This window comes from Hyperolius riggenbachi, chromosome 3, assembly GCF_040937935.1.
Source record: "Hyperolius riggenbachi isolate aHypRig1 chromosome 3, aHypRig1.pri, whole genome shotgun sequence".
NCBI classification, from domain to species: domain Eukaryota; kingdom Metazoa; phylum Chordata; class Amphibia; order Anura; family Hyperoliidae; genus Hyperolius; species Hyperolius riggenbachi.
The window spans coordinates 493,165,539-493,296,811 of NC_090648.1; the positions used below are offsets into that span (position 1 = coordinate 493,165,539).

Sequence of the window (131,273 nt, forward strand, 5' to 3'; positions counted from 1 at the left end):
CAGGGGGGTCTTAGGATTAGGCACCACCAGGGGGTTCTTGGAGTTAGGCACCACCAGGGGGGACTTAGGGTTAGGCACCACCAGGGGGGGTTTAGAGTCAGGCACCACCAGGGGGGTCTTAGGGTTAGGCACCACCAGGGGGGACTTAGGGTTAGGCACCACCAGGGATGTTTTAGAGTTAGGCACCACCAGGGGGGTCTTAGGGTTAGGCACCTCCAGGGGGGGGTTTAGAGTTAGGAACCATCAGGGGGACTTAGGGTAAGGCACCACGGGGGGGGGGGGGTCTTCGAGTTAGGCACCGCCAGGGGGTCTTAGGGTTAGGCACAACCAGGGGGGGTCTTAGAGTTAGACACCACTGGGGGGGGGGTATTAGAGTTATGCACAAATGGGGGGGGGTGTCTTAGGGTTAGGCGCTACCAGCGGAGGGCTCTGTGCGAGAGTAGGGTTAGGTTTAGTTACAGTAAAATATTGGTAAACATTACCGAAATTTTACTAAGGAATCCATCAGTAGAATATCGCTAATTGTAGCATTTTTCTTCCAGCAGCAATCCCTGCGCCCTTTTTTCCAGGCGTCTTTATTACATGTATGCCACCTGATGACCCGGTTACATATATCCGCGCCTTGCTCCTCGTAGAAATAACAGATATCGCGGCTGATATGTTAGTGGAATAGCACAACGCGCCTCACTTTCTGAGCATAATTTGTTTCTCAGCAGAGACGGGGAGAAATGTTAATTTGCTTTTCGTGGAGGATATTTTGACAGCTGCAGGTTACAGCCGCTCGCCAAGAACATTGGAAACGCAAAGGTCAGACTGACTGTGAAAAAAGCAGAGAAATCTCCAAAGCCGCTCTACAGTCTTGTTATACGAAACGGAGGGAAAGGCAGTCACATTCTACCGATACCTCCTGAGTCACCGACTGGTTTGTTAATAAATTACGATTAACGAGTAAAAAGGTTCTTATCAGTGACCCTCACTGATAAGAAATTCCCCTTTTTACCTCTTTCTTGCTCTCAGGAGCCATTTTCTGCTAGGAAATTGTTTTATAGTTGGAATTTCTTATCAATGAGGGTCACACTGTAGTCACTTTCTGTCTGAGTCAGGACTGAGTCAGCCACTTGCATACCTGATATTTAACGCTTTCAGGCAGAGAAAGAAAAAAAGGAACACAGCATAGTTATGTGTGTGCTAGGCACTGTACATACCCATGTCTATCTCATCATGTCACATGTCACTTCGGGAATCCTTTTAAAAGAAAAAGGGCGCAAGGCCCTCGCACGCCTGTCCCCCCCCCTTGTCTGAAGTCGAAATTCGGCATTATGCAGACAAATACCGAATTTTGTTTTCCAAAGGTATTTTCCATTGAAGTCAATGCGGTCAATAGTGCTGCGGATTGGCTTCTGAAACAAAGAATTTTCAGCAAACAGTGACAACGACAAGATGGCCACTGGGGAATGCCTGGTCCCCGGAGGCCACGTTAGAGTGGCAGAATGAGTGGTTTTCCCCATGGAAAAGGGGTCCAGGGCACACAAAATACTGGTTATTTTGTTCAAGCCAAATACCACTTATACAGTGGGATGCAAAAGTTTGGGCGACCTTGTTAATCATCTTGATAAAAAAAAGTCAGTTAAATATATCATATAGGAGACACACACAGATATTTGAGAAGGGAAATTAAGTTTATTGTATTTACAAAACGTGTGCAATAATTGTTTAAACAAAATTAGGCATGAGCATACATTTTGGCACTGTTGTCATTTTATTGATTCCAAAACCTTTAGAACTAATTATTGGAAATCAAATTGGCCTGGTAAGCTCAGTGACCCCTGACCTACATACACAGGTGAATCCAATTATGAGAAAGTATTTAAGGGGGTCAATTGTAAGTTTCCCTCCTCTTTTAATTTTCTCTGGAGAGTAGCAACATGGGGGTCTCAAAACAACTCTTAAATGACCTGAAGAAAAAAAGATTATTCACCATCATGGTTTAAGGGAAGGATACAGAAAGCTGTCTCAGAGATTTCAGCTGTCTGTTTCCACAGTTAGGAACATAGGGCCATATGCAATTCACTTTTTCACTTGAGTTTCTCCTGGGAGATCATTTTCAAAATCTTTGTAAAATAACTTTTCGGCATTTTACAATTGAAAAAGTACTAAACATTGGTGAAAAATTACTGTCATCATTATTTTGCATATTTTCTTGCTAGCTGGTGGTTTAAACAGCATTTTATGAGAAAGTGTGAAAATATCACCTAGCAGAAAACTCAGGAGAAAGAGTGAATTGCATATGGGCCATATTGAGGAAATGGAAGACTACAGGCTCAGTTCAAGTTAAGGCTCGAAGCGGCAGACGAAGAAAAATCTCGGATAAACAGAAGTGACGAAAGGTGAGAACAGTCAGAGTCAACCCACTGACCAGCACCAAAGACCTACAACATCATCTTGCTGCAGATGGAGTCACTGTGCATCGTTCAACCATTCGGCGCACTTTACACAAGGAGATGCTGTAATGCGAGAGTGATGCAGAGGAAGCCTTTTCTCCACCCACAGCACAAACAGAACCGCATGAGGTATGCTAAAGCACATGTGGACAAGCCAGCTTCATTTTGGAATAAGGTGCTGTGGACTGCTGAAACTAAAATTGAGTTATTTAGGCAAAACAAGGGGTCTAATGCATGGAGGAAAAAGAACACAGCATTCCAAGAAAAACACCTGCCACCTACAGTAAAATATGGTGGTGGTTCCATCATGCTGTGGGGCTGTGTGGCCAGTGCAGGGACTGGGAATCTTGTCAAAGTTGAGGGACGCATGGATTCCACTCAGTATCAGCAGATTCTGGAGACCAATGTCCAGGAATCAGTGACAAAACTGAAGCTGCATCGGAACCTGGATCTTTCAACAAGACAACGACCCTAAACACCCCTCAAAATCCACTAAGGCATTCATGCAGAGGAATAAGTACAATGTTCTGGAATGGCCATCTCAGTCCCCAGACCGGAATATATTTGAAAATCTGTGGTGTGAGTAAAAGAGAGCTGTCCATGCTGGGAAGCCATCAAACCTGAATGAACTGGAGATGTTTTGTAAAAAGGAATGGTCCAAAATATCTTCAACCAGAATCCAGACTCTTATTGGAACCGTTTAGAGGCTGTAATTTCTGCAAAAGGAGGATCTATTAAATATTGATTTCATTTATTTTTTGTGGTGCCCAAATTTATGCATCTGCCTAATTTTTTTTTAAACAATTATTGCACACGTTCTGTAAAATAAACTTCATTTCCCTTCTCAAATATTACTGTGTGTATCTCGTATATGATATATTTAACTGATATTTTTTATCATAACAACCAACGATTTATACAGGAAAATCATGATGATTAACAAGGTTGCCCAAACTTTTGCATCCCACTGTATCTTTAGTGGTTACCCTATATCTTTTCAGTATTGCACCTACAAAGATCATTGTGAATACTGTTTTTATATTCATGTCATTAAAGAAACGCTGTAACAAAAATAAAACCCCTCTGGGGGATACTATTCTCGAGAGAGGGAAGTCTCAGTGATCCTGTGCAGACACGCTAGTGGCCCTTCGTTCGGGTAAGGCGGAAATAGCTGAACCCGATCGTATCCGCTGTACTGCACAGACGCAAAGGACTCGCGCCCGCACAATATAGCGGATATGATCAGGTTCGGCTATTTCTGCCATAACCGATGCATCGCTGGATTGCCGACACACCAGAGGACAGGGGAAGCCTCGTTAGGATCCAGAGGCTTCTCCCTCTACCTTCCCCCTCCCAGAGCGTTTTTTTGTTACAGGTTTTCTTTTAATGCAGCTACAATGATCATAGAGTACAGGGGCGCCTCTAGCCATTTTGTCACTCCAGGCAAGAAAACCTGTGGCGCCCCCCCCCCCCTTCCATGAAAATAATCGTAATGTGGCAGCGTTTCACCAGAAATTACACTTATTGTGGCAGCGTTTCACCAGAAAAGACACAATGCTGGCAGCATTTCACCAGAAAAGACACAATGCAGCAGCGTTTCACCAGAAAATACACAATGCGGCAGCGTTTCACCAGAAAATACACAATGCGGACAGCATTTCACCAGAAAATACACAATACAGCAGCGTTTTCACCAGAAAATATACAATGCTGGCAGCGTTTCACCAGAAAAGACACACAGCAGCAGCGTTTCACCAGAAAAAACACAATGCGGACAGCATTTCACCAGAAAATACACAATGCAGCAGCGTTTCACCAGAAAATACACAATGCGGGTGACAGAAGAAGGCAAAGGGGGATGTAAGGAGGCACAGGGAGACAGGAGGCGGCAGAGGGGGACAGACAGAGCCACAGGGAGACAGAAGAAGACACAAAGGGGCACAGAAGGAGGTACAAAAAAAGGCGCAGGGGACAGAGGTGGCACATGGAGACTGAAGAGGCACATGGAGACAGAATGAGGCACAAAGGGAGACAGAAGGAGGCACATGAGAACAGAAGAAGACAGAGTGGGACTGAAGGAGGAATAGGGGGCAGAGGTAGCACAGGGGGGACAAAGAAAGGCACAAGTGGACATAAGGAGGCACAGGGGGACAAAAGGTGGCAGAGGGAGATTGAAGGAGGCACAAAAGGAACAGAAGGAGGCACAAAGGGGGGGGGATGTACAAGGCACAGAGGGACACAGGGGCAGCTGACTACAACCTACGCTAAGCAGATGCATTAGAAGCAAGTAATAGAACACGCGTGGGACGGGGCTTAGCCAGGGGGTGTGGCTTTGTCCAGGGGGCATGTCTTAATCTAGCAACATGGCGCCCCCTGGACCAATGGCACTCCAGGCAATGGCCTGTACTGCCTATGCCAAGAGGCTCCCCTGATGGAGTATACCGGTTATACCTATCAAAAATTGTGGCTACAGCGATGTCGCTGAATACCGTTTATATCTTTTCAATACATTGCAGCTACAATGATCATGGGGGGGCCCATTCAAAGTTTGGCAGGGGGGCCCAGTGATTCCTAGTTATGCCACTGCTTGCAGTTCAATTGATGCTCGATAGATTACTGCTAAAATCTATCACAATTGAGCTTGCCGTGTTTGTACCAATCACTCCAATTGGATAGTGATCCATTGACTAGGCATATCCGGCCACATGTAGGCCTGACTGGGTGACCAACACTGACTTAACTAGTGAGCTCTGTGCTGGACCCTCCGGTGTCCAGAGGTGACCTGTTCAGAAAACAAGAGCATAAGCAAGTAAAAGAATTGTCACTGTACGGCGCCCCCTCTTACCCCGGTGCCCCGGGCTCTGACCCCCAGCTGCTCCATGTTAAATATTTGGCAGGTGGCCTGTTGGTTGGTATTTGGGTTGTCCTTTGTGAAGCACTGTATGCGGTTTTGTTCCCGGCATTCAATGGCTTTGATGCAGTTATGCTCCGAGTGTTTAGAGAAACATCACAAGAAGACTTTGCCTTTTGTTCGCTGCACATTTCTTCTTCTCTTTTCTTTCTGAAAATAGCTCCTCGGGGACATGAAGCAATTTGTGGAGACCTTCTTCTCCCAGCGGCTTTTGTCAAGTCTCTGCCTGGCTTCTCCTCGCTCCGTCCTAATATTACACTTGGGAACGGCGCTCATGGGTCGCCCAAGGTCCTACTTTAAGGGCTGCAGTTAGCGTTCATTAAGACGTGTTCGTGTCTCATTGCTCGTGTCACATTCTGACATATCTGACAGTCTCTGACGCGACAAACTTGATACCTTCCACATACCAATGTGACATGTTCATTAGGCATATCTGACTGTCGCATTCCTAAAGTACGACTGAGGGAGCGGTAAAAGTCGCCGTTTACAGAGGCACCGTCTGTGTAGAAGCAGAACTGTGAGGAAGGCATAGAAACAGCTTTTTACTTAGTCTTGGCCAAAAGTTTTCAGACTGTCAAATATATTAGTTTTCACAAAATTTGCTGCTAAACTGCTTTTAGATCTTTGTTTCAGAGGTTTATGTGATGTACTGAAATATAATTGTAAGCACTTCATACGTTTCAAAGGCTTTTATTGTCAATTACATGAGATTTATGCAAAGAGTCAGTATTTGCAGTGTTGGCCCTTCTTTTTCAGGACCTCTGCAATTCGACTGGGCATGCTCTCGATCAACTTCTGGGTAGTGATGCTCGGATACCCCTTTTTATTATTTGAGTTTGGTCGAATTCGAATAGTAAATTATTCGAATTCAGTCGAATATTCGAGTCGAATATTTTTTACTATTCGATTCGACCTCGGACTTCGAGCTCACTATTTGAGTCGGTATTCGAGCTCATTATTCGAGCTGACTATTCGAATTGGCCTTAAATAGCTTCCAACACTTGTTTTGAGGGTGAATGATGCAAGAAACATCTTTTTTTTCCAAGTAACAACAGCAAGTGATTATGTGGGGATGTTCCTTTAAAAAAAAAAAGGTGGAAAGAGAAGTTGTGTCCAGAATTTTGTTCAGTACTGTATATACTTCTTCTTCTTCTTCTTCTTTTTTTATCTTCTATATCTTCTTCTTCTTCTTCTTCTATATCTTCTTCTTCTATATCTTCTTCTTCTATATCTTCTTCTATATCTTCTTCTTCTTCTTCTATATTGTCTTCTTCTTCTTCTTCTTCTTCTTCTTCATCTTCTTCTTCTTCATCATCATCTTCTTCATCATCTTCTTCTTCATCTTCTTCATCTTCTTCTTCTTCATCTTCTTTTTCTTCTTCTTCATCTTCTTCATCTTCTTCTTCTTCATCTTCTTCATCTCCTTCATCTTCTTCATCTTCTTCATCTTCTTCATCTTCTTCTTCATCTTCTTCATCTTCTTCTTCTACATCTTCTTCATCTCCTTCATCTTCTTCATCTTCTTCTTCATCTTCTTCATCTTCTTCTTCTTCATCTTCTTCATCTTCTTCTTCTTCATCTTCTTCATCTTCTTCATCTTCTTCTTCTTCATCTTCTTCTTCTTCATCTTCTTCTCCTTCTTCTTCTTCTCCTTCTTTTTCTATATCGTCTTCTTCTTCTTCACTTATTTCTCTTTTATATTTTTTTTTTTAAGAAATGCAGCTATTTTTGAGCGTAATAAATAGCTGGTGGCGCACGCATGTTGGAAGCGCCATTGTATGTGCTACCTGGCAGTGGAAACACACAGACAACAGGAGGTAAATTCAGCAGCAGCAGCAGGAGGAGGCGGATGATTGTGTGGCAGCAGGCAGTCAATGAGGCAGGCAGCGAGACATAATAGGCTGTGTGGTACCTAGCGGTGGTACCAGGCCGTAAATACACAGCATGAGGTTCCAGACAGCGGTCGTGAAGCCCACATCATGTCCAATACACAACTGGGACAACACAGTTTTCAACCCGGACACCTCTAAAAATAATATCACACAGTATTAATAAAAAGTATATATCATTTTTTTGTTTTTTTAAAGAAATGCAGCTATTTTTGAGCGTAACAAATAGCTGGTGGCGCACGCATGTTGGAAGCGCCATTGTATGTGCTCCCTGGCAGTGGAAACACACAGACAGCAGGAGGTAAATTCAGCAGCAGGAGGAGGAGGATGAGTGTGTGGCAGCAGGCAGTCAATGAGGCAGGCCGCGTGACATAATAGCCCTGGTACCTAGCGGTGATACCAGGGTGTAAATAAACACAACAGGAGGTCCCAGACAGCGGTCGTGCAGCCCACATTGTGTCCAATACACAACTGGGACAACACAGTTTTCAACCCGGGCACCTCAGAAAAATTAAACCTTTTTTTTTTTATGGTTTTTTGGTTTTGTTTGTAAAACAAATTACACAGATATATAGCTATTGTTTGACGTAATAGCTGGTGGCATAGTGGCAGCAGAAGGTAAATCTGTGTACCCTGGCGTTGGGAAACACAGACAGACAGCAGAAGGGCAGTACACAGCAGCCCACTGTAGGTGTAAAATGTGTGGCTGCAGGCGACGTAATAGTCAAAGTGAACCAGGCTGGCTTAGTGAGCAGGAGCCAGGAGGTGGTAAAGGGTGGTAAGGCACATTAACGATGGTTCTTCAGTTCATGTCCCCCTCTCGCCGACAACAGGGGCCAGGAACTCGCCTTCCACCCACGCCTGGTTCATCTTGAGAAACGTCAGTCTGTCCACAGACTTGTGAGACAGACGTGAGCGTTTCTCGGTGACCACGCCACCAGCTGCACTGAAGCAGCGCTCGGACAGCACGCTGGAAGGGGGACAGGACAGCACTTCCAGGGCGTACTGCGCCAGCTCGCTCCAGATCTCCAGGCGCTTGACCAAATACTCCATGGGATCAACAGGGGCATCGCTGTCAAGCCCGCTGTAGGACCCCATGTAGTCAGCCACCATTCGGGTCAGGCGCTGGCTGTGACCAGAGGAGGATGCTGCTGCATGCACCTCCTCTCTAGTCACTGCTGCCGGAGCCTCTACAGTCCTGTAGAGCTCGTTGCTGAGAGACAGCAGGTCTGTGGGGCGCTTGCTGCTGGATGCAGGCACCTGCTGCTGCCTCTGTGCTGGCTGGACAGTGGGGGTGGAAGGCTGGGGGAAGGCTTCCTCCAAGCGCTCAACAAGGGCCTGCTGCAAGCTCCTTATTTGTTGCGCTGGGTCTCCTCCTGCAGGCGGCAGGAACTGGCTCAACTTCCCCTTGAGGCGTGGGTCCAACATCATGCTGATCCAGATCTCCTCCCTCTGCTTCATCTGGATCACTCTGGGGTCCCAGCGCAGGCACGCCAGCATGTGCACTGCCATTGGGAAGAGGCGGGCCACGTGTGCTGGCACATCGATGGCAGTGCTGCTGTCCTCATCCTCCTCCTCTGCCGCCTCATCCTCTCTCCACCCCCACACCAACTCAGCTGCGCTGTGCTGATCCCCCTCGTCAGCAGCAAGGTCAGGGACCTCCACCAAGTCCTCCTCCTCCTCCCCCTCAGAGGTGGACTGCGCAGCTGCTTGCCGCTCCTGCTGGTCCAAGGCTGCCGCTCCCTGTTCCAGCAAAGCATCGAGGGCCCTGTTCAGCAGACAAACCAGGGGCACCCACTCGCAGACCATAGCATGGTCCCTGCTCACCATGTTAGTGGCCTGCAGAAAGGGAGCCAGCACTAAGCACACCTGCTGCATGTGCCTCCAGTCATCATCGGGGGCGATGGACGGGATGTTGCTGGTCTTGTCCCTTCTCTGAGCGGCGGAAACAGTGGCTAGGGCAAGGTACTGGTTGACAGCGTGCTTCTGTTCAACCAGACGCTCCAACATCGCCAGGGTGGAGTTCCAGCGGAACGTCAAGGATCAGCCGATGGCGTGGCAGCTCCAGCTCCTTTTGCACGTCTTCCAGGCTCGCACAGGCTGCAGCCGAGCGCCGGAAGTGACGCACAACGTTCCTTGCCGTTTCCAGCAGTTCGCCCATCCCCTGGTAGGTGCGCAAGAACTTCTGCACCACCAGGTTCAGCACGTGGGCAAGACAGGGGATGTGGGTCAGGTTTCCCTTTCTATTGCGGCAACCAGATTGGCCCCATTGTCGGCCACCACCTCTCCGACTCTGAGGCCTCTGGGGGTCAGCCAAATCCTCTCCTGCTCCTGGAGTTTGGCCAACACATGGGTTGCCGTCAGCTTGGTCTTCCCAAGGCTGACCAAGTGCAGCAGCGCTTGGCAGTGGCGGGCCTTCACGCTGCTGCTGAGGCGGGGGGTTTGGCCAGGTGTGCCGGAGGATGGCAGAGGATCGGAGGAACCTGCTGCAGTTCCCCTGACCCTGCGGGGTGGCACCACCCACTGTGTTGCTGCTGCTGCTGTGCCCGCTGCTGCTCTCCCATCCTCACCCCCTTCCACCAAGCTGACCCAGTGGACAGTGAAGGACAGGTAGTGGCCTGTCCCGAAGCGGCTGCTCCAGGAGTCCATGGTGACGTGGACCCTTTCACCAACCGCGTGCTCCAGCCCTCACTCCACATTGGCCATCACAAAGCGGTGCAGTGCAGGAATGGCCTTGCGGGCGAAGAAGTGTCTGCTGGGGAGCTGCCAGTCTGGGGCTGCACAAGCAAGCAGCGCACGCATGTCGCTCCCCTCCTGCACGAGCGTGTACGGCAGGAGTTGGGAGCACATGGCCCGTGCCAGCAAGCCGTTCAGCTGCCGCACGCGACGGCTGCTGGGAGGCAGAGCCCTAACCACCCCCTGGAAGGACTCGCTCAAAAGGCTCTGGCGTGGCCTTTTGCTGGCACGGGAATCAGCGGACACAGCAGAGGAGGCCACTGAGGACTGGCTGCCAGAACAGGCCTCAGTGTCGGCGGCAGGAGTTGCATAGGGGGGAGGAGCAGTGCGTTTCCGCACTCCTGCTGGTGCTGCTGGAGGAGCAGGAGGGCGGGTGGCTGCTGTTGCTGCTGCTGAAGGCTGTGCAGTGATGGGTGTGGTGCCACTGCCAGCACCAGATGCCTTCAGCCTCTGGAACTCCTCATGCTGGTGGAAATGTTTCGCAGCAAGGTGGTTGATGAGCGAGCTGGTGCTGAACTTTAAAGGGAAGGTTCAGGGAGGGTGGGTTAAAAATAAAAATCAAATTCCACTTGCCTGGGGCTTCCTCCAGCCCGTGGCAGGCAGGAGGTGCCCTCGCCGCCGCTCCGCAGGCTCCCGGTGGTCTCCGGTGGCGCGCCCGACCTGGCCAGGCCGGCTGCCAGGTCGGGCTCTTCTGCGCTCCAAGGCCCGGAACTTCTGCGTCCCACGCCGGCGCTCTGACGTCATCGGACGTCCTCCGGGCTCTACTGCGCATGCGCAGAACTACTGCGCATGCGCAGTAGAGCACGGAGGACCTCCTGCCTGCCACGGGCTGGAGGAAGCCCCAGGTAAGTGGAATTTGATTTTTATTTTTAACCCACCCTCCCTGAACCTTCCCTTTAAGGGGTCTGCACCTCTGCTCAACTTCCGCTGACAGTGGTTGCAAGTGGCGTACTTGCTGTACACTGTGGGCATGGTGAAAAATCGCCAGATTGGTGACAAAAACAACCCCCTACGGCATGGAACCGCTGCTGCCTGTCTCCCTGTGGTGGTTGGGGGGGGGGGGGGGGGGGCTTGGGTGCGGCTGGTGGTGGTACTGGCAGATGCTGCTGCTGCTTCTGAGCCTGAGACACCAGCAGGCTGTGGGACCTGCCTACTGCTGCCAATGCTTGCAATGGTGCGCCTCCTTGCAAGGCCCACAAGCGCATCCTCCTCCTCCTCCTCAGAGCTGCTGATGACGACATCCCCTGGAGCTGGTGGCACCCAGTCTCTGTCTGTCACCGTGTCATCATCATTCTCCCCCTCCTGAAACATGTCCTGCTGGGATGATGACCCCCCAAACTCCTCTCCTGATGCATGGATGGGCTGCTTGACTGTCGCCACAGTCTTGCTGTCCAATCCCTCCTCCCCCAAAGTGCCCATCAGCATCTCCTCCTCAAAATCGCCAACAACAACAGACAATACCCTGATGGTGCCTGGGGTAAAAAGACTGCTGAGTGACAGGTCGGCGACTGACGGTGAACTGGCCTCCTCCCCAGGCCCTGCTGGGCGGCTGCTGCGAACAGGGGTGGTGGTGGTGAGGGTGGAGGCCTCGGATGCAGAGCTGATGGCGGGCTGCTCATCCTCCGTCATCAGTTGCACCACAGTGTCTGCATCCTTTTCCTCAATGGGACGTTTCCGACCCGGCTGGAGGAAAATCGGAGCAGGTGCTACACGCTGCTGCTGCTGTGTCTCTGCAGCGTGAGTTGCAGATGCTCCTGCTGGGCGGCGCCCACGGCCAGTGGCTATAGGAGGAATGTTAGCCACTGACGCTGCTGCTGCGGAACTGTGCATGGTGGCGCGGCCGCGCCCGCGGCTTGCCACAATGCTGCTCCCTCTCCTCCTGATTCCCTTGCTGCCCTTCCCCTTGCCCAAACCGCGCTGGCTGCCACTTCCAGACATCTTCGATGTTTTGGGCGTAAACACAAAAGTTTTTTAAAAGGGTGGGTGAAAAGTGGGGTACTTTAATGGAGTGGGTTGGTGGGCGAGGTGACTGAGTGAGTGTCTAGTACAGTAAGTAAGTAGTAACAGTCAGGAAGTACAACTAGCAGTTACAATAATCAGTAGTAATCACAAGGAAATAGTGTGTGTACACTACAGACAGTGAGTGCACGCACGCGCAAACACGCGCAGGAGCTAGCCTATGAACAGAGACTGAGTGAGTGTCCCTAGTACAGTAAGTAAGAAGTAACAGTCAGGAAGTACAACTAGAAGTTACAATAATAAGTAGTAATCACAAGGAAATAGAGTGTGTGTACACTACAGACAGTGAGTGCACGCACGCGCAAACACGCGCAGGAGCTAGCCTATGAACAGTGACTGAGTGAGTGTCCCTAGTACAGTAAGTAAGTAGTAACAGTCAGGAACTACAACTAGCAGTTACAATAATCAGTAGTAATCACAAGGAAATAGAGTGTGTGTAGACTACAGACAGTGAGTGCACGCACGCGCAAACACGCGCAAACACGCGCAGGAGCTAGCCTATGAACAGTGACTGAGTGAGTGTCCCTAGTACAGTAAGTAAGTAGTAACAGTCAGGAAGTACAACTAGCAGTTACAATAATAAGTAGTAATCAGAAGGAAATAGAGTGTGTGTACACAGACAGTGAGTGCACGCACACGCAGGAGCTAGCCTATGAACAGTGACAGTGAGTGTCCTAGTACAGTTACAGTATATAACTACAATACAAAATACAATCAATCAGTAGTAAAGGACAGCAGAAATACTGGTATAGATGAGAAATAAACAGAGGACAGGAGAGAACAGCTGCCCACACAGGCAGGCCCTGAGGCCTAAAGCTGTGAGCCTGCAGCAGCTGTCTCTCTCTATGTAACACAAAAGCTACTAACTTGTTATGATCGCTTCTGCAGCGTTTACTGCTGACTGCAGTGGTATTGCAAACCAAGCAGTTTTAATGTCATTACATCCATTTGCTTGCATAGTTTGGTTTGCACTTAAACTAGTTGCTGATTCCATCTGCAGTCGCTCTGAAGTTAATGACAGTTTAATATGCTTTTGTGTAAACAAACATTGTCTGCTGCAATGGAGGGGCAATCCCTTTCCTGCAGGCTGCATATCATTGTCTGCCTTTTCCTGCTATCAGCCTGTGATTAATTACCATTCACTTGTGTGGGAATCTGCAGGTCTGCTCCCATTGGATGACCTCAGTATAAAGAACTGCTTCCTGCAATGCCTCATGGGCTACCATAGTCTCAGATTCTGTCTGTTACTCTGCTCGTGCCCCACCTCGTTCCTAGTCCGTGTGGACTGCGCTGACTCCTGCAAAGGGGTCAGCGAGTCCTCCTAGTTCTGCTCTTGTTCTAGAAGTTGTTACTCTGCTTGTCTTGTGTCATATATTGGTTCATCGCCAATATATACGCATACTTGCGCATTTTGTTATTTTCCTTGTATTCGTGTTACGTTGATACATCAGTGTCGCTGATATATACGTACACGAACTGTTTATTTCCTGTGTTCAGTTAGTCAGCCTTCCAGCACGTTTTGGTGGTTTGCGCGTATCGTGAGCACGCGTGCTGGGCTAGTATCCTGCTCCTGGTCCTGTTTGTGGATTACGTTCATCTCTGCGAGGAGATAACGAATCCTTCTGAATCCTGTCCTGTTACCGTTTGTGGATTGCGTTCATCTCTGCGAAGAGATAGCGAATCCTTCTGAGTCCTGTTCCCTGTATTGCTCCAGTGCTAGTCAGTGTATCGGTTCATTGCCGATATATACATATGTTAGTCAGACGTTACAAATAGTTTCATTGATAGCTGTAATTGTAATACGCTAGGAAAACATACTTATTGTATATTTGTCTGTGTTACTTTCATCTATCTTGATCTCTCTATTTCCTGACTACCCTGTCCTGTCTTTGTAAGGCACGCCATCGCTGCAACGCATTGGCTGCCTCATTCGCGTACGTACAAAAAGGGCGCCTGGACAAAAAGGGCGCGGGGTGTAAACTCTAAATAATAATTAATCATTAATAGGGTTTATAAAAATAGTGTGCTATATTTCGTTTACAAATAAAGTTTAACAAAATTATAAATCATTAAATAATGTTTATAAAATCGGAAATTGTGAAAACGTTAATCTTCCCTATTTGTAAAGTTAAACTTATAATTACGTTTATTAAAAAAACAATAATATATGTTTAATTGTTATAATTGTATATTATTGTGAATAAGCTTCATTTATGGTTTGTTCTTATAATAAAATCTGAAAATATTCTTTATAACGATGATATAAATATAAGTACGTTCGTAATAAGTGTTGTAAAACATTAGTAATTATTACTAAAATTTTACTAAAACTATACCTAAGCCTACTCTTACACAGAACCCTCCCTGTACCTACCCCTAACCCCTAGACCCCCCTGTTGGTGCCTAAACCTAAGACCCCCCTGTTGGTGCATAAACCTAAGACCCCCCCTGCTGGTGCCTAAGTAACCCTCCCTGTACCTACCCCTAACCCCTAGACCCCCCTGTTGGTGCCTAAACCTAAGACCCCCCTGTTGGTGCCTAAACCTAAGACCCCCCTGTTGGTGCCTAAACCTAAGACCCCCCTGTTGGTGCCTAAACCTAAGACCCCCCTGTTGGTGCCTAAACCTAAGACCCCCCCTGTTGGTGCCTAAGTAACCCTCCCTGTACCTACCCCTAACCCCTAGACCCCCCTGTTGGTGCCTAAACCTAAGACCCCCCTGTTGGTGCCTAAACCTAAGACCCCCCTGTTGGTGCCTAAACCTAAGACCCCCCTGTTGGTGCCTAAACCTAAGACCCCCCTGTTGGTGCCTAAGTAACCCTCCCTGTACCTACCCCTAACCCCTAGACCCCCCTGTTGGTGCCTAAACCTAAGACCCCCCTGTTGGTGCCTAAACCTAAGACCCCCCTGTTGGTGCCTAAACCTAAGACCCCCCTGTTGGTGCCTAAACCTAAGACCCCCCTGTTGGTGCCTAAACCTAAGACCCCCCTGTTGGTGCCTAAAACTAAGACCCCCCTGTTGGTGCCTAAACCTAAGACCCCCCTGTTGGTGCCTAAACCTAAGACCCCCCCTGGTGGTGCCTAAACCTAAGACCCCCCTGTTAGTGCCTAAACCTAAGACCCCCCTGTTGGTGCCTAAACCTAAGACCCCCCTTTATTATGTGGATAATAATGTTTTACTAATTATGGATGCAAAAAATATTTTGCAATTTACGTAACGTACTGATCGCTTTTTTTTGTGAATAATAATGTTTTTTATTATGTGGATAATAATGTTTTACAAATTGTGACTCCAAAAAATATATTCCAATTTACATTACGTACTGATCGCTTTATTTTGTGAATAATGTTTTAAAAACAGTAAGGGATAAAACTTTAAATAAAAAAATATATTGCAATTTACATTACGTACTGATCGCTTTATTTTGTGAATAATGTTTTAAAAACAGTAAGGGATAAAACTTTAAATAATGTTTTAATTATTTAAATAAGATAAATATATTTAGTATTTTCATAAACGTTATTCGGCACGGGTGCATTTTATAAACGTAAATCAACACAAGCTCAGTTATAAATCATTAAACAGCTCCGGGCGCCGTTTGTAAACTTTATTTAGCTCCGGGCGCCGTTTGTAAACTTTATTTAGCTCCGGCGCCCTTTTTTCCTGCTCGGCGCCCATTAAACGTTATTTATTATGGGAGTGAATGGCGGCGCCCTTTTTGTCCACTAGCTGCCTGCGCCCTTTTTTCCCAGCTCCGCCTCATTCCAGTCTGTCTTGTTGTGGACGCTTGCTGTCACTAAGTAGTGGCTAGTTAAGCAAGCGTTCATTCTGTCTACCTGTCCTGATCTCCTCAGTCCTGGTTTATGCGCTCAGCGCTACTCTGCGCTGAGACGTTATCACGAAAGTACTGTTTGTGGCTGTTCGGATCTGCACCGGCTCTGTGCACCACAATCTCCTATTGGAGTCAGTCCTCTCCTCCACTAAACTGGGGATATCCTGATCCCTTGTGCTGTTGGGTGTACCTCCTTCCTGTCAGCTTATGCATCACGTGCTGACCGTGGAGAATACACCCCCAAGCATAACATAACTAAAATACAATGTCTATCTAACTAACAACAATATAGGTGTATATAGGAGGTGTATGTGAGCAAAAACGCTAGGTGATTGACCACAATAAAGCTCTTGCTAAGCCAAAGCACAAAGGAGCAGATCTCTCTCTGTACAAAGTCAGGCAAGGACGGAAAAACCGAACATGGCGGCCGCTATTTATAGGGTAGGGGCTGGCCAGGGTCCCCCTCAGTGATTGGCTGCCGTCAGAGGGCCTGGGAGCCCTCTGATTGGCTCTAAGGACATCAATCTGGGCTATGACGCTATTCGAGCTCGGTATTCGAGCTCGAATAGCGCTGTTTGCTCGAATAGCGCGAATAGTGAATGAGCTATTCGAGTTTACTCGAATAGCCCATTCGAATACCTGCAGCTATTCGGAGCTCGAATACCGAGCTCGAATAGCTGAAAAAGAGCTTGAATATTCGAGCTATTTGAATATTCGAGCTCTGCTGAGCACCACTGCTTCTGGGCCAAATCCTGACTGATGGCAACCCATTCTTTCATAATCACTTCTTTGAGTTTCTCGGAAATAGTTGTTTTTTGTTTGTCCACCCGCCTCTTGAGGAATGACCACAAGTTCTCAATGGGATTAAGATCTGGGGAGTTTCCAGACCATGGACCCAAAATGTCAACGTTTTGGGCCCCAAGCCACTTAGTTATCACTTTTGCCTTATGACACGGTGCTCCATCGTGCTGGAAAATGCATTGTTCTTCACCAAACTGTTGTTGGATTGTTGGAAGAAGTTGCTGTCGGAGGGTGTTTTGGTACCATTCTTTATTCGTGGCTGTGTTTTTTGGCAAAATTGTGAGTGAGCCCACTCCCTTGGATGAGAAGCAACCCCACACATGAATGGTCTCAGGATGTCCCTTACTGTTGGCATGACACAGGACTGATGGTAGCGCTCACCTTTTCTTTTCCTGACAAGCCTTTTTCCAGATGCCCCAAACAATCGGAAAGGGGCTTCATCGAAGAATATGACTTTGCCCCAGTACTCAGCAGTCCATTCACCATACTTCCTGCAGAAGATCAATCTGTCCCTGATTTTTTTTGGGGAGAGAAGTGGCTTCTTTGCTGCCCTACTTCACACCAAGCCATCTTCCAAAAGTCTTCGCCTCACTGTGAATGCAGATGCGCTCACACCTGCCTGCTGCCATTCCTTAGCAACTTCTGCACTGGTTGCACTCCGATCCAGAAGCTGAATCCTCTTTAGGAGACAATCCTGGCGCTTGCTGGACTTTCTTGGACTCCCTGAAGCCTTCTTAACAAAAATTAAACCTCTTTCCTTGAAATTCTTGATGATCCTATAAATTGTTGATTTAGGTGCAATCTCAGTAGCCACAATATCCTTGCCTGTGAAGCCATTTTTATGCAACGCAATGATGGCTGCATGCGTTTCTTTGCTGGTCAGCATGGTTAACAAAGGAAGACCAATGATTTCAAGCATCATCCTCCTTTTAGCATGTCAAGTCTGCCATTCTAACCCAATCAGCCTGACAGTGATCTCCAGCCTTGTGCTCTTCTTCAACATTCTCACCTGAGTTAACAGGACGATTACTGAAATGGTCTCAGCAGGTCCTTTAATGCAGTGTTTTTCAACCAGTGTTCCGCGGCACACTAGTGTGCCGCGGAACGTTGCCTGGTGTGCCGTCCTCTTCTCCCCCTCCCGCCCGTCCCCGCGGCCGCCGCTGATATTACCTTAGCAGCGGCCGCTCTTCCCTCTCCAGCGCATGTATTTATTCTAGCAGCGTATCTCCGGCTGCTCTGTGTGATGCGGGAGGCAGTGCTCGGTTACCATAGTAACGGCGATACATATCGCCGTTACAGGAAGCCGCTGCCCTGTTTCCTTCCGCATCACACAGAGCAGCCGGAGATACGCTGCTAGAATAACCACATGCGCCGGAGAGGGGAGAGCGGCAGCTGTTAAGGTAATAACAGCGGCGGCCGCGGGGACGGGCGGGAGGGCACTATACTGGCTATACTGGAGCACTATTCTGGGGCACTATTCTGGCTATACTGGGGCACTATACTAGCTATACTGGGGCACTATACTGGGGGGCTATACTGGGGCACTATACTAGCTATACTGGGGGGCTATACTGGGGCACTATACTGGGGCACTATACTGGCTATACTGGGGCACTATACTGGGGCACTATACTGGCTATACTGGGGCACTATACTGGCTATACTGGGGCACTATACTAGCTATACTGGGGCACTATACTGGCTATACTGGGGCACTATACTAGCTATACTGGGGGGCTATACTGGGGCACTATACTAGCTATACCGGGGGGCTATACTGGGGCACTGCTGGCTATACTGGGGCACTATACTGGGGCACTATACTGGCTATACTGGGGCACTATACTGGCTATACTGGGGCACTATACTAGCTATACTGGGGCACTATACTGGCTATACTGGGGCACTATACTAGCTATACTGGGGGGCTATACTGGGGCACTATACTAGCTATACCGGGGGGCTATACTGGGGCACTGCTGGCTATACTGGGGCACTATACTGGGGCACTATACTAGCTATACTGGGGCACTATTCTGGCTATACTGGGGCACTATACTAGCTATATTAAGGCAACTAAACTCCCTACACTGGGGCACCCCCCCCCCCCCCCCCCCCCGCGCGCCGTTCCCCAGAGAAAAATTTGGTCAGACAGTGTTCCCCGGGCCGGAAAAGGTTGGGAACCACTGCTTTAATGAAAGCAATGAAATGCAGTGGGAAGGTTTTTCAGGGATTCAGTTAATTTTCATGGCAAAGGACTATGCACTTCATCTGAACACTCTTCATAACATTCTGGAGTATATGCAAATTGCTATTATAAAAAACTTAAGCACCAACTTTTTTAATTTCCAATATTTTTGACAGTCTCAAAACTTTTGGCCAGAACTGCACAGCAGAGCACCTGAATTGAGGCACAAGCCACAGAGTTAAGTAAAGTAAGGTTTTAATGAAAGTTGTTGTAAATTTTTTTTATGTGAGAATTTATTGGTCAGTAAATGTATCATTTCACACATGAAACAAATTCAGTTGTATCTTTTTTTTATTCCATGGTATCTTACACTTCCTGTTTTCTGTGGTGTCAAGAAGATAACAGTTCACTGTGTGGCACATCCCATAGTCACTGTGAGCTCACCATCCTTGTGCCCACCACCCACCTCCTGAACTCATGACCACAAGTCCACCAGACACGTAAGAACTGGACACGACTTTGTATGTACGGCTAATTGATAGTACACAGCAAAACTGAACCGCTATGTAGCACTGTCACTTTTGTGGTAATAAACCAATTGGATGGAAGGTGCACGTTCTGGATTTGTTGCAACTACTTCCTGTTTTCTGTTGTGTACTTCCTGCTTCCTGTTGTGTATTTCCTCTTTCCTGTTGTGAACTTCCTGCCTCCGCAATCCATTACTTCGCAGCACAAAGGACCTCGCTTTCTTGCTTCTCTTATTCTACCCATAAAAGGTCAATGAGAGGCAAATAATTATCAGTTTTTGTAAATTTTAGTGCACGTTTATGCAGCTTAGCCACATACAAATGTGATATGTTCATTAGGCATATCTGTCGTGTTTCTAAAGTACAACTATGACGTTTTAAACAAGAAGCTGAGAGAACCATAAAAGGCTAAATCATGCAATAATCGAAACATAATCCAATCAGCGCAATGCATAAAATCATTCTGATGCAGACCACCAACTTCAGTTAATGCTCACCTCAACATGCAAAGCACTACATGGAAAAAGTCTAATCACCATGATTCTGATTGTGGCATGATTGTTGGTGTCGGATAAGATTTTGTTTTAGGTATTTCAGTAGCTGCTGATCTCCTGGGATTGTCACACACAACAGTCTTTATAAATTACCTGTGAAAAATGAAAAACATACAATGAAGGGAAGTTCTGCTGACAGAAAGTTTAAGGTGACAGAAAAGAGGCCTCATATAGTAGCAACTGCTTTCCTCTCCACTCATTAGTTTCAAGATTGACATTATGGGCTGGTGCACACCGAGCCAGTTTTTCTGCGTTTTTGCAGCCGCTTGCATCTGCGGATACGCTTGGTCAATGTATCTCAATGGGGTGGTTCACACCAGAGCGGGAGGCGTTTTGCTGAAACGCATACTCCCGGGGTGAGACATTTTTTGGATTGCGGAAAAAAAAAAAGAAATTGCGAAAAATGGCAATTCAGAGCGGTTTTGCAGGCGTTTTTGTTACAGAAGCTGTTCAGTAACAGCTTTACTGTAACAATATATGAAATCTACTACACCAAAAACGCTTTCCAAAACTGCAAAATGCTAGCTGAAACGCTACAGAAAAATAAGAAAAAGCGTTTCAAAATCTGCTAGCATTTTGCGGATCTGCTAGTGGGTTTTGGTGTGCCCCAGGCCTATAAGAGTGAAATAGAAAATATTAAATTATGTTTCTTTAGTTATAAACATGGCAAATCTGCCAAGAAAGTAGATGAATATATAACACAAGTTTCAGAAACAGCGTGATATTTTGATGTTTTTGACACTTTTACAAAGATGGAAAAATTACAAATAACGATATTCATCATATTTATTGGCAAATCCTGCTGAACCTTCTGTATGCCTCTTTATAAACAGACCCTGTGGATATGATACATGGAGCCAAACTGTGACGGATGAAATCTTCCATGTGCTGCCATTATGCCAGCCAGCCATTAGAGAGTGCTGCTCTGAGACTGAAACTTTATGTATGGTTGTTAGAATGAGTGGTAGAATCCATCTCCATGTCGAGCAGCACCCTCTAGAGGTGGAAGAGAGATTAAGACAGTTTGCAGGGAGCAGAGAAAAGCCACCTCATTTAATGACGTGACCCTCGTGAAGAGGATGCTTTCAAAATATTCTTCACAGACTAGGTGTAGATAATTTTAGTTACAAATATTTGTGCAATATAACTCCGAGTTGTTTTCCATTTTCAGGTGTCAGAAGAAAGCACTTTCTCCAGAGAATGTAAGAAAGACTAGTGCTAATCTCTGCAGACTCTGCCAATGTAAGTACATAGGAATGTTTATCAGTGTTGTTTACTGTAAAAATTGTATTGACCAAAAAATCAATTGCATGAAAACTAAACTGTATATTGGAGGCCACATTTAGAGTGGAACACCAGGATGTGCAGTCCGCTGAAAGCTGAATCTCTTTAGAGTGGCCGCCTCATAGAAGGAAATCTTCAAGCCCTGTAAATACATTAAAAAAACTTTATTGAAATTAATTATGTAAACAAATATTTTGTAAAAAAAAAGTCTAAAAAATAGTTTTAAAATAAAATAGGAAGGAAAGTACCACCTGAATTAGTTCAACTGTCATTTCTTCATTCTGTGAATTAGAGCAATAGGTAGTACAGTCCCGTTTCTATGGGCGGGGGAGACGTGTGTTCACCCGGGGTTCAGTGAGGGAGGGGGCCCAGTCACTGCTGTGAAGTAGGGGGGAGCAGCGGAAACCCAGGGATTCAGCTGACTCCTCCTTCCCTCTCTTCGGCCCCCCAAAAGATATGTGGCAGTGCTACGGGAAATTTTGGAGTGCAAAATCACCTTCCAGGCTTCATGTGATGTTCACTGCCTCTGAGCTGCTTTGTCTCCAGGCAGTGCCTCACTACTTCCTGTTTAGTGACTACTTCCTGTTAGCTCTAAGTAATGAATCACCGGAGACAGAGCAGCCTGGCGGCAGTGAACATTGCATAGATCCTGGAAGGGGAGTTTGCACTACTAGGTTTCCCGCGGTGCAGCCACAAATCTTCTCAATGGAGGGGGGAGCACAGAAGGGGGCCGAGGAGAGGGAGTGGTCATTCTGGGGCATTCATAATTGGCTACCTATGCTGGGGAACCTATGCCTGACTACCTATACTGGGGACACCTATGTCTGACTACCTATACTGGGGGCACCTATGCCTGACTACCTATACTGGGGACACCTATGTCTGACTACCTATACTGGGGGCACCTATGCCTGGCTACCTATACTGGGGACTCCTATACCTGGATACCTAAACTGAGGGCACTTGTGACTAGCTATAAACACTGGCAATTTTTACACCCTTGCCCTGGGAGCAATTTAGCCTCGAAACTGCCCTGAGGTAGAATTAGAGTGTGGTGGGAGAAGCTAGAGGTGTGGCAGGGTAGTGTCTTAAGGGCTCGTTTCCACTGTTGAGACGCGATTTCGCCGGCATTCCGACGCTTGTAAAAACGCATGCGGATGCGTTTCAGAATGCGTTTTTACCCGCGATTTCGCGTGCGATTTCGCATGGCAGGGTGCCATGCGAAATTAACCATGACACTGCCAGGGCAAAATAACATTGAAAAAGGTGCGAAATCGCACGCGAATCGCGGGTAAAAACGCATGTAAAAAACGCATGTAAAAAACGCATGCGTTTTTACTATTAAATACATTAGCGGCGATTCGCACGGATTCCCGACGCAGGCGAATTCTGTGGGTCCCGTCGTGCAGATTTGGCCCGCCGCCAAATCGCTCCCGCACGCCGCACATGTGGAAACAGCCCCGGCCACTTCAGTGTACCAAGCGAATCCGCATCTTGTCGCCGCATGCGGAAACGAGCCCTAAAGGTGTCCCTCCTATCTTACCAAGGGCCCGATTCAATTCACTTTTTCTCCTAAGATCATTCTTCATGTTCTGTTTAAAAACAACTTATCAGCACTCTACAACTGAAAAAGTACCAAAAAGTCAGCAAAAAAAGTAATGTCAGAGTTTTTTCGTGCTTGTTGGTGGCTTAAAGAGACTCTGTACTGAAAAAAACGTCCTCTGGGGGGTACTTACCTCAAATGGGGGAAGCTTCAGGGTCCCAATGAGGCTTCCCCCTCCCCTGTAGCTGCAGACAATCCAGCGCTGGCTCCCCCGATGTGTCCTGCAATCCTGGCTCGACAAGCCTGACAAGGCTTGCTATATTTACCTTCCCTGGCTCCAGCGGGGGCGCTGTTGTGGCTTTCAGCAGGGGCGTCGCTAGCCCTGTTTTAGGGGGGCACGTGCCCCCAATCTTTCCTGGGGTGCCACGGATCTCCCGGCCGCCGCTGCCCCCTCTGTCAGCGGCTCCCTCCAGCCGCCGCGTCTCAGACCTCAGGATCAGGCGGCGAGCCGGCGACCAATCGTGCGGGCGCTAGGACCCAGCGCCCGCACTGATATGCGGAAGTGACATCACTTCCGCATATCGAGCGGGTGCGTCCAGCGCCCGCTCGTACATCTGGTCGGGTCGCCGCTGATCCTGAGGTCTGCTGAGAGGTAGGGGGGGGAGCGGCGGCGGCTAGAGAGGGGGCCTCCCTGTCACTCACTCACTAAAGGGGCTCCCTGGCACTCACTCACTCCCTAAAGGGGCTCCCTGGCACTCACTCACTCCCTAAAGGGGCTCCCTGGCACTCACTCACTCCCTAAAGGGGCTCCCTGTCACTCATTCACTCCCTAAAGGGGCTACCTGTCACTCACTCACTCCCTAAAGGGGCTACCTGTCACTCACTCACTCCCTAAAGGGGCTACCTGTCACTCACTCACTCCCTAAAGGGGCTCCCTGTCACTCACTCACTCCCTAAAGGGGCTCCCTGTCACTCACTCACTCCCTAAAGGGGCTCCCCTGGCACTCACTCACTCCCTAAAGGGGCTCCCCTGGCACTCACTCACTCCCTAAAGGGGCTCCCCTGGCACTCACTCACTCCCTAAAGGGGCTCCCCTGGCACTCACTCACTCCCTAAAGGGGCTCCCCTGGCACTCACTCACTCCCTAAAGGGGCTCCCCTGGCACTCACTCACTCCCTAAAGGGGCTCCCCTAGCACGCACCCACTCCCTAAAGGGGCTCCCTGGCACGCACCCACTCCCTAAAGGGGCTCCCTGGCACGCACCCACTCCCTAAAGGGGCTCCCTGTCACTCACTCACTCCCTAAAGGGGCTCCCTGTCACTCACTCACTCCCTAAAGGGGCTCCCTGGCACTCACTCACTCCCTAAAGGGGCTCCCTGGCACTCACTCACTCCCTAAAGGGGCTCCCCTGGAACTCACTCACTCCCTAAAGGGGCTCCCCTGGCACTCACTCACTCCCTAAAGGGGCTCCCCTGGCACTCACTCACTCCCTAAAGGGGCTCCCCTGGCACTCACTCACTCCCTAAAGGGGCTCCCCTGGCACGCACCCACTCCCTAAAGGGGCTCCCTGGCACGCACCCACTCCCTAAAGGGGCTCCCTGGCACGCACTCACTAAAGGGGCTCCCTGGCACGCACTCACTCACTAAAGGGGCTCCCTGGCACGCACTCACTCACTAAAGGGGCTCCCTGGCACGCACTCACTCACTAAAGGGGCTCCCTGGCACTCACTCACTCCCTAAAGGGCCTCCCTGTCACTCACTCACTCCCTAAAGGGCCTCCCTGTCACTCACTCACTCCCTAAAGGGGCTCCCTGTCACTCACTCACTGCCTAAAGGGGCTCCCTGTCACTCACTCACTGCCTAAAGGGGCTCCCTGTCACTCACTCACTGCCTAAAGGGGCTCCCTGTCACTCACTCACTGCCTAAAGGGGCTTCCTGGCACTCACTCACTGCCTAAAGGGGCTTCCTGGCACTCACTCACTGCCTAAAGGGGCTTCCTGGCACTCACTCACTGCCTAAAGGGGCTTCCTGGCACTCACTCACTGCCTAAAGGGGCTCCCTGGCACTCACTCACTACCTAAAGGTGCTCCCTGTCACTCACTATCGGGGTCCCTGTCACTCACTACCTAACTGGAGGCGCCTGTCACTCACTAGCTAACCTGGGGGTCCCTGTCACTCACTACCTAACTTGGGGGGGCTACCATATTAAGGGGGCATTCTGCCTATTTATGTGAAATGCTGTCTATTTATGTGCCTCATGACTGCTGAATGTGTCTTGTTGGGAGCCTTATGATTTGTTGGGGGCCTCATGATTGCTGAATTTGTCTTGTTGGGGGCCTCATGATTTGTTGGGGGCCTCATGATTGCTGAATTTGTCTTGTTGGGGGCCTCATGATTGCTGAATTTGTCTTGTTGGGGGCCTCATGATTTGTTGGAGGCCTCATGATTGCTGAATTTGTCTTGTTGGGGGCCTCCTGATTTGTTGGGGGCCTCATGATTGCTGAATATGTCTTGTTGGGGGTCACATGATTGCTAACTGCGAGACTATGGGAAAAGCTGAATCCTTATCATATGAGACAATAGCATTAAACCTACTTTTTTAGCGTTTTAAAACAGAAAATAAAACTGGGAGGTTCTAAAAAATTGAATACATTTTTCAGGAGTAGGATGGATGAAATTGTTTATCTTCACAGTTTATTTTCAACTTGGATTTTCCATAATGTTCATGTATGAGTTAAAACGTTTGTACAGTATTTAGTTTAAATTGCTGTTGCCACTTTGCGATAGATACCGGTAAGTGACTTTTGGGTTGCAGTTTGGGCACTCGGCCTCCAAAAGGTTCGCCACCACTGTCCTAATCTGATGTCCCACCATTGCTAGGTTCATGTAAATTTGTCTCCACCCGTTACCACACCTATATTCTGGTCCATGGCCCACCCATTTTTTGGTGCGGCGCGATAAGCACGCCACACAACGTGATCGTCATATTTTTGGCACGCTAGCTGCAGTGTGCTGAATTCTGCTGCCTACAGTATGTACAGTATACGCTGTTCTCTAGTGCTTGCACTGTGTGCTGATTTACCTCCAGTGTGTACAGTGTAAGGTGTTACTCTGTGCCTTTATTGATTGTAAACCAGCTGTATTGTATGCTGATCCCTGCTACTTTCAGTATGTACAGTATTAGCTGTAAAGCCTGGTACACACATACAATTTTGATTAGCCAATTTTAGCTCTGTTCATAAAATTCATTGTCTGTTGGCCCACTTACTGCACGGGGGTGGGAAATTGGGGGTCAGTGATTGACCAATCAAAATTGTATGTGCGTATACATCTTTGATCTATGCCTATACTGATTGTAAATGATCGAAATAAAGGACAGGGGGCTCCGTCCAATATTTCGATGGGCAGGCCCGTTATCCGTAGCTTACACCGCTGCTAAGTTCATGTACATTTGGCCCCACCCATGGCCACGCCCACTCACCGCATGGCCACGCCCACTCCCCTCCTGGTGCCCACAGGTGCCACTGATCTCCAGGGACCCTAGAAACGCCCCTGGCTTTCAGCATGGAGATAGGCAGAAATAGCCGATCTCTGTCGGGTCTTGCAGGAGACTTGCTCCTGTGCAGTAGAGCGGACCAACAGCGATCGGCTATATCCGCCTATCTCCGAGCGGAGAGCCGATACTGCGCCTGCGATGGAGCCGGGAAGGTAAATATTTACATCCCCGCTGTTTGGAGGGGCACAGCGAGACCGCCGTGGGACACAGGAGGATGGGGGAAGCCTCAATAGGATCCAGAGGCTTCCCCCATTAGAGGTGAGTACCCCCCAGGGGAACTTTTTTTAGTTACCGGTTTTCTTTAAGGGCATTTTATTGATAAGATGTGAAAATATCACCGAGGAGAAAAAGTGAATTGAATAAGGGACCAAAGTTTGGCGTTATGGCCAGGGATGAGCAGAAACTACGCCAGTGCGAATTTACGCATCGTAGTTCGCATCTACGCATCGTAGTTCATAGGCGAAGTTTCAAACCTACGCTTACGAATTTACGCGTAGCGAAGTACCGCTACGCGTAGCTTACGCCCACTATGCGTAGTTAACATGTGTATTGCGTAGTGAACTACGAATGCGTTACTCGCGTCTAATTTTCCGCATGCGATTGTATGCATACAAATTTACGCATTGGAAAGGGAAATGTATGCATAGAAGGGTTCCCAGTATATGCATTTATAAAGAAATTAATGCGTACAATTTTCTGCATACGGGCATAAGTATCCGCATACACTACGCTTCGCACTACGCGTAATTGCGTATTTTAACGTGTATTCTACGAAATGCATACGAAGTGAATATTTGTTTTCAAAGCCGTAGTTTGGCGAAGCGTAATTGCGTAAAACTACGCGTATTTCCAGCGTAGCGAAGTTGGCTGACTACGACCATCCCTGGTTATGGCGATTATGTGTGGAAGCAGAACTCTAAGGGGAACATAGAAACAGCTTTTTGCTTACAGCAGAGCACCTGAATTGAGGCACGAGCCACAAAGTTTTGTAAATTAAGATTTTAATGAAAGTTGTAATAAATTATTTTTTTTGTGTGAGAATTTATTGGTCAGTGAATGTATCATTTTACACATGAAACAAATTCAGTTTTATCTTTTTATTTTCTTTAATTCCATGTTATCTTTCATGTCCTGTTGTGTACTTCCTGTTTCCTGTTGTATACTTCCTGCCTCTGCACCTGTTACTTTACCTCGCAGCACAAAGGATCTCGCTTTCCTGCTTCTTATATTCTACCCATGAAAGATCAACAAGAAGCAAATAATTCTCAGTTTTTTTTAATTTATAGTGCAAGTTTATGCTGCTTGAAAATGGCTGCATACATTTGCATGGTATTAGCATACAGATTGCACAAACTTGAAGCTGTGCATTCCTGCAACAAGCCGGTCATTGACTGTGGAGGTGTAGGTGGAACATGGCCCTGCCTACACCTCCACTTTTTGATACAGTGTTTACCTATGATGTATGAAGGAGGAGGAGGGACTGTCCCTACTGTCCTGATTGTCATGGGTGGATATCCACCAGTATGTTATATATATTGATTGCACATTTATTTATTGTATTTATAAAGCGCCAACATATTACGCAGCGCTGGACATTAGTTTAGGTTACAGACAATATTTAGGGGTGACATACAGCAATAAGACAATACAGGAATATATGCAAACCAGATCACGTAGCACAGTATGAGTACAAGGTAATGCTTAGTCAGTCACTGGATGGGAGCATGGAGATTAGGCAAGTTGAGTTCACTCAAATGCATAGCATGGGTTCACAGTAATGGAGGTGCATGATCAGGTAGGACACAAAAGGAGGAGGACCCTGCCCAAAGGCTTACAATCTAGAGGGAGAGGTAGGGACACGAGAGGTAGGGGACCAGAGTTCAGCTGTGGGTTTAGAGCACTTGTGAGGGGTGGTAGGCTAGAGTGAAAAGGTGAGTTTTAAGGGCCTTCTTGAAGATGTTGAAGGAGGGGCTGCCCTAATGGGTGGAGGTAGGGAGTTCCATAGTGTTGGAGCAGCTCTTGAGAAGTTCTGGAGGCGTGCATGGGACTGGGTGATGCGGGGGGCGGTCAGGCGAAGTTCATTGGAGGAGCGGAGTGAGCAGCTAGGTGTGTACCTCTGAGTAAGATCGGAGGTTTGGGGTGCGTTTGTTTGTCTGCACTTCCTGAAGAAGGAGACCGTCCATGACCCCGAAACAATTGACAAGTGTGTGCTGATGATGGTGCAATAAACAAAATACTGCATTTACAAGTCGGTGTGCTAACCTGGATTTACATGCAATTCATTTCATCAGATTAATACACAGAGCGCTCTAAGCCTTTTTTGCGACTACTACTTGCACTGGGTGTTCACCAGATGAAGTGGCGATTTGACCTACGCAATAAATTGTGAGCCATTCCGAGGGGATGTGAATTCCTTTATTTTGGGATCATTAAAAGCGCTGTTATTATCGTCCTTTCAGCGATTCTTAGAGATGCGCTTTCTATGTGAATGGCGTTGTCGTGTCAGACGTCTGTGCATGACAATCGGCCGCCACTTATGCCCGCCATTCACGGATGTATAGAAGGAGTCTTTCCGAACATCCCGAGTCCATGTTTCCTGGAATTGGTATACATAGATAGTTAATTATAGCCATTATATTCCTTTCATTAGCGAATGCCTAGAAAGAAAAGCGCGGATGGCATTTGTGTCCCCGGCGGCCACCTGATCCCGCGTCCTCAAAGCTTTATACGTTGTTTACTGAAGAGAGGCCACATTGCGCATTTTCCTAAGGGTGGGTGAGGGCGATGGATGGGGGGGGCTATTACATTAATGGCTATTTATAAGCTCTCAGCAGCTGGTTCCGAGGCACACCGCGGTGCCCGGGCCTGGTACCTAAGCGGATTACTGAACAGGATGCCACTCGCAGCCCAGTTCCGCGGCGTCTCACCGGTTCCCAAAACCGTCTTCCGTGCCAGGTGCCTCTTCCGATGCCTAATTCTTAATACCTCTCCCCGCAGCTTTTTTTTTCGCAGAAAGGAAATATCAAATCACCCTCATTAATGCAGTCATTCTAGCGTGATCCAGAGCGCCATTGTCTCTGCCAGTTTCATTAATTAAGCAAATGCCAGCCTCGTTTGCATATGCAAATGGAAGAGGGTTCTGTTACTTTCTGAATTCCCTATTCCGGGTGACACCTCGTCGATAGTGGCCTCCCTGGCACACCGCGACGTGCGCTGGGGGGGACAGAGGATGCCCATGGTAGGCAGAATAGTGTTCTGTGTTTGGAGCAATCCTCTGCATGGCTATCAGGCTTTCTGTTCCCAGGCTGCAGGCATGGCATGGGGGGGACAGTGGCTCATTGTCTGCCCGCTAGACACAACTTGCTCTGAATACCAGTTGGTGGTACGCGAGAGGAGGCAGCTTCATTTGCATTTATTTCAGTCGCATCAGGTTTATAGGTCAGGGGAGGCAGTCTGCAGCGGGTCCCCATTCCCCGCTAGTCTGGCATCATGAATATATCATGTCTCTCTCTCTCTCTGCACTCATGTCGCCCCTCTGGTGGCATCTCTCTTCCTGCCGTTGCAGACGTGCGGCGATGGCCGCAGTGTGGAGAGCGGCATCCTGTAAATATTTGATGGGGATCTGTTCTGAGGAATGCAAGTTCACACCGCTCATTTTGGAGGAGAACAATTTGGACAGGGCGGGTTTTTATAGAATTTAAGGTATTCATTTACTGCCTTCCAATCTGTTCTGCTAGAAGGCAGCATGCAGAGCGACTCACGCAAGGTGCTTTGGGACAGGTAGTGTTATCGGTATTCACTGCGCTCACTGGTGTATTACAAATCACAGTGGTCAATGTTCGGCATTCAAAATGGTAGGAATTGTAGTAATTCTGGATTGTATGCAAATTGTATGCACCTGTATGTTGTACATGCGATTGGCATATCCTCAGCTGCATACAATTTGCATTAAATTTGCATGCAAGCTGGAACTGTTAACATCTTGAATTGGTCAGATGGTGAAAGCAGAAAAAAAAAATACCCTTTCTCTTTGTAAAAAAACAGAGGTAGCTCCTGTCCCTAAGACCACCAGTTCTCATATAAAAGTCATTAAAGTCGATGAAGGTCCCTGGAACAGGAAAAGAGGGGAAGAGTAATAGAGGGAAACAGGAACGGGAAGGAGAGGTCAGAGGAGAGGGAAACAGGAGCAAGCATAGAGTGAAAAGGGGAGAGGGAAATAGAAACAGAGAGAGAAGAAAACACAAAGAGAGGGGACATAGGAACAGAAGGGGGGGGGGGGGGGGGACGAGACTGGAAAAGGAAGAGAGAGAAACAGGAAGAGAGAGAAACAGGCAGGGAAGAGAGAAAAACAGAAACAGGTAGGGAAAGAACAGGAAGCAAGATATATATGAACAGGAAGAGAAGGAAACGGAAAGAAAGGGAGACAGAGACAGGAAGAAAGGGAAAAATAACAGGAGATGAGGTTAAGAGGAAGAGAGGGAAATAGAAACAGGAAGAGAAAAAAATGGAAGAGAGGAAAAAGGAAAGGAAGGAAACAGGAAGAAAGTAAAATAGAAACAGGGAGAGAAGGAAACAGGAAAGTAGAGAAATAGGAAGGGAAGGAAACAGGAATAAAGATGAACAGGAAGGGAATCAAACTGGAAGAAAGGGAAATATGAACCGGCAAGAGAAGGAAACAGGAATAGGAAGAGAGGAAAACCGGAACAAGAAGGGAAGGAAACAAGAACAGGAAGAGAGAGAAACAGGAAGGGAAGGAAAAGGGCACAGGAAGACATGGGAAATCAATTGAAAGGGAACTGCAATAAAGGCAGAACCTTTTCTGAGCCATTTCTACACTATTTAAAACGAAAATAAAACATGTTTCCTGGAAACTGACTTTACGAACCCTGTAAATCAGTCCATGACCTCTCCAACCCAGAATTCACCCATACAGACCTATCAGGGGGAAGAGAGAGAAGGAAAACCATTTCTCCTGCTTCCGTTGGGCGGGGCAGAGACAGAATGTTGATGATAACTGTAGTCATTAACCTGTAAAGCGCCTCATTGCTGCCGATGTGTACGTCCTGATAGGGTCTGTGTGTTACTAGCAGACCTCAAGATAGATGGTCGGAAATGCCTATTTCTGATTCCGTGGAAATTCTGATATCCTCCATTTCCAATTTCTGTTTTTCTAATTTTCCAATTTCCGTTTTCCCGATTTTCTGTTTTTCCAATGTCCGAGGAGTTTTTTTTTTGTTTTGTTTCTTTCATTTTTTCAATCAGAGAATGCAAAAAATGGCCCAAAAAATGTCAGAAGTCGGAAATTGGAAAAAATGGAATCTTGTGGTTGGTCTAAAATTACCACGGTATTCCGATTGTTGCTGAAAAATTCCAGATTCCCTGATTGGTCCAATGCTTCCGAGTTCTGTGACTGGACTAAAATCACTGAGTCGCGGTAAATCGGATTTTCACAGAATTTCCGATTTCCAATCGGCGATCGGAAATACTGATTTCCAATCGGGAATGCTGAAGTTTCAATGCTGAGGAATCTGCATGAGCCTCCCTACATGGCAGCCTGTGGCCTCTCCTGGCAGCGTTTCCTCCGTGTCTGTAAGATGAACCAGGCTGTACAGATCACCTCCCCTGCTCCAATCACTGCCGCTGACCAGCAGACGTTTATATGTGTTTATTTCTTGGCCTGATAATGCCGGGGGACTCCCCAGCTGGCCCGGCAGCGAGTGGGTTAAGCCGTGTGTGAAAGACCTTCTCTGCTAATGGATTCCTATCTGTGACCCGCGAGCCATAGCCTCCGCCACACCAGGAGTTTGGTACCAGCTGGAATTAGGATGGAGGAGGTAAATGCTTGCCAAGTCCTGTCCCTGTGGTGTTCTCGGCCCCCGCTATGCGCTCCATCATCAGAGCTGGATCCAGAACCTTCCCCAGAAGCCTCATCTCACAGAATACCACACATTGGGGTTGATTAACTACAGAAGAGCACGCTATGCTGTGGGTAATGCAGCATAGCGAGCGCTAGTAACTTACGCCGCCTCCCTGCAAATTATATCAAGTGACAAGCAGCCTATTGGGCCAATCAGAATGCAGGTATCCCATTCTTTATAGTGATTGGACCCGAATGGGCTCAGGGTGGGAGGAGAGGAGCACTCCTTATTTGCAGGGAGGCGGTGTAAGTTACTATGCTGCGCTACTTGCAGGATATCATGCGCTTCTGTGATTAGCACGCAGCCCATTACATTTAAGGCAAGCTGTAGAAATAGCGCGAGTAACAGGAGGTTACTAGCGCTATTTTCTTTAGTGAATCAACTCCTTTGATCGGATTGGTTAGGGGATTTTATTTGGTCCCAAATAATCATTTCCGATTGTTCATATGAATGATCCTTTGTAAACTATTGTTCAGCAAATTGTATCGTTGATGGCCACCTATGGACATAAATACGGTAGATAGATGGATAGATAGAGGGATAGAGAGAGAGATGGGGTATAGATAGATAGATGGATAGATAGAGGGATAGAGAGATGGGGATAGATAGATACATATACCCCTCACTGTGTATAAGTCAAGCAGGCGTAGCAATAGTCATAGCAGATGCTATGGGGCCCTGGAGTAGAGGGGGCCCAGGTAGCACTTGATGTATTCACCAACTTTCTTGTGTTCTTCCACCCTATTATTTTATCTAAGTGCCCATGGACTATATGCAGTGTAGATCACATAAGAATGCAAATCTCCAGGGGCGTCGCTAGCCCCAAAGATCAGTGGCACGTCCCCCGGATCTATTCTGGGGTGTCCTTGAATGTCCCCCAGGCAGAGTCAGCTCTGGTGCCTCAATGGCGGGCAAGCTGGGAGCTGTGGTGCATCAATCAGGGGTATGCTGGGTGCTGTGGTGCCTCTATGTGGGCATACTGGGTGCTGTGGTGCCATGCTGGGTGCTGTGATGCCTTTATGGGGCATGCTGGGAGTTGTGGTGCCCCAATGGGAGCCCCATGAGAGCATGGGAGGGGGTCCACTAGTAGGTCAGGGAATGCTATGGGAGAACTGCCAGATAACTTGGTGGCAGGCCAGCCCACCCAGCAGAAAGCCAGACAAGCCAGCACAAAAGCCAGGTAACTCTGCCTAGTTACTGTATGTTTAAATGACACTGTCTATTTATGTGATAAGCTGCATTTTGTTTTGTTTTTTATTAATGGAGAGGGGGCTTCATCCTACATTTTGCTAGGCAGGCCTACTTAGTCCACTGTTAGGCCTAGTGCACACCGGAGCGTTTCCGCTGCTGTTTGCGATCTGCTTGCGGGTGCGGATCCGCTAGGGTAATGTATTTCAATGGGCTGGTGCACACCAGAGCGGGAGGCGTTTTGCAGAAACGCATACTCCCGGGCTGCTGCAGATTTTGGATTGCGGATGCGTTTCTGCCTCAATGTTAAGTATAGGAAAACCGCAAACCGCTCTGAAAAACGGCACTTCAGAGCGGTTTGCCAGGCGTTTTTTGTTACAGTAGCTGTTCAGTAACAGCTTTACTGTAACAATACATGAAATCTACTACACCAAAACCGCTACACAAAACCGCAAAACGCTAGCTGAAACGCTGCAGAAAAAGAAGAAAAAGCGTTTCAAAATCTGCTAGCATTTTGCGGATCTGCTAGCGGTTTTTGGTGTGCACTAGGCCTTAAAGGGACACTTAAGGCAACCAAAAAAAGTGAGTTTTACTCACCTGGGGCCCCCCCTGCAGCCATCCTGTGCCCCCAAGCAGTCTCGCTCCGATGCTCCTGTCCCCGCCGGCAGCCACTTCCGTTTTCGGCGACAGGCCTGGGAACGCGAGTGATTCTTCACGTTCCGGGCCGCAATAGCGTCCTCTATCCTGCTATTGCGAAGAATCAGGCGTTCCCAGGCCTGTCAGTGCCTGTCGCCAAAAACTGAAGTGGCTGCCAGCGGGGCCAGGAGGATCTGAGCGAGATTGCGTGGGCACCGGACAGCTGCAGGGGGCTGGTAGAAGCCCCAGGTGAGTAAAACTCATTTTTTTGGTTGCCTTAAGTGATCCTTTAAGTTCATGTAAATTTGGCTCCATATATAACCACACCCACAATATGGTGTGTGGCCACACCCATCTTCCATCTGGAGTGCCCAAAAGTGCCCCGGATCTCTTAGGATCCTATCAACACCCCTGCAAATCTCCCAGTTAAAGAGAGAGTCTAATGCCATTATAAAATGGACGAGAACGAGGGCTTTATACCCCCCAAATCCCCGGGGCAAACATCTACGACTTTCAAAGTCGTGGATTTTGCTGCCCAAGGAGGCAGAGCTTAGCGCTGTAGCTCTGCCACTACTGAAGTCAATCGGCATGCAGATCTCCGCCTCTCCCACCCCTCTCAGTGAAGTAAGACTGAGAGGGGCGGGGAGAGGCGGTGATCAGCAGAGATTGACTCTAGTAGAGGCAGAGTTACAGCACAAAGCTCTACCTCTTACAGGAAGCGCTCCCCGATTTTTGCCCCAGCGATTTGGGGGGTAATAAAACCTTGTTCTGCTGTGGGAATGCGCCGTTTCAGTTCTACTCATATTGCTTAAGATAAATAGCCTGTAAAAAGAAGAATATATTTTGGCTTCAGACTCTCTTTAACTCTTATCCATAAGGTAGAGGTAGGTGGCATTTCTCGAGAATGCCTACATTTTCTAGCCCCATGAAAGTTTTGCTATGGGGCCACATAATGTCTACCTACGCCATTGGTATAAGTACCTACTACTTTAAATACAGTGCCCCCATAGTATAGGTAGCCAGAGAGCCCCTCCCTCCAGTATAGGTAGCCAAACAGTGCAGCCTCCCTTTTAAGTATAGGTAGCCACACAGAGTGCCCCCATCCCCTATGCAGGGTACAGAGCAGAGTACAACTCACCACCCCAGGATCTGGCTACGCTTTCATGCCACTTAGGAGGACACAATGAAGACGTGCTGCATGTGGCATCATTCTGATCCTGGGGAGGTGAGTTGTATTCTGCTCTGCCGCCCTCTCTGCACACGCCCCGCCTACCGCTTCCCCCGAGTGTTGCTTGGGGTTTTCACTTTTGCATCTTAAATGTAAGCCCGAGTCACACTCAAGAATACCGCTATGGGGTGTTAACAAGTAATAACAGTGTATAAAATGACTCCTAATAACAGAGGGGGGGGGGGGGGGGTTGTCACTCACGCTGACAACCAAGAGGTATGCAACGTTACCTCCCAATCTCCCTCCTAACTCTTTCCTGGCACCCTTTTTCTTCCTCCAATCAGGCTCTCCTGTCCCCTTACCCACCCCAATCCTTTACCTGAGCCACCCTTGCCCCCTATCCACAAGTCTGAACTCACAAACGACCATGTCTCTTTTTCTTCACTGCATAGAAAATGTCCTCTCGCTGCCAGCACTGTGGAACAACTTCTTCTGCCGGTCCTGGTAATGCCAGATTTGGTAATGTGGTCCTGGTGAGGGAGATAGACAAGGCCTCAGCTACCCTCTCATGCCACTTCCAGCCACACGTACATCAAAAAAAGTTGCATGGAAATTTGGTAATCCCGATAATAAATTATCTGTAATAAATATTTTACTATGGCTAAACCTAACCCTACTCTCACACAGAACTCCCCACCCCTGACGCCTAACCCTAAACCAATTCTTCCCCCACAGACTTCCTACCTGATGCCTAACCCGGACCCTAACTCCCCCCCCCCCACACAAACTTCCTACCTGACGCCTAACCTTAAATTCCTCCCCACAAACTTCCTACCTGACCCCTAGCCCCCCCAAACTTCCTCAACAGTTCAATATATACACGCAAGCGGGGTTTTATTCATGAACCAAAGTTCTCTTTAATTCTCCAATTTTCTCTTCAGAGCGTAGGTGCTAAGTGTAGATACAACATCAGACCTTCACTTCACATAAAAATGCCTTAAAGAGAACTTTGGTTCATGAATAAAACCCCGCTTAAACTGTTGAACATAATTTACAGGGGTGGAACCACACTACTTCTTTTATCTTTGTCAGTAACACCCCCAAACTTCCTACCTGATGCCTAACCCTAAACTCGCCCCTACAAACTACCTACGTGACACCTAACCCCCCCACCCTGCACAAAATTCCTACCTGACGCCTAACCTTAAACCCCTTCCCACGAACTTCCTACCTGACCCCTAGCCCCTACCCCCCCAACAAACTTCCTACCTGATGCCTAAACCTGACCCTAACTTCCCTCTCCCCCCCCCCCCGCATAAACTTCCTACCTGATGGCTAACCCTAAACTCGCCCCTACAAACTACCTACTTGACACCTAACCACCCCCCCTCGCACAAACTTCCTACCTGACGCCTAACCTTAAGCCCCTTCCCACGAACTTCCTACCTGACCCCTAGCCCCTCCCCCAACTTCCTACTTGACACCTAACCCCACCTTCCCTGCACAAACTTCCTACCTAGCGCCTAATCCCACCTCCACCGCACAAACTTCCCACCCCCCAAAATTCCTACCTGACGCCTAGCCCTAAGCCCCACCACCCCATGCCTAATGGCCGATGCCAGTGTTTCAATAGGTGCCCAAATTGCCTGCTTCACCCAGCCACACACCTAGTCACACATATCACATAGAATTCAAAAGCAAAAGATGTTGTTTTTGTCATTCAAACCACACTAGTCCTCTCTATCATCAGTAGTTTTATCCTATATAAAAAAATGGCTGTGTCCCTGCGTCCTCTGCCCCTTTGTCCGTGCGTTTGGTTTACTGCGCATGCACGGCACGCGGGCGGACTTGGGACAGCAGAGATCGGGTGCGGGGGGCGGGCGCGCCCGGCCATTGGGGGGAGAGGGGCAGTGCGGGGGGTCGCGGCCAAAGCCTAGCGCCCGTTTTTTAAAAGGGCGGGCTTCCATCTACTTTCATAATAAATACCTTTTAAAGATAAGAGATATATTATTCAAAAGGATAGTATGGGAATACGGCTTAGGGCTTAGAGTTAATTTAAAACATAGGGGAAATTAGAACGTAGGAGAAATATATATTTTTTTTCTTTTTTACATAGATCTGCTTCTTAAAAGAGGGACAAATGAGGAAGAAGAAAGAGGGACAGAGAGATTTGGTTCCCAAAGAGGGACTGTCCCTCGAAAAGAGGCAGAGTCCGGAGTGATGGTAGCAATAATATTGGGGTAGCGCTGAGTTTGTTTTATTACCTATGTAAATAGGCTTTAAACAATTTGCCGACTTAGCGACATTTTTTCCTGAGCGCACAAAAACCTGATAGATTCCCTGCACATTGTGCGCATTTCCCGACCGTCAACAAACAATGAGCCTAAAATAATGACAAACTTAATTAGCTCACCAATGTGAGCTGCGCTATTGTTATGCTAATTCAGGCGCAGGTTTTCATGTTAAACAACTCAGACATATTACGCTAGATTTCTAGATTAGACATTAGATTCAATAAAACATGACATGTAAAGAAAATCTATTAAAAATTAGGACATGTCAATCAATGTTTGGCCAATCTAATAATATGGTAGGACATTAGACTATGAATATGGTAGGATTAGATTGTGAGCTCCTCTGAGGACAGTCAGTGACATAACTATGTACTCTGTAAAGTGCTGCAGAAGATGACAATGCTATATAAATACATAATAATAATATGAAAGGACATTAGACTATAGTTATAGTAGGATTCGATGGTGAGCTCCGCTGAGGACGGTCAGTGACATGACTATGCACTCTGTAAAGTACTGCAGGAGATGTCAGCGCTATATGAATACATATAATAATAATATGTTTGGATATTAGACTTTGACCATGGTAGGATTAGATTGTGAGCTCTGCTGAGGACAGTCAGTGACATGACTATGTACTCTGTAAAGTGCTGCAGAAGATGTCAGTGCTATATAAATACATAATAATAATATGATAGGACATTACACTATGACTATGGTAGGATTAGATTGTGAGCTCCTCTGAAGACAGTTAAGTGACATGACTATGCACTCTGTACAGTGCTGCAGAAAATGTCAGTGCTATATAAATACATAATAATAACATGGTAGGACATTAGACTATGGTAAGATTAGATTGTGAGCTCCTCTGAGGACAGTCAGTGACATGACTATGTACCATGTACAGTGCTGTAGAAGAGGTCTGTGCTTTATAAATACAAAATAATAATAATATGGTCGGGCATTAAACTATGACTATGTACTACTGTGAGTAAATAACAAATAATCTGCAGATAATGGTGATTCCGGATCAGTTGCACCCCCGGTGAGCGGAGGGTTAATCGTCGCTGTTATTCGCAGACAGTTCGCGGCGTTGTCACAAGCAGCCTGTGCATTCGGCAAAATGAGCACTAATTTGAGAGGATCATTTGAAAGTCAGAGTCATGCCCTGAATTTCAATGTATAAACACGGCGAGCTCTGCCAGGCTGGCACCGATCCACATATTCAAGAGTAAACATGAGCCTCCTGGGCGACTTCAGATGGAGGCATCAATACGAAATGTAGTCAATGTCTGACTGGCTCACAGCAGCGGCGGGGGCAACCCCCCCTCCCCCGGCGGAGCTTCCTCTTAAAGCGGCAGGAGCACCACATGGGGCGTCACCCCCAAGATTGGCACACAGGAGAGGTGAAATGTCTGCAGCGATCTGCTCATAATACTTGTAAAAGCAAGTTGTCAGAGCGGCTGGGTGCGGCAGAGAGCCCCTCCCCTCTCCCTTTTATAATGATGCATCTTATCTGACTACTGTTTACTAATGCAGCCCCTTCGCTACCTAGGGACCGACGTCCCGGTGTTACCACGGCAACCCTGGCTGGACGTGAACATCCGTACTGACAAATGCCATGCATATGGTGCGCCTAATTACAGGCGTTTACAGCATTTCAAGTCTCGCTTGTTTTTTAAAGTAACGTTTGCAAGTAAATCAGCGTATCATTATATTTATCACTTTTATTGTTTATTCATTGATTTTTTTTTTTTGTCTCCTCAGTCCTCATCCTGCGTCTTTATCACTTCAAATCGCTGCATTTTATCGATTTTATTGTTTACGTTTGTCCCGCTCGCAGCATTTTCGATTTTTTTTTCTTTTAGCCACAGAAATATGGGTCACGAAAGCAAGTTGATCGATATGTAAGGAAAGAAGGTCTGCCTAACAGACATACCGAATGTTGTTTACATAGAGATGCTGCTGACATCACAAAATGTGGTAGCAGGAAAAAAGGGTGCACGGTGACCAGTAGACGAAAAGGGCGCCACCATAGACTCTAATGCAATTATCGTTAATACGGCGAAAAAAAAGGGTGCCGGATAAATATCATTAACAACATTACAAAATTTAAAATTAGGGTTAGGCTCCACCAGGGGAGGGTTCTGTGTGAGAGTAGGGTTGGGTTCAGCTGTATTCATTGTTGAATTACATGATGATTTTTAACATTAAGATATTTTCATTAACCAATTTCGTTAACAATGTTTATTATTGAGATTTCGTTTTTCCACCGGCGCCATTTCATTATCCAGCCGGGCCCTTTTTTCCTGGCACCCTTTTTTAATGCACGCCAAAATATAACTTTAATACTTTTACCTAATTTGGGCAAACCTTTTGTGGGGGCCGAGTCCACACAAATCGTCTAAGGCTGGTTTCACCGTGGGACGTTGCGTTTTAGGGGACGTTATGGTCGCATAACGTGCCCCTAACGCAACGCCTGGTGGTGTTGGAGCAGGACGCTACCAAGAGCCGCGTTACAAGCAGCTCTTGGTGCGCCTGCTCTGTCAGAGGCACTGCAGAGACCACGTAAACGGAGCTCTCCGCATCACGTGGTCCCGCCAGCCAATCCGCGGCCGCTCCAGGATGTAAACACTGCAAGTGCAGTGAATAATAAGTAGCCATGTGCCTGGCTACGTAGCGGCCTCTCCCCGCCTCCTCTCCGCCCATAAAATAAAAAAAACATCCCCTACTGAGCATGTGCAAACCGTCTAACGCGGCTTAGCCGCGTGTAAAGCACAGCATGCAGTACGTTGTGTAGACGTGCTGCGTTACAACGTAACGCAACGTGGGCACAGTGAACAACCCATTGATTTTTCATTGCTGTGCGGTGGGGTGCGTTACAGGCTGCTCTAACGTGCGCCTGTAACGTCCCACTGTGAAACCAGCCTTAAAGTAAATCTGAGTTGGCAGAAGGAAAGAAAAATACACCACATACCTGGGGCTTCCTCCAGCCCCCTCCAGGCCAATCGCTCCCTCACCGTCCTTCTGCTCTGTCTGGCACGCCTCCGGTACAGGCATACTGCGCATATGTGGCCTGGTTGCACGATTGCCCCTTATCGCACTTCTATGCCTGGGAGCGTTCTGTGCCTGCGCTTCGGGGGTTGCATACAGTTAAACACATCATGCTGTCGCAGATACAAGAGGAATGATATGTGGTAGCAAGTGAGTCCTTATACAAACACTCAAGTTATGTGGCCCTTGTCTGTACAGAGCTGCGTCATTGGTCACCCTGTGTCATGTGGTACACAGAAGTCTCCACCCTGTTCTGACGTCTGTGAGGACTCCAGGGTAGAGGCCTGCGCGGGTCTAAATTTTCAGACCTGCACCCGCAGCCGGGCAGCCCCGCTACCTGCACCCGACCCGCAACCCGCTTTCTAGTGAATCTGGTACCCACACCCGCTACCTACACCTGACCTGCAACCTGATTAAATCAAAACAGTTACCCGAACCCGACCCGCATTTCGGGTAACCCGCAGGTACCCGACCTGATGCCCTGCGTGGGTCTAATTTTTCAGCCCCACTACCCGCACCCGACCTGCAAGCTGATTTAAAATCAAAACGAGTACCCAAACCTGACCCACATTTCAGGTAACACGCGGGTACCCGCCCCAATGCAGGCCTCTACTCCAGGGAACTCTTTCCATTAGTCATTGGACTCTCTGCATACACAGAAGTCTCCATCATTTTTTGACACAAGTGGGGAGGGAAACAGGAAAAAAGGGCGCCATTCACTCCCATAATAAATATCGTTTAATGGGCGCTGAACAGGAAAAAAGGGCGCCGGAGATTATTAACGATTTACAAATGGCGCCTGGAGATTTTTTAATGTTTTATAACATGTGATGATTTAAGTTTAGAAAATGCGCCCGTGACGAATAACGTTTATAAAAACACTAAACATATTTATCGTTTTTAACTAAAACATTGTTCAAAATTGTATCCCTTACTGTTTGTAAAACATTATTATTCACAAAATAAAGCGATCAATACGTAACGTAAATTGCAATATATTTTTTACAGTCACCATTTGTAAAACATTATTATCCACATAATAAAGTGATCAGTAAGGGGGGTGGTTAGGGTTAGGCACCACCAGGGGGGTGGTTAGGGTTAGGCACCACCAGGGGAGTCTTAGGGTTAGGCACCACCAGGGGGGTGGTTAGGTTTAGGCACCACCAGAGGGGTCTTAGGGTTAGGCACCACCAGGGGGGGTCTAAGGGTTAGGCACCACCAGGGGGGTGGTTAGGGTTAGGCACCACCAGGGGGGTGGTTAAGGTTAGGCACCACCAGGGGGGTGGTTAGGGTTAGGCACCACCAGGGGGGTGGTTAGGGTTAGGCACCACCAGGGGGGTGGTTAGGGTTAGGCACCACCAGGGGGGTGGTTAAGGTTAGGCACCACCAGGAGGGTCTTAGGGTTAGGCACCACCTGGGGGTCTAGGGGTTAGGGATAGGTACAGGGAGGGTTCTGTGTGAGAGTAGGGTTAGGTATAGTTACAGTACAATATACACCACCCCCTGGTGGTTAGGGTTAGGCACCACCAGGGGGGTGGTTAGGGTTAGGCACCACAAGGGGGGTGGTTAGGGTTAGGCACCACCAGGGGCGTGGTTAGTGTTAGGCACCACCAGGGGGGTCTTATGGTTAGGGATGGGTACAGGGAGGGTTCTGTGTGAGAGTAGAATTAGGTTTAGTTTTAGTAACATTTTAGTAATACTCACTAATGTTTTACAACACTTACTATGAACGTAGTTATATTTATATCATCGTTATAAACAATATTTTCAGATTTTATTATAAGAAGAAACAATAAATTAATATTGATTTCTAAATTTGTAAAACATTATTTGTAAACGAAATACAACACAATATTTTTAGAAACGGTATTACTGCTTATCATTTACACCGCACGCCTTTTTTTCCCGACGCCCTTTTTTGATGTACGCAGTGGGGAGGACTCCATGGAACTCACTCCCTTTAGAGTCGGTTTCCACTGGGAGCCTTTTCCGAATTGGCTCCCCGTTCTGCTGCACAGCCAGCCCAGGTTAGGAATAGACAGTGTTTCCCCGGCCTTCTTGTCTGTGGGGAAAGGCTGCAGATTCGTGCTGGATTTAGCACAAGTAGAAATTGGCCCCTAGTCATTGGTCACCCTGCATCATGTGATACACAGAAGTCCCCACCCTGATCTGACGCTAGTAAGGACTCCATGGAACTTTCTCCTTTCGGAGCTAGTTTCCACTGGGAGCGGCGGCGGTTTCCGATTTGGCTGCAGCTCCAGGTCTGCTGTACAGCCGCAGCCTGAATGTCTGTAGTGATTCTGCTGCATGCTACATAAAACTGCAGCATGCCATCCAGATTCGCTCCCAAGTGCAATCTGGATGGCAAGCCCATGTTGGGATTGGCAGCGTTTCCCGCCCCTCTCGTCTGTGGGGAAATGCTGCAGATCTGTGCTGGATTTTGCACTAATGGAAACTGGCCTTTAGTTATTGGTCACCCTGCATCATGTGATACACAGAATCTCAACCCTGTTCTGACTCAGTGAGGACTCCATGGAACTCTGTCCCTTAGTCATTGGTCAGCCTGCATCACATGATACACAGAAGTCTCTGCTCTGTTGTGACATCAGTGAGAACTACAAGGAACTCCCTCCCTCAGGGGCCTTTCACACTGGCGCAGCGCAGCATTTTACCGCAGCTTAACGCTACGTCAGTGAAACTCTATGGGGCATATCACACTACACCCAACATGGTGGGGCAGAAGTCTCTAATCTAACCAGGGCTGTGGAGTCGTTACAAAAATCATCCGACTCCTGTGTTTATGAAACCGCCAACTCAGAGTAAAACTCAGAGTCCGGGTATTCGAAATGGCTCCCGACTCCTCGGCTCCGACTCCTTAGTCTAATACTTACCAGGGCTGTACAAGAATCATCCGACTCCGACTCCTCAGTTTATGAAACCACCAACTCCAGCTCCGACTCCAGGTACCCAAAATTGCTCCGACTCCTCGACTCGGACTCCAACTCTGACTCCACAGCTCTGAATCTAATGCGAGCACATACTTACATTACTGTTCGGCTCCTGTGGTAATGTGCGGCGGAATGGAAGTCATGTAAGTGTATGGCGACGCGTGTTTTTTAAATTGACTGCCACAGTTTTACACGTTGCGCATGTGCGGAAGCGTATTTTAGCAATGCACTTCTGCACACGTCATTGATTCGGCCACAGGAAGTGAAGTCACTTCCTGGTTGGCTTGCTGCCAGACTACTAACGTGGTAATCTCCGAATGCCTGTTTTTGGCTGTGCTGTCCCTGGACTGCATTGTACCGCTACCGCTAATATGTAATGTAAAACCGGCCTGAGTTATTGGTCACCCTGCATCATGTGATACACAGAAGTCTCCACCCTGCTCTGACATCAGTGAAGAGCCCATGGAACTCTCTCCCTTAGTCATTGGTCATCCTGCCTCATGTGATACACTGAAGTCTCCACCCTGTTCTGATGCTAGGGAATACTCCATTGGAACTCTATCTCTTAGTCATTGGTCACCCATCATCATGTGATACACAGAAGTCTCCACCCTGTTCTGACTTCAGTGAAAACTCCATGGAACTCTCCCCTTTAGTCATTGGTCACCCATCATCATGTGATACACAGAAGTCTCTGCCCTGTTCTAACTTCAGTGAAAACTCCATGGAACTCTCCCCTTTAGTCATTGGTCACCCATCATCATGTGATACACAGAAGTCTCTGCCCTGTTCTGACTTCAGTGAAAACTCCATGTAACTCTCCCCTTTAGTCATTGGTCACCCATCATCATGTGATACACAGAAGTCTCTGCCCTGTTCTAACACTGGGGAGGATTTCGTGGAACTCTCTCCCTTAGACATTCGTCACCCTGCATCATGTGATAAACAGAATCCAGAAGTGGGGAGCAATCGCAATATGTATACATACATATGTCCCTTACACTTAGTTGTCTAGCAGAGCTTCTCCTCGTCAGGGAATGAATTTGGCGTAACGCATCGGTCTAGCTTTTAGGTGACATGATTTGTGCGAAACAAAGGTGAATTCTCAAAGCATTCTTAACGACTTCCTGTTCTGGTTATTTCCAATGAAGAGGAACGTGTTTGCGTTGACAGGGCTGCGCACGTCCTGCGACACTTACCTAAGCCAATAAATTACAGCAGGTTTCTTCTATATTTAGTTAACACTTTGGGGGCAATGTATCACGCTCTAAAAATATGTCTAGACGCAGAGATCAGCTCCCAGCCCCCCATCCCTGCGTTTGTGTGCTACATAGCGCAAGGGGGGTGCCTTGTCTGTCACTTGTGCGCAGGTCACTTCATGTCGCTGTACTCCTTAAAGAGACACAGTAACATCAAAAAGTTTTCCTGGGGGGTACACACCTTTGGGTGGGGGAAGCCTCAGCGTCCCAATGAGGCTCCCCACGCCGTCCTCCATCCCTCGGGGGTCTCACTGCAGCCCTCCGAACAGCGGCCCGACAGATCCGACAGCTTGTTTAAGATTTACCTTTCCAGGCTCCAGCGGGGGAGCTCTTGTGGCTTTCGGCTCCGAAGTAGACGGAAATACCCGATCTTAGTCGGGTCCGCTCTACTGCGCAGGCGCCAGAGACTTGCGCCTGCGCAGTAGAGCAGGCCCGACGGCAGGGGTGTACCCAAAAATCCCCGGGCCCCCCTGAAAAAAAAAAATCCGCCCCCCCCCCCAGGGCCCGCTCAGGGGCTTTTGGGAGGCAGGAGGGGTCGCAGCATAAAAGGAGAGTATGGCAGATCAGTGGGGACGGGGAAATTCCCCCCCCCCATCACCTCGGGCTCTCCTCTCAGCGCTCCCCCTCCTGCAATCATTGGTGGCAGCAGCGGCAGGCTGAATACATTACCTCCTTCTCGCTGGAGGTCTTCCGATCTCTAAGAGCAACTTCCTGTTTACACAGGAAGTTGCATGAGGCTCTTAGAGGACGGAAGACCTCCAGCGAGAAGGAGGTAATGTATTCAGCCTGCCGCCGCTGCCCACTGCCACCAATGATTGCAGGAGGGGGAGCGCTGAGAGAAGAGCCTGAGGTGAGGGAGGGGGGGAATTTCCCCCCCTCCCCACCGATCTGCCACACTCTCCTCTTATGCTGCGACCCCTCCTGCCCCCCAAAAGTCCTTGAGCGGGCCCTAGGGGGGCCTCGGGCCCCCCCGCGATGGCAGGGGTCGCATCCCCTATTGTCACGCCAGTGCCCGAGGGCGATCGGGTATTTCCGCCTGTTTCGGAGCAGAGAGCCGCCACAGCGCCTGCACAGGAGCCTGGAAGGTAAATATTTACATCGCCGCTGTTCGGAGGGCTGCAACGAGACCCCCGAGGGACGGAGGACGGCGTGGGAAGCCTCATTGGCTTCCCCCTCCTGAGGTGAGTACCCCCCAGGGGAACTTTTTGATGTTACAGGTTTTCTTTAAGGAAAACATGAGAAAGGCTGAACTCTAAAGGCCCTTACCCACTAAACGATTTTTGGGAGCACATTTTCCCAACATTGTTTAATGCATACATGTCAAACTCCGGCCTGCGGGCCAAATCTGGCCCTCAGAGCCATTAAATTTGGCCCTCAAGTGGTTTTCCCACTTTGCATTAAGTTTGGCCTACTCTACACCACCAGGGAGACTATATTGGAGATGAAGCCCTAGAACACCAGGGAAGCCTAATGGGGGTGTGGGGGTTGGGAGGGCACTAGACACCAGGGAACTGTATAGGGCAGGGAGGATCACTAGACACCAGGGTACTGTATAGGGGAGGGTGGAGGCCTCTAGACACCATGGGACTGTATAGGGGTTGGAGGGGGGCCATTAGACACCAGAGAACTTTATAAGGGAGGAAGGTGGCCAGTAGACATTGAGGTTGGCCCTCGACCTGGTCCAAGTGTACAATTTTGGCCCAGTTTGTATTTGAGTTTGACACCCCTGGTTTAACGAATATTTGTTAAATGATGTTTAACAAGGCACGCCATCGTCAACAATCGTTTGTTCGTGAACAACTGTGAATGACTGACATGTCTGATTATGTTGATGGGCATCGGAACGATCCTCATTAACTTGCACGGGTTTTGCTGCATTCGTATAAACAATCGTTTACGTGATGTTTCGTTTCCAACAACGCTTCCCGGTTTGGTCCGATGGATCGGGGAAGGATCGTCTGTCGGTGGAGATCCCCCCATCCATCTGGCCCTGTTCTGCTGGTGGGTATTCAGCATCAGGGCCCATTCACAGTGCAGTAAAAAATACAGCATCTTTCGGAATGCAAAAAAGCCCCACAGGATGCCCTAACTGTCCACAGGAACATGAATGCAAAGCGCGTGGTCTAGAAGGCACATGCAAATAACAACCTGCTGCATTTTTCCACAACCATATCATGCCACAAATACTGCAAATTGAACGCAATTGAAGGCTATGGAAATGGACGGGGTTTGGCGCATGCAGAAGGCCAACTCCCCTGTTGGCCTTCTGCCGGAGTGTACACTTTCCGTTCGGTCTGATCGGAGCCCAGCAAAAGCATGGGGTACCTTATTGTTCTCATTGTTTCTAGATGTGGTGAGACCAAGATACAGTTATCAGGTTCAGATAGTGTCAGGCGGGTATGGTGACAACCAGGTGAGCAGTACAATGACAAATGTGTCTTGCCTACAGTGAAGCATGGTGGTGTGAGTGTCATGGTTTGGAACTGCATGAGTGCTGCTGGCACTGGGGAGCTACAGAACATTGAGGGAACCATGAATGCCAACATGTACTGTGACATACTGAAGCAGAGCATAAGCCCCTTCCTTTATAAACTGGGCCAAACCATGATACTGACCCTAAACACACCTCCAAGATGACCACTGCCTTGCTAAAGAAACTGAGGGCAATGGTGCAGGACTGGCCAAGCATGTCTGCCAGCACACATACGTCTATTTGCAAAAGAGCACCTCTGGATATGATGCTGAGCAAATGTACTCAACTCGTTTAACCACTTGAGGACCGCAGTGTTAAACCCCCCTAAAGACCAGGCCATTTTGTACTTAATTGGCCACTGCAGCTTTAAGGCCTAGCTGTAGGGCCGCACAACTCAGCACACAAGTGGTCCCCCCCCCCCTTTCTCCCCACCATTAGAGCTTCCTGTTGGTGGGGTCTGATCCACCCCAACCCCCCCCCCCCCATTTATTTATTTCCTTTTTTTACCTAACTCCCTCCCCCCAGCCAGCCAGTCACGGTGATCGGCTGTCATAGGCTTCAGCCTATGAGAGCCGATCGCTCTCCTGTGTCCCCAGTACAGCGCTGCTGTAGATCGCTGCACTAAACTATGCTAATAGACGGCAGTTTTGCTGTCTAACAGTCTCCGAGTGAGACTGAAGGCAGAGCGGAGCTCCGCCCACCAATCGGAGATCCCCTGCAAAAGCCAGCCCCAGGACTTGACGCCAACAGGCGGTCCTGGGTCTGCCGCCGCGGTCACGCCCACTGGCGTGACGCGGTCGTTTAGTAGTTAATCCACTATGTCAAGGCCTGTTCTGAGTGGAATCCGTCTGCATGGTATTGGCCACCCAGGGCCAATTCTAGACTTTCTGCTGACTGTGGCAAACTTGTGAGGATCCATCCCCCCCAACCCCCCGATTTGGAATGATCGCACAGCACCCAACAATTTGCTCTGCTTCATTTAATGTTCACACATGACATGCTGCAACTCAACACAATAGCACACTGGCAGGCTGTGAGTCTCGCTTCTTCTCCAACTCTGACTGCATGCTGTTAGTGTAAAGACAGTACAAACATGCTGCCCCTGTAATGTCTGCACCTGATGCAAATGTTTCACCTTGCTTCATGAGAGAGCCGGCCCTGTGGCCACCGTACTGCAGCTCAGTTTCTTATAGCCAAGGCCATCTTTATGTAGAGCAATAATTCTTAATAATTCCTCAGAGGGTTTTCTGCCATGAGATGCCATGCTGAAATTCCAGTGACTAGTATGAGAGAGGGTGAGAGCTCTTTTCCTCTGAGCACAATTAAATTCAAATCGCAAAAAGCGATTTTTAAATTGCTAGGGTTGCTGCTTTAAAATAGGAATCGCAGAAGGTTTATTCCATTTTTTGCAATTAATTTTTTTGTGAAGCGTAATCACTTTTTGGAGGGATTTTAAGTGCAATTGTGCTTTAATGTTTAAAGATAAACGCATAATCGCAATCAATAAAAAATCGTAATCACTTGCGTTCGCATTAGACGATTGCTAGTGGAAAAGAGCCCTTAGAACGATAACACCAAATATAACACACCTGAGTTCTTGTAACACTAACAAGTCACATGACCCAGGGAGGGACAATGTCTAACTGGGCAGAATTGTGACATTCTTCACTTAGGGGGCACTCACTTTTGTTGTCAGCGCTTTAGACAAGGCTGTGTGTTGAGGAAATTTACACTGTTACACAAGCTGTACACTACTTTACATTGTATCACAGAGTCGTATCTGCAGTGTTGTCCCATGAAAAGATAGAATAACTTATTTACAGAAATGTGAGAGGGGTACTCCCTTTTGTGGGACAATGTAGATATGGAGTAATGCTCCTCAGTCCAATTAGACATTCGATTCAACAAAACGTTTGCTCAATAGTAAATTTAAAGGGACTCCGAGCTTTCCTGTCACACCGGCTGCGGTGATGACGCGCAGCAGCCGGCATGATGACGAAGAGCGTCATCGTTAAGGAAGTGGGAGCCCGACACCCGCCCCGGGTGTAGCCGGTGCGGTATGCGGCAGAGGGACCGGGAGAGGAGCCAGGAGGACGTCGGGGCACCTCCCGACCTACGGTGGGCTGGAGAAAGCCCCAGGTAAGTACCAGTTTTGTTTATTTTTAGAGCTCAGGGTCCCTTTAAGTGGATTTAAAAATTTGCAATTAATATTACAATACCATGACTAAAGTCAATCTACAGGAGCTTGCAAAAGTATTGGGCCCCTTGAAGTTTTCCACATTTTGTCACATTACTGTCACAAACATGAATCAATTTTATTGGAATTCCATGTCAAAGACCAATACAAAGTGGTGTACATGTGAGAAGTGGAACGAAAATCATACATTTTTCCAAACATTTTTTACAAATCAATACTTTGTAGAACCACCTTTGGCTGCAATTACAGCTGCCAGTCTTTTAGGGTATGTCTCTACCAGCTTTGCACATCTAGAGACTGAAATCCTTGCCCATTCTTCTTTGCAAAACAGCTCCAGCTCAGTCAGATTAGATGGACAGCGTTTGTGAACAGCAGTATTTAGATCTTGCCACAGATTCTCGATTGGATTTAGATCTGGACTTTGACTCGGCCATTCTAACACATGGATATGTTTTGTTTTAAACCATTCCATTGTTGCCCTGGCTTTATGTTTAGGGTTATTGTCCTGCTGGAAGGTGAACCTCCGCCCCAGTCACAAGTCTTTTGCAGTCTCCAAGAGGTTTTCTTCCAAGATTGCCCTGTATTTGGCTCCATCTATCTTCCTATCAACTTTGACCAGCTTCCCTGTCCCTGCTGAAGAGAAGCAACCTCAGAGCATTATGCTGCCACCAACATATTTGACAGTCGGGATGGTGTGATGTACAGTGTTAGTTTTCTGCCACACATAGCGTTTTGCATTTCGGCCAAAAAGTTCCATTTTGGTCTCATCCAACCAGAGCACCTTCTTCTACATGTTTGCTGTGTCCTCCACATGGCTTGTGGCGAACTGCAAACGGGACTTCTTATGATTTTCTGTTAACAATGGCTTTCTTCTTGTCACTCTTCCATAAGAGCCAACTTTGTGCAGTGCATGACTAATAGTTGTCCTATGGACAGATTCCCCCACCTGAGCTGTAGATCTCTGCAGCTCGTCCAGAGTCACCATGGGCCTCTTGACTGCATTTCTGATCAGCGCTCTCCTTGTTCGGCCTGTGAGTTTAGGTGGACGGCCTTGTCTTGGTAGGTTTACAGTTGTGCCATACTCATTCCATTTCTGAATGATGGCTTGAACAGTGCTCCGTGGGATGTTCAAGACTTTGGAAATCTTTTTGTAGCCTAAGCCTGCTTTAAATTTCTCAATAACTTTATCCCTGACCTGTCTGATGTGTTCTTTGGACTTCATGGTGTTGTTGCTCCCAAGATTCTCTTAGACAATCTCTGAGGCCCTCACAGAGCAGCTGTATTTGTACTGACATTAGATTACACACAGGTGCACTCTATTTAGTCATTAGCACTCATCAGGCAATGTCTATGGGCAACTGACTGCACTCAGACCAAAGGGGGCTGAATAATTACGCACACCCCACTTTGCAGTTATTGATTTGTAAAAAATGTTTGGAATCATGTATGATTTTCGTTCCACTTCTCACGTGTACACCACTTTGTGTTGGTCTTTCACGTGAAATTCCAATAAAACTGATTCATGTTTGTGGCAGTAATATGACAAAATGTGAAAAACTTTAAGGGGGCCGAATACTTTTGCAAGCCACTGTAAATACTGATCTGCAATATTGGTCTTTAGTCAGTTATAAAATAATTTATCGTTATATTGATCGTGATATCGATGGAAGACAAAATTGAATGGTAACTAAACAGCATATGGCCATCTTAGGAATATATCACTACTTCTTTGCATGAACGTAAAAGTGTTTGAGGAGTTAATTTCCCGTTGATGTCATTTCCTCCCTGGTGTAAATGAAGAGTTAATACAGTCGGGCAGCCACCGGCGACATTCAGAGAGCGGCTCCATTGTGCGAGCTGGTGGCCTGGCCTGGTGATCGCAGCTCCCAGAACCTCCAGCCGCACGTTGCCTGGACACGCCAACTGTTTGAAGCTCGTCCAAGAGGAGACATCTGATGACCTTTTCCAAGGAAGCCGTGGCCGGGAGGGGGGGGGGGGGGGGGGAGCAGAAATCCACGGCACTTCACTTTCTGTTCGCCACACTCTTTCTCCATCAGAAGTTTAGCCCTCGTAGTTCTCTGGTGCCCCAAAGGAGCTGTATATAGAGTCTCAACAATATAATATAAATTAATGTTTTAACACAAAACTCTTTGTTTTCACAAGTAATTAGCACAAAAGCTGAGGCGCTGGCCAGTGTGGGCTGGGTGGAAGACTTCATGGTGAAAGCATTTAGTCTTAAACCAAAGAATTTATTAGGACGGCAGAGTGTTGGTTGTGTTTCTGTTGTTACACTATTATTGTCCTGATGTGTAACTACCATGTATGTGGCCCCCCCTGCAAAGAAAGATTGCATGGGGCCCCCTAGGTCCATAGCCTCCCCTCCCCCCAAGGGACCCAGCAGGCAGCCGGTAAACAAACATCCTCGACACCCCCTCCCACCATGCACCCGCTCCCACCATGCAGAGTATCGCGGGAAGCATTATAGTCATGTGATCGGGAGCTCAGCGAATGGCAGCAATTTAATAGCAATCAGGGTGTGACGGCTGGGGTGGGAGGGATGGAGGGGCGCACTTTGGTGTCTCAGCCTTGGGTGCTGGAAGATCTTGTCCCCGTTCTGCCTTCTTCTATAGCTTGCTAAAAACATTTGAAAAGAAAACTGACTCTTTCATGTCCTCTTCATTATCATCATTAGTATTCTTTTTTTATTTATAGAGCACCAGCATCTTCCATAGAGCTGTACATAGTACAATATAGTATAAATATGCATGAGAAGTTCAAGACAGTGTACAGCCAGGAGTGCAAAGTACAAATACATGCATAGTTAATGTGTGGAGTGAGATATTGCTAAAATTGGTACATGTTCATATGGTAAAAATGTTCTGCCTCTGATACAGGAAACCGAGGTTCAAATCTTGGCTCTTCTTGTTCAGTAAGACTGCGCCTATTTAGTGAGGAGACATTGGGCAAGACTCCTTAACACTGCTACTACCTATAGAGTGCGTCCTAGTGGCTGCAGCTCTGGTGCTTTGAGTCCACTAGGAGAAAAGCGCTATATAAATGTTCTGTGTCTTGTCTTCTCTCTATTGCATCCACACCCACCTACCTCTCTCGGACCACAACCTTCTTACCCTCCACCTCTCTACATCCTGCCTTCACCCAATGCCAGGCCTGGTTAACCTCCCCGGCGGTCAATTAAAACCGCCAGGGGGCAGCACAGCAGGTTTTTTTTATTTTTTAAATCATGTAGCTAGCCTAGCGCTAGCTACACGACAGCCGCTGAGCAGCGGCATCCCCCCACCCTCTCCGATCGCCTCCGGCGATCACGCCCTTCAGGAAATCCCGTTCTGAACGGGATTTCCATTAGGGCTTCCCCCATCGCCATGGCGACGGGCGCGATGACATCACCGACGTCATGACGTCAGAGGGAGTCCCGATCCACCCCTCAGCGCTGTCTGGCACTGATCGGCCAGGCTGCGCAGGGGTCTAGGGGGGGACACACCCTTTAACGCGGCGGCGAATCGGCGGGGAGCGGCGGCGATCGAGTCATGCACCCAGCTAGCAAAGTGCTAGCTGCATGAAACAAAAAAAAAATTATGAAAATCGGCCCATCAGGGCCTGAGCAATCCTCCTGCGCGGCATAGCCCGAGCTCAGCTCAGGCTTACTGCCAGGAAGGTTAATAGCAGAGACCAACATAACTGAAGCCACACCCAATTCTCTGACTTCCTCTCACCTCACACAATCCGCCTGTATCTAATCTTTTCTCTCCTGACTGAGCTGTTTCCCAGTGTAGTCACTCTTTATCATCAGTTCTGAATAAGGCTTCCCTCCGCCCACTCCCTCTAAACCATGGCACAACAACCATACAAGAGTTCTGAAAAAAGCTCTCTCTACAACAGAGCACAAGTGGAGAAAAACTGGTCTCAGTAGCCGCTTCCTCAATTTCAAGGTTAAACCTCATGACTTCAACGCTTACTCTTGCCAAGTAGAAGTATTTCTCAGCAGTCTTATCTTCACAAGCAACCAACCCACGCTGCCTCTTTGCCTCATTTGACTCCTTCCTCAATCTTACACCCCCTCCATGTACTGTGACTTTCTCTGCTCGAGACATCGAAACCTACTTACAAGAGAAAATCAGGACCGTTAGGTGGTATACCTCAGCACATTGTGCTGCTTCCACCACATCCACCATCTTATCTGACCATCTCCCTCCACCACCTGTCCGCTCACCCCCTCCTCATGCCTGCACTCACCCTGTGTCCACTCCTCCAGTCTGTCCCCTGCAGTCACCTCACTCTTCAACCTTTCCATCGCCATGATATTTTTCCTTCAGCCTTCAAAGAAATAATTGTCCTTTTAATTCTGAAGAAATCTTCTCTCAACCTCACCATGATTTCTACCTACTATTCAATCTTCCTCCTTGCTCCAAATTGCTTTAATATAAAATTCTTCAACTTCAACACTATTCAATCAGGCTTGTAGCCCACACGCTCCGGTGAAATGGCTCTCATGGCGGTGGCCAATGACCTCGTCAGAGTTACATGGCAAACTTTCCCCATTTCCCTCCCCCCCCCCCCCCCCCCCCCCTAGATATTTACCTTTCTTTTGAAACTGTTGATCAACCTCACCTACTCCATTCTCTGCATTCTGTTACTACTTGGGACTTTGTCTGGGTCCCATCCTGCTTATCTGTCCACTCATACTAAATGTGTATCACTGCCAACCCCCCCTCTCATATTTCCCTTCTTATTGGTGTTCCACAAGACTCAGTGCTTGGACCTGTGCTTTTCTCTCGCTACATCTTCACCCTTGGCAAATTAATGTCCTCAATTGGCCTACATTACCATCTATGTGCAGATGACACCAATATACCTATCCCCTAACGTGTCTCTTTCAGTCCTGAACAGTCTCATGTTGCCTGCCTGCTATCTAGTTTTGGATGGCTAATAAATGTGTCTTTCCCCATATCCAAAACTTCTCTAAAACCTTCATTTCCACTTTTCCAAAATACATCCCTTGCTCACCTGAGAGACCATCAAACTCCAAGTATATGCCCTTCTCACCCTATCTCATCTGCTGCCCCCCTATGTATATCCTCCACTTCTTATGATTCCTTATCTACTGCCCCTCTCTGTCAATCTCTACACTGGCTCCTCCCATCATTCCTCATCTACTGCTCCTCTCTGCAAATCTCTATACAGGCCCCTCCCACCACTCCTCATCTACTGCTCCTGTCTGTAAATCTTTACACTGGCTCCTCCCACCATTCCTCATCTACTGCTCCTCTCTGCTAATCTCTATACTGGCTCCTCCCACCACTCCCCATCTACTGCTCCTGTCTGTAAATCTTTACACTGGCTCCTCCCACCATTCCTCATCTACTGCTCCTCTCTGCTAATCTCTTTACTGGCTTCTCCCACCATTCCTCATCTACTGCTCCTGTCTGTAAGGGCTGATTCACTTCTGCTGAGCGTCTTGTTCAAACACTGTTTTTGTTTTTTTTTTCAAGAATGCCAGCATTTAACAGCTAAGCCTTTAAATTGCTTTTGAAGGCTTTTAATGGCTTTCAGGAGCGTTGCGTTTTATGGACTTTTGCAGAAAGTATAGGGAAAGACTGGGGCTTTTATGGGCTTTCATTGGCTTTTAATGGCTTTCAAACGCCTTCTAGAAGCTGCATGTTGCTTTGAGATGAGACAAGACGCCGGAAACAACTGCAAGGCTTTCATGAAAGCCTGCAAAAGCTTGTACTAAACGCTCCCATTCACGTGCATGGGACAGCGGTATATCCCTAAAAACGTTACTTTAACGTTTAATGCCAGCAAAACGTCCGTGTGAACCAGCCCTAAATCTCTACAACTGTCCCTTCCACCACTCCTCATCTGCTCCTCCTCTCTGCATATCTCTTCACTGGCTTCTCCCATTTCTCCTCATCTGTTGCTCCTCTCTGCATATCTCCACACTGACTCCTCTCACTACTCCTCATCTGCATCCTCCTACTACTACTTCTCATCTGCTGCTCCTCTCTGCAATTCTCTACCCTGGCTTCTCATCTGCTGCTCCTCTCTGCAAATCTCTACACTGGCTCCTCCCACCACTCATGACCAATAATAATAAGATCAAAAGAGGCTGATTCATGTGTCTGTAGGTGGGTTATATGCTTTTCCATTAGGGGAATTCAAAATTCCTTCATTCCCCTTTGACCTATCTCCGTGTTTCCCGTCAGACATTCTGTTCCTGGGCGATTGTGACTGTGCAGCATGTAATTGGCTAATGGGGAAAGATCAGGACCACCGGTGGCATTTTTGGGGGATCGGTCCACAGCCAGCATGGTATAAAATGACGAGACTCCTCCTCATCAGTGCAAGAGCTAAATAAACAGAGATTCTTTTGTTTCCTAGGCAACTTGCTCACGGCCGACCGTCTCCATGTTGTTTACCCTTTGGGGGTTTTGCACCGTCGATAATCCGGAGAATGAAGAAATGCGGAGATTCCGGCAGCCAGCGAACATCTGACAATGGGAATGTTCGGAGTTTGAATTTTATTATCTCCCTCTTTATTTCCCTGGCTGGGAGTTGGTTGGTGGGAGGGGGGCTCCCTGCCAGCGGAGGCCTTACCTGATCATTCTTGGCAGGATGGCGGGCGTGATAACAGATAAGCCCCATTTCAGGCCGTGCGACCGCTCTGCAATGTAAAGAGCCCACGCACTGACAGCCGAGGAGCTTACAAAAATTCCAATTTACTGCATGGCGAGGAGAAAGAAACAAAAGGAGTTCTGGCAGTGACTTAGCTTTCTCTCGGCTTATTATCTGGTGTAACAGGAAGTCAGACAGGAGAGCGGGAAAGATGAAAGCACCTTGGGTATTCCTGTCTGAGCTCTGGCCTGCCTCATATGAGAATAGGAGACATAATCCAGGCCCAGTGATATTGTGACTAGATGACTGCCCCCCAGTACTGTACTACCTACTGTACTACCTTCCCGATACATCACCTCTCCAAAGTATTACCCCCTCACCAGTAAAACCCCCTCCCTTCCTAGTCCTCCCCACCCAGTACTGGCCCTTCCCGGTACCTACCCTCTCCCCAGTACTGTCCTCCTTCCAAGTACCTACCCCTTCCCCAGTACTGCCCCCCCTTCCCAGAACTGCATTCCACCCCAATACTTCTCCCCTCTCCACTACTTCAGCAAAATTTGGGAAAAAACAATATCTTTATTGCTCATTAGCGTACTATTCAATGGTTTTCTCGGTGCTATACATTTTTGGCAACTGTGAGAGGAAGAGGAAGTTAGAAAAATCCACTAGCAAGGATGGATTATTGCTGGAGTTCCTGGAGTGAAGAAGTCATTATTGTTGTTGGTTATGCTGGTTTGGAGAAGTCATTATTGTTGGTGTTGCTGGCATGGAGAAGTCATTATAGTTGATGATACTGGGGGTGGAGCAGACATTATTGTTGGTGCTGCTGGTGTGGAGAAGTTATTATTGTTGGTGTGGCTAATGTGGAGACGTTTTTATTGTTGGGGATACTGCTGTGACCTTGGGGGAAATCATTATTGTTGTTGGTGTGGCTGGAGGGGAGAAGTCATCATTGTTGGTGTGGCTGGTGTGGAGAAGTCACTTCTGTTGGTGATGCTAGTGTGGAAAAGTCATTATCGTTGTGTTGCTGGTATGGAGAAGTCACTACTGTTGGTGCTGCTGGCGCAGAGAAGTCATTTTAGGTGGAACACAAGCCCCTCCCTGAGCTTTCTGACACATACATACCTTTGATTATTGCTTTATACACTTCCCTTGATAATACACTATTGTGCTGTTATGTAGAAGTAGATAAATCAAGTTTTCAGCTGGGATTTTATATTCAATTCAGTGAATTGGAATTTCGGTTGTTTTGCTGTAACGGAACAAAGCCCCAAAAAGCAAAAGCAAGGCTGAATTTTTAAGCTTGTTTTTCATATTGGAGAATTTTCTTTGTCGAGCAACCTTCAGTTTCTTATTCCATACAAAGGTTCAGCGATTGTATTTCTTCACGGCCGCCGCTTTATTCCCGGCTCAATACAGATCCTTCAGTTCCTCTTTCTGCGTCCAGGAAAATAACCCACAGTCGGGATAAATTGTTGACATTGAATGAGGGGAGTTGAATAAAGCGAATGATGCCGATGATTTGAACGGCTGATTCGCGGAGGGACGTCTGTAGAAATCGCTGCGCTGAAAAGGAATCGGTCAGTTCCGCTCAGGGACGGATCTAGGGGGGGGGGGGGGGGGGGCGCAAGCGGGTATCTTGCACCAGGCGCAGTTTGTTGAATTCTTAAAAGGCAGCAAAATGAATGGCAGTTTAGGCGCCAAAACCTGACCTTGCCACAGGCGCAACTTGGTCTTGATCCGTCCCTGGTTCCGCTATGATATAATAAATATGCAACAGTACAATGTGTGTGAAGAAAATATGAAATGACTGCTTCTAAATGCAACTACCTGGGAGGGGTTTTGTTGAACAATCTACTCAATTATATGATCTTTTAAAATGTTGCGGTTATAAGGACAGGGTCCAGGCCGGGGCTTGTGAGAAAGCAGCTGGTCAGGATAGAGCTAGTTTACTTAAAGGACCTCTGCCGTGAAAATCGTAAAATTTAAAATACATGTAAACATATACAAATAAGAAGTACGTTTCTTCTAGAGTAAAATGAGCCATAAACTACTTTTCTCCTATGTTACTGTCACTTACAGTAAGTGGTAGAAATCTGACATTACTGACAGATTTTGGACTAGCCCATTTTCTACAGAGGAAGGGGGGGGGGGGTGGGGTTCTCAGGGTTTTCTTTATTTTTAAAAACACTTAGTGATTGGCAGTTGCTCTGTCCAACTGCCAAAAAAGTGCTCAGTGAGCAGGGAGGCTGGCTAGCATCTTTGTATATCTTTTTCAGGGAGTGTCTTTATAAAGAATAAAGGCCATGCTGAGAATCCCCTATGGAGAGATGGACTAGCCCAAAACCTGTCGGTAATGTCAGATTTCTACTACCCTACTGTAAGTGACAGCAACGTAGGAGAAAAATATTTTATGGGTCATTTTACTCTGGAAGAAATGTACCTCTTATGTGTATGTGTTTTAAATTTTAAGATTTTTTGCGACAGTTCCTCTTTAAACAGATGCTAAAGGTAGCCATACGCCTAGCGACCAAGAGACAGATCTCTCTCTAAACAAATCTGATTAGAGAGAGATCTGTCAGCTGGCCATACACTGCAGATGAATTCCCAATCAATTTCATGCTGAAATCTATCCAGAATCGGGCTTGTGATGCCGCATCTGCCGCTTCGCCGGCCCGACGCTGTCCACCTAATGTGCAATGTGCCCCTCTGGTGCCCAGTACACTATACCTTACCTGTCTGTGTCCGCCATTGGCTCCAGGGCCCATCCTCCCCACATACACGTGCCCTACGTGGTTGCTGGAGTAACATGGGCGCGTGTGACATCAAACACGCGGCCACTTCTACACTGTCAACCACGTGGAACGTGTGTATGGACAGAGCCCGGAGCCAGCGGGGGACACAGACAGGTAACATATAGTGCACTGGGTACCCAGGGGAGGGGGGGGGGGGAGACATTTAACATTAGGGGGGACAGCTTCTGGGGTTTCGTCACGTTCCTCGATTCGCCCGATATAGTTCCGCGTTACCGCCACGCACCCGACTGACCACAACATCCCGACATCTTGCAGCATGTCCGATCGACGTGCTCGGTCTGAAATTGGTTGCATCGTAGTTCGGGCCTGCACCTGGCGACACCAATTTTCATCCAATTCAATAATAATTATCAGATGGTCGATTGCTAGATGTAAGGGTACCTTAAAGGGGTTCTCCGGTATGTCTTAAAAAGATAAAACTGACACCTACCTGGGGCTTCTATCAGCCCCCTGCAGCAGTCATGTTCTGTGCCTGCGCAGTAAGCTCCCGATGACGCGCCTCTAGTTAGACAAATAATTACACGGTGACCGGCGGCAGGGAACGGAGCATCGGAGGAGGACAGCGCGGGACATGACCGCTGCAGGGGGCCGATAGGAGCCCCAGGTAAGTGTCAGTTTTATATTTTTTAAGACATAACGGAGAACCCCTTTAAATCAGAACAGAATGGTTTCTTTAGGCATTTTACCTTCTCACCAATGTATGAGAGGATTAAGGCTTCAATCAAAAACAACTGGTGGCTGTTACAGAATGATAAACTCCTACGTGATAAGTGTCAACTGCTCCCATGTACTTCCTATACAAAAGTGCCAAATCTAGAAGATCGATTGACACAGACGGAATTTGTTAGTCCCTGATCCTTAAAGAGAACCTGAGACGAAAAAAGGCATAGGTTTTATACTTGCCTGGGGCTTTCTCCAGCCCCCTTGAGACCGATTGTCCCCTCGCCATCTCCCCGGGCCGTTCCTGTCCCTTGTTGGACAGCCTGGTACTCTGGCCAAGTTGCGCTTCATCACACATGCATGGCCCGGCCGCGTGCATGCCCCAGTCGCGGGAGGACTTGGCTCCCAAAGACTTCCGAAGTCCCCCGCAGCAGGGGATTTGATCGGGGGAGCCAACGTTTAACGGAGGGGACCGGGAGAGGAGAGGGAAGGCTCTATAGTACCCAGAGCCTTCCCTCTCCTTAGGCAAGTATCTGCTTTATTTTTTTAGTGATTCCTAATTACTTTAAGCAATACCAGTTGCCTGGCTGTCCTGCTGTTCCTCTGCCTTTAATACTTTTAGCCATAGACCCTGAACACCCATGCAGCAGATTAGGTACTCTGACTCAGGTGACACAGATTTTACTGGATTAGCCATATGCTTGCCTCCAGGGTTTCAACTACTTATGCCAGAAGATCAGCAGGACTGCCAGGCAACTGGCGTTTTTTACAAGGAAATATGGCAGCCTCCACATGCCTCTCACCTCGGGTTCCTGTTAATATCCCCTCTTTTAGGTTATTGTGGATGGATCTCTGGATCTCAGGTGGAGGAGCCGGGTGGGGTTTATCACCTGTACGCCGGTCCGCTCTCATATTGGTATGACTCCCTTTGGGCAAGTAAGTTTAGCCCAATGATCTGCAAACTTGGCTTTCCAGCTGTTAAGGAACTACAAGTCCTACAATGCATTGCAGGAGTCTGACAGCCACAGTCATGATTCATAAAGGCAAATGCATTGTGGGATTTGTAGTTCCTAACACACAGCTCCCAACTGTCCCTCTTTTGGAGGGACAGTCCCTCTTTGGGAGCCCTGTCCCTCGTTCCTCCTCATTTGTCCCTCTTTCAGGACTATGTCCCTCTTTCTATATGAATATATATATTTAACTACTAAAAAACGTGTTTGATTGACTGTAAACTTTATTCCCATTTTTTAAATTGATATATTAATGATTTTAAAATGTTAATATGAAGGAAATGAACCAGGATAGAAAGGACCAGTGTGGTTTGAATTATAAAAACAACATATTTTTCTTATGAAATCTTTATAGTATGCGTGACTAGGGGTGTGATGGGGGCGTGATCAGGGGTGTGGCTTAAGTGTCCCGCTTTCTCATCTCAAAAAGTTGGGAGGTTAACAGCTGGAGAGCCAAGTTTGCAGATCACAGATCAGGTGTCCAGATTGGGGGTATAAATAATACTATTCAGGTATAAAGTCTTTGAGTAAGGAAGTAAGGGAGTAAGGCTATTTTTCCTCGACATCCTGGGTTTTTGAAGTTTTAGGCCAATTAGAATAATTATTCTGGCCTGGCTTGTCAGTAGGTGGGAGGGCCCCTCACTGTGACGTAGCCAATAAGTGAACACCACAGTTTGTCGAGTAAAAATGTCTTTTGTAAATGATACGCGTGTCCTTAGCTTATGACTGGGTCACAATCAAGAGGCTTACTGTAGCTGGTTTTAGTTTAGTTGAGTGAGTCCCTCCTAGTCCCCGCCCCCTGGTATTTGCATCCGTTTTTATTATATTTGGGCGCCAGTTCTAGGCCTTGGTTGGCCCCACTGTAATCCCGATTTTGCCGGTACTTAGCCAGTAGACACAATGTCCTTTTGGGAGCTATTGGTTAAAGAGACACTGAAGCGAAAAAAAAATATATGAAATAATGAATTGGTTGTGTACTATGAATAATTACTAGAAGATTAGCAGCAAAGAAAATATTCTCATATTTTTATTTTCAGGTATATGGTGTTTTTTCTAACATTGCATCACTCTATAATATGTGCAGATTACACAACACTCAGCATTCAAAATGAGTCTTTCAGAGCAGTCTGTGAAGTAATGACCTCTCCTCTGGCAGAGAAAAAGTAAACAGTTCAATTACAGTTGAGATAATAAAAGTCAGATAACAGCCCTCTCCACGACCAAGTTAGTCGGAGAGCTTAATGGCTTTTTTGCATAGAGATAACAACTGGAGTTTCTCAACTCTTCCTGTACTGGAAACAATTAGACTGATGTATCTGATCTTAATGTTTTTTTTCTTAGCTGTACTACACATACAAATCATAATATCATCATTTTTTTTCGCTTCAGTGTCTCTTTAAATATTACTTGTGGCACAGTGCAGGTGTCACATGAATAGGCACACGAGTGTTTCTGGCTGCCAGGAAGATTCTCCACACGAGCTATAAACACCGGCGAGGTGCTCCAGCAAAGCGTTCTCACGTCCCTCCAGATACCCTCATCTGCAGATGTGATCTGTGAAAGGAAGGACACATAACACTGGTTATTATCAGGAGGACACATGACTGGGGCCCAGCATAGGCAGACTCTGTCTTGAATGTGCACAAATCCAAATTCTCCTCTTTCACACCCCATTCACACAGGAAGCTGTAGGTGGCGCTGAGGAGAAAAGCTGAAGATGCCAGGAGCATGGAGAGGTGAGGGGACGGACCTCTGGCTACTTATACAGCATTGGGGTCTACCAACACCTAGGGGAGACTCTGGCTACCTACGGTACATTCTGTCCAAATATTTATGGACCTTTCTCTAGGCACTCTGGTTTCCTCCCACATTCCAAAAACATACAGATAAGTTAAGTGGCTTCCCCCCTACTATTGGCCCTAGACTATGATATATACACTACACAATACATACATAGACATATGACTATGGTAGGGACTAGATTGTGAGCCCCTCTGAGGGACAATTAAGTGACAAGACAATATACTCTGTACAGCGCTGCGGAAGATGTCGGCGCTATATAAATACCAAAATATAATAAGCGATAAGGACTGTTCTGATGAAAAAAAGGCTGGTAAACAAGAGAAGTGAAAGGCAAGTAGCACACATAGTCCGCAGCAACAGAAGGGCAACAACACGACAAATTACACCTGAATTCAATGCCGGTGCAGCACAGAGTATATCCCAACGCACAACAAGACTGACTTTGGAAAGGATGGGCTTTAGCACTTAGCAGCAGGAAACCATCAAGAGTGCCTTTGGTCTCACAGAAAAATACGAAAACACATCTGTTGTGGGCCCTTGCCACTGTGCTCATTTGGTCTCAAATTGGTTTGAGGATCATCAATAAGAATTTAACCTGCTTCCATGGCCAGGTCAGTCCCCTGACCTCAATCCTATTGAGCATTTGTGGGACAAAGTTGAAAGATCAGTTGAAAGCTTGGAAACGCCACCATCCAATCTGACCCAACTTAGAGCGGCCATTATGTCAGCATGGGCCAACATTCCTCAGCAACGGTATCAGCATCTTGTTGAGTCCACGCCAAGAAGACTATCAGCTGTGATAAGAGCTAAAGGTGGACAAACTCGTTATTAGAGGTGGCAGTAATGCCAGCAGCATGGGCGTCGCTAGCCCTATTTTAGGGGGGCCCGTGCCCCCATGTCCTAGGGTGCCCCCAATCTATTTACAGGGCTGTACCTCTCATGCTGCAACCCCTCCAGGCCCCGCTAGGACCTGGAGGGGTCGCAGCATGAGAGGAGAGCTTGGTAGCATATCGGCGGGGAGGGGGGACGGTCCCCCCCCTCCCTCACCTCGGGCTCTCCCCTCCAGCATTAAATAGTCCGTATGCAGGCAGCGGGCAGCGGCAGATACATACCTTCCTTGCGTTCCAGCGCGGATGTTTCTCCCTCTAGTGTCTGACGCTACTTCCTGTTTATACAGGAAGTCGCATCAGAAGCTAGAGAGAGGAACATCCGTGCGCCACATACACCCCCACTTAGTGCCCACAGGTGCCCCAATCTCCAAGGACCCTAGGAACGCCCCTGGCCAGCAGTCATACATTGCTCAGTGTGCACAAGTCAACTTTCTGTACACTGCTGACAATAGGCATTGGCAGAAGTCATTCAATGGATGACAATCCGGCTGTGTCAATTGTAATATAAAACTTAACTTTTATTACAACATTTAAAACTTCAGCCTGTATTGCCTATATGGTTTACTGGCTTGTATATATGGCAGTGAGGCCATGCTATTTTGGAAAAAAAATGACAATATGAATGTATTTTAACTGTATGTTTTGCACGTTTTGCACTACTGCAGTGTAATTGTCTTTTGATGAAGCTTCCAGTACTTGTGGAAGTGAAACATATCAGGCTGGGTGGAGGGTGGTGTTTTCTATAAATATGCATTCATTTTTATGTGATTTGAAGGGGGGGACAGCCTGCAAATACTGAGGCCATATTAATCCTAATCGGGTGTTCTGACATATATTTACCTCCTATGTCACATGTTAAAGGGGCACTATGGTGAAAAATTTTAAAATTTTAAATATGCGCAAACATAGACAAATAAGAAGTACGTTTTTTCCAGAGTAAAATGAGCCATAATTTACTTTTCTCCTATGTTGCTGTCACTTACAGTAGGTAGTAGAAATATGACAGAAGCAACAGGTTTTGGACTAGTCCATCTCTTCATAGGGGAGATTCTCAGGGATTTATTTATTTTCAAAAGCACTGGTAGTACCTCTGTCCAACTACCAAAAAACTGTGTAGGGAGCAGGTAAGCTGGCCAGCATCTTTGTATAAATCCTTTTTAGGGAATCTATTTATAAAGAATAAAAGCCTTGCTGAGAATCCCCTATGAAGAGATGGACTAGTCCAAAACCTGTCACTTCTGTCAGATTTCTACTACCTACTGTAAGTGACAGCAACATAGGAGAAAAGTAATTTATGTCTCATTTTACTCTGGAAAAACGTTCTTCTTATTTGTCTGTTTGCACGTATTTTACATTTTTTCGCCATAGTGCCCCTTTAAGTAAACATATAGGCAATACAGGCCATACCTGAAGTTTTTAAATGTTTTATCAAAAGTTAAGTTTTATATAGCTCTCTACAACAAGCATAAATAGTGTTTTGTATACTTTCAACATAGTGTTCAAACTATCCAGTGGCGAGAAACCAGCAAATGTTTTTCTCACTTATGAAAAAAAATAAAAATTAATAAAATGTAAAAAAATTAAGTGCAATTGTCGCTCTTATTTGAAAGTTTAGATTAAAAACGATAAACTTTTGATGATTCCAGTATTGCAGTTAGGGCTTATTCACACTGCAGGCATTTTCGGGGCTTTTTTACACGCGGGAGATTTTTAAAATCGCCCACCAAACGCTTGTGCAATGAATGTCTATGAGAAGGTTCATATCAGCGCGGGTCGTGCGCTTTCTGTTCAGTAAAGCCGGCGATTCCGCCTCAATGGAAAGTATAGGAGAAACACAAAACGCTCACAAAATCGCTTTGTGTAGCGATTGCGTTCACGTTTCTAAGAATAAATACTCGAAAAAAACGCTTAGAAAACCGCTAAGCACAAAAAAGAATCGCCCACCCAAGCACCGGGAATCGGGAAAAAAAAGGCTCAAAATTAGCTCAAGGCGGACGGACATGCAAACGGAATGCAACGTGAAGGTCTTACTGAATTTATGCAGCTGTTGGATGTTCAGAGGGAAAAGGGATGATATATTTTTGTAGATTGTTGTTATGTGATTTGTATCAGGTCAGGGAGAAGCCCATATGGTGGGTGATAATTACTGTATCGCAAGGCTAAACTCTTCACAACTACTGATCACAACACCAGGGCCTGATCTAATTCACTTTTCTCCATAGTTTTCTCCTAGGAAATGAGTTTCCATCTTCTATGAAAAAGTTCTGTCAAAATTATTATTATTTAGTATTTTCTTACTTGCTAGTGGTTTAAAGGATACCCGAAGTGACATGTGACATGATGAGATAGATATGGGTATATACAGTGCCTAGCACACAAATAGCTATGCTGTGTTCCTTTTTTTTTACTTTCTCTGCCTGAAAGAGTTAAATATCAGGTATGTAAGTAGCTGACTCAGTCCTGACAGAAAGTGACTACAGTGTGACCCTCACTGATAAGAAATTCCAACTATAAAACACTTTCCTAGCAGAAAATGGCTTCTGAGAGCAAGAAAGAGATAAAAAAAAGGGGAATTTCTTATCAGTGAGGGTCACAATGTAGTCACTTCCTGACTGAGTCAGTCACTTACATACCTGATATTTAACTCTTTCAGGCAGAGAAAGAAAAAAAGTAACACAGCATAGTTATTTGTGTGCTAGGCACTGTACATACACATGTCTATCTCATCATGTCACATGTCACTTCGGGTATCCTTTAAACTGTACCAGAGATGCCCTAAAAAGAAGATTTGATACTCACCCGCAGCTTCCTCCAGCAGCATAAACATGTCTGAGTCCCACGACGTCCTCCCGCGGTCTGCTGTTCAGCCGCAAACAACTGCGGTAATAGGCTCAGTTGGTACCAGTCTGGGTCTTTTGCCGCGCATGTGTGGACCTCCCGTGCATGCTCAGTACACCTGGACTGACGTGACTGAGTCAGTTACCGGGGATGATCACAGCTGAATGGCAGCCCGTGGGAGGAAGGGCGTAGGACTGCTGGAGAAAGCTGCGGGTGAGTATCAAATCTTCTTTTTGGGACATCTCTGAAGTGAGAGGGATATGGAGGCTGCCATATTTATTTCCTTTTAAACAATATCAGTTGCCTGGCTGTCCTGCTGGTCTATTTGGCTGTAGTAGTGTCTGAATCACACCAGAAACAAACATTGCAGCTAATCTTGTCAGATCTGATAATAATATTCAGCGCTGCGTAATATGTTCAGCGCTGCGTAATATGTTGGCGCTTTATAAATACAATAAATAAATAATGGCCTCAATTCACTAAGCTTATCTTCTTTCTATAACCTATTTTGGTTCCTGGACGTAGTTTCTATGTTCAGGAACCATACGCGCTACCGCGCGCTCCCGCGGCCGATCGCGCGCGTGCACGCGCACTCCCAGCCGCGGATTCGGTAGCCAGGGAATCAATGTATCGGGCTATGGTGTCCGAACATTGATTCCTCTCCCCCGCTGAAAAAGCGACAGCTTCTCTCGGAAGCTGCGCCTTTTCTGGCCGTTCCCTTCCCGATGCGTCACTGTAAGCGTATGTTACGCTTAGAGTGACGTCATGTAAACGAACTCATCTTGTGGCCAAAAAGTAATACTACACCTGTAAAAAAAAAAATTAAAATTAACACACATTTACATTATAAATCTATTGTTTACCTCCCACCCTCCCAAAACTACCCAAATAAAATGTTTACTATAAAAAAAAACAAAAAACATTACAATAATAATAAAAAAAAATGTAAATATTTACCTAAGGGTCTAAACTTTTTAAATATCAATGTAAAGATGAAATATTTCTATTTTTTTTTATTTTAAACTTGTAAATAGTGATAGATGCAAAACGGAAAAAATGCACCTTTATTTCCAAATAAAATATTGTCGCCATACATTGTGATAGGGACATAATTTTAACGGTGTAATAATGAGGACATATGGGCAAATACAATACGTGAGTTTTAATTATGGAGGCATATATTATTTTAAAACTATAATGGCTGAAAACTGAGAAATAATGAATTTTTTCCGTTTTTTCTTATTCTTCCTGTTAAAATGCATTTACAGTAAAGTGGCTCTTAGCAAAATGTACTCCCCAAAGAAAGCCTAATTGGTGGCGGAAAAAACAAGATATAGATCAGTGCATTGTGATAAGTAGTGATAAAGTTATAGGCTAATGAATGGGAGGTGAACATTTCTCACATGAAAACGACGGAACCTGAATGGGTTAATAACGTTTCTAGAGTTATCACCATGGTGATGAGGCATGTAGTATTCAGGAAACATTTTACCTCAGGCAAACCTAAAGTTAACTCTTCTGTCTTTAAGTTAACTCTTCAATCCTTAAAATAACTCCAGAATTCTAAAGTTAAAGACAGGCTGTTTATTAACTGCGTGTGAAAATAATTACAGAGGAGGTAACTTAAGGAATGAATAGATAAGATAACTCTCACTGTGTGGTGGAAAGTTATCTCTTGCCTTATCTCCAGCATGATCTTAGTGAATTGAGGCCAATGTCAGAAACACCTGATTTGCTGCATGCTTGTTCAGGGTCTATGGCTAAAAGCATTAGAGGCAGAAGATCAGCAGGGCTGCCAGGAAACTAGTATTGCTGAAAAGAAAATAAATATGGCAGCCTCCATATCCCTCTTGCTTCGGTTGTCCTTCAAAGAGCATTTTATTGATAAGATGTGAAAATATCACCGAGGAGAAAACAAAAATTGGATTGGGCACTTTTTCTGTCTTGCAAAAAAGTATGCATTCAATCCAGTTTTCATGAAATTTGCATTTTAGCCAATCAGCCACTTGCAAATAGCTGATCAGCAAAGGGAGGCTCCCTTTTCTGATGATCGACTATTTGCAATTGGCACTGTTATTGGCCTGAGGAAGCGGGCTTAGACCCCTGAAACGTGTTGCCTGTGCTAAATAAATATTTATTTGTTTATACAAATATAAATATTTATTTGTTTATACAAAGATCTCGTCATTGAGGAAAGCCACCTCATTTTTGTCGATCTTCTCCTGTTTTTTAATCCAATTTTATTCACACTGGGGTGCCTCTTTACCCAAATTGTGCTTTATGTACCCTCAAGGTGGAGGGGTCTAAACAGACCACATATGGTTTAATCTGTCACTTTTACCAAGAAGAGCGACCACACCCAGGTCCAGCATGACCACCCCAAGTGGAGGCAGGTTTGTTGTCTCCACCTGCGTCTGGTGGACGATTGCCCCCCTGCAACCCGCCTTTGTGAGTAGTACAATTACATTACCTGTTGATACATGAAAACATATTGCGCTATTGGGCCTAGTCAGAAAAAGCTCATCTGTCAAGCTTTTATATTGCCCTCTCATGTATTTATACATGTTAATCAGGTCACCTCTCACCTTTTTTCAGTTTGTCCAACTTTTCTTGGTAGGTGAGACCTTCCATCGCTCTGATTCATTTAGCTGTCCGTCTTTGGATTAATCAGTCTTTGGATTTCTTTGGATTAATCAGTCACCACATACTGGCATGCTGGAAAATAATATAAAAATAAAGCACGTTATACTCAGTGTGTAAAGATAAAGTTGTTGTTGTTCTTTTGTTTATCTGTTCTCTCTTGCATTTCCTGCAGAAAAATGACCAAACTTCCTGTTTTAGTTGGACGATAGGAGATCCTTATTATGAATTTACTCCTTCTGTTCTCAAACACTGGCCTATAGAATTTCAAAGTGATATTAGTATTATCATTATTATGATTATTATTACATCAGCCAGCAGGAGTCAGCGCTGTCGGTGGGGTGTGAGCAGTTAACAGCCAACTTCAGGAATTATGGGAAGTACCATCTAAAGGTAACCAGCAGATCACAGCCAGATAGATTGGGGATCTCCGCTATCAAACGATCGCTCACCGATCCATCTGGCCAAATCGGGGAAATGCCGTTTGAGTTTACACAAAACAAACAATCTTGTAAACGAGTTCAACGATTAAACGTTTACACAAGTCAGTGAGGATTGGAATGATCCTCAACAACCTAATCTGACATGCGCGATGTTGCAAAATCATTCATGAAAATTGCTGGGTGGGTATGGGCATTTACATTTGGGCCCAGGGTAAAGCTGAAAAATGGCTCACCCCGCTCCTGCAAAAGTACTGGCGGCGTTAAAGGATACCCAAACTGAAATGAGACATAATGAGATAGACATGTGTATGTACAGTGCCTAGCACAGAAAAAACTATGCTGTGTTCCTTTTTTTATTTCTCTGCCTGAAACAGTTAAATATCAGGTGTGTAAGTGGCTGACTCAGTCCTGACTACAGTGTGACCCTCACTGATAAGAAATTCTAACTATAAAACACTTTCCTAGCAGAAAATGGCTTCTGAGAGCAAGAAAGAGGTAAAAAAGGGGAATTTCTTATCATTGAGGGATTTCTTATCACTGTAGTCACTTCCTGTCTGAGTCAGGACTGAGTCGGCCACTTACATACCTGATATTTAACTCTTTCAGGCAGAGAAAGAAAATAAGGAACACAGCCTAGTTATTTGTGTGCTAGGCACTGTTCATACACATGTCTATCTCATTATGTCACATTTCCGTTCGGGTATCCTTAAATTACTATTCCCCCTCCAGGCCGCCATCGACTCGAGGGTAGCTGCCAGCTATTGACGGCGCCCAAATAACTGACTGACCGCTGCTATACTGCTTATTCACATTACGCCCTATGGCAGCGCATGGTGCGCCCAAATTTCCAGCGCTGTTTTAGCCCAACGCGGTTTTCACACAGTATGCATGCATTGCGCTATAACATAACACTTTCCCACATGTGAACACAGTGCACAAACAGTAATAGGGGCATGCTAACATCTCCAACCTATAAAGCAGTGGTCCTCAAACTAAGGCTCGCGGGCCGAATCCGGCCCCCTGAGGCGGTTTCACTGGCCCCCAAACACCAAATGTATAACTTATAGATCTGGCCCACTGCACCTTTAGATACTGGTGGCCCACATATAGAATAGCAGTGCTGGCCCCACCCATCCACATACTACAGCGAGCAGTCATTTGCTGGCTTCCAATCCAATCCTGCATCAGGTGACCAAGCTGTCCAACTGGACGGCAGGTTGTCTCCTGGGTGTGCTTCACTGTCTGGAGCACAAAGATGATCTGCGGGCGCCGTATGACTGAATGGCTGCTGCTGGGGGTTCTCCTCCGGGCATGATTGGGGGGAATCAATACCTAGATTCAATGTAACGTTTTTCAACGTAATTTTATGTATGTTCTGGCCCCCCACCAGTCTGAAGTATGTTGACCTCGGCCCTTGACCAAAAAAGTTTGGGGACCCCTGCTATAAAGTATCGGGATATCTTGGTGTGGAGTCTGGTTTCTTTTTGGATAATGTATGAGACATCGAGGCCCTGTTTCCATTCAGGCAATGTTTCATCTTCTGTTTAAAGAGACACTGAAGCAAAAAAAAAAATAATGATATCATGATTTGTATGTGTAGTACAGCTAAGAAATAAATAGAATACAATGACTGACAGTTGAGATAACACGCTTCAGAAGACAGAGCTCTCTGCGACTTTGAAATTTATGGAGCTCAATGGCTCTTTCGCATAGATAACAACTGGAGTTTAACTCTTCCTGTACTGGAAACAAAAATAGATTTATGTCTCTACGCCTAATGTTTTTTTCTCTGCAGAGAACAGTTCAAAAGTTCACCAGCCTGCTCTGTGAAATCATTTAGAATGCTGAGTAGTGTGTAAACTGCACATATTAGAGAATGATGCAATGTTATAAAAAAAATTATATAACTGAAAATAAAAATATGAGAATATTTTCTTTGCTACTAATGCTCTAGTAATTATCCGTACTACACAACCAATTCATTATATCATCATTTTTTTTTTTCGCTTCAGTGTCTCTTTAACCCTCCTGGCGGTTTGCAAAAAAATCGCCAGGGGGCAGCAAATCTTTTTTTTTAAATTTTTTTTTTTTTTTTTCATGTAGCGAGACAAAGTCTCGCTACATGATAGCCGCTGCTCAGCGGCATCCCCCCAGCCCCTCCGATCGCCGCCGGCGATCGGAGATCCGGAGATCCCGTTCAAAGAACGGGATCTCCTGGAGGGCTTCCCCCGTCGCCATGGCGACGGGCGGGATGACGTCACCGACGTCATCGACGTCGTGACGTCAGAGGGGACTCCGATCTGCCCCATAGCGCTGCCTGGCACTGATTGGCCAGGCAGCGCACGGGGTCTGGGGGGGGGGGCGGCCGCGGCGAGAGGAATTGCGGCGGATCGGCGGGTAGCGGCGGCGATCGGGCACTGCACGCAGCTAGCAAAGTGCTAGCTGCGTGCAGCAAAAAAAAAATTATGCAAATCGGCCCAGCGGGGCCTGAGCGGTGCCTTCCGGCGGCATAGCCCGAACTCAGTTCGGGCTTACCGCCAGGAAGGTTAAAATAACTTTTCAGCACTCTGCAGTTGAAAAAGTACCACAAATTAGGTGAAAAATAACTGTCAAAAGTATTCCGAGTATTTTCTTGCTTGCTGGTGGCTTAAAAGTAATTTAAGAGGAAAAAAAGTGAATTAAATAAGGGCCAGTGGCCCATATGCAATTCACTTTTTCACCCAAGTTTTTTCGGTACTATTCCGTTAGCCGGGTGCAACCTCTAGGTGGCGTTAATTACTATTCCCCCTTCAGGCCGCCATGGATAGTAGGAAAAGATGCAACTCTGCTGGAGTTTTATCGCCACCTAGAGGATGCGCCCGGCTAACGAAATAGAACCGTTTTTTTCCTAAGAGATAAATTTTAATTTTCTGTTTAAAATAACGTTTTAGCACTTTGCAATTGAAAAAAAATCCAAAAGTAGGCAGAAACGTACTTGTAACCAGTTCAGGACCACAGGCTTACACCCCCCTAGTGACCAGGCTATTTTTTACAATTCAGGCCACTGCAGCTTTAACCACTTGCCGCAGGGCCATACAACTTGGCACACAATTGAATCCCCCCTTTTCTTGCCACCAACAGAGCGTTCTGTTTATGGCATATGATTAGTGCTGCGACGATTTGTTTTTTTAATTAAATAAAAAAATATTTTTTTATAAATTTTGTAATTTTTTATTTTTATATTCCCCCTCCCTTTGGAGATCCAATTAGCAAGATCCCTCTCATAGGCATCAGCCTACTAGAGGGATCACTTTGTGTGCCTCCCCTGGGGACAGCTCCGTGACGGAGCTATCCCACGTACAGCGCTGCAGTAGATCGCTGCGCTGTACAAGTGTTAAAGAGAAACTCCAACCAAGAATTTAACTTCATCCCAATCAGCAGCTGATACCCCCTTTTACATGAGAAATCTATTGATTTTCACAAACAGACCATCAGGGGGCGCTGTATGACTGATATTGTGGTGAAACCCCTCCCACAAGAAGCTCTGAGTACCGCGGTACTTTTGGCAGTTTGTTACAATGTAACAAGTTTCACAGACAGGAATTAGCAGATTACAGCTGTCTCTAACAGCCAAAACAGCTAGGAGCAGCTACATAACCTGCCCACAGTAAAAATGTCACCATGTAATAAATGTCAGAATGTAAGTCGGGGAGAGGAAAGATTTTACAATGGGCAAACACTGACTAAATCATTTATACATAATTATTGTAAAAATGAAGCACTTTTTTATTACACTATTTTCACTGGAGTTCCTCTTTAACTGACTTTTTTTTTTAACCTGCCAGCCGCCAGCCGCTCCGTCATTCATGGGGGATGAGCGATCCCTGCTAATCTCCGCCCACCGCTCTTGGCGCTTTTCGGCGATAGTCGGTCCAGGGGCTGCCACCTTCCCGACGGTCAGGAAGAGGTTAAAATTATTCCTCTGTATTTTATGGCTTGCTGGTGGCTTAAAAAGCCTTTTATTGACAAGGTGTAAAAATACCAACTTGGAGAAAACTAAGGAGAAAAAAGTGAATTGCATACAGCCCAGTGTGCCTTTAATAGCAAAAAAAGCGGACCCGAACTCAGAACTTCCTTTCTGCTCTAAAAGATAAGCAACAGCATAATAACCTTTACAAAATAACATTTTTATTACAGCTGACATAGGGTTAACATCCTTTACAATGTAGGTGCTCTGCTGAGGCAGCCGGCTGGCACAGCTGAGAGATCAAATTACACGTGTAATTTAGACAGGCTTAACTCTCTAAATACATACAGAGTGCATCTCACTAGGTTTTCCGTCTGTACTGTGCAAGAGTTCAGGTCCACTTTAAAGGATAGCCGAACTGACATGTGACATGATGAGCTAGACATGTGTATGTACAGTGCCTAGCACACAAATAACTAGGCTGTGTTCTTTTTTTTCTTTCTCTGCCTGAAAGAGTTAAATATCAGGCATATAAGTGGCTGAATTCAGTCCTGACTACAGTGTGACTCTCACTGATAAGAAATTCCAACTATAAAACACTTTCCTAGCAGAAAATGGCTTGAGAGAGCAATAAAGAGGTAAAAAGGGGAATTTCTTATCAGTGAGGGTCACACTGTAGTCACTTCCTGTCTGAGTCAGGACTGAGTCAGCCACTTACATACCTGATATTTAACTGTTTCAGGCAGAGAAAGAAAAAAAAGGAACACAGCATAGCTATTTGTGGGCTAGGCACTGTACATACACGTCTGTCTCATCATGTCACATGTCAGTTCGGGTATCCATTAACCATGCTATAAGGAGTGCACCTTTCATACACAGAAAGTACCTTGCAATACGTAACACACGTGACCCTACCCATAGAGAAGGTCATGCCTGTATGTATATTTAATGCAAATTGTATGCAACTAGAAATTTGGCCACTCAAATCCACTTCCTGAAGATTTTAATTCACAACTCTTTGACCAAATGCCCTATTGACCTACTGCCTACTTCAGAAAATAGTATAAACCCTTTCCAGTGTCCTTATTGCTAGTATAATGCAGAAGGGCTAGAGTGATGATATCATCAGAATGTTAAAAATAAATGTGAAGGTCTCTGAAAGTTTTAAAGTGGACCTGAACTCTTGCCCAGGACAGAAGGAAAATATAGAGAAATGCACCCTGTATGTACTGTATATACTTGCGTACAAACCTAATTTTTCAGCGCAAAAAATGTACTGAAAAGTTACCCCCTCGGCTTATATGTGGGTCATTTGAGCAGGATGGGTGGTGGAGCAGGTTTTGTTACTGGCAGAGGAGTGTAAGGCTCTTGCACTTACCAGCTTGTACCCTGCTGTGTCTGTGCCCCCCATTGCCCTACAACATGGTGTGCAGAGTGCGCTGCTCAAGACTATCTGTGTCCCCGTCTTGTGGAGCGGATCGTGCAAACAACGCGTCAGCAGTGCAATGATTGGGGATTCTTCCTGTGTGGCAATCGCTGTGTCTCATAGCTATGACCCCATCTAGTGGCGTCTTGAGACACAATTATCATCCTTGTGGAACATCTGGCTATGGGGAGGGGTTCTGACTTGTACAAGGGGAACATCTGGCTACTGTGGAGTGGGCTATACTGGCAAAGGGGCTTATACGCGAGTCAATCACTTTTTCCTGGTTTCTTAGGGAAAAGTGGGTACCGCGGCTTATATGCGAGTATATACGGTATTTAGAGTGTTTAGTCTGTCTAATTCACACCCATCTGTGACTAATCACAACTGTAATTTGATCTCAGCTATGTTGGCTCAGAAATCTTCTCTGACACGGCAGAGCAGCTAATTCGTAAACACAGGATGTAAACAATATGTCTGCTTCCATGAAAGCAGGAAGTAGAAACAGTGCATATTTATTTCAGGATTTGTATCAGCTGTACAAAGAAATGTTTTTCTTTAAAGGTTGTTATGCTGTTGCTTATCTTTTAGAGCAGAGAGGAAGTTCTGAGTTCAGGTCCGCTTTAAGAAAAACTTAATAAGAGAAAGGCGGGGAATATGTAGGCGGGGTTTCCTGGGAGCCTATCCCTTCTTTGTAATTCTCAGTTTCTGGGAAAATTGGAGTCTGAGGTCACAGTCACAGTTGGACGTTGCATTGTGATGCGACATTAAAGTCATAACGCAGCATTACAACGCAACACAAAAAAAGGTGGTAACGCACATTAACGCTGCATTACCATCGGATACAGTAGGTACAGTAAAGCATACAGGCCATGAAAAATATGCTTCCCTGTACCTGGTAATGTGTGCGTTTAGAGGTAACGCACTGCAGCAGTGAGTTACCATAACGTAACACGTTACAATCCACGATAACGTCTCACTGTGAACATCCCATAGGATTAGCATTGCAGTGCGGTAAGCTGCGTTATAAGACTTTATAACGCAGCTCCGCAACATCCCACTGTGAATGCGACCTCAGTCATCAAAGTTTTTTCTGCTTTCTGTGTCCTCCTGTGGTAGAATTTTCTTTAGGCCCTGTTCACAGTGGTGTGTTGCGGTGGAGTGTAACAGCCACTTTGCACCGCAGCTTCCCACATGGCAGTGCACCACCTATGTGACGTTAACAGTGCGTCGGGGGCGTTGTGCTACAATGTCGTGTGGTATGGTAACACACTGCGTTCAGTCAATTACTTTAAAACACTCATGTTAACAGGTACAGTGAAGCATGCTTTTCATCATTGGTTGTATGCTGATCTGTTGCATTCCTGCTGTCACAGGGAAGGCAATACAGCAGCCAATGTGAATGTGACCTCACTTCCTGTCCTGACAGGTTAATCTCTCTAAAAGAAACAAATCAGCGGATATTTTTTATTTCTTTTCTTTTTCTTTTGTGTAGTGATAAGGAGTGAGAAATGAAACATCTATTGCTATGTCCTTTTTACCTGCACCTGAAACCGTCAGGATATCCCGCCCAAAATCAGTTTCTATAAAAGTAGCATTTGATAAGTGAGTGAGTTGCCACATGTAATATTTTATGACAAAGACAAAACAAGACAAATAACATTTATATTGCGCTTTTCTCCTGGCGGACTCAAAGTGCCAGAGCTGCAGCCACTAGGACACGCTCTATAGGCGGTAGCAGTGTTAGGGAGACTTGCCAAAGGTCTCCTACTGAATGGCTGGCTTACTGAACAGGCAGAGCCGAGATTCGAACCCAGGTCTCCTGCGTCAGAGGCAGAGCCCTTAACCATTACACCATCCAGCCACTTTATACATGGAGGCTCCTTGTAAGGGCTTCAATATCTTGAAATAATGGCCCATATGCAATTAACTTTTTCTCCTGATTTATCTCCTAGGAGATAATTTTAATATTCTCTTTAAAATAACTTTTCAACATTTTACAATTGAAAAAGTACCCACAAAAAAGGTACTATCAAATTTATTCAGAGTATTTATTTCTTGCTGGTGGTTTAAAAGGCATTTTATGCCAAGGGACCATATGCAATTAACTTTTTTTCCTACGAGAAAAATTTTCAACTTTGATTTAAAATAACATTTTAGCACTTTGCAACGGAAAAAGCATAAAAAAAGTAGGTAAAAATTACTGTCGAAATTAATTTGAGCATTTTTTTGCTTGCTGATGGTGTAAAAGTCGTTTTATTGACAAGTTTCAAAATATCACCTAGGAGAAAACCTATTTTATGCCATGGCCCCATATGCAATTACAGTAACTTTTTCTCCTGAATTATCTCCTAGGAGATAATTTTCATCTTCTCTTTCAAATAACATTTCAGCATTTTAAAATTAAACTCAGGGGAAAAAATGAATTGCATATAGACCCATGTCTCATATTCACTTAACTCTTTCTCCTACGTTTTCTCCTAGGTAATTTCACAATTTATCAATACAATTTCTTTTAAACCACCAGCAAGAAAGAAAATAATAAAAATAATTTTGCTAGTACTTTTGTACATACTTTTTCAATTGCAAGGGTGCTGAACAGTTATTTTAAAGAGAAGATGGAAAAATTGTCGTAGGAGAAAAAGGTTAATAGCATTCGGGCCGATATGAGGAAAAGTCATTTTAGGTGACTTGGCTTGGATACAAATCAGCAAGCAACGTTTGTGCTGATGTTATCAGATTGTAAGCTCTTTTGGTGGTAGGGGACAATACTAGATCTGTTGTATGGGATAATCGTGCTTTCTTTTTTGTATTAGATGTGATCGCAATCATCGGGGAGGGGATTCATTAAAGAGGAAATAAAATATATTTAGAGAAGACATCCATTAATACACAACGATTTTCTTTTCTTTTTTTTAGAACGTGAATTACAGCAATAATACACCACCGCTGACTTATTAATAAGTGTCAGGCTAAGTTCACAGTGGGACGTTAAAGTCACTCGTTAAAACAGCATTTAACGCAGAATAACTCACTGCAATGAAAAATCAATGCCCTGTTCACAGTGCACACGTTGCGTTGGTGTCTAACGCTGCACGTTAAGTAAAAGTACTGCATGCTGTGCGTTATACATGTTATTAGCTGCGTTGGACTGTTTGCACATGCTCAGTAACGACTTGGAAGCATACTTTTCATTTCCTGTATTTTTTTACTGTATCTGCTGTATGCGGCGGTAACGCTGCGTTGCCACTTTTTGGGCGCGTTGCGTTGTAAGCTTGCGGTGCGACTTTAACGTCGCATAATAATGCAACGTCCCACTGTGAATCTAGCCTTACTGTTTTACCTAATTTATGTAACTATCTAATCGGTATCAATTTATAATTTGCCAACTCTTATAACTATTATATTCATTGTTTCATAATAGATTGTATAAAACAGTACTCCTATTAAATAGTTATGCCCAATCCATTAGATGCTTACAAAAATCAATGAATAAAAATGGGCATAGAAATTAATGTTATTGGGCTCCTGTGTGCTTCCTGTTTGTGAGAGTCCATCAGGTGTGGGGGGGGGGGGGTATATAGTGGTAAGTTATAGGGTGGAACGTCTTAACTGTTTCGAGAGGGGCTACCTTTTTTTTTTTTTGCTATATATGTTTGAGGGAGTCACTGTTATGCTGTTTAATCTACACCCATCTAAGAAGTAATCATCTTTATCTCAGAATGCATTGTTAATATGAATATAATGTTTTTGTATCTCCTGCACTAATGTATATTTGTGACAGCTGCCTAGTGCCTGTTTATTGTTTTATGTGACTATTTTTTCTTACTTGATACCTGGTCTCAGTAATAAAAATTATTGAAAGAAAAAAAAAAATATAATAATGTTATTGGTAAAAGTGTATAAGTAGCACCCACTAATATTATAGTCGTTATTGCTGTTATTATTATTATATTTTGTATTATTATTATTATTTTAGTACTTTTATTAGCACATTTTATATAGAGTACACTGAGTTAAGCGCACATTACCAACTAGCAATCAGAGTTACTGACAGTCTAATGTACCTAGTAAAGTCCAGGGTACTTTGGAGATCGCAGGCAGTTAATCTACCTATATATATATATATATATATATATAATGTGTGTGTGTGTGCATATTATTACTGATTTATAAATGTGTGTGTGTGTGTGTGCGCATCTACTGTATATACATACTGTGTGTGTGTGTGTGTGTGTGTGTGTGTGTGTGTGTATATATATATATATATATAGATAGATAGATAGATAGATAGATAGATAGATAGATAGATAGATAGATAGATATAGCCTGGAAAAGTAGCTTACTGCATCAGAAGTTGATTGTATATATAGTTACAGATGCATTTGCCGGGACCTGAGGAGTAAGTTTACTATATACAGAGGTTTACTATATCAGAGCTGCTATAATGAGATTCTACTGTGTGTGTATGTATGCATGTATATATATATATATATATATATATATATATATATACACACTACACTAGCTGTTCCATTAGGTGGATCTCCTACTAAACTTGTATAATGGTAAGTGCGTAGAGACATGACAGTATAGTGATTACTGGTCAGCCTTAACTTTTATCGGCATGTGCAGCGTACCTTTCGGGGAGATGTATACGTCGTCTTTCGGGGAGATGTATACAATGTATTGAGCATCCTTCCGCTCTTGACCCACATGGGTTAAGATGCTTTGTACGTGCATATAATAAGTTTGCTTCTGAATGTGCCAGCAGATGCATAATGAGGCAGTTAGTCACAGTTTGGATGCTGCGGTAGGAGAAAACAGTACAAGAGCTGTGGATTAAGTTTTCAAGAGGTATTGCTGCTAGTGCAGAGCTGCCAAGCCCAGAAATGGTGTCCCGAACATTGCTAGGCAGACATAGCGCTCTCTGTTCCTCGCTGTCTTTTTGTCAACCTGTGCACTGCACATTGTTCTGTTCTGTTTCTGTTCTAGCCTGCTGCTGTGGATGTGAAATTAACCTTTACAGTGTCAGAGGACTAACTAGTCTGCTAAGCTGGAGAGAGTAAATAAAAACAACTTTTTTATATAAAACTATAAGAAAAAAAATTACATAATATTTAAAACATAACACAAGCTCATCAAAATGCAATAGTGCATACTAATTTTAAAAATATACATTTTGAACTTTAAATAATTAAAATTTCATTTTTTTTTGCCATGGATGTTTTCATGATTATTTTGTATTTTACAGCATTGTACAACAATATAAAAGTATGGTATATATTATATGACATAGATGGAGAACAGGACACAGACCAAGCCCTAACTGGCCCTTCCAACGCAAATCAAATGGAATATAACCTGTTGGGTTTAGTGGTCACAATTTCCAAAATGTGTATATGTAGCCTATGAATATTTATGTATAGCTAAGAATAACCCACCACAAGATTAGGAATAAAACAGATACCACTTAGTATGGAATACAAAAAAAAAAATATGCTGTAAGACAACATGGCAGATTCAACAATAAATTGTAATATATGTTAATAATGCTAGTCCAGGAGAGTTCAAACCCAGAAATGTCATTATTATCATTTGAACATTTTAGTTGACCGCTACGAATGATCACTGATAATACTATTTCTCTGTTTTATTGCAATATAAAGGTTACAAGCACAGTTTCTTAATTATAGTTCAATTCATTGTAAATACTGCAAAGTGCACAGATATTTTACTTTTAACAAGTGCCCTTCGTGTAGCAAAAGCTAATAGTATGGCTGCTAAATGGAAGAGATGTTTTTGTCTAAATATTTTTTACTTGTCTCAAAGTCCTGTTAAAATACGGACACACACACCACTTAAATATAATATATATATATATATATATATATATATATATATATATATATATATATATATATATATATATATATATATATATATATGATTAGCATGGAACAAAACTTTTGTTTTAAAAACTGTACTTTATGCCATTTGATACTATTGCTATGCACATATATCAATATATCAAAGCCAAATATAAAGAAACATCAGATCTTTCTTTCTTGCTCTCAGACTTTCCACTCTGTGGGGAAAGTATCCCTAACTTATATTTTTTTAAATATGGGCTAGTATTGTACCATTTTTTCTGGTTGAGAGTAATGGACGTATGTCTTTTTTCAACCCAACTATGTAATTATGTATTTCCTTGTTTTGAGAAAAAAATAATAAGGGTGAGGAAATCCTGATTAAATAAAATGTGCAGTTTATTAACAGGTGAGTGTGAATACAGAAAGTAAACATGATATTCTGGACTGAGGATTTTGTTGGGTACTTCTTACAAAATACTGATTCAGTAGTTTGTAGCTACTCTGTAATTTGTATAGTGGTGTGTATCATTGTCTGTATTATTATGTACCCCATGTTTGTTTCTTACTTTGTCCAGCACCACAGATTATGTTGGCGCTTTATAAATATCAATAATAATACTTCTACAATGCAATCCAAAGTAAATAGTCACAAATATAGGATACACGTATGGACTATATATCTAATTTCCCAGTATGCTTGGAACATTCAAACTTTTTCTTTTGCCCTCTATTCATAAAAATATGTATATGTTAGCATAGAAATGAATGTGTATATATATATATATATATATATATATATATATATATATATATTATTTTTTCTTTAGATTTATTATTAGAGTATTCGTAGATTTACACTAAAGTAAAAGTATTTGTTAATAAATAACTGTCCTGGGTTCAAAAACTCCTTAAACACTTTAACAAACTTATAAAACCATCAAAGCATTTTCACAATTTTTGTTTCCCAATTCTTTTTTTAATGATCATTTAGCATAAGATATTGCAGTAGGCTTGGGAGATGATAAACAACACAAGTAGACGTCAGTAATATGAAGCAACCACATTTGTTTCAGTAGTTCGCAGTTTAGTATTTTGTGGAATAAATATTGATCTATATATCCAAACTAGGGTTGCAATTTGTGTCATTTTTGAATCAGAGGGATTTTGTGCTAAACCTCTGTATTCTATTCAGAATCTAATACTGCTCCTCAAAATGGACCTCTACTCATCCTGCATTCTTGTTTTTTCTTTTTGCAAGTGAGCAGGGTGCTTATAGATAAACCGCCTGAAACCTGGGGAAAAAAATAATTCAATTGTCTAGTCACTTAATTGTCCCTCAGAGAAGTTCACAATCTACTCCCTACCATAGTCATATGTCCTATGTGTATGTATCATGTAGTGCATGTATCGTAGTCTAGGGCCAATTAAGGGGGAAGACAATTAACTTATCTGTATGTTTTTATTTATTTATTTGCTCTTAATAATGTGAATCTATATTTTTGTATCTGTTGTGAGTTTAAATCATTTATGATTTTTTTTTTTAAAGGAGCTTGCTAATTAAATCAATGGACGCTATTGTTACAGGATTGCTTGTAATTGTATATGTATCCCAGTTTAACTTGCCTAAACTACAACTAACAACCATTGAATATGTTTACAGTAATCTAGCAAAACCCATATCACAATCCCTTTCCCTCTAATCTTTTGCTTTTAATTGCTTTTGATCAGGGATTATTTTAATAATAAAGTTCCCTTAATTGAAGCTTATGGTTGGACATTGGTTCATTAATCTTTGAGGTTATTTTTCTCGTCTTCCTATGTTAAGTTTTACTTCCCTGTACATTTCATGTATATATTGGAACTGAGTTCAGTAGTTTTAAGTTCTTAAAAAAAAAAATAGCAGTTTCAGTTTATTTTGAGTATAAAATTCTTTGCATAAAAGTGCATTTTATCATTTTATAATTTCTTTCCGTGATTTCAATATCTGGATTTTAAGTGATGGAAGTAAAAAGGATTTTGTTTTGTTTTTAATAATAGATAGAGAGGAAATATAATACAATATATTTACATTTACACACACACACACACAGCATACACACACACGCAGCACACACAGCACACGCAGCACACACACACACACACACACAGCGCACACACACACACACACACACACACACACACACACACACAGCATACACACACACGCAGCACACACAGCACACACACACACACACACACACACACACACACACACACACACATACAGCACACACACACACAGCATACACACACACGCAGCACACACACAGCACACACGCAGCACACACACACGTAGCACACACACGCACAGCACACACACGCACAGCACACACACGCACAGCGCACACACACACACAACACACAGAGCACACGCACATGCACGCACGCACATGCACGCACGCACACACACACACACAAACACACAGCATACACACAGCACACACACACGTAGCACACACACACAGCACACACACACACACACAGCATACGCACAGCACACACACACGCAGCACACACACACACACGCACAGCACACACACGCACAGCACACACACGCACAGCACACACACACACACACACACACACACACACACACACACACACACACACACACACCTACACACACACACACACACACACACACCTACACACACACACACGCACAGCACACACACGCACAGCATACACATACACACACACACACAGCACACATACGCACGCACGCACACACAAATTAATCTTCAGCTAAAAGTGTGACAAACATGGCGGATGAACATGATATGGATTTTGCGCTATGCATTTATGTGTCATGTCATGTATGTGTAGTTGCTGTATATGTACACATTGATGACTGACTACATAAAAAATATATCTACCTAATTAATAATGTATCTTATTATTACATAATTCTGTTTTATAAATATGCAAAAAAAAAAAAAAAAAACCCACTAGTGAATGCTTCTTAAGGGAAAGCTGAAGCGAAATGAACACAGGTGCAGCTATCTTCACCACCCCTACCCCCAATCCCCACCATTATTAAAAATGCCAGTTGCCTGATTGTAACCTGTTGATGTCAGTAGTGTCGCACACCTGGAACAAGTGTGCAGCTGGTGAGGTTGTAACCAGCTCACCTGTTCTAAGTCAGACACACATTAAGATGCAGATCACAGGAACGTAATTCATGCAAACTGGCAAGAGATAATGTAAGAAAATACTTGACACATGCAAATGTCTATGTTTCACTATATGTATGTATATATTATTCTTTTCCTTTAAACCATTGGATACATTTTCAAATATGGAATTACAGTAACATAATGAGCAGCATTGTGTGTAGTGGTTAGCGCTCTCGCTTTGCAGCGATGGGTCCCCGGTTTGAATCCCAGCCAGGTCAACAACTGCAAGGAGTTTGTATGCTCTCCCTGTGTCTGCGTGGGTTTCCTCCGGGCACTCTGGTTTCCTCCCCTATCCCTAAAATTGGCCCTAGACTATGATACATACACTACAGAATACATACATAGACATATGACTATGGTAGGGACTAGATTGTGAGCCCCTCTGAGGGACATTTACTGACATGACAATATGCTCTGTACAGCGCTGCGTAATATGTCATCGCTATATAAATAAATATTGATAAAATATATTTTTATATATATTTTTCTTGCTGTTTCCTCCTTTTTTTTTAAAGTGTTATAACTTTCACCAGCTCTGCATAATTTATAAACGTGTATCTCCTGTAATCTGCTGGTCGTATCATAAGTAACACGAATGTATTTTCCAACCATGTAAAACCAGCATTATTATAATTATAGTGATGTTCATGAGCTTTAGATTGGTCAAGTAATACGGGGAGCATGGCGGTATAGCAGTTAGCACTCTCGGCTTGCAGCACTGGGTCCCTGGTTCGGATCCCAGCCAGGCGTTCTTCTTGTGTCTGCTTGGGTTTTCCCCCGGGCACTCCGGTTTCCTCCGACACCCCAGAAACATACAGATAAGTTAACTGGCTTTCCCCCTAAATTGGCCCTAGACTATGATACATGCAATACACGATACATACACTACACAATACATACATAGACATAGGACTATGGAAGGGATTAGATTGTGAGCCCCTCTGAGGGACAGTTAAGTGATAAACCAATATACTCCGTAAATCGCTGTGGAAGATGTCGGCGCTATATAAATACTTATTAGTAATAATAATCATTAATGCACAGATGTATGCTTTAGTGTGGGGACAATTTTGGAAAAAGGTAAACTACCGTCTTTCCCCTAAATTAGGGCATCCCCCGAAAATAAGACATCCCCCCGCCATCCTCCATGCCGCTGAGCCAACCCCTTCCCCCTCCCTGGCCGCACCGCCGCTGTGCTGCCGATTTACCTCCCTGCTGCTGCCCCCCCCCCCCCCTCCTCCAGCAAATCGGATCTCCCTCCGGCGTGCGCTGTGCATAATGCAGATCTCAGATCAGCGGGGAAAGGCTTCAAAAGTTGTATAGTAACAGTGCTGACGTATACAGGAAGTAAACAGAGATCACTTCCTGTATACGGCGGCATTGATACTGTACAAGTTTATATGCTTTTCCCCACTGATCTGATATTTGAATTATGCACATTAAAAACGTAGGGGGATCCAACTTTCTGGAGGAGGGGAGCCAGCAGCAGGGAGGTAAATTTACGGTGGCAGCAACAACTCTGTCAGACGCTTACTGTATTTTGTCCTGATGGAGTCAGTTTCATCCCATGCATTCGCACAGAGAGGTGTTAGTGTCTGCGGCAGGGGCGGGGAGAGGGGGGAATATGCCTATATATGCTGGCTACATAATAGGGGGATTTTGGCTATATACTGGGGGGTGAGAGGGTGTCTGGGTATACACTAAGGGTTTCTGGCTATATACTGGGGGAGATCTAGCTAAATACTGAAGGGGGATCTGGCTAGCACCACAAAATATAAGACCTCCCCGAAAATAAGCCCTAGCACATATTTTTAAGGAAAAATTAATATAAGACAGTGTCTTATTTTCGGGGAAACACGGGTACTAGAATCTTATTCAGTTAAATCTGGAACCACTTGGGAGGAACCACACTAACGTAGTGAGAATACACATACTGTATGCAGATGGGACGGGACTGGAAACGCTCTGTGAGCTGTTAATGATTTATGCTTGCATACAAACTTAATGCAAAATGTATGCAGCTACACATGGGGCCTATGAAATGCCCTTCCTGTCAATATTAATTGGCCCAGAATTATTGGCATCTCATTGTCATCTATAGATGGGACCATAGACAATAGCTTGGCGCTGGATAGACCCCCCCCCCATGGCGTCACATCCGAGCATGTCCGACAGAGGCGTAACTATAGGGGAGCAGCCTCTGCCACCGCAGGGGGGCCCAAAGCTGTAAGGGGGTCTAAACTACTACTCATCAGGTGTTTTTGTGGCTACACTTGTTATGGCTGTGAAAATGATGATGGCCACACTTGTTTTATGACCCTTGCAAGATGGGCCACCAGGGGTAGGCAAGGAAAGGCCATCAATGTTTTGCTGGGGGGGGGGGGCCTCATAATATGTAGTTACGCCCCTGGTGACTAGGGATGATCAATGAGATGCAAATTCTTCTAAAATGATGCACATTTTTATGCAAATATATGCAGCTTGAAAAAGGACCAATCCGTTTAAACCTGGGTTTAAATTGATTGGCCCGTTTTCATGCTGCATACATTTGCATGCAAATTTGCATACATTTGCATACACTCAGAAGAATTTGCATCTCTGTGATCATCCTTACTGGTGGCCACATCCATGCTCAGACACAACATGTCGTGGTTCTCTGCCAGCCTGTTAACACGTTGCATGTCAAGCACTGCCACACATGGTGTTGCAAACGTTGCAATTCAGCTGCATTTCAATTGCACCTGAATTGCACTAGTGGGAGCAGATGGGACACTGAACTCCCCGACAAGCATGCATTCCGGCCTTAGTCTGAAAGAGGCCTAACAAATAAAGGTGGTGGTCATTTCAGCTGACTGCCACTCATACAAATATGTCCAACCGAAAAACATCAGCAGTCTGTTTACCGTTTTATAAACGGGCCCAGCGTTTCACCGATGATCACCCTCTATTGTGTGCATCTCCAGTACGGTCTACAGAGAGTCCACAGACATGATATCGTGTCTGACCAGACCAGGCGAGTTGCAGCTCATGTGTGATTAAGGCCAGGGCTGTGGAGTCGGTACAAAAACCATCTGACTCCTCACTTTATGAAACTACCGACTCCGACCTCAGGTACCCAAAATTTCTCCGTCTCCTCGACTCCTTATTCTAATTTTTACAAAGGCTATGGATTTTGTTCAAAAATCATCCGACTCCTCAGTTTATTGAAACCTCCGACTCCAGGTTCCCAAAATTGCTCCAACTCCTCGACTCCGATTCCACAGCCCTGATTAAGTCAGATCTCACATTGTTTGAACCAGGGAGCACACTGTGCAGTATTGCATGCGTTTTTGAAGTGTGCAGAACATGCATTCGTTCTAGCACACAATAGAGGTCTAGTCTAGTAAACCGCAAAGCTTTGCGTTTTTCAATCTTGCTGCTTATTTTGCTCCCTGTGTGCAAATCGCTTGCAATTCACATACAATGCTTTCCTACGGAGAAAAAAAATGCATGTGTTTCGCATTCACATGTTTAACCTGCTGAGCGGTCCGGACGAGCTCAGCTCGTCCAGTACCGCCGGAGCCTGCCGCTCAGGCCCTGCTGGGCCGATTTGGCTCAAATAAAAAGCAGCACACGCAGCCGGCACTTTGCCAGCCGCGTGTGCTACCTGATCGCCGCTGCAGCGCGGCGATCCGCCACATGCAGCGGCGAAAGAGGGTCCCCCCAGCCGCCTGAGCCCAGCGTAGCCGGAACAAAAAGTTCCGGCCAGCGCTAAGGGCTGGATTGGAGGCGGCTGACGTCAGGACGTCGGCTGACGTCCATGACGTCACTCCGCTCGTCGCCATGGCGACGAGGTAAGCGAAACACGGAAGGCCGCTCATTGCGGCCTTCCGTGTTACTTCTGGCCGCCGGAGGCGATCAGAAGAACGCATCCGGAGCGCCCTCTAGTGGGCTTTCATGCAGCCAACTTTCAGTTATTATTAAAAAAAAAAAACCTCCCGCAGCCTCCCTGGCAATCTTAATAGAACGCCAGGGTGGTTAAGAAAATAAAAATACTGTATTTTTCTCAATTGATTAAAAAAAAAAATCACAGAATGCATTTCCACAAAAAATGCACAGAAAAATGCACACGGCAGAAAACTCATGCTTTTTTTTTGTACAGACAAGTGTGCTGTGCTCCCAGTCTCAGTGTTTTAAGATATACAAATGAAAGCTCTCTGCAGTTGAAAAGTACTGTAATTTTTTTCTTTCTTGCTGGTAGCTTAAAATACATTTTATCGACAGGGGCTCATGTTAATATTATTATTTAGTATTTATAGAGCACTGACATCTTTCGCAGCGCTGTACAGAATATATTGTCTTTGTCACTAACTGTTCCTTAGAGGGGCTCACAATCTAATCCCTACTATTGTCATGCCTATGTATGTATCGTGTAGTGTATGTATTGTAGTGTAGGGCCATTTTAGAGAGAAGCCAATTAACTTATCTGTATGTTTTTGAGAGGTGGGAAGAAACTGGAGTGCCCGGAGGAAACCCACACAGACACGGGGATAACATACAAACTCTATGCAGATAGTGCCCTGGCTGGGATTCGAACCAGTGAGAGCGCTAACCACTATGCCATCGTGCTGCTCATATGCAATTAACTTTTTCTCCTGACTTTTTTCTCCTAAGAGATAATTTTTCATCTCCTCTTTAAAATAATTTTTCAGCACTTTGAAATTGAAACAGTACTAAAATGTAGGTGAAAAGTACTTTCACAATACTGTTGAGTATTTTCTTGGTTGCAGGCATTTTATTAACAAGCTGTGAAAATATCACCTAGGAGGAAACCCCACAAGGTAAAGGTAATTAAATAGGGGTCATAGACACAAGGGCCCATATGCAATTACCTTTTTCTCCCGAGTTTTCTCCTAGGTGATACTTCCAAACTTGGTAATAAAATGCCCTTTAAACCCCCAGCAAGCAAAAAAAAAAAAAATACTCTTAATTTTGCTAGTACTTTTTCTCTTACTTTTTAGTGATTTTGTAATTGCAAATTGATGAAAAGTTATTCTAAATAGAGGACGAAAAAAATATCTCCTAGGAGAAAACTCAGGAGGAAAAGTCATTCCGTATGGGCCAAGGGGCCACATGCAATTACATTTTTTCTCCTGAGTTATCTCCAAGGAGATACTTTTCATATTCTCTTTAAAGTAACTTTTCAACCACTTTACCATTGAAAAAATACCAAAAAGTTGGTGAAAAAGTACTATCAAAATTATTCTGAGTATTTTCTTGCCTGCTGTTTAAAATGCATTTTATAGACAAGTTTGCAAAATATCACCTAGGAGAAAACTAGTTTTCTAATTTTTTTAGATTTATTTTTTGAGTTTTCTCCTAGGAGATAATTTTTTCATCTTCTATTTAAAGGTACTTTTCAGCACTCTGCAACTGGAAAGCTATCAAAAAGTAGGTGAAAAAGTACTGCCAAAATTATTTTGAGTATTTTCTTGCTTGCTGGTGATTTAAAATGTATCTTATTGACAAGTTTAAAAATATCACGTAGGAGGAAACTCAGGAGAAAAGGTTAATTGCGTATGGGCCATGGGCCCTTATTCAATTCACTTTTTCTCCTAAGTTTTCTCCTAGGTGATATTTTTACACCTTATCAATAAAATGCTATATAAGCCACCAGCAAGCAAGAAAATACTCAGGATAATTTGGATAGTACTTTTTCACCTACTTTTTGGTACTTTTTCAATGACAGAGTGCTGAAAAGTTATTTTAAACGAAAGATGTAAAATTATCTCCTAATAGGCCCGTATGCAATTCATTTTTTCTCTTGAGTTTTCTCCTAGGTGATATTTTTATGACTTGAATAAAATGCTATATAAGCCACCAGGAAGTCAGAAAATACTCAAAGTAATTTTGACAGTATTTTTTCACCTACTTTTTGGCATTTTTTAAATTGTAGCATGCTGAACGTTATTTTAAAGAGAAGATGAAAAAGTATCTCCTAGGAGAAAATTCAGAAGAAAAAGTGAATTGCATAAGGTCCCTTGGCCCTTATTCAATTCAATTCACTCGTTCGCTTAAAGCGGAATATAACCCTGCATTTCAACTTTGCTCTAAAACATTATTTACAGCATATTATATGCAACCAGCATTTTCTTTTTACTAGACCAGCATTGGAAGGGTTACACACAGAGCTTTAAAGTTCCTGGATAGAAATGCAGACGCATCCGAAGTTTTGATTGATACATTTAAGTAAACACAGTGTAACAAGTGTGGAATGTGACACACACTGACTGTGCAGGAGCTCCCGGACACAGAGAGAGAGTGAGTCACATTCCTCACTTGTTACATTGTGTTTACTTAAATGTATCTATCTAAACTTCGGCTGCTGCAGCATTTCTCTCCACTGAACTTTAAAGCTCTGTGTGTAACCCTTCCAATGCTGGTCTAGTGAAAAACAAAATGCTGGTTGCATATAATATGCTGTAAATAATGTTTTAGAGCAAAGTTGAAATGCAGGGTTATATTCCGCTTTAAGTTTTCTCCTAGGAGATTTATTTTACGTATTTTATTTTAAATACATTTTCAGTTTTCTCCTGGGTGATATTTGAGCCACTGGCAAGAAAGTAAATACTCCGAATAATTTTAACAATCCTTTCATCTAATTTTGGTACTTTTTGAATTGTAGAGTACTGTAAAGTTACTTTAAATACAAGATGAAAAATGATCTCCTAAGAGAAAACTCAGGAGAAAAAGTGAATTGCATATGGGCACCTGTTATAAAATGCCTTTTATACCACCAGCACGCAAAAAAAAAAAAAAAAATACTCAAAAAAATGGCCGTTTCACCTACTTTTGGTATTTTTTCAATTGCAGAGAGCTGAAAAGTTATTTGAAAACAGAATATGAAAGACAATTTACTTTTTCTCCTGACTTTTCACCTACAGTAGATGATATTTGTATACCTTGTCATAAAATGCATTTTAAACTACCAGCAAGTTAGAAAATGCTCAAAATAATTTTGATAGCACTTTTTCAAAAACTTTTAGGTAATTTTTTCAGTTGTAACATGCTGAAAAGTTATTTAAAAGAGAAGATGAAAATTATCTCATAGGAGATAACTCAGGAGAAAAAGTGAATTGCATATGGACCATAGTCTTTTAACTTTTACCCTGAATTTTCTTCCGGCTGGGTTCACAGTGGTCAGTTGCATAATGCTGGGCATACATGGTTAGATTATGCGCCGGTATCGAGCCAGCACGTCCCTGCTCAACCGCGCGGATCGATCCCCGCTCGTCCCCGCGGGCACTTCCTTATCTGCCTTTCGTTTCTACCATTGTCCGCCCGCGGGGATCGAGCGCGGTATCTACCCGCCGCGGTGATCGAACAGGTTGAATATTATCAATCAAGTCATCAGCGGCTCGATTGATAATATAAAACGAACCATGTATGCCCAGCATAACTTGTGTGTTATAATGAGTGTGAACTGCAATGGAGACTGGACACAGACTTTAATACAAAGCCTGCATGCAGCGAGTTAGAATAAAGCGATCCGTTACTGTAAACAGCCCAATAGAATTGTACGGGCAGTGAGTTGACGTGCACAATTATTCTGCAATGCAACTGACCACTGTGAACAGGGCCTTAAGCTCCCACAATACAAGTAAATGCTCAAAATAAGCCTGATATTTCTTTTTAGCCCCTTTTTACTACTTTTTAAATTACTAGATGCTGAAAAGAAATTTTTAGATAATTATATACTGTATTTTATGGACTATAAGACTCATCTTTTTCTACCCCAAAAGTGGGAAAAAAGTCACTTCGTCTTATAGTCCAAATGCAGGGAGTTCCTGACGTGTGAACGCCGGCCAGTAGGAACTTCCCACCCGCTGCAATGTCGGGGATTCCCTGTACTTTGCCCAAGCAGAGGAAGACACAGGGGGACAAACGGAGGACACAGGGGGACACAAAGGGGCATAGAGGAGGACACAAGGGGGACAGAGGAGGACACAGGGAGGTACAAGGGGGACAGAGGAGGACACAGGGGGACACTGGGGTATAGAGGGGGACCCAAAGGGACATAGAGGAGGACACAGGGAGGTACAAGGGGGCATGAGTTAAAGGGGGCATAATCCACAAGATGGCCCTTCACCATAGATGCACCAAGTTTAGTATATCATTTTTTCCTCTGGTTTTTGTCCTCTACACCTAGGTGCATCTTATGGTCAGGAGTGTCTTATAGGCCGAAAAATACGGTAAATTCAAGTTTTCTCTCAGGAGATAATTTTTCATCTTCTGTTTAAAATAGCTTTTAGCACTCTGCCATTGAAAAAGTACCAAAAAGTTAGTAGAAAAAAAAGTACTGTCAAAATGATTCTAAGGTTTGTTTTTTTCGTGCTGGTGGCTTAAAAGGTTTTTTTTTTTTTTTTTTCTGATAAGGTATGAAAATGTCACGTAGGAGAAAACTGAGGAGATAAAGGGAATTGGGTCAGGCCCCTAGTTGGATATAGTATTTGTATACCACACACCGGATCCGATTCACAGTGTTTGGATATTTGAATTAAGCACGGACAAGCAAATTATAGTGAATTACATAGAAGGTTCCCTCCCACCCCATCAACCACACATTTCATACTGCAGCCAGCAAGCCTCGTGTAAGAACTCCTGCCCTGTCTGACAATTAAAGGACACCCAAGGCGAAAATAAACAAATGAAATAAACAAGTGTATCTATCTACCTTCTCCTAAAAATGACTTTTTAAGATATTCCACAGTTTTATTTTATGTTTAAATCTACTTTTTAAGTTTTAACTGTTTTATTGTTTTTGTTCAATGACACATTCTTTGAAGTATGCCAGAGCTAAAATCTATAAACTATTGACCCTTTTTATCTCTTTCCTGCTCTCAGGAACCATTTTCTGCTAGGAAAGTGTTTTATAGTTGGAATCTCTTATCAGTGAGGGTCACACTGTAATCTGACCCAGTCCTGACTCAGACAGGAACTGCCACTTACATACCTGATGTTTAACTCTTTCAGGCAGAGAAAGAAAACAAGGAACACAGCCTAGTTATTTGTGTGCTAGGCACTGTACATACACGTCTATCTCATCATGTCACATGTCACCCCGGGTATCCTTTAATCAATACCTATAAATTCTCTTTGCACACGCCAAGCCTTAGGATTCCTCTCCCATCTGGACCTCTCAGTATACAGATCAGGTCTGATTTGCAAAGACGGCCGCACATCAAAGCGGACCTGATCTCAGAACTTCCTCTCTGCTCTAAAAGATAAGCAACAGCATAATGACCTTTAAAGAAAAACATTTCTTTGTAGCAGCTGATGCAGATGCTGCAAAAAAATCTAGTGTGTCTACTTCCTGCTTTCATAGAAGCAGGCAGAGGGTTAACATTCTGTGTTTACAAATTAGCTGCTCTGTCATGGCAGACAGCTGAGAGATAAAATGACACTTGTGCTTAGTCACAGATGAAGGGGAATTAGACAGGCTCTTCTCTCTAAATACATACAGGGTGCATGTCTCTATTTATTCCTTCTGTCCTGTGCAAGAGTTCAGGTCCACTTTAATAATCCGGTGAATTTACTGTGGATGTTTTAGAAAATGACCATCAAAAAGTTCTAAAGAAGAAAAATAATTTTGAATTTGCACCAGACTGTCGCATATTGAAAATTGTCTCTTTATTGAGGGCAAAAGAAGAAGAGAACGGCGCGAAGCTAAGATGGATAGACAGCATGTGACACTATGAACATGCCTATGCAACAGCTGAAAGAAGCATATATGGCCACGAAGAGTTGGATCGGGCTAAACAAATGAGGAGGAGGAGGAGGAGGATTCTGCAGCAACATGCGATATACTTACTGCAAATTACAGTATATAACCGTGCAAACCACAGCACTGGATATTGCTGAATAATGCAGATTTGCTATTATGTGAATTAAATGAATAGGAGAATTGAGAAATATTCAGCGTAGATTTGTTGAGTCACTCAACCCTTCCAGCGTTAGGAAATTGCTCCTTTATCACCTAGAGAACGCGTCAGTCCAGGAATTTGCCCGGCTCCTGTTTATAGGGAAATGCCACGAAATGTTGAATATTTTAAACAGCAAATAAGAAACCTAAACTCTCCTTTGGGAATTAAGGGCCAAAAAAATGGCGTACGAGAGAATTCGCCACCAGGAGACTTGGGCGCAGGATACAGCCGGTATGGCTTACCCTGCTGCTGCACAAGTTCCCGGCGACGTTAATTACTATTCCCCCTCCAGGTCCACGTGGATGGTGGAAATTTATGTAATTCGGCTTCCAGCTATTGCTGGAGGCCAAATTACAGTGTTTTAAAAGTAACTTCAGCACCGTCGCCGAAGTTGCTCACTGTGCTATAGCCGTAATTCCTATTACGGTCTATGGTGGCGGCGGCTGCGCCTAAATCTCCTGCGCTGGATTGCCAGTGTTCGGAAAAAAAGGTTCATTATTTTCTAAATCTGTCTGTCTGGAGATTAATGGCCCATACTCACAGGCTACAATTGTCGCCGCAACCACGTGGCACGCGCGTGTTGCGGTGACAGCTCGCCCATTAGTATGGCGCGCGCGCCCCGAACCGTCGCTGCTGTCGCCAGGCGATTGGCGCGGTCTGCGTGTGTATGTGGACTAGCGACAGCAACCTAATAGCCAGAGCACTGAGTGTCCGGCGGGGGGGGGGGGGGGGGGTAACGTCGGCGACAGCTTCTGTGGCATCACTGATCCCTCTTCCGCGGTGTGTATGCGGAGGGACCTGGTGACGAGCTGTCGCCGAACTGTCGCGCACACGCTCCCGTGTGCTAGCGACAAGCTACATTAGTAGCTCGTGAGTATGGGCCATAAAGGACCTGTAGAGACAATAGACTCTGCCACAGGAAACAATTAATTGGGATCATTTTGTGTGACAATGCAGTGAACAGACAGACATGCACTCATGCATCTATCTATGGGAGAGGGGTTAGAGCAGGAAAAACAGAAAACAGAGCAATTAGCCCAAAAAAAAAGAAGAGTAAAAAAGACCAAGCTGGTAATCGTTTTTTTTTTTACAATCCTATCTTCACATGCTGGATTGACACCTCCAGGGGCAAAAGGCACAGCTCTACAGCCAATGGGATGGCAGAACGGGCGATGCCTGCCGGCACAGAGGACAAGACCTACTACAGTGCTCTTCATACTCCGGATTCAGGACCTGGATGGGCGACTTTCAGTTTGCAATTCTAATATCCTGTGAACTTTGGAAGCAGATTCAGGGCCTGTTTCACCTACACGCAGATTGGATGCAGAACGGATGCAGAACGGATGCAGAAAAACTGACTGCAATGAATACCTATGGGAAAATCTGCATCAGAAAAATTGCGTTTAGTGGAAACAGGCCCATAGGCATTCATTGGAGTCAGTTTTTCTGTATCCATTCTGCATCCAATCTGTGTGTAGTGGAAACTGGCCCTAAAAGGAAGTGAAATCAGAGCTCACATTTTGGCAACAAGAATAATCGTAGTTTGTAATCCCCTGATAACAAACGAGATAGGGACTGTAGGTTTGTTCTTAACCCAAATCTGTTCTTAAAGGGGAACTGAAGTAAGAGGTATACGGAGGCTGCCATATTTATTTCCTTTTAATCAATACCAGTTGCCTGGCAGCCCTGCTGGTCCATTTCTCTGCAGTAGTATCTGAATAACACTAGAAACAAGCATGCAGCTAGTCTTGTCAGATCTGACTTTAAAGTCTGAAACACCTGATCTGCTGCATGCTTGTTCAGGGGCTATGGTTAATAGTATTAAAGGCAGAGGATCAGCAGGGCTGCCAGGCAACTGGTATTGTTTAAAAGGAAATAAACATGGCAGCTTCCATATACCTCTCTCTTCAGTTCCCCTTTAAGTCGGAACACTGTGCCATCTCTGTCCCCTGTACCTTCTCTGTGCCCTCCTTTGCCTCCAGTGTCCCCCTCTGTGTCACCTCTATCCCCCTTTAAAAGTCATTTTTTCTTTGAATGTTTTTAAATTAGTTTTCTCTAAAACCTTTTTGATTATTTTTACTTGCTCCCACAGAATCACCGTTCATATCGGCGGGTCGTTCATAAGTCGGGCGTTCGAAATTCGGGGACTACCTGTATCACAGAGTCCCTCTCTAGTCTCTAAACTTAGAATTCACGTTCTGGGAGGAGAGGAGTTACTTGGTTTGTCCATCCTTGTAGGAGTAGTTAGAGAGAGGAAAGAAGATTTCGGACTCTAGAAGGCAGAGAGGGAAGCAGCAATGTCACCACCATTTGCAATATGATGATTACAGGAGGTTTGTTGCTGTATTTATACATCGTTCTTTATGGGTGTCGTGAATGTATTTTGTTTGGTGTAAATTGGTATCTGTAAGTTCCACTAAAGCAACATTACCAGCCCTGCCGCCCTTTTCAGGACTGCAATCATTCTGGCAATTAAGCAAACAAACCCGGAATATGCAGCCAGGGCGTCTTTAGTGGGAGCCTGGGACAAGCAGCAATGTTATTCTGAAGGTCACAGACTCTCATATAGCGGGGCCTGGGAGGTGGCGATATTTATTTTGGCACCTCGGCAGCCATGAAAAGAACAGACGGCAACACTTTATCATTGATAGTGCCGCCACCAACAAGAATGTGTACAGTCCTCCTGAGATTGCATTGTTATGTGTGCCTGTCCTGTGTATGTGTATATATGTGTGTGTGTGTCTGTCCTGTGTATGTGTATATATATGTGTGTGTGTGTGGGTGTGTGTGTGTGTGTGGGGGGGGGGGTGTCTACTGTGTAAATATACTGTATTAGAGTGACCAGACGTCCCGGATTGCCCGGGACGCGTCCCGGATTCGGGGTCCGCTGTCCCAGGCAGCATGAGGTCCCGGGAAAAGTCCCGCTTTCAGCAGCGGGGCGTCCCGGCCTCGGGACTCTGGCCACTCTATCCCTCATGAACTGGCAGCGGCGTCTATAGACGCCGTGCCAGTTCATTGCCTGCAGCCCCGCTCCAGCCTCCTTGGTCTTCCGGTGTCTGTTCCGACACCGGTAGGCGAGCAGGGCTACGGCAAGATGGCTGCCGAAGCCCTGTACTGGAGACTGTCTCCAGTACAGGGCTTCGGGCGCCATCTTGCCGTAGCCCTGTCAGCGCCGGAGACGAGCAGGAGAAAGGTGGTCCCGGGAGCAGCACGCCAGAGGCCGGAGACTTCTGCCAGGTGAGTAAATGCTTTCTTTTCTGGTGAAATGTTTGCCCGCATTGCGTTTCTTTTCTGGTGAAATGTTTGCCCGCATTGCGTTTCTTTTCTGGTGAAATGTTTGCCCGCATTGCGTTTCTTTTCTGGTGAAATGTTTGCCCGCATTGCGTTTCTTTTCTGGTGAAATGTTTGCCCGCATTGTGTTTATTTTCTGGTGAAATGTTTGCCCGCATTGCGTTTATTTTCTGATGAAATGTTTGCCCGCATTGCGTTTATTTTCTGGTGAAATGTTTGCCCGCATTGCATTAATTTTCTGGTGAAATGTTTGCCCGCATTGCGTTTATTTTGTACTGAAATGTTTGCCCGCATTGCGTTTATTTTGTACTGACATGTTACCCGCATTGCGTTTATTTTGTACTGACATGTTGCCCGCATTGCGTTTATTTTGTACTGACATGTTGCCCGCATTGCGTTTATTTTGTGCTGACATGTTGCCCATTGCGTTTATTTTCCGAAAAATGTTCGCGAACAGGCGAATCTGGCGAACCGCCATAGACTTTATTGGGCAGGCAAATTTTAAAACCTACAAAGACTGTTTCTGGCCACAAAAGTGATGGAAAAGTTGTTTCAAAGGGTCTAACCCCTGGACAGCCGCATGCCGGAGGGGGATCCATGCCAAAAGTTCCACCAAAAATTACGGAGTTGACGCAAAGTCGGGTTTTAATCCCTAAAGGGCAGAAATCCCATTGTGCACAGCTCTGGGTGTCAGTGGGCTGTGGAGTGTCTCGCACAGATAGATGCAATAGTACTATCAGAATACAGTGAAATAATAATGCACTGGAGTCAGGGGCGTAACTAGGCCCCACCGGGCCCCCCTGCAGAATTTCAGACCAGGCCCCCCCCCTCCCTGGGGCCCGCTCGGGGCCATTTTGTGGGGGCTGGAGGGGTGGCAGCATGAGGGGAAAGCCTTGGCCACAGTTGGCGGGGAGAGGGGAAGTTCCCCCCCCCCTCTCCCTCACCTCAGGGCTCTCTCCTCTGCACTCCCGTCCAGCTTAAGTTACAGTGTGGACAGCGGGCAGCGGCGGACAGATACATACCTTCTGTGCGTTCCACCGAATACTCCTTGCTCTAGCGTCTGTTGTCAGAGGCTAGAGCGAGGAGTACTAGCTAACCTATACTGGGTGGCAACTACACTGGCTACCTATACTGGATGCACCTACCTAGCTAACCTATATTAGGTGGCAACTATACTGGCTACCTATACTGGGTGGCAACTATACTGGCTACCTATACTGGATGCACCTACCTAGCTAACCTATACTAGTTGGCAACTATACTGGCTACCTATACTCAAATAATGTGTCATGTTTAAATTTAGTCAAAGTATATTAATCTGAATTCAGGGGGTACTTGGCTGGTACTTAATTGCAATAGGGGGAACTTGGGTCGAAGAAGTTGAGAAACACTTGCTTAAAGGAAATAAAAATTAAATTCAGTTGCATTGAGAAGCTGAGCAAACTGGGCAACAAAATGTAAAGAATAAATATATTAAAATGTAACTCAAATATAACAAGTTTATAGCGCCAAGGAATATGTTGACGCTTTATAAATAAATAATAATAATAGGTATATATCCTTCATTTGTATGTAGAAAGAGAAATTATAAAAATTCTCTCAGCAATGCCCCCACTAACAAAAACGCCCCCCTCTTGTCACGCACTTTACTGGTAGCAGAGTGTGAGGAGCTGCGATCTGACTTCTCATTCCCTTTCCCTCCAATAACTTTAGTCAGGGCTGCTGGAATATGGCCTCCACCGGTACAGCTTCCAGTCTCCCAATAAGGGCAGCATTTTAGCACTTGTCTGAATCATATCCCTGGGGGCACAACCTTCCTAATCCTCTTTACTTCATGTATTGGTGATCTTTACTTAGGCAAAATAAACAGAGCAATTCACCACAAAGGGAGGTCGCCGTCTGCGATTACTCTCTGACCTGCGGGTCATGCCCTTTCTTCACTTCTCAATGGGAGCCGCTCTCAAAGGCCCATCACAAAATAGAGCAGTCATTTAGGCACGTGTACGGGACACTTTCACAGCCTAGCAGCTTTAATGAGGCTTAACCTATGTTTGTCACTTTACATTTCTACTCTCGTTTTTCTTTTTGTTGTTTTTTTTTTATTTTTTTTACTAAAAAGGTCAAGTTTTACAGGATTGGGTACATATAGAGTGAATCTATGCTTGTGATGTGAGGCCTGTTGCCAAAGTCATTTGCGCATCGAAAGTTCAACTTTTCGATTTTGAGAAAATATTTGAGATAACACATTGTATTTTTGTAAGTATGATCCAAGAAAATTATTTTTTCTTTCTAAGGCAAAAATTTGCAAAGAATGCAAAAATCGTTATTTCACAACGAAAATTTGCAAAAAATGCAAATATCGTTATTTCGCTACAAAAATTTGTGTAAAGAGCAAAATCATTTATTTTTAGTGCAAAAATTAGCAAAAAATGCTTAAAATCACTAACTTATTACAATAGGATTTTCAACGAAGCAGGTAAGTTTGGCAACGCCACAGCGACAATGCTAAGATGCGTGCCCCGCGCAAGAGTTCTTCGGGGATTCCCGAATTCCCAGCACAACACTTACCTCCCTCTGCTTCCTCCAAGAAAGCATCCCCTCCTACTGACTCGCAGCATCCCGACTTTGATTCCCAGGATGCCGCGTATGTGCTGCACTGGCGCTGCATCACTCGCCCGCTCTCAGCAGATTATCAATGGGATCACCAGCCACACGTGAAGTCCTGCTTCCTCTCTGACTACAGCAGCGCCTCATGTGACCCGGCTGCACAAGTTACATGAGGCACTGCTGTAGCCATGGATACAGGATGCTGGATGGGCAGATGGAGATCCCACTGCTGGAACACTGAGAGCAGGTGGAGACGGGGAGTGCGAGGAGGTGGACATTTGGGGAGGGGAGCCGCCTTTTGCCGCCCTCTAATTATTGCTGCCATGAAGCACTTGATTCACGTTGCTTCATCAAAGAACCACCCCTGGTTGGATGGTCCACAATGGGTGGGGGAAGAGTGGAGATAACATGTGGAGGGTAACATCGTGAAATCATGGAAGCAGTAAGTCAGAGGTTCAGATACAAGGCTTCTTGTAAAGGAAATGGATCAGCAGACAGAAAAGGTTGCATTTCCCCACATTCTGTGGTTAGATAAGCTCATAAGTGAATATTAGCACGGACGCTGCTTTCAGGAGAGATGAACGTTTTGCTTTTGCTTTTGCTTCCAAGTTTGCAATTTCAGCTTTAATGGACTTTCTAATTCACATCTATATTTTATTAAACGCCCTTCAAATAGCCATTTTATGGACCGGATTAATATGAGTGAATATGTATAAAATCACTGATATAACAGGAACCGATGACCTCACCATGTGGTGGCGCTCAAACTGCAGACTCTAGCGTAAGGCCGTGATTTTCTTCACAGGAGTCTATAGGGACAGATGTCTTTTTACCCTAGACTTCGCCCTCCATGAACCTACAACAATCCCCTGCCGAACCGCTCCACAAGTGTACTGGCTGGCCCAGCTGTCCCTTCTCCCTTAAAGGGAAGGTTCAGGGACTGTCTAAAAAAAATAAAAATCCGCATCCACTTACCTGTGACTTCCTCCAGCCCGTGGCAGGCAGGAGGTGCCCTCGGCGCCGCTCCGCAGGCTGCCGGTGGCCGACCCGACCTGGCCAGGCCGGCGGCCAGGTCGGGCTCCTTCCGCGTTCCAAAATGCGCCTCACGGCGGCGCGCTGACGTCATCGGACGTCCTCCGGGCTTTACTGCACAGGCTCAGTTCTGAGCCTGCGCAGTAAAGCCCGGAGGACGTCCGATGAAATCAGCGCGCCGCCGTGAGGCGCATTTTGGAACGCGGAAGGAGCCCGACCTGGCCGCCGGCCTGGCCAGGTCGGGTCGGCCACCGGCAGCCTGCCGAGGGCACCTCCTGCCTGCCACGGGCTGGAGGAAGCCCCAGGTAAGTGGATGCGGATTTTTATTTTTTTTAGAACGTCACTGAACCTTCCCTTTAAGCTATGTACCAACCACCCGATGGGTCCAGCGACGTCCCCTTGACAACAATCATTAAGCGACGCCTTTTCCTGCTCATCACGTCACGCGCCTACACGACGGGCGCGAATGGGAAGTAAGCGATCGAGGTATCTCAATGAACCGATCTGCTACTTCCGTCACTTAACGATGCACGATCGCCACGCGCGGGGGGGCAACATCGTTTAACACGCTTATGTTAAACGATGTTGCCCAACGTCGGGTAACATCGCCGCAAGTATTGCCAGGGGGGTTTGAGGCTTTACTTTCCTTGCCTATCATAGGTAGCTAGAAGTGTCCCTTAACAATAGGTACATAGAGGTACTCTCAGTATTAAGTAGCTAATGGTACCCCCAGCTGAAGGGGGATCTCGTCAGTGGAATGCTGAGAGCAGGGTGAGTAACCTCTCATTTACACTCTCATCAGGGATCTGCATAGTAAAGGAGGGAGGGAGGCACTAGAGGAGTAGAGTGAGCTGCCTTCCCATTATCAGATGCCTGTAGGCATGAGCCCTCAGTGCCTTATGGTAAATCCGGCATCCGTTCACTTCGAGCCAATCATATCGCTTATAGGGAAATGGAGAATGGTAGCCGGGCTGAGTGCATAGTTTATTATCCACACAAATGCTTGTCCTGTTCCTTGTCTGATACACATTAGTGAGCCCCACATGAATTACCTCTTCTGTGCAGAAACCTGTTCTAGACACATTGGTAGATTCCAGTCAAAGCAGGCAATTTAGGTGCATGGCCCAGATGGAAACTTGGCCGTTGCCATAGACCGACAGCATGAAGTTCAAACACTATGTACCGATGCAGAGAGTTTGGCTGCCATGTTGCCAAACTCCAAATGACAGCAGAAGTCTGTAAGCAATGCAAGGATATCAGCAGTAACCGGCACAGGGAGTTCAACAGAGGCAGCACGGGGGTAAGTAACTGGGCACCTGGGGTTCAGCCGTTAGCCGTTTAGCAGCCAATTTATTTAGAGGCTTGCAAGTCCTCTAGGACAATTTATTTTAGTACATTTTTTTATTTCTTGACTTGTCTCTAGGGGGCAGTGTGAGACAATGAGGACTTGCTTTCAGTTTCTATATTTTCAACCAGCAGAGAGACATCAAAGCATTCCCAGAATTTACAGCACAACAAGTTCTGCCGACTGTGGTCAAAAGCAGCTCACTTATCTCAAACGAGATAACTCTATTGAAGCTGCTAAGAGGTTAGTAAGCTGAACCCCTCATTGGATATAGCTTAGTGTTAGGCATAGGAAGGAGGGGTTACAGTTTGGCAGGGGGTTAGTGTGAGAGATGGGTTACTCTCTCCTACAGCTTGTCCGTCTTGCTACAAGCCTGAAAATGTATAAATGTACCCTCAAGACACACCTATTCAGACAAGCTTATAATTTGCTATAGCTAGACTTTAACCTCCTTAGCGGTAATCACGAGTATAGCTCAGTGTGGAAAAAACAAGCCAGGAGAGGATCCCCGAGCTTAACTTGTGGTAAAACTAGCTAAAGTTTTGGACATAGAAGCCTAAAGCTGGCCACTAACGGTCCAATTTCTAGCGAAAAATCGTTCGAGCGATCAGAAATTCTGATCGGATTTATTGTAAATAATCTCCATTGGTGGACACAATCGATTATGAACGAGTGAAAAAAATGTCGCCCGAATGAATTTTCGTCGAACGAAAATTTGGATTTTCTTGGTGGTCGTGATAGATAGGAAGCAATGATTGGTTAGTTGATGGTGTAGTGAACGATTTTTCGCTATAAATTGGACCATTAGTGGCCACCTTAAGTTATCAACCTGGTGAAAATAACTTTCAGTTAAGCTTTGCTGTTGATCGTTTGGGTACAATGGTATGGATCATGCCAGGTATGGTGGGGGTGAGGTTTTCACAGTTTACTTATTTTGTACATGGGCCACAAGGCCAAAGCGGAGATGCAGGTAGCTCCACCCACCACCAAAAGTAGACGCAGCTTTACATTTAAGTTCCATCTTTATCTTTAACCACTTCAGCCCACAGGGTTGTTCATTTTTTGCATCTGAGCAACTTTCACCTCCCATTCATTTGCCAATAACTTTATCACTACTCGTCACAATGAAATGATCTATATCTTGTTTTTTCCGCCACCAATTACGCTTTCTTTGGGTGGTGCATTTTGCTATGAATTAATGTATTCTAAATCCATTTTAACAGGAATATGAAGAAAGAAATGGAAAAAAACATTATTTCTCAGGTTTTGGCCATTATAGTTTGAAATTAATACATGCTACCGTAATTAAAACCCATGTATTTTATTTTCCCATTTGTCCCGCTTATTACACCATTTAAATTATGTCCCTATCACAATGTATGGCGCCGATATTTTATTTGGAAATAAAAGTGCATTATTTCAATTTTCATCCATCACTATTTACAAGCCCATAATTTAACAAATTATATTAATATACTCCTTTGACCTGCATATTTAAAAAGTTCAGACCCTTAGGTAACTATTTATGGTTTTTATATTGAAAATTTTTTTTTATTAAAAATGTTATTTGGGTAATTTTTGGTGTGGGAGGTAAACAGCTAATTTTAAATGTAAAATAATGTATTTATTTAATAAAAAATGGATGTGGGTGTAGTTTTACTATTTGGCCACAAGATGGCCACAGTCAAAAAGTCCTGGAGGCGTACGATCACGTTTCCAGGAGCATGAATGAGGACGGGAAACTTTTTTTAACTCAGAAAAACCGCAGCCTCTGATTAGAGGCTCTCGGTTTTTCTGCGGGGGGCTGCGATCAATGAATGGGAGCTAGAATCCTATTCATTGATCACAGGGCTAACGGCCGCCGGCGGGAGCGTGCGCAGGAGCGCGCGCAGCCAGCGGGAGTGCGCACAGCCTATCTGGATGAGAATGTTCATCCAGATAGGCTTAAGTGGTTAAAGCGGACCTGAACTCAGAACTTCCTCTCTGCTATAAAAGATAATAAACAGCATAATAACCTTTATATAAAAGAATTTCTTTGTAGCAGCTGATAGAAATCCTGCAATACATCAGCAGTGTGTCTACTTCCTGCTTTTATGGAAGCAGACATAGGGTTAACATCCTGCATTTACAAATTAGCTGCTCTGAACAGGCAGCCAGCTGATACAGCTGAAAGATCAAATTACAACTTCTGATTAGTCACAGATAAGGGGGAATTAGACAGGCTAAACTCTCTAAATACATACAGGGTGCATTTCTCTAGGTTTTCCTTTTCGTCCTGTGCAAGAGTTTATGTCCACATTAAAGGGGAACTGAAGAGAGAGGTATATGTAGGCTGTCATGTTTATTTCCTTTTAGACAATACCAGTTGCCTGGCAGCCCTGCCGATCCTCTGCCTCTAATACTATTAGCCATAGCCCCTGAACAAGCATGCAGCAGATCAGGTGTTTCAGTGGTTCAGACTTATAAGTCTGATCTGACAAGACTAGCTGCATGCTTGTTTCTGGTTTTAATCAGATACTACTGCAGAGAAATAGACCAGCAGGGCTGCCAGGCAACTGGTATTGATTAAAAGGAAATAAACATGACAGCCTCCATATACCTCTCTCTTCAGTTCCCCTTTAAATGATTTTCCTGCCAGGCCAATTACACGCAAGACGATATTAAAGTCCTGAGTCCAGACAATGCCTTGATTACATCATTATTCCGCAGAACTTATTATATTCAATTGGTAATGATTGTGGGCTTATTGAGATGAGGCTTCTCATGTGTGTTCAGCCAATCCTGTGCCGGTGGGCGTGGCCGGGATCCCAGGAAACTGATTACAAATTATAGAACAGCCAGTTTCCTACATCTCAATCACATCTCCTGCATTGATTCTGTCAGCGAGCGTCGGGGGTCATGCTTCACCTCAGGCCACGCTCCACCACAGATCACATTTTTATTAAAGAGGAACTCCAGTGAAAATAATGTAATAAAAAAAAGTGCTTCATTTTTACAATAATTATGTATAAATGAATAAGTCAGTGTTTGCTCATTGTAAAATCTTTCCTCTCTCGATTCACATTCTGACATTTATCACATGGTGACATTTTTACTGCTGGCAGGTGATGTCACTGGAAGTAACTGCTTCTTGCTTTTTTGACAGTTGGAAACAGCTGTAAACAGCTATTTCCCAAAATGCAATGAGGTTCACAGACAGGAAGCTGCCAGGACTATGGTCCTCACAGTTTCCTGTGGGAGGGGTTTCACCACAATATTAGCCACACAGCGCCCCCTGATGACCCGTTTGTGAAAAGGAATAGATTTCTCATGTAAAAGGGGGTATCAGCTACTGATTGGGATGAAGTTCAGTTCTAGGTCACGGTTTCTCTTTAAGCCTTTATCTGCTGCCAGATAAAGTTTGTGTCTGCCAGAGTCCAGACACAAACAGCACCTATAATATTCAATATTTATCTGTTGTTGTCAGCACTGTCATGTGTCCGTTTTTGCTTTTAACATTCTAAAAACGATTGAGAATTTCATCAATAATCTGCTGCAGTCACCTTGTCTGAGCCTCCAGACTTCTGACAACAGTAATTGTTTTCTGTCAGACTTGCTAGTGTGATCAGAGCTGATACTCGAGAGAGCAGTGGTTGGTTGGTTCCTTATAAACCAAAGACCAGCAGCTCCAACCTAAGGCCAGTATTGTGGCTGAGAACCGCGCCCCATCCCCAACCTGAAGCAGATGTTGGGCAACATGTTGGCTGCACACACAGTCCTCCCTCCCCCCTTGATGGCATCATTTACATGAAGTACATGAAATCAGTAATCATGTGACGTGAAGCAGATTTGAACATTTTAGCGGCCAAGGCCCTCTGTCACCAACCCCGCACCTTTCCTCGTCCAAACCACCCCATCCTGTGCACCCCCTGTGCTCTCCTTGTCGCGTTTGTTCCCCTAGTCCTGTGCTGTTGTCTTGTGCTCCCTCCATCATGTGTACTTCCCTGGTCCTGTACTCCCCCCATTCTATTCTGTGCTTTTGGGGGAACACAGCACAGGATGGGTGGAGCACAGGACAAGTGCTCCACTGCTCACTCCTGTAGAAGCAGGGCGGCCATAGACTGGGTTTGTAGCTGCTGCAGTTTACGTGTTTGGCAGTTTAACTGCCCGCCCCTTGCTTTCTGGTTCCCTAGGCCATGACCTTTGTGGCCTTGCCTCAAATCCGGCCATGTGTATATAGCTTATCCTGGTGTTATAGTAAATATGAGGTCATACAAGCAATGAAGACAATGCTTTTTGTGTACTGCGAAGTTATGCTAATATCCTCTTCTTTATATAGCATATTTATTAATGTGGTGTGTTTGCATTATTGGTTAGTGGCTGTTTCTCTGGAGAAAGTCTGGAAGTGGAAGATCTCGTTCTGCTTTAGGGGGGCTGTTGACCGTACATTAAAAAAGGCCATCCAAAACGTTTGGCTTGAAGAGGAGCGTGGACCCAGTCAGATGACTAACAAGCCCTTGCCTGTAATCTTTTGAGGGTCCGTGAGCAGTAACGGGGGACATGAGGACAACAAGGGAAGCCTCATTAGGATCCAGAGGCCCCCCTCTTCTTATGCAATTATTTGATTTTGTACCCCAGCTTAGGCTCGGGTGCACTTTGAGTATTCTAGGGCACTGATAACATTTTCTGTGAAAGCGTATATTCACTTTAAAGTGAATGGGAATCAGATTTTTTAAAAAGCTAGATACCTAAAGAGAGGGAAGGCTCTGGGTCCTATAGAGGACCTACCGGTCCCCATTCCAGTGCTGGCTCCCCGGTAGCAGTATTCCACCAGTTTGGTCAAGCACTGCTGTCTCCGCCGCCAAAGGGAGGCTTCGGAAGTGTTTGTAAGCCAGAGTGCTCCCGGAGACGGGCCGCTCCATACTGCGCATGCCCGGTCACCCTCTCTCTCGCACTTGCGCAGTATGGAGCTGCCTGTCTTTGGGAGGACTCATTCCCGAAGACTTCTGAAGTCCCCCGCGGCGGAGGATTTAAACAGAAGAGATTCCGCTGCAACGAGGGGACCAGGGGAGGAGTGGGAAGGCTCTACAGGACCCAGAGCCTTCCATCTCCTTAGGTAAGTATCTGGCTTCTTTTTTTTTTATCTGATTCCCATTAACTTTAATTTTATGAAAAATGATGCTGATAGTTCAGCCTTCAGCCAGCTGTTGCTCTATAGACTTTGCAGATGCTCCAAGAATTCTTATTTCAAATCATGATGAACAGGCCCGGATTTACCACACAGGAGCCTATAGGCACAGATGTCGTAGCACCTTAGACTTCACCCTCCATGAACCTATAAATGCCCGCCGAACCGCACCCCAAGTGTGCTGGCTGGCCAAGCTGTCGCTTCACTTGCCGGTCATAGGTAGCTACATGTGGCCGTTAGCATTAGGTTTCACTGGCTACCTAACTGAAGGGAGATCTCATTAGTGAAATGCAGAGAGCAGGGTGAGTAACCTCCAGGAGGGAGTGGGCCGCCTTTCCATTATCAGGCACATGCCTACGTTCCCATATGGTAAATTCAGCCCTGGTGATGAACGTAAACTCTTTGGTGAACAGCACACTCAAAATGATTTTTACAGAGGCTCAAAGCATCTACAGATAACCCCCCCCCCGTTACCAGCCTGGTCAGGCGCTCAATCAAGTCACCCAGGTACCACAGCAGTTGTCAGAGAGGTCAGTCCTCACAACATGAGCAAATCACAGGAGGCGATTAGAGGTGTGTCATAAACAACTGGTTCTCTTTCCACTTGTCGGGCTGGTACAAGAGAGAAGGTTATAAAAATAGATGTATGCTATGCAATCATTTTAACAAACAAATATGCACTTATAACAGAAGACTGCATTCTGAAACTGGCCTGAAATGGCCGGGTATACCAGCAGAGGGAGCATTTCTGATCCTATTACTTAAAAGACAACTGAAGTGAGAGGGATATGGAGGCTGCCATATTTATTTCCTTTTAAACAATGCCAGTTGCCTGGCAGCCTGGCTGCTGATCTTTGATTTGGCTGCAGTAGTGTCTGAATAACACCAGAAATAAGCATGCAGCTAATCTTGTCAGAAACACCTGATTGCAGCAGATGCTTGTTCAGGGTCTATGGCTAAAAGTATTAAGGGCAGATGATCATCAGGATAACCAGGCAACTTGTCACCTGCAATAATCAGGACTTGATCCCTTGGGTGACAGTTTAGGGTCTGAGTGCTGTACAGTTGCCTTGCTTTGCTATAGGAGTGCATAGCATCTCTTGCTATGGGGAGGGGAGGAGGGACAATGTGCGCAACACGACGGAGTGGTTTGATGGCGGAGGGGAAAAGAGGGAGCAATGGACTCATTTGCAAACTGTCACTTAAAGGATACCCGAGGTGACATGTGACATGATGAGATAGACATGGGTATGTACAGTGCCTAGCACACAAATAACTATGCTGTGTTCCTTTTTTTCTTTCTCTGCCTGAAAGAGTTAAATATCAGGTATGTAAGTGGCTGACTCAGTCCTGCCTCAGACAGGAAGTGACTACAGTGTGACCCTCACTGATAAGAAATTCCAACTTTAAAACACTTTCCTAGCAGAAAATGGCTTCTGAGAGCAGGAAAGAGATAAAAAGGGTCAATAGTTCATAGATTTTAGCTCTGGCATACTTCAATGAACGTGTCATTGAGCAAAAACAATAAAACAGTTAAAACTTAAATACATTTAAATATAAAATAAAACTGAGAAATATCTTAAAAAGTCATTTTTAGGAGAAGGAAGATAGATACAATTGTTTATTTCCTTAGTTTATTTTTGCCTCGGGTGTCCTTTAAAGATTTTCTTATTTTTATTCACTCTGAACCTCTCCTTTCGCTTCACTGGAAGCTCTCAGCTGTTCCTGAGGTGGAAGTGACCATTTCCACTACTGTGGAAGCATACGAAACAAAACACAAACAATAGAAACAAAAAGTGTACTGTTGAGGTGGGTTGTATAGCCAGTACCTAGTGCGATATGTGACTGTATAAATGTAGGCCAATATGCAATTCACTTTTCTCCTGCGGTTTCTCCTTGGAGATAATTTTACGTCTTTTCTTTAAAATAACATTTTAGCACTTTGCAATTTTCTTGCTTGCTGGTGGTTTAAAGGGCATTTTATTGACAAATTTATTGAAATATCACCTAGGAGAAAACTCAGGAGAAAAAGTTAACTGCATATGGGGCAGATATTTCTGTAAAGTCCATCCTGTATGATATAATATTGGACAACCTTGGTCCGTATGCAAGTAACTTTTTATCCTGAGTTTTCCCCTTCGTGATATTTTTACACTTGTCCAAAAAAAAAGGCCTTTTTAACGACCAACAAGCAAGACGATATTTAAAATAATTTTTGATAGCATTTGTTCGTCTACTTTTTAGTATTTTTTTCAATAGCAAAATGATGGGAAGTTATTTTAAATGGAAGATTAAAAAAGGTATCCTTGGAGAAAAAGTTAATTGCATATAGGCCTGAGTAGAAATTAATATATAGGCCCATATGCAATTAACTTTTTCTCTTGTGTTTACTGTTAGGAGATGTGTTTTCAACTTATTTTTAACCTCTTGAGGACCACGGTGTTAAACCCCCCCCCCCCACCCCACCCCCTAAAGACCAGGCCATTTTTCAAGAAATAGACCACTGCAGCTTTAAGGCCTAGCTGCCTAGTCATTGGCTGGTGGGGGGAGGGAGGGAAATTAAATTAATAAAAAATGAACAAATTTATAAAAAAAAAACAAAAAAAAAAAACACGTGAGCACGCAAGTGATTCCTCCCCAACCCCCCTTTCTCCCCACCAACAGAGCTTTCTGTTGGTGGGTTCTGATCCCTCCTGCGTTGTTTATTTTTTTATCAATATTTGTGTTATTATTTTTTCAATAGAAGTGCCTATTTTTATTTATTTATTTTACATTCCCACCTCACTCCCTCCGCCAGCCAAGCACTGTGATCACCCCTGAGCCTCTGGAGGGGACATCCGTGTCACACAGCTGTGCCCAGTACAGCGCCGCCTCAGATCGCAGCACTGTACGGGGTAATTAGATGGCGGTTTCGCCGTCTAACAGTCTCCTAGCGGTGATCGCCGCTGGGAGACTGAAGGCAGAAGTGGAGTTTCCTTCTTGGAGATAATTTTTCATCTTCTCTTTAAGTAACTTTCAGAACTTTGAAATAAACAAAATACCAAAAAGGAGGTAAAAAGTTACTATGGAAAAGATGGCGGCCCATATGCAATTAACTTTTTCTCCAAGGTTGATATTTTCGCACCTCACCAATAAAAGGCCCTTTAAAGAGAATCTGTACTCTAATATTCTTACAATAAAAAGCATACCATTCTATTCCTTATGTTCCCCTGTGCCCCTCTGTGCTGTTTCTGCCACTCTCTGCTGCAATCCTGGCATGTAATTAACAGTTTTAGGCAGTGTTTACAAACAAACTAACCAGCTTCTAATAGGCTCAGCTAAGCATAGTGTGTGAGTCATTCAGAGTGTGCAGGGGGCCTGCAGAGGGTGTGTATCGCTTCTACCAATCACAAGCAGCCCTGCACATTCCACACAATCAAGCCTTAGCCCGACAAACAGGACAGAGGAAAGATACATTGATTTATTACAGAGACAGTGCAGTTAGGAAAGACTGCAGTAAGCCAGAGCAGATTAGAACAGGCATAGGAACTTATAAGATAGAAGAACTAAGGCTGAAAAATTTGTTACAGAGTCTCTTTAAACCACCAACGGGCAAGAAATGCTCAGTATAATTTTGACAGCACCTGCATCTTGGTACTTTTTAAATTGTAAAGTTCTTTGAAAGGAAGAATAAAAAAAACTATCTCCTAGGAGAAAACTCAGGAGAAAAAGTTGATTGAATAAGAGCCCTTGACCCATATGAAATTAACTTTTTCTCCTGAGTTATCTCCTAGGAAATAATTTTCATATTCTCTTAAAAAATAACTTTCAAGCATTTTACAATTGAAAAAGTACCTAAAAATTGGTGAAAAGTACTCTCAAAATGATTCTGAGTATTTTCTTGCTTGCTGGTGGCATTAACCCCCTCCCGACCGCCCAACGCAGAAAGGCGTCAAGCCCTGGGGCGGGGTTGTGCAGGAGATTGCGCGCCCGCTTGAATGAGGGCTCTGCTCTGTCATCAGTTTCCCAGCAAACGATCGCCGCTAGGAGACTGTTAGACGGCGAAACCTCCATCTATTTACATTGTACAGTGCTGCGGTCTACGGCAGCGCTGTACTGGGGACTGCCGTGTCACTTGACTATCCCCTCTGGAGGCTCCGGAGCTTATGACAGCCCATCCCTGTCTTTGGCTGGTGGGGGGAGGGAAATTAAATTAATAAAAAATGCACAAATTTATTAAAAAAACAAAACAAAAAACACAGGAGCATCGATCAGAGCCCACCAATAGAAAACTCTGCTGGTGGGCAGAAAGGGAGGGGGGGGGGGAATCACTTGTGTGCTGAGTTGTACGGCCCTGCAGCGAGCGCTTTAAGCTGAAGTGGCCTGAATCGTAAAAAAATAGCCTGGTCACTAGGGGGGTGTAAACCTATGGTCCTGAAGTGGTTAAAGATATTTTATGACAAGGGCCCACATGCAATTAACTTTTTCTCACGAGTTTTCTCCTAGGTGATATTTTTAATAAAATACCTTCTAGGCCGCCAGAAAGCAAGAAAATACTAATTTTGTTAGTACTTTTTAGTACTTTTTCATTTGCATTTCTGTACTTTTTTCAGTTGAAAAGTGCAGGAAAGTTATTGTAAACAGAAGATTTATCTCTTAGGAGAAAACTTAGGAGAAAAACTTAATTGCATATGGGCCAAGGTGAGAAAATCCTCTAGGAGAAAACTAAGGAGAAATAGGGATTTGCATATAGGCCTTTGTCTATTATTACTGGTATATCGTAGAGGAGAGAATCAATGGCACTATACACTATACATTTCATACAGTTACACAGGGCAATACACTCTGGCTTTACCACCAATCCTTTGTATGTAGCCACGTTCTGTATTTTGAGGATCTGATCAAAGTTATGTTTTGTTGATATAGACCTTTTAATCACCCAGGGATTCAGACTGTCACACTTCATCATCTGCTGTTGCCATGGTTTCCAGCAAAACGTTATAACACCTGCAGCTTAAATTTGACAAAGAATATTTAATGGAATTAGATGATAAAATGATTTGTAATAGTGATGATATTTGTTAAGTAGTTTTTTTAATGAAAATGGAATGACTCTTTATGGAGATACGTACAGACTGAGCGGGGAGTCCTGTCCTATGGAAAGAGGTAGTGGGATATGGCAGGACACACAACAGCTAGAAATGTACAGGATAAACTGGTACAGAGGCGCCAAAAGGATAAAATCAATTGTATTTAAAAATAATAAATTGGGATGTATTGGTGGACTTACCTGCCCATAGAAGACTCAGATGAGTAGGTGTTCAGTTCAAAATACTTTTAATCAATAATTCCACAATGCAACACGTTTTGCAGGCAAATCCCGCTTCATCAGGCATATATGGATTACTCTGAGAATCTGTCTGCTGGCCAGACAGAGGTGCTTGGCCAACAGACAGATTCTCAGAGTACTCCTTATTTGCCTGATGAAGCGTGATTTGCCTGCAAAACGTGTTGCATTGTGGAAATATTAATTAAAAGTATTTTGAACTGAACATGTACTCATCTGAGTCTTCTATGGGGAAATACGGTAATTCCACCACTACCGCCCAATTTATTATTTTTAAAAACTGTACCAGTCTATCCTGTACAGTCACCTAAAATGATTAGACATGACCGTTTTGGATGAAAGTAGTCTGCTGTATGTAATGTGTATAACTTTAGAGGCTCATTTACAGGTACACTTTGCCACCTGAGAGGGCAGGCTGTTGTGGAATCTGTGTTTTTGCATCAGAGGTAAATGTCACAGGGAAAGCAGTCATTTTCCAACTCTTATGCCCATTTACCGGTACCTGCCATTAGAGAACACAATGGCCTCAATTCACTAAGCTTTTATCTCCTGTCTTTAATAACGTTTCTAGTGTTATCACCATGGTGATGAGGCATGTAGTATTCAGGAAATATTTTACCTCAGGCAAACCTAAAGTTACCTCTTCTGTCTTTAACTTAACTCTTCAATCCTTAAAATAACTCCAGAGTTAAAGACAGGCTGTTAATTAACTGCGTGTGAAAATAACTACAGAGGAGGTAACTTAGGGAATGAAGAGATAAGATAACTCTCTTACTATGTGGTGGCAAGTTTTCTCTCGCCTTATCTCCAGCAGGATCTCAGTGAATTGAGGCCAATGTATATATTTATATGAGAGAAATATTTGAATGTGTGTAGATTTGGCCTGACCCCCATACAGACCCACAGGTGTGATCAAGCCTTTACATCTTCTTGTAAACTTCTCTGCCACTAAGCAGCACAGTGGCATAGTGGGCAGCACTCTTGCCCTTGCAGCGCTGGGTCTCCGGTTCGAATCCCAGTCAGGGCACTATCTGCATGGAGTTTGTATGTTTTCCCTGTATCTGTGTGGGCTTCCTCCAGGCACACCGGTTTCCTCCCACAACCCAAAAAAAGATAAGTTAATTGACTTCACCCCTAAATTGTCCCTAGACTATGATACACTAGACATATGACTATGGTAGGGATTAGATTGTGGCAGTGACAAGACAATATACTCTGTACAGCGCTGCGGAAGATGTCGGCGCTATATAAATGCTAAATAATAATTTCTCTATTTTATCACAGTGCCTTCCACTACTACAATAAGGATCTAACCAGAGAATACATTCCGGTAACCAAATCTGCGTTCCTCCAGAACAGGCTCAAATTCACTGCGACTAAAAAGTATCCCTGGTTTCCCACATCTACATTTAGAAAAGTGCAGAGCTGTGACTGGCACATCAGCAAAATTCAAAGTCACATGCAAGGGAATGGCAGAGAATATTCTGAATAGAATGTGTTTGTATTGTGCGACGCAAGTAATGATAAGTAATTAGCGTGTGAAAGGCAGGACTGCAGACAACACTTATTAGTCGCAATGCCTCATTACAAGTCAGGAATTGATCACATAGAAAGGATAACAGAGAAATGCTATGTAAACAGCAGGTGTCTGATTATCAGGAGTATCGAACTTGTCTCCCCCTGTACACTGCGCTGCTAACCACAGTCTGCACTGTAACCTCTTAATGCAGAGTTTATTAAAAAATTCTTTTTTTTTTTTTACTGCTATTTTTGTGAAATTGGCCTCATAACATTTAATTTTTTATTTTGATTGTTTGCATTGTTTTGCTATTTTTTTTAGTTATGCTTTATGCTGTGGCATCAGATTGGCATTCACTAACTATATTTAATAAGCTGGGGGAAAAAATTGCCTCATAAGATGTTATGTGGCAAAACCACTAATGTTAAACTGCGGGGGTCAACGTTTTAGTTTTCATATTTTATTTTTAGCAAGTTAAATAGTTGCAGTTTACATCACTCAAGCAGGGACTGTAAAAAAAATGATGAGATATTCTTTTTTGTTACATGTGAGGGGGAAAAATAGATGAAATATACATTTATAGAAAGAGTTAGCGGCGATGATAACAGGAAATCTTATGTTCGTTAAATGAATTAAATTAATACATTTCATTTACTAAATGAATAATAAAACAGTGAGTTCTTGAGATAAAGTGCCGGGGCTGGAGTTAAGATATAAGTTAGGCAACTGAGGAGTGTTCTGTTTGCGTCCGCAAGTGTAAATTAGTTTATACAGTGCGTATATCAGTAAATATCACAGACAAAGTGATATATTCCTGATAAAAAAAAAAATTGTATATATATATATATATATATATATATATATATATGTATGTATGTGTTTATATATATACATATATACATACACACACACACATGTATATTAAGAGTAGAACACTAACTTGCACTGGCAGATGGACAGTACATAAATATGGGTAAAATTAGTTACTCTTTATTAATAAAAAAATTTTTACATTCAATAAACTTGAATGTCTGTGTCACAAACATGACCGTGGATGCAAAGCAGACTAAACCTGCTGTTTTGCACAAATAATTCAATGCTGTCATGATAAGGAGACAGGGTCTGCAGGGTAATAGTGTACAGTGCAACCTGCCAGACACAAATTACATTTACGCTGTTTTCTCGTGCAAGAATATTTCATAACATCTCATATATTTACTTTCGGCATGAGATTGCTAACCTGCAACTTCCTAGCAGTGCAAGGGATGATATCCCTCCGTGTATGTGTGTGTAATATATATATATATATATATATATATATATATATATATATATATATATATATATATATATATATATATATATATATATATATATATATCTCAACAAGCATTGGTAGGAAGTGTGTGCTTTGCTTTCTAATATATATATTTTAATATATATATGTATATATATATATATATATATACATACACACTAACAGACTGAGCACGATCTGCATATTACCTATATAAGCCATGACAGAGAAATCACAAAATGGCGGAACCGAATAAGCACTAAAATGGCGTCTGGACATTCGCCAGACACAACAGAGAAACAGTGACTTCGACAGATTTAAAGTGGTTTTGCTCTTTTATATTGGCGAAGGTGTTTTTAATAATTTGAGATATATATATATATATATATATATATATATATATATAAATTTATATTTTTACGAAGCTGTGTTGTGTTAGTATACTCCCTAATCAGTGGTGCTGCTTCCCAGTATTTTGTGTATATGGAGTAGAGCTCTGTGACAGAGGCAGGAAAGGGCACAAAAGTACAGCAGGATATTTCGGGACCGACCATCACGTATTCTTCTGCCTCTTGGCACCGCTCTTTTGTGCCTTAATATGTAGCAATTCGCGGCACAGTTACACAACTTCAGAAATGTTCACACTCCTATCTCCTTTAAAAAAAATATGAAGTTGCGTCACTTTAACAAACCAGGGGTTAAAGTGTATTTACTGTATGTCATCTTAGTATGTTTCAGTCAAAAGTCTCAACCTCAACAGTTAAAACAGAATGAATCAAAGACTTTGAAATACAGTCTCATGGATGGATGGATATATATATATATATATATATATATATATATATATATATATATATATATATATATATATATACACGCAAGCGCTTTGAGTCTATTGGAGAAAAGCGCTATAGAAATGTTATTGTATCTATATATATCTATCTATATATATATATATATATATATATATATATCTTAGAAAGTAAGCTTTTCAGTTAAAATACTCCTCTGTGCTACAACGTCGGTATATAAGAGGTTAAACTCCAGGTGTTCTGACGTTTACACCACTTTCTAATATTAACCTAACTTTTATCTTGTGCTAACATATAATACCATGAGTTCCAACAGCTAATTTTAGGATAATTTTATTTTGGGCCTGTTGTTTGTTTGAGATGTTTTTATGTTTTTTATATTCAGATTACAATCCACAATAAACAAGACAGATCATTTTACGGTGACTAAAGATACGTAAAATATCAGAGATTTCATATGGTTGCTTTTTACGAAAAAGGGGATTAAAGGCATTAAAGTGACGCACTGAATATTCTGTGTATGATAACTGCAGATGATTTTACACTAGGGTTTTACAGCATTCTGCTTTAAGAATAATCAACAAGTACTATATATCTTTGTGTAAGTTTCAAATATTTTATAATAAGAATGAGTTTCTGAATCAGCGTTCAAACTGCAAGCGACCTTCATTAGCAAGGTAGCAAGGAAATTTAGATTTGACTGATCTTTTAAGTACAAAGTTAATAAAAATAAAGAGCTGCTCTACTTCTTCCTTCTTAAATTGGGAATAGCAGACATTACAGCTACCCATATCATTACAAATCATGGAAGGAAAGCAACTACTATAAACAAACATACACAGTTTTACTAAACATACATTTATTGCATGCTTCCTGTCTCTCTATTTGTCGCCATCTCTCTGTCGATTGGTTTGGCAATAGTAACACTAGCATTTTATCTGCTTGCTCCTAATTGTCCTCCACAGTATATATTCTATAGCATTACCCCTGTATGACCCCAACAAAGGCCTAGTAAGCCAAAACTTGGCATAGAATATTTCTGCTTTATTCTTAAACCAGCATCACTAAAAAGGTGATTGTTTTTCCCCTTATAGCCTTTTTAAACTATAGTTCTCAATCACGTTTACTTAAATTTTAAAAAAGTTTACATCAGTAAAATATTTAGCTAAACCTTCTGTAGACATTTTTATCAAATGTATCTTATGATGGGTTAATTATCTACAGGTTTAAATATTAACCCCAATTAGCAAAAAATGACAACCTGTTTGGAAGTCATAAGTCTTCGATGAGGAAATTTCAAAGTCACTTTAAAATATTAATTTACGTCCTGGATTGTAAGGGTATGTTAGCAAAGTAGGCTCAGGAGCATAGCTGCCAACATGCAAAAATATTTGTCAGGGGCAGGTTTCAGCTGAGCTACAGGAAGCCTATCACTTACACACAACATGTCACCGTACCCCATTCTGCACCCCGCAACTGTATTTTTCTGAAATTGGACTGCTGCTTTTATTTTTTAAATCATAAACACCACATCTTAATAAATTAATAAATATTTACTGAGATCCCTTTAAAATAAATATTTCATATAGTGTTACTTTCAAATATGACATCGTCTATCTCACATATGTATGATTGCCTGTAAAACACACCAAAACAATCTAATACGAGGAAGAAAAAGCATGCGTGATATTTTTGTCAGTTTTTAAGCTTTTCCCATGTCCAAGACCAAAAAAGCTTCCAGGGTCACATATTTTCAGAAATAAATGATCAGAATCTGGGACGGTCCCTTCCTAGTACAGCTAGGACATATTTTACACATGATAATGCTTTTCGTCTCACACAAGAGGAGGGGAAGGTTTTGAGTGTAAAAGTGTTCATTTTTGAAAACCAAGGATTTGCTCTGACTGCCCCGAAAATACTGCCAGTAACTACGGCAGTAACCTATTTCAGTTCGATATCGACACAATGGACTTATAATGTGCAAAAATAGTGGTAAATGCAATTGTTGTGAATATTTTGGGCCATGTAAAAAAATACAGATTACATTTATGTATGTATAATGCACTTCGGACTTTATATCTGACCCAAGGCAAACTGTACAATTCTTATCATGGAATGAATCCTGCCAATAATAGAGACTAGGCCTTGATTACAAAAACACACAGTGGTCTGATCTAGCCATGGCAAACTGCTCGTCAACAAAACAAAAATACACCCATGAACTTTAAGTATGGCTGCATGGCTTGGAAACGTCCCTGATCACTCTATACTAAACACAGCTCGTCTTTTTAGCCTTGCTTGACTAGCACACCACATCCTGCCCACTAGGGAACGGACCTATTTTTAGCATGTCAAACTCTGTGTTTAGCATTTTCCTACAAAATTCTCATATTTTTTTATTACCACTCTCTGATGCCTCATGCCCCACTGTTACTTATTTCACATCTAAATCCTTTACCTGAATTTTATTTTTTATTATCTCCAGCACTTCTCACCTATTTCTATCTGAATATTTCATCTTGGGATGCAGACTGCAAATACGCATATTTTTTTTTGGGGGGGGGGGGGGGGGGGTAGATAAGAAACCGAAAGCATACAGGATGTTATAGGTGGGTGTGCATTTTGAGTTAGAAGTGGGCAATGCCTATATGCAGATTTTGGAATGGGAAATTGAAAATGCACCGAGGTTAAAGAGAAAAAATTGTGAATTTGTCATGTGAATGCATTTAGAAATGTCGTGTTCAATGAAATGGTAAGAAAATATGTAACGGTCAAGATCACGGTATCTGTAAAGTAGCACGTCACTGATGTGATGAGATTATATATATATATATATATATATATATTTTGTGCAGGTTTTTGCATAGCTTTTCTAACATGAATACATTTTTTGATAACGTCAATAAATACCCCATCTATATGTATAATATCAAGTCCCGTCCCACCTTTTTCTGTTTGCAGGCCCAAGTTTTTAAGTCGAGCCCATGCACGTTTAATAATGTCTTTCTCACTCACTCCCATTTCTTTTTCCTTTTTTTTTTCCTCCTTCAAATTTACCAATGAAGTTAAAAGTATATATTTTTCGATTACAGCAGAGAGGATTCAATTGGTTGGGAGAGATGGCGAGAGATGACGAAACAGGACACTTGGCTGGGGAGAAATGCTGATGTATGCCAAAGCAGACGTACCAAGAAGTACTGTTGCTATGAGAGAAATAGCTGGTGGAGGCCTGGCTGTTTCCCTCCCCCTCGTTTTTGTCTTTGCATTTTTTTGGACTGTACCATCAAGACTGCAAACAGCTCACAGTAACGAAGAAAAGGACCAGGCTGGCGGAGGTTATCATTAAAATGAATAGGAAAAAAAAAAATGGGGATACAGGTTAGTGAGAGTGTTGTAAGCAGAGGGCATTTTATTCAAGGAGGGTTGGGGAGCTGCTTAGGTCTAAAATGCAAGAGGTGCAGCTGGGAAGCCATCGGTATTGTTTTTAGCTAGTGAATGACAACAGTGTGCTTAATTCAGTTGCCACAGCTCCCGTTGGCCGACCAATTACGGTTTTACAAATTTCTTTAAGCATAATAAAAAAAAAAAGACCCCACCTTAGTTTTTGAGTCAGTTTTTCCCTCGGAAGATTGAGCAGGTTAAGTTTAACTCCTCGGTGCCTCAAAATAACATTAATAAAAGAAAAAAAAACTCTGGTATTTATATAAATATATATATATAAAAAAAAAGAAAGCGAGAAACGTGGGGAATAGCGTGCAGGATTTTTTTTTTGTCTTCCTTCTTCGGCAGAGAGAGAGAGAGAAAAAAAAAAGTTTGTTCTGCTGAACTTAGTCGAGCAGCCTTTGGAAACGATGCCAAAAGAGGCAGGATGTTCTGCTTACAATAGGCGTACAGTGATCTGCCTGAAATGGAAAAAGCCAAATCTTGGTCTTTGGAAAGAAAAAAAAAATATGGTGCACTCGCGCTTGTCTTCCCTTGCTCTGCACATCTCTCTCTCTCTCTCTGTGAGAAACGTCTTCGCTACGGGAGGGGGCTTGCTGTGGGTTTTTTTTTTTTTAGGTCTGAGGACCAGGAAAGGGTTAAAGGAACAGGTTTTATTTTGTGTAATATCTGCCGGTGGCGGGAGCTGCTGCCTCTCGGCTGCGCTCTAGCTTGCTCTGGCTGTTTTTTTTTTCTTTTTGCTTTTTATAGTGCTATCTCACGACTTTTTCCTCTTTTTTTTTTTTTTTTTACAAACGGAGGTATGGAAAGGACATTTATTTGGAAAAAAAAAGAAAAGCGCACTGGGCAACCAGCAACGTGACATTTGGCATGAATTCTGCAGCTTGCTTGGGGTTACGCAGGGGGAGGGAGGGCAGGCGAGGCTGCATTAGAGTTTGGCAGCAGAGAGACGAGAGAGAGAGAGAGAGAGAGAGAGAAAATGGAGGCAGCCTTGTCGTCTTCCCCAGCATGGAGGATCCTCTGCACCAACCGCTGCACTTCTAAGCTTTCTCTTTGCAGCCTGATTATTATTTTTTTCTCTCCCTTTTTTTTCCTCCGCTCTCTGTGCAAAGCACGCTCAATCAAACTGCAATCATGGCAGCTGCTGGCTTCTCTTTCTCTCTCCAGCCCAGCAGTGGAGCTGTGTCGCCCAAGTGCTTATCAGCTTTTGACTCGGTGCCAAAATCATAGCTAGAAAAGGCCGAGCAGATTCACTTCAGTTTTTGCAGATGGTTTTAAAGTGAAGGCAGGGGAGAGGGGAGAAAATAAAGGGGGGGGGGGGAAGGGGGGAAATCCACTCAAGCTGAAGGCAAATCGGGCAAATGCACGTGATGGGTGGGTGTTAACAGGGTGAGAATTTGTCACCATACAGAATCGGGGTGATGGGGGGGGGGGGGGGGGGGGGGACTGTGACTGAATATAACTGTACCAGTGTTGTCATGTAAAATATTCTCATGTGTGTGTGTCTTGGCTGACAGATAAATGGCTAGAGATAGATAGATAGATAGATAGATAGATAGATATGGACAGACAGACAGATAGATGGATAGATACATAATTAGATAGATAGTTAGATTGATTGATCGATCAATAGACCGATACAGACAAACAGATAGGGCAGCACCGTGGCCTCGCCTTGCACCTCTGGGTCGCTGGTTCGAATCCCAGCCGGGTTAACACCTGCATGGAGTTTGTATATTCTCCCCGTGTCTGCATGGGTTTCCTCCGGGTACTCCGGTTTCCTCCCACACCCCAAAAAACCTACAGATAAGTTAATTGGCTTCCCCCTAAATTGGCCCTAGACTATGATACATACACGACTACACGATACATACATAGACATATGGCTATGGTAGGGAGTAGATTGTGAGCCCCTCTGAGGGACAGTTAGTGACAAGTGACAATATACTCTGTACAGCGCTGCATAATATGTCGGCGCTATATAAATACTTAAATGAATAAATTAAACAGATAGAAGCAAATGTTTTCGGCGTAAGGCGCTAGGTGCCAAGTGCTGAAACTAGGCGCCGCCATGCCACTAATGTTGTGCGCAGGGTGCGTAAGGGTAATTCGGGGTTCCGGCGATCAATGGACCCTGAATTACACCACCCTCCGAGTTGCCATGACTTGGAGGGGTATAGTTTACGCTGCCACGGCAGCAGCAGGGTGAACCGTCATTCGGGTCACCCTGCACCCCAGCGACGTACGTATATGGAAATAAATAGATAATAAATTAATCTTTTTTGGGGTTCTCCAATTTTTTCGTTAACAGTTGTCCTACCAGTCTTTGTTTTTTAAAACATTGGAAGTATTGTCTCGCACTCACTAATGGATCAAACTCATAGTCTTTAAGGGGAGTGCGACAGCTGAAAGAGGGATGACGCCCTCTATGCAGTATTCAACAAGGGAGAAAGCTGGCACATCCAAAATCAATCTTTATTAGTTCCATGTAAAAATATGGCCAACGTTTCGGAGCCGCATAGGACCCCTTTATCAAGGCAATATCTGCTCTGAGGCAAAGATCTGTTTGCTGCTGTGCTAAAAATTCTGCATAGGAATTTGGGAATCTGGCTCCTCTTAACCTCCTTGCCGGTTATCCCGAACACAGTTCGGGGTAACCTGCGCAGGAGGATTTCTCAGGCCCCGCTGGGCCGATTTGCATAATTTTTTTTTCCTACACGCAGCTAGCACTTTGCTAGCTGCGTGTAGTACGCGATCGCCGCCGCTCGCCGCCGATTCGCTGCTACCCGCCGCGCCGCCCCCCCCCCCGCCCCAGACCCCTGCGCAGCCTGGCCAATCAGTGCCAGGCAGCGCTAAGGGGCGGATCGGGATTCCCTCTGACGTCATGACGTCGGTGACGTCATCCCGCCCGGTCGCCATCCCGGATTCCCTGCATACTCTGATCGCTGAAGGCGATCGGAGTGGGTGGGGGGATGCCGCCGCTCAGCGGCTATCATGTAGCGAGCCCTGGGCTCGCTACATGATTTAAAAAAAAAAAATTTTAAAAAAGTGCAGCGCTGCCTCCTTGCCGGATTTTTTTAGACCGGCAAGGAGGTTAAACACTCGCTGTCATCTGAGGTCAGCAGCATCCTGACTCCCAAATTCTTATGCAGAATTTTTTGCACAGCAGCAAACAGATCTTTGCCTCAGAGCAGATATTGCCTTGATAAAGGGGTCCTACGTGGCTCTGAAACGTTGGCCATATTTTTACATGGAACTAATAAAGATTGATTTTGGATGTGCCAGCTTTCTCCCTTGTTGAATTCTGAGTTTTGAAAAGCCCAGAACATGATTGAGGTAGACACGCTTGGCGAGAGAGACTGGTGTTATCAAAAGGGACCATGATGGCATTGGTAAAGGACGCCAGGAATACTGTGGTGAGGCCGGGCCTTGTGTTTTGGTGGGGCACAGCCCTCTTTTGTCTCTTAAATTCCATTTTCCAAGAGGAAAGGGTACAGAGCAGGCATATAAAGATCATTTTACGGGATTGATGTCTCAGCTCGAGTATCGGGCTCCGGCGAGGTGGCAATAAATACCTGTATGTACGTTATTACATTTCACGTGAACCCTCGACAAGCAATGTGAAACCTCTAATTCATCACAGTCCAACATGTGCACAATACATGTACCACAGCCCACTCCTTTTACATGTAGTGTCCATGGTGCCATGGGGTGTTCCCACAATGCCTCAGGTGACCCGAAGAAGGAGGTGCTCCCGAAACATGTTGGGTATTGCCGCCTAAACACATAAACACCGTTGACATGCCAGTGGTGTGCTTCCTCCTCTTTATTACGAAATTGTACAGTATGAGGTGAAGCACCTGAAGACTTGGCACCAGCATCCACACCAGGTATTGGCCAGATCGGGACCACAAGGTGACCCCACCTCAGATGACCCCAAGATAAAACCACCCAACATTACATGACTGACATTTTCCAAGGGCATGCAGGAGCAGAATGATCTCCATGCCCGTCGCGTGTTGGTTTACACTGTTTTCTTTTCGAGCTTGCACATTTACTCCAGTATAAATCTCAGTCACATGGTATGGGTTTTTTTGTCCTCTCTCTTTTTGTGTGCAGAGTAAAAAGAGAGAAACAAAAAAGTCCCCACACGCCCGTTGCTTACTGTATGTGACTGAAATGTCAAAGCAGATGCTGTAGTCGGGGGGGAAAGGGAGTGTTTGGCTGATGTGTAGATTCATGCAGTATGTGTTTGTGTGAGGGGGTACGTGTGTTAACATCTCGCCTGCTCACGCAGGGCCGTGCTTCTGTTTCATCATCAGAAAGGAACCATCTCTTTCGCTCGCTCGCTCGTGTACTCCTCCTCCTCCTCTTTCTGAGGCAGGACTGCTCTAGTCCCTCACAAGGGGGAGATAGGAGTTTGCAGATAGCTACTGCTGCTGCTTGCATTCCTACTGCAAGGGCCTCCCCTTCCAATGGCCTGTGCCAGGGCACAACTTTTTCTGTTGCAGCAAATAGAATTTTTTCGCCCTGCTTTTTATTTTAACCCTCAGATTTTTTTTTCTTCTCTCCCCCTCTTTTTTCCTTCAGTTGACTTAATTCTTTCTCCCCACCCCCCATTTGCTTCAATTTTTCTCTTTCAACTTTGATATCTTGCATTCCTATATATATATATATGTGTGTGTGTGTGTATGTGTGTAATATATATATATATATATGTGCGTGTGTGCCCACTTTGCACCATCTGTTTATATCTGCATTCATTTTTATCTCTTCCTCGGCAAGACAATGAGCCAAACTGTGCCAGCTCACCGTCTTTAAGGAATATGGCTTCCCTGCCTCTTATTTTTTTTTCTCTTCGCAAATTGTGACGCGCTTGCCCAACGAGCAAACAAGACGCCCTTTTCCGTTTTCTTTTTTTTTATTCCATGCCGCCAACTAAAAGACCGCCTTGACTATAAGGATGGATAGTTTTATTTCCTCTTTTAATCTGACGGTGGATGCAAAAGGGAATATGGCTTTTTTTGCTTTTACCATTTTTTTTTTTCATCTTTCCTTCAGTTGCTGTTTTTCAACTATTTGTTGGATCGGACGGCATTTGGGTGTGCGCGGAAATGCACGGGCCCTGGGACAGGTGCCAGCTGAGAAACAAAAGAAAAAAAATAGGCGGCAAAGGTTTACCTTTAAATTGAAGTGACCGCTTGCGAAACTTTCAAGCTGGCGTGGTGTATGCAACCGCCAAAACTGTATTATATATATATATATATATATATATATATATATATATATATATATATATATATATATATATAGTTTTCTATCTCGGTAGAAACAGCAGTGCTATTTTTTTAAAAGGGGCGGGGCGTCTTTTTCTTTAATGCTGAATTATTCATAATTAAGTAGTGGAGTAAGACCATTAGCATGCACCCTATATGCTGTTTGTCTGTTTGCTAACATTCTTCATTCAAGACTTGTTAACTGCCAGACAATCTTAACACGCTCCTCTGTTTCGCCCTCCCTTGCTTCGCTCTCTCCCTCCTTTTTTTTTTTTTGCTTTTCATGCCAGCCCTTTCAGCCTTCTGTCGTTGCTGGGCGCTGGTAGCCAAGGGGCAGTGGTGGCAGGGGGAACATGCTGCCGAGAATCTCAAGCTAGTTGCTAGGTAAGGACCGCCTTCTCTCTCTCACAGGCCTGCAGGCACTTGCAGAGACCAAGAAACTGAGCTCTCAGTCTGCTCTTGTCTGCTTTTCACAGGAGGCTGCAAGGTGAAGGGCTTTCGGGACTGCTGCCTCTTCCTCTGGTGTCTGAAAAGCCGCCCAAGCTCAGCCCAAGCTACTCATGGGTAAGATTCTCTGCCTATCCGGCAACTTCATGCTATAGATTTGTGAACTGATTTAGCTGCATTTATTGATTGTGCCTTGCAACTTCACTGGATACTAGGAAGTTCTTGCTCACACATGATCACTCTACAGCTCAGAGATCTGGATTTTCTTCCCCCACGCTTGCTTAAATCGTAGACCTGATTGTAAATGTGTGTTGGGGTCGCGACTGTCAATTTAAGGTTTATTTTGCGTTGTGAACTCGACATCCTTTGCAGATCTGACAGGCAGTTGAATCGTCTCTGAACCATCCTGCCTGTCTGTGAGATACTTTCATTTTCACAAAGCCAGAGATTTCACGTGTGGATTTTGGATTATAAAACCTCTGCGGGTTTCTTTAAAAAAAAAATAAAACCATTTTATTATGAGTAGTTTTCCAGCAGAGGTTGCTGGTATTGCTGTTTTATTTTTTTTCCTTTGATTTGTTTTTACTTATTTATTTATATATTTTGTATTATTAGTATCTTGATTAGTACTGCCGTGGTCAGCAATTTGGGAAATTCACATGAACTGAGTGTTGAAGGGATATTTTATTATGTGGCCCGGAAAGCTGTTCGTTTTGTGTAGTCCGTAGTATACTATGGGGTTTTCTTGCTATCGTTTTAGTGGTATTTTTTTCTGTATTATCTCCGATTCTATGATTTGACTTGTGTTACTGGGCTGCACCTCGTCTTTGAAGAGGGGGTTCAAGAAATGAAAGACAGTATCATTTATGTAGAAGATTCTGAGAAATGCGCATTTGTTTGTGTGTATATCAGGGCCAGGACATGAAGCTGTGAAATTTGTAGATATATATATATATATATATATACACGCACACAAGTCACGATAGATTAATGTGCATTTTTTATCAGCCTTTGTTCATTTCTTTGACGGGACACTCTTTTTTACGTATTTTCCATGATTATTTGACCATTTACCATAGTGAATACCAGGTATAACTTCTGTAGTGTATATATTTTCTTTTAGCTTGGTAATAAGCCCATACTGTCCGGAGGAGGCAGCAGTTTACGAGGGAAAGAGTTGAAAATGATCTTTTGTCACGTAGGGCTGCAAATAATTTTTTCGTCAATACTATACAGAAATGTTAAAGTATAATGTACAGTACGTAATGCTATGGTAGGTTCTGTTATAGCAACCCTCTTACTTACTCGTAGAAAAGCTAAGCTGCCTTTTTAGCAATACCTAGACCATATCGTTGCCAAAAAATAATGTATATGGTATTTGCTAATGAACAATGCTAGATGTTTATGAAGTGGTCAGAATAAATATCACTGTACAATATGTATTAGTGTATTGTATCACGGCCTCTTTTATTAATATAATATTGAGGATAGTTTTATAACTCAATCTCAGAGAATATTATTTTTTTGTAGAATATTAAAACATGAAGAATTATATTAATATTAGTTTAGTGTTTTATCTTACATGCGTATTTAAAACCGTGACCTCTTCCGAGTGTAGGTTTAGGGAAATACAGAAGAAAATGTCGAACTAGTACAACTTGTAGCTGTCCCAGAGAATAAATGTGACTGTAACTCCAAAGCTGGATAATAATTCAGGTATATGATTTAAAAAATTCATGATTAAATAAAATCCGGACTGGTTGTCAGGTAAATGACATTTAGGCACCTGGGCCTTGATTGATGGTGTGAATGTCTTCATCCAGACTGCTAGGAGATATTCAAATTAAAGTTGAGAAAACCCCATCGTAACGTTACATTTTTATTCAAGCGAGGATTACATTATTTTTTTGTGGCTTATTTGCAGCGTAACGTTATTTTTCTTCCAAAGAATCCACAGGGCCAGACCCTTTCTGGTCCCAATATTAATTCATTCCTTCTTTACATTTTTTTTTTTAATAATTAAGGACGGACAAAAAAATATTTACTGGACAAGCTGATCTAACAGAAATACTTAAGGGATGAATTTCTATTTGATCATAGATTTTTTTTTCTCAACCAAAATATTCAGAAGCTAGGCCTCACCTCCCATCTCTCGATAAATCACCTAAAAAAAAAATTTGGGCTCCATTTTTATCTACTTTATACTTAGTAGTGTAAATATCCACCTATTTTTAGTTTCACTCTGGGGCATCCTATCTTCATCGCAACGTAAACCAAAATTCAGACCGATAAGCTATCATAGTCTAACTTTTTAATTCAAAATACAAGTAGACAACGTATACGTTGTTATAATGTTTTATTATTCTTATTTTTTCTATAACTATTATATTCTTTTTCTCTGTTCATCTTTCATTTTTAAAATGGAAAGAAAATACCATAGGGACACCAACTTAATAAATTGATGGTTGCTGAAGCATCCTGAAAGAGAAACATTAATATACCTTTCACTATTTTTACAATCGTACTTATATTCCTATCTTAGCTTGTCTCATACCAAACAATATGAAATGTATCCACCTATACAGATCTATAGGCATACATATGGCCTCAAAGTGGAAAGTGGAAAGAAATCAGGAGATCTTTGGTAAGAGCATTTAATGGAGTAAGCCGAGAGATGGCCGTATAAGACACGCTGGCCGGGTTCCAAATGCTCTGCTGAAATGGATTTCTTAATGCCATTATTTTTCTTTTTATTGAAGGTTACCTTTTATTCATATACATGTTTTCTGACACATCCTATCTCTATGTCTCTTCACTTTGTTTGCAGACGAATTATTAAAATAATGTACTGGCAACTTAAACAAGCTCATATTTCTTCCCTACCCCCTCTGTTGTAATAATATTATTATTATGTAGGTTTTATATAGCGCCGACATCTTCTGCAGCGCTGTACAGAGTATATATTGTCTTGTCACTAACTGAGGGGCTCACAATCTAACCCCTACCATGGTCGAATGCCTATGTATGTATCGTGCAGTGTATGTATGGTAGTCTAGGGCCAATTTAGGGAGAAGCCAATTAACGTATCTGTAGGTTTTTGGGGTGTGGGAGGAAATTGGATGCCTGGAGGAAACCCACGCAGACATGGGAAGAACATACAAACTGTGCAAATAGTGCCCTGGCTGGGATTCGAACCGGGGACCCAGCGCTGCAAGGCACGAGAGCTATCCACTAGGCCACCATGATGCCTATATTATATATATATTATATATTTTGTTAGGATTTTATTCAGGTCAATCCATCCCATGTCTATGTCGACAATGTTTGGTACGGTAAATATGTCAACACCAGGGATGCGGTCTTGTTTAGCTATAGGGTACTTCAGAGGGTCCATATCTGACCTGAAAAATAGTGCCAACTTGACTTGTAGGAAACTACCTAGAGGTATTGAGTATGGAATTGTTGGTGTAGCAGTGTCATGATGACTTGTCATAGGTTCAGTAGGCCAGACTAGTCCCAGCACATGGAGAACCCACTCTCTTTTCCGACACTCCGAAATAGACACCGACCTTATGGTTGATTGGTTGATTGATATGCAAAATACCGTTGATATACTGTAGATGTTGGTTAAAATTGCCATAAAACATTCTATTAATGTGCCACAAGGTTTCTGAAATTGGCATAACTTTAATGAAATATTCGGGGCTTAGATAGGCCTCTAACGTAGAGAGGCCCGAACTGTTAAATAAGGCCTTTAGTATCATTAAATACAAGTGTTTTATGTTAGGCAAAATTGTTTTATAGGCCGGACTTGGACAGTGGTGCTGATGTAATCTCTCACTATATATATATATATATATATATATATATATATATATATATATATATATATATATATATATAGCTTGATTCACTAAGACAAATAGCATGCATCAGAGATGACACTCCTTATCAAAGTTAACATGCCTTATCAGAGTAGCATGGCGCTACAAACTTATGCCTGCTAATTGGCAATGACGAGAGCTCCACTCGTCCTGCTCGCTATGCTACTCTGATAAGGCTTGTTAACTTTGATAAGGCATGCTATTTGTGTTAGTGAATCAAGCCCATAGTGAGAGATTACATAAGCACTTTAACCATTGTCGTGACTATTCTAACTATTATCTATCTATCTATCTATCTGTATATATAAATATGTATATATACACATATATATGTATATTTTTACATTAGATGCATTCATAGAAGAATCGAGTGTCTTTATTAGGGTACAATATAGAGACGTATTTATGTTTATTGAACCTTTCGTCCATTATTGTTTCCTGCTGCTTTTTGTAGAAGTCAAGTGACTGATTCTTAACCATTTCTGTCCCCGTATTGTAGTTTGAGGAATACGTTTTTCTTTGATGATATTAAAACATTTATATTTATTATATTTATTATTGGGCACATGTGCTTCAGTGTGTGCCGAGATATGGCCTGAATATCCAGTGGCATGTCACAGTACCTGCCGTTGTACGTAGATTATTAACCGGTACAATGGTCAGTTCAGAGTATATTACCAAGCGGGCATTCCACGTTCTCTTAAGTTTCAGAGCATTTTTGGGATCTGTTCATCAAGGGCGTTCAGATCCTCACCTCTAGAATAGTAGACGCCGCACATTGAGAAAGTCCCTGCACGTTGTTAATGACCTTCAAGAGAGGTCATCTAGGCCTTAAGCCCGTCATGGAAGGCCTGTGCATGTAGGTGGCTGAGAGTTCATTGTGCTGTAGCACAATCAAACAGCAAGTTGTACATGCACACCATGAAAGGGACGATCTGTGATTATTCCGTGTTTCATAGATCATCTGTAGACCTGATTTACTAAGGTTCTCCTCCGAACCCTAACTGAAGTCATATCCTATCTTAGTGAAAACTGCCAAACATGTTCTGAATGAGCAATGTGCACGCAGATGCAGCAAGGACGTCTTTATTTCGATAAAATAAAAGCTGTCCAGAATTTATTAAAGAAAAGTTATCACCATTGGGGGTATTACAATGACTGAAGTCGATGGTTGACTTAACTTTTCTGCAGCTTTTACTATAGTCTGATATACTGCGGGAAGGGTTGTAATCTTCTCTCACCCAATAGAAGACGGTCACTTGCGTTCTCCAACCTAAATAAATTAGCCCTGTTATCAATCATTAGTAGCAGGCAACCATAGCGCAGGTAATAGAGCGGGGCAAGACGTGATGAAAGGCGATGAGTTATTACTTCTGCTGTTCTTGTTGGACATCCACTGGAAGAACGTATTATTACGTCTTGGTTGTTCTGATATAGTTGTTAGGTCATGGCCCATCTCTTTCCCCCACCGCTGCACCATGTGGGTATCTACCATGTGCATTTCAGGTTTTATGGACTTAAGATAAAGACAGGATTTTATAGTACCTGGTGCCCAGCTCTTCGACACAAAACCATTACTCATTTGTTAGACCTATTCAGACACCAGGCCAGAAATCACAGCCCATTGGCATAGCTTCACTGTCTAGCGAGTCACCATCCCAAAACATGCATGCAGTAATAGAGATTAACCTTTTCATCTTTACTACAGGCCACAGACTCATTAGGGGGTAAATCCGGGATCAGAATCCTCAGCTGGAGTTTCCATGTCTAGACACTCATCGTGGTGTAATGGCAGCCCTTGTATTTCTCTCCTTACAGGTACACTTTGACCCCCAGCTACAACAAAAAAATTTTTTTAAATTATATAAATACACACATATATATATATATATATATATATATATATATATATACATACGATACTGTAGAAATTTGGGCGCCTGCGGCTAATGGACTATTTGGGGATCCCACAGTCGCTAATGCAAAAATATCAGCTATTGGGCGCAAAAAGAGGAAATTCGGGCGCCCAATAAATAGGGGGCGCCGGGCCTTCCCTGCAAAAATTTTTGTAGTAGCGTTTTAAAAAATATTGTTTTAAAATTAGTTTGGAAAATTATAATTTTGTAAATTATTATTTACATTTCTTTAATCACTTTGAAATGAATTTTGAGACTTATCAGTTCGTAAATTATCATTTTGAAATCTATTGTCTGAGAAATGTATCGCTTTTTGTTTTAACGTTATTTGCAGCAGAGAAAGGGGGTTT

General features: G+C 44.3%; 1 long non-coding RNA gene across 1 annotated transcript; it reads right to left on the reverse strand.

Moving 5' to 3' along the window:
• Positions 1–61,528: 61,528 nt before the first annotated feature.
• LOC137564395 (uncharacterized) lies at positions 61,529–119,766 on the reverse strand. Its single transcript, XR_011030590.1, has 3 exons — positions 119,556–119,766; positions 68,647–68,776; positions 61,529–62,084 (listed from the first exon to the last, which is right to left on the reverse strand). It is a non-coding gene; the product is annotated as an uncharacterized lncRNA (long non-coding RNA).
• Positions 119,767–131,273: the final 11,507 nt, after the last annotated feature.